Consider the following 142,817-nt stretch of genomic DNA (forward strand, 5'->3'; position numbering starts at 1 on the left):
GTATCAAACCCGTGTCTGAGCCATTGAAGTCCTTAAATCATGGTTTAAAGACTTCAAGGTGCAGAGAATCTTCTAGCAAGTGACCCATGCCCCACACTGCAGAGGAAGGCGAACCCCCGCCCCCCCGCCAGCTTCTGCCAATCTGCCCTGGAGGAAAATTCCTTCCTGACCCCAAATATGGCCATCAGCTAAACCTTGAGCATTTAGTTCAGCGCTGAAACACCTGGGGAAAAATAGTTTTTTGGGTCAACCTGAAACTGCGGGTGTCCCCCTGTTCCCAGGTTGCAACATTGCACGGCGTGGACCCCTAACCACACGGGCGCTGACTTTTGGTTTTGATGGTGGGTGCTCCACCCCTCCCCCCCCTCTTGCCCTGAGGTCCCGCCCCCGCTCCGTCCCCTCCCCCGCCTCTTGCCCCGAGGTCCCGCCCCCGCTCCGCCCCCTCCCCCGCCTCTTCCCCCGAGGTCCCGCCCCCGCTCCATCCCCTCCCCCGAGGTCCCGCCCCCATTCTGTCCCCCCCCCCCACCTGCTGCTCACTCCCTTCTGCCCCCTCCTGCCTTAAGGGCGAGTGACGGGGGATGGGGCAGAGAGGAGGGAGCCGCGGGGGCCTTAGGGGACGAGGCAGAGCAGGGCGGGAAGAGGCCCAGCACAGGCAGGGCCACGGGGGGGAAGAGGCCGAGTGGGGGTGGGGCCTTGGGATCCGTGGGTGCTGAACACCCCCGATTTTTTTCCCCACGGGTGCTTGAGCCCCGGAGAACCTATGGAGTCGGCGCCTGTGCCTAAGGTTTTTGCCCTGATTCGGCCAATCACCTCCTTCCCAGCTCTCTGTGCGGTAGGCCATCCCAGAATGCACTGCGCCACATGCGGCGGCAGCCACTCTCTCCCCCACAGAGAATCCCCAGAATGCCCCGGGGCGGGCAAACAAACATGGCCGACACCGGCCTGCGGGGAAGAGGTGCTGGGCAGACACAACGTAACTGTATCCGTTGTAAGCGGGTCAGAGGCGAGTCACCACGAACCCGTCACGCCTGCAGCGGGGATGGGACCAATGAAGACTCCTAGGGCAGGCCCCTAGACCCGTTATCAAGGGCATCTCTCGGTGCTGATCAACGGGGGGAAGAGGATATACGTGAGCCGAGCTGGAAGCCTCGGACGAGCTCCAGGAGAGGAGAGAGGGCAGGGTCAATGTGCTGCCGTTCAAGCCACCAGCAGCGCTCTGCTTGGGAATTTGGCTGCAGCTCTCACCACAAGCTGCTCGGAGGAAGCGCGTGCAGCACGCGTTAAGAGGCACTGGGTGGTTAGCATTGCAGATGGGGTGCTGGCAGCAGTGGAGAGCACCATGGACCCCAGGAAATTTCTACCCTCAATGGAGGCACCCACGTGGAGCTGCCCAAAGAGCCACGCCCGAGAAAGACGAGGGGTTCAAGCGGGTGGTGCGTCAGATTGCTGCAATGGGTTGAGAGTTTGCCTCCCGGCGGGCAGACTCTGGCACGCTCAGCGTTACAGAATCCCAGCAATCACTGCGCCATGTGCCGGCCAGCGTGGGCCACCGAGGAAATGGCTCCCAGACAGTCTCAGCATCCCCTCCTGAGCGTACTGCAGGGGGAGCCAGCAAAGGACCTGACCCGGGACCTACGCTGGAAGACAGAAATTCACCAGTCGAAGGCTGTGTCTGATTTCTGACCACACAAACCAGGGCCCTGTTCTTCAGTGTCTCAAGGCGCAGGGAAGAGGGGTGAAGCTGGGGTTTATGTCAGTAGGATGGGGGAGGCGGCTGGCAGTTTGCAGCTGGCACAGTTTGGGGGGGGGGGGGCGTATCACTAGAGGGTAATGCTCTGGGGTTGGGGGTTGTCTATGTGACTGTAGAGGTAGGAGGGGATGGGGCATTCATAAGGTGGCCCGGGGAGGGGGTGTGTGTGGAATATATGAGAGGAAATGGAAAGGCCCTGGTGGCCAAATTCAGGGGGAACTCCCAATGGGAAGGAGGCACCGAGAGAGGCTGCCCATTATCACTGTGGTAGCAGGACAAGGCCCTGCAGTCAGGCTCCCTGGGCTGAGGGAGAGCCCAGAAACGGGCCAGGGAACAGCCTCGCAAGGGTTAACTGGAGCCTTGAGATGCTCTTTGAAAAAACCCCATCTGTCCTCTGTGCGTGGGTTGGGAAAGACGCTGAGAAGCTGGGAGGCAAGGGTGGATGTGCCATTGCTGTAACCCGCTCCAGGGCTCGGGACAGGGAGGTGGCGCAGATGAGTACAGCACACCCACGGAGCACTCCGAGACAGGAAAACGTTCTGGCAAACTGCCCAGGTCCTGCCTTTATTCCCATGCCAGCCAACCTGCAGTGACAAGAGTGATGCTGGAAAGCTATTCAGTGTGAGCCAAGTGCGTGCGTTTTATGCTGAGCTACGAGGGCTGAGCGCATGAGAGCTGCTGAGAATCGCTGCAACAGGTTGCCTGGATGCTGTCTGTGGCTGGAGATGACAGCTCCACGCGCCTCCCCGGACAAGGACAAATTTAAAGGAGACCGTGGGTGGAATCTGACAGGTTGGCCTGGATTCTAAGAGCCATTCAGCTACAAAGCAGGGGAGAGCAGAGTCTATTTAGCCTCCTCATTGTAGCATGCGAGCGCTTCCGCATCACTTCCTCACACGACCACAGCCAAGAGGGAAACATTATTACGCCCATCTTACAGATGGGGAAACTGAGGTACTGAATGTTTAAGTGACAAACAGACTGATTCCCAGATCAGTGCTTTAATGTCACCACGATTCTTCCTCACTTTATAGAAATACAACTGTGATCCCCAATGGGTATTTTGTGTCTGGCTCTCAGGAGGGAGTCCAAAATATGACTAAGATTGAGATGAAATGATGAAACCGATACATGTGGCATTCATCAGCATAAAGCTAACCTTAGTCACAGGAAAACCCCACCAAGTTACCCACCCCCATGCAGTGCACAAGCCACTGGGCTGCCATGAAATATCATAGCCCACTGCAGCCTGTTAGTAGCCAGAGTGTGCAGGGCTTTCACAGTTATGCTGCCACCCTGTGGCTGCTCCAAGCAACTACATGCAATTACCCATGTGACATCACTGCGGCTGGCTAATGAAAGTGTTCCAAGGTTCATGGCTCAGCCCCAGTGCATGGTCAGTCCTGGGAATACAGCAGATGGCAGAGTGAATCCCACTGGCAGGACAGTACCGGGCTGGAGGTAGGGAGGAGGGAGACAGGGGGAGGGCTAAGTGGGGGCTGGGACAGTACAGCATTTTCCGGCCTGGTATCAGGTGCAATAACGCACTCTCCAGCAGGAGACTGTGCCCCTCCCTTGCAGGGAAATGCACCCATTGAGCTAAACAGGTCTTCTCCAGCTCTGTTGTTATCCCACTTTAAGGATAAAGGCAAATGCTTGTGAAGAGCCAAAAAGGAAGTTAGCCATGCAAAAAAGGACCTCTCAGTCCCCGCCAGGAGAGGAGCTAAACCTACAAGACAGTAATTGCCAGGATCGCTCGCCATCCCATTCTTTGAAGATTGGTGCTACATTTGCTTTTCTCCACCTTCCTCAGCAACCTGGCTCCTTTTAGCCCTTGTCCCTGATGCTAACCCGCTGTGTAACTTTGTCGCCCTCTTGTGGCTGGACCTCCTAACACACCTAAGGTGGGTTAAACACCCCCCCCCCCACCCCACACACAATCAACAGAAACCCTCCCATCTGCTTGGTGTGCACATCCAGTGCAGTGCACAGACTCTGTCCTTGCTGGGATTGCTAGTGCCAATCTGTTCTGAGCGTGGTGTGAGCCGGGCAGTTTAGAGAGGACTGCTTGCTAAGAGGGGGATTGGGTGTCTCACGCAATAGCTGTTACCAGGATAGATTTGACAGCTCCGACAGAAACCACCACCTTGATGACTGACAGAATATGATGGCATTGCTGTGGAGTCTGTCCATGACTGCAATAGCTGGGCGATTCGCCACATGGTTTGGATGGGGAGCCATTAACATCACCTAAACACAGAGAGCAAAATATACTGCAACCCTGCACCTCCACCCTACCGCAGTGCCATAGGCATGCACAGTCAGTGCCCGGGCCTCAGCTACAAACTCCCATAATCCTCTGGCTCACCCCTACCTGACTAAAGATAACATTTCTTAAAGAAACACTAGCACTTCACAGAGTACCTCAGACCAATATCCAATACCACATGTGCCAGGATGCTATTTTATTCAAATGCCTGACAAATAGTTGAGATTAGTGAACTCATTGCTTAAAAAAAAAGTCAAAACCAACTCCCTTCAGTCCACAGCTGAGAAAACTCCCACTTCACAGTCTTGGGACTTCCAAGGAGAGCTCCAGAAAAAAAAACCCACAACCCTTTATATTCCTGATCTTGTAAGTCTAAGGAAAAAACCCTTTTTTTAAAGACAAATCACCCCCCCCACACACACACACACTTTTAAGCTTTTCTGAAACAAACGAGGCTCCAGCCCATTTCCCCTATCTTGGCACGTCATCTTTAAAATCCCAGGAGTTGGTTTTAAAAAGCTGTTGGGTTTTTTGTAAGCGATCTGACCGATCTAGAGGGAATTAAACTGCCCAAGTAGCTAGAGATATGACCCCCCCCCCGACCATCCCACCCCTCACTCAGTGAAGACACAAGTTAGAATGCCATCAGAACAGGTTATTGCTGGCTGGAGGCCAATGCACGGTTACCTAGCAACTGCTGAAGCGGTTGCACAAAAGCACCCTGCCACACAAGCTTACATCACAAGAAGCTTTTACTGCACAACCATAGAGGACTGAAGAAGTCCCCCTAGTGTCTTATTGTTGTAGCTCCTCCCCACAATCAACTCCTGGTTAACGAAAGCCTGGAGTGTCTGGCCCTTGGGAAGAAGATACAGAACAAATCGATGCATGTGTGATGGCCACCGTCTTAGCCAACACTGGGGATTGAACTGGCAACCTTCCGAGCTAAAAAGCATGAGTCTCTACAGCTCATGCTAGGGAGCCAAAGCTTATAACAGCGTCACATCCACGTAGAACATACTGAACAGTGGGTTACATGCGTCTCTCCCTTTATGATGTGTGTCCCGGTCTATTGAACTCAGATCTGCACTTGACCCCTTACAGTTAAGATTCAGCCATTTGTCCTGGCTTTCCAAGACCATCCCAGTTGTATTGGGTGGATTATACGTCCCATGCTTTTGGGACCTAAAATACCTTCCTAGCCCCTCAACATGTTTGTCCATGTGATGTCACAGTGGGGCAACACCCTGACGTGGCATGAACGTGCTTCGAAGCAACACGGAGACCTCGTTTTCACCCTAAATTACATGGGGTACTAAGTCCCAAGGCTTTTGTGACCTAAGTTTCAGAGGTGCTGAGTGACTACAACTCATTGAATTGCATGTTCTCAGATCAGGCCTTTGACCCAAAATAAAATTGTGTTCACAGAAGAAGTGGAGACGGTAACTTGCTAGCACTTCTCTTTGCTCTCTGTGGAGAACAGGGACGCCGGATGGCTGCACTGTTCACTTGATGCAGACGGTGGGATCTAACCTATGGCTGTAGAAAAATAAAAGTGATAAAATAGAACCTCCAAAAAATCTTTGATTTGGGGAACTCAAATGGATCACTAAATGACAGTGGTTTGAAATCCCAGCCGCCAGCAGCGGACACCCAAGATGCCAGGAGACAAAGGTCAAGCTTTGATCCAGTTTAAATGGGAGTGATTGTAGACACTTGCTATCGGTTCACCCCACCCCTTGCTGTCGAAAAGGCCATTTGTCCGTCCAGAGTTCAGATCCAAGTGAGGAGGGATTTAATTTCGTCCCTGCATGAGCACAGAGTTCAACTGCTTGAGGTAATTGGATTCTTGTCCTTGGACTAAAAAGGCCAGGAAACTTCAAAGCAAATGCCTGGAGGGTGGGATCACTAGAGACAGCTGCTGGCATCTCCCTTTGCTCACTAATGGCATTTAATTCATGAAGCCTTAGAAAGTAGGAGATGGTAGCGGTCTGTGGCCACACGCATTCTGAGGGGCCAATCCTGCTAGATGCTGAGTGGGTCAGGTACTTCCAGGCCCATGTCTCGCTGAGCATTGGGAGAGAGAATAGTATTAGCCCCATTTTACAGATGGGAAGGGAAATGGTCTTGTCCAAGGTTTCCCAGGAAGATGCTGAAGACAGGTCTGCCGTGTCCCAGTCCAGCACCTTAATCACAGAGCAGGAGGGGTCAATGGAAATCGACTTAGCACGTCCTGGGGTCAGGGCCCCAGCTAACATGTGCACGAGGGATAGAACCCAGGCGCGATGGCTCCGAGGACAGTGGCCTCCCCCGGTGAGGCTAAAGGAGCACCGGTAGTTTAGGACCTGCCCGTTGGGAACACTGGCTAAACGGCACGACGGACTCACGCGCAGAACTAGCGAGTCACATTGTGATGGGGTGTGTACCCCACCCAGGCCCGGGAGGGGTTAACGTGGGCCTGAACAGCCAGTGATGGTACCTGGCTGCACCTGAGGGAGACCCAGCTTGGCAGGAGCAGGCTGGTTAGTATAACAAGAGGAAGGTTGTAGCAGAAGGGGGCGTCAGGGAGGAAATCTGCAGTCACTCTCTGGGAAGAGAGAGGTGGGGAAGATGAAGCCCAGCAGGGAGAAGAAGGATCCAGCCCAGAAGGAAGGTCTACCTAGAGAAATTGCAGGGAAGCAGGTGGCAGAAAGGAGCCCAGGCAGACAGCTGCGAGGAATGGAACTGCACAGACATCAGCTGCTTGTTGCACGGTCCCTGGGCAGGAACCCGGTGTAGTGGGAGACCTGGGTTCTCCCACCAGCCACTGGCAAAGCTGCATGAGCCCGGAGTTGTTTTGGACTTTCTGTTACCCCAGAAAGGGAGGACTAAACCGTGACATGGCCTGAGGGCTGAGTTAGGGGAAAGGAGCCCACTGCAGCGACGGAACGACCGTCAGCAGCAGGCGCTATATGGGGAGAGAGCCGCTATGCCATGCCCGGCCACAAGGCGGCACTCCTGCGGTGAGTGAACCCCTGAAATCAGGAATTCCTAGGGCCAGTGGAAACATCTCTGCACAAGATTAAAACTCGCCAAGATTCTGGGCGTCTAGAATATCCCATAGGCCCAACTTGCCAAGCGATGCATAATAAGTTCCCAAAAGTTCTAACCTGCCTCTTTGAAACGTCTCTACCCAACGTGCTCTGGGCCCCCAAGCGATAGACACCGTCTGCAAGGGCCCCATGGAGCTCAGAGGAGCTTGTAAAGTCCATGAGAGCAGAGGGACAGAGACAGACTGGCCTGGGTCTGCTGCAGAGTTTAAACTACCAAAGACACACAGGAAGCCCATAGTGGAGCCAGGCACACGACCCTTAGCATTTTGGCCCGGATGATACCAAATCAGCAGTTCTGTGCCAGTGACTCCTGTCCCCAAACACATCCCTCATGGCTTACAGTCACGTCAAATTCCACAATGGCAGCTTGCTGTCTTCCTGTTTAGAGCTCCCTTTCCAGTCCTGCTGTTTGCTCCAGCGCTGGCTTTGGGTAATTCCCAGGCAGACCTCAAAACACACATCACAGGCTACAACCTTGAAAATGCTACCGGCAACAGCTGATGAATCAAGCCATCCATCCACTCTCTTGAAAAAATGACATTTCTCTTTTAACACAATGAGCCAATTCCGGAGCCGATTCCCTCCCCTCTCTACATATGGCCATTCCACCAGAGGAAAAAAGCCACGTTGGGTTTGGGAAATATGCAGAGAGCCAGGTCTGTACACCAGGAGACACACAAATCATTTGGGAAGCCCTGGGGAAGGTCAAATCTAGATGCTTCAGTGTGGATGCACAACTCAAAAAGGATGTTGATAAATCGGAAGGATTCAGAGAAGAGCCACAAGAATGATCAAAGGTTTAGAAAATCTGCCTTATAGTGATAGACTCAAAGAGCTCCATCTATTTAGTTTAACAAAGAGAAGGTGGAGGGGTGACTTGATCCAGACATCAGAGCCTTGAACTCAACCCCACGACACAGTAATTGCAGGTTGTGTGGATGCGAGAGCTGCGTGTATCTTTTGATTCCTGAGCATCTGTTAGTCAGTCCCAGTCTGATCATCTCATTTCCCCTTACTGCAGCCCATCACTGCTGGCTTACACAGAATTAGCTGCACTATTTCTCCTATGTTTTAAGAAGGCCAGTGCCCCCCTTCCCCTCCCTCCAAGTCCCATTTTGTTATACCGCAGCAGTACAGGGAACTCCAGCAAGTTAAAACCATCCCCCGCAACTTCATTCCCAACAACAGCATAGCCATAATTCACTGTGCTCCTTCACGCCACGCTTCTGGTTATGAAACAAACTGTGGTTTCCCCATTTGTCTCTCATCTGTGCAAGGACCTAGAGAGTCCTGAGCAGATGGTCTGCCGGCAGATGTGTGCAGTAGACACAGCTCACTTGCAGAAGTCGTGGCTGCCTCCCTTTCCCTCTTCCCATCTGCTTTTCCCTCCCCGGGACATTGCACCTGTGTTGAAGATTCTCCTGGTAGGGTATGAACTGGGATGTTAGTCTGACTCATAGAAGGTGGGGCTCCAAAGGCCAGATCCTGAATGCTAATTAGGGTCCAAACTTTCACTGAGCCTAAATACCTTAAAAGATCTGGGCCCAAGAGCCATATTAGGTCTCGACCCTTTCGGCAGCAGAAACAGGCACTGCTGGAGCCCACAGCACGTTTGATCTCCAGCAGCAAATCTCCGGGCTAAACTTGGAGAAGTAGAACTGCTGACCCCTCATCCTCAAATATGCCTTTAAAGACAGCCGAGTGGCTGAAATGCAATAAAAAAATCAACGGATTGCCTTTGAGATGACCTCTGGAATGGTAAAACTTGAGGGTTTTCTCCTGTACTCAGCACCCCATAATGAAGGAGTCCAGGGAATTCCAAGATTTGAGCTCAACAGGAATATTGGAATGAAGCCAGTCAGGGCATTGTTACAACCGTCTGCATGGCTTTCATCAGACAGAGGCACTGGAGATGGAGAAGACCTTCTCCTGTCAGGACAGGGCTGTTCCTTAGACATTCACTGTGCTAGTATTTTCTCTAGTCTGGTTTTAAATGTATCACACATCTGAGAGGTTCTGCTACTTCCGTTGGCAGCTGATACTCTCAGGAAGTTTGTTTTGCTGGAGAGAGATCTGTTCATCTTGATCTTCATCTTCAGTTTTCATTGCCTGAACCTTATCCTGCTCCTAGTTGTATTCCCCAGTCCTTGGTGTTTTTAAAAATAATTCCTAATTGCTGTTACACATTTCAAATATTCATAGATTATTTTCCTTCCTCACTGAAGGACATCTCTTACCCAAGCTATATTTTACTCTTCTTTGTTCGTGTAAGTCAATTTTTGCGCGCACACACTCGCCCCTGCAGTACCCTGATCTTTTTTGTTGCTCTTCTCCGCATCATTTGCCTCCAGTTTGTCGGCATTATTCTGGTGATGAGGTACCCTAAGCCACTCAGCCTTAGGAGGAGACAATACAGAACTGTTCCATGGATTAGGATTTGCAGGGGTTGCTAGTGTCTCGTTTTATACGATCCATGTGATGCCACTGCTTTCCTTGGACTATTGGGGCATCTTCTCAACTCCACCACCAGAAACATTTTCCTAATCAGTCTAAAATGCATTTAGCTGTAGATTTCTCTTTATGTTTTGGCCTAACTTAACTGATCTTTCCTTTGACCTTTGTACATTCAGTGATTTAAACCATATCCATTTATTTACCTATCATACATATCAGCAGGTTCCACAGTAGCATATCTGATCTGTGGCGGGTGGACCATGAAGATTCTGATTGTGAAATTCATTTAATAAGAAACATTCAGTGCCTGAAAAAGAGAACCAGCCCCTTCTAAATCTGGGTCCTGTGGTCCTTCCCAAACAGTTGGTGATACTGCCCTCTGGTGACTTTATGGTGCGCTACTTTTATTTTGAGTTATAATTTTTTTTTTCAGTTCCCCGAGACTGCAAACACCACTCTCACCAGAACTCCAGGGTCAGTGTATTTGATACAGAAAAACTATCTAACATTCACAGCAGGAGTTTCAGATATTTTAAGGCCACTGCTATGATGATCCAGTATAATCTCCTGCATAACACAGACCATAGAATTTTGCCCCATGATTCCTGCATTGAGTCCAATAATTCGAGGTTGAACTAGAGTAGATCCTTTAGAAAGGCATCTGGTCTTGATTTAGCTTATTAAAAACATGATCAAGAGGTGATTGATTATGGTGTCTAAGTACTTTCACAGTGAGAAAATACTGCAGAGTATACCAGCGACTAAAGGGCTATTTCATTTAACACAGCAAGACAGAACAATAGCCATTGGCTTGAAGTTAAAGCCAGACAAATTCACATTAGAAGTAACACAGATTTTTTTTAACAGCAACACTGATTAGCCATTGAAACAAACTCCCAAGGGAAGCGGTGGGTTCTCCATGTCTCCAAATCCAGATGGGATGACTTCTGGAAGAAATAACTCAGACTTGGGACCACTATGATCATCACGTCTGACATCCTGCACATCACAGGACAGACCCTCAATCACCTATTCCTGTAATAGACCCCTAACCTCTGGCTGAGTTACTGAACTCCTCCAATCAAGATTTAAAGACTTCAAGTTACAGACAATCCACCATTTACACTAGTTCAAAACTGCAAGTGACCCATGCTTCGGAGAAAGGCGGAACCCCCCGCCCTTGGGTCTCTGCCAATCTGACCTGGTTGATGGAGATGTTAGATCCTGAGCATGTGGGCAAGACCCGGCAGCCAGACACCTGGGAAAGAATGCTCTGTAGTGACACCGAACCCTCCCCATGTAGTGTCCCAGCACTGGCCGCTGGAGTTATTTGCCGCGAGCTGTCACAAATCGGTGACATGCCTTTGTAGGCAACCTCATCCCACCATCCCCTCCACACACGTAGCCAGCTCAGTCTTGAAGCCAGTTAGGTTTTTTGCCCCCACTGCTCCCCTTGGAAGGCTGTTCCAGAACTTCACTCCTCTGATGGTTAGAAACCGCTGTCTAATTTCAACCTGGTATCATGTTTGTGGCTTTAAATCATACACTAAGGTAGCAAATAGAGTCCTTTAAAGTGGATGAGACTTGATGTTTACAGACTTTAAATAGAAATCCTCTATGTGATTCATAAGCAGGCTGCAAAGTTACCCCCGCTCCTTACCAGACCCACAGCTGAGAACCCCACAGCACAAAGGCAGGGTACAGAGATGGCATTAAACTCCACCATTTACTCCATCAACCTCAAGCTCTGTGCCTGAGTAAGTGGCAGGAAGAATCAGGCCAGGAGTTTCTATTGGGCCTTTCATCTCCACAAAGCTCTGATGCCAATTTCTTCCACCACTCACCACGCAAACCCGAATCAGTGGAATGAGCACAGTAAGACCAGGCCGCACTTTCAAAGGACTAAGAGCTACTGATTTTCTATTTAGAATCAACCGGAGGCACGGTCATGACGTGTCAGATGCTGACCCCCCAAAGAAGCCTATTAATATTGAACAACTGGGTGGCTCATAACCAGCAAAGGGCTTTAGTTTGATTGTACAGCATCTCAGCCGACAGCGTCAGACCACAGGCTGTGGGGTGGGAAGGAAACAGCTGTCAGTGGAGACCCCGCTCTCTTGGAGCTCTTGAGACACACACACAGCAAGGGCAGTGCTCTGAGAGGCACAGTTAAATCTCATGACAGGTCTGCAGTGTCACACCCATTTGAGAGATGGGTAAGTTCAGGCACACAGGGTCACAGCTACAGAAGCGCCCACGTGCCTGGCCCAAATTCCCAGCGAGTTTGTGACGGAGCTGGGAACAGAACCCAGGAGTGGTGATGCTCTCACCGCTCTACCCCCTGTGTAACACTGCTCCTGTTGCATGGGGGGGGGGGGGAGAACTGCCCAGCTCCACTTCTCCTCAGCTTACTGGGGAGAGGCCCTGACTCATCAGGTCCCAGTTCTAGAGCAGATGGTGCATTTATGTAGGGTCAGGCCCTGGAAAGGGGGAGAGGGGAAAGGGTCCCACAATGAAGTGATGGGCAGACAGATGATGTGTGAAGAGACAGGGAATGAGACAGGCTTCCAAATGGAGAAAATAAAATGTCAAACCCCTCTGGAAGCACCCTCGAAATCGTCTCAATACCCACGTACCTTCTGCAGGATCCTTGGTTGTGCACATTCCTTTCCCTGCTGCCTTTGTCTGTCGGTGACAGGTTTTCCCATCCAGACATTTCAATATTAAAAATGCTTCCAAAGCCCCATTCTTCTGTACTGGATCCCTTCAGATTCTGACCTCATTACAACAGAGCAATGACTCATCCTCCTCCGCATTCACATTTCTAACAAATAATAAACCTCTCTTCTGCTCAAAGCTGGATTGAGCCCGACACCTGATTTTATTTTAGGAAGAGGAAGGATAATCTAGCGGCTAAAGCACGGGACTAAGGAGAGGTGGTTTTATTTTCAACTGTATAACAGGAAAAAGCAATTCTTGCGCAAGTCACGCGATCTGTCCCTCATAGGGTGACCAGACAGCAAGTGTGAAAAATCGGGACTGTGGGGGGGAGGGGGAGGGTAATAGGAGCCTATATAAGGAAAAGACCCAAAAATCGGGACCTTTGGTCACCCTAGTCCCTCAGTTTCCCCATACATACAACGGGGACAGTAGCACTGTCCTACCGCACAGGGGTGTTGTGAGGTTCAGTCCACTGCGTTTGTAAAACGCCTTGAGAAACTCACCAGGAAGGTGCCAGGGAGAAGGGCAAAGTGAAACTGTGTTGCTTCCACTGGAAGAAAGCGACAATCTCTTGACAGACCGTCCCATGCAGCAAGAGTAGAACTGCACCTTGTAACAGAAAGCGAGGGAGCCGGCCACAAGCACTGCATTCACAAGCCGAGTGGGTCAAAAAACCAGATCTTTCCTTTTGTGGGGGGAATGTTGACATTTCAAAATTACTTTCCGGATCGGAACGAAAAACTGAAATGTCAGCATGTCTGGTCAAAGCTAAACAAGCCAAAGTGGTGAAACCAAACGTGTCCTTTTGACATGTCACTTCGAAGCAACATTTTTCATTTTGTTTCTCTCAACTGAAAAATCAAAAAAAAAAAAATCTAGAAAAAAAATAATCAGCATTTTTCTGCAAACAAGTCAATTTTGACAGAACGCGCACTTCGCAGTGGGAAAAAACTTTTTCCGTCAAAAATGTCAACGAACTGCAGCCAGTGATGCTTCAGAAGGAAGTCAACTCTCATTTGCCACATGGCTTCCCACCGCCTGCGGGTGCGCTCACACATCCATGAAGCAACTCTGTCCCTGGAGGAAAAACTCCTTCTTGACCCTCTGCAAGTGATTATACATCTCTTTCCCTGAAACCATAAACACTGATTACCTTATTATCTTAGCATGAACAGCTGCAAATGCTATTATCGGTTGACATTATCGAGCCCTTATTTATTTAAACGCTGCCCTAGTGATTGCGATACTGACATCCTACTGAGGTAACCACACACAGCATAAAGAAATGCTTCCCCTCTTGCTTTACATTTGCTGCTTTTTAAAGTCCCTTGAACAATTTCTTACCTTGTAACTATTTACAAGGTTGGTTAAAAGAAAGACTTACAATGATGGGTAACACACACTTACTGTGTGGCTCTCTGTCCCCCTCTAGGGGTGGACTGCAGAAACTGGCACCTGCTACAGCCTTGAGCTAACAGAGCTTAAGGTCTTGTAGCTCAGAGGCTGAGTTTTAAGTCCTGGGTTTGATTCCTGCTGCCAATCACCCAAGCAGGTGTCATGCTACGTAGGGCCCAGGGTTACGGAGAGAGTCAGACAGTTCTCAGGTCACACCTGAACCTCCTTCCACCAGCAGCAGGGAGCACTACACGTGCACAGCATGAATCAAGGGAGCAAGCGCTGTCCCACCAGCAGAGAAGCAGCTGTGTGTGTGGGGGGAGGATAACAGTAACAATGCACAAAACTCGATAGTTCAACCCCATTCACACCTCTGCCTAATTCTAATAATGGGTCATGCACAGGTTACAATCCTGGCTCTGATCTCGGCTCCCTCTCTGGCTGGGGGCAAGTCGCTTACCCTTTCCAGCACTATTTCCCACTCTGACAGATGCTTATCTACCTCATTGGGTGCTGGAAGGAGTAAACAATGTTTGCAAGGTGCTCTGGACGCTACCAACATGCAGTTATGTGCTAAAGCCAGTAATTACTGCTCGGGGTGTACGTGTGTAATAAAAGGTAATAATTGGAGATATACCAATCTCCTAGAACTGGAAGGGACCTTGAAAGGTCATTGAGTCCAGTCCCCTGCCTTCACTAGCAGGACCAATTTTTGCCCCAGATCCCTAAGTGGCCTCCTCAAGGATTGAACTCACAAGCCTGGGTTTAGCAGGCCAATGCTCAAACCACTGAGCTATCCCTCCCCCCTGCGTGTGTTGAAATCCGTTTGAGAAACATTGCAGTTTTATTCCCCCGAAGCTACAACTGCAGAAAAACACTGGCTGCCTTTCGTTTATTTCAATGATCTGTGCACAGCTTTTGCATCCTCACTGTGCATATTGTTATGGCCCTTGTTCAAGGATTCAGTGGCTGCTTCCCCCTGTCATTGCAAACAACAGGACTTCAGGCAGTGCTTGTGAGCTCCTTGCAGGAAAGCTGCTAGTTTCACCAGAGATCACCAAGGTTTATTGAGGCAGACTCACTTTAATTGCTGCTCGGTTATATCCTGTGTGATACATTCACTTCAGTGCATACGAGTTATCCCACGGTAACCCTGAACAGAATCACAAAGCTCTAGTCCCGACCATTTTTAACGCTGTGTACAGTGTCTTTCCCAAATGATAAACGTTGAAAGCTACATTCTACCCTTTTGAAATGCTGACATGTTTACGAGCTGTCTGTCTAGATGATATCGGACAATAAACTAATATGATCTCTAAAACTATTTTAATTATCTGCTGGACCACTGCAGAAAGCCCAACATGCAAAAAGAAACCCCTGTTTATCACATCCTGTCATCGGTGACATGATCTCCAGTACCGTGACCTAACAGCTGAGCACCTGAACGAAGTTCATGTCTCAATTAAAAAAACTGACGTTCCCAGAGCCAAATCCAAGCTGAGTGTTTTTTTGTCCTTAACTGCACTAGCATAGACAGCAAAGTGTGCGTCTATGTAGGGAATCCCACCCGTTAATCAACAAAGAAGAGCCTGTCTTACATCATCAACTGCATTATCTTTTCACTGCTGGATGAAAGAGGGGAATTTATCATCTTCATACAAGATAAAAAGCACTGACCCAGGCAGTTATAGCGGAGGGCCACTTCCAAAGAGCTATTACTGAACACAAACATCCTTTGTTCTCTCTCTCCAGTGGCTGATTTATTCCCCTAAGTAGCCTCCCTTCTCTCACTTGATTGATCCTTTCCAAAGGAATGCAGCACTTGGGCAGAAGGTATTGAAAGAGCTGTTTTGATGAGGTTGTGTTAAGGTGCGTCGTTCCCATTCAGCCCTAGTTAGGCTGCCAAATTTCCTTGCACTGATACAAAATAGTCAGGGGTGAATATCACTCCCTGAATCTCTCTTTTGTCCAGACCAACTCTGTAGCAAACAGGCCCCATATAAAAAGTGGAGTTTGCCCCCAATTAAAAAAACTCCCGTGTCAAGGACCCTTTCCAATGAGTAATTTCAGTTGCGTCTGGCCCAGATGCTGTGCAAATCAGGCACTAGGCTTTGTCAGAGTCCCATCTAGGTCTCAGTTCTCTTCCAAGTCCACTCTGCTCAAGCTCTGCTATAACTGCCATGTACTTAAACTCATTAGGTCTGTGGTTGAAGGACTCCACTAATCCATAGGTCTCTGGATGATCCGTCGCATAGAAAAGCTGCACCTGATTGGCTAGGCACTGAGCTGCAGGGACATTCTGTAAGGTTAAAAAAAGAAAAGAAAAAGAATTTATCAAAATAGCAAAAGCAGCAGTTCTGACATTAAAGTAAGTTCCCCTTTCAAAAAAGCTCTGCGGTTACTGAAAAGCTGCAAACAGATCCCTCTTCAGTCCGCTTCTGTTACCTTAGCAAGCTTCCTGCTCAGTTCCTAACTCTGTTCAAAGTTCTAGTTTTTCAAAGCTCTCCACAAGCCTGATCCATCTTCTCACTGACCTACCTACCTCTGTGCTGTTCCTACTAACTCGATCTCCTTATAGCTCTGCATTTCAGGAACCACTGCTCCACCACCCCTCTCATGCTCCGTTCCCTCCAAGACTCTGAATATGTTCTCCTTAACTTTCTCCTCTTCTCCTTGTCAGACTTCCTCCGTAAACGTTTTTCAGTAATACTCTGTATTAAACACAGCTAGGCAAAGAACTCACAACAAAGTTCTGAGCAACACAGTTTTAATTCTGTCAGTCAGGGGTGAGATTTTATTTTATGGATATAGTTATACCAGTACAACCCCTAATGTGGACAGAGTTATAGTGGTATAAAGGCTTTATACTGGTATGGCTTATTCCTAGGGTGGCCATTCACAGTCAAGTAGTCATTCAGGTACTTCAGGGAATGGTATAGTCCTGCCTGCCCACCATGATCTCGCATGCCTGGTGTGTGGAAGGTCACCTCGGACGGTGCATTGAAGGTCACACCAGAAAGGGTGGAGTGGCACGCTCTTAAAGATGGTGTCCTCATCCAATACCAGACAAAACCATGTTTGGTTTTGTCCCAATGCTAGACATACGACAAACCACCCCAAATGAGGACTGTCTGGTTCAAAGCCAGACAAGTGGCCTCCCTATTTATTCCCCTTCCCATATGGGAGTAAGCGATACTGGTGTAGGGAACCTTTACATCAGCATAACTGCATCCACGCTAAAGTACCGCTTTAACTAGACAGATACAAACGAGAGTGGTTCAATTCCGTGTGCAGACATGCCCAAAGAGAACAACCAATTTCACCTGTTTGGAAACTATAAGAGACCGGAATTTCCTCAATTTTATTAATCATAGAAAATTATTCAAAATGTTCCACTTGGCAGCAGTTATTCATGAATATCCAATAGCCAAGCTGTGCTAGTTGATTTTGATTGGACTTCAGGGTCACATGCCTCAGTTTCCTGACTGGATGAGTAACTAACAATCAAGCTTAACCCATAATTAAGGCCACACTGGGTGAGACCAAGGGTCCATCTAGCCCAGTATCCTGTCTTCCAACAGTGGACAATGTCAGGTGCCCCAGAGGGAATGAACAGAACAGGGAATTATCAAGTGATCCATCCTCTGTCACCCATTCCCAGCTTCTGGCAAACAGAGGCTAGGGACACCATCCCTGCCCATCCTAATAGCCATTGATGGACTTAACCTCCATGAATTTATCTAGTTCTTTTTTGAACCCTGTTATAGTCTTGGCCTTCACAACATCCTCTGGCAAAGAGTTCCACAGGTTAACTGTGCATTGTGTGAAAAAATACTTCCTTTTGTTTGTTTTAAATCTGCTGCCTATTAATTTCATTTGGCGACCCCTAGTTCTTGTGTTATGAGAAGGAGTAAATAAAACTTCCTTATTTACTTTCTCCACACCAGTCATGTTTTTATAAAAATCTATCATATCCCTCCTTCGTTGTCTCTTTTCCAAGCTGAAAAGTCCCAGTCTTAATCTCTCCTCATATGGCAGCCGTTCCATACTCCTATTTATTTATGCTGCCCACAGCATGGTCTCTGAATTAAAAATCCATTTCCCTTGAATATTCTCCAATTTCCACACTTACTATTTCTATGAACATTTGTGACCCAGGAACTTCTTGGTGCTAACAGACAGAGGACACAGGGGAGACACACAGTTTTACAGTGTTCCCCCGTGTCAGATGTCTGCATAACAATTCACTAAAGGGTGGCATGTGAGGTCTCTACCGAGATCCGACAGCCCACCGGACATCATAATCACTGTGAAATGTGTATGGATAATATTTAAGGAGATCTATGTCTATACTGAAAATTATGTTCTTAAGGCAGGTAACCAGGATGTGACGCGTCCCTGACAGGTTCCTTTCATAGCGAGAGATAACAGACGTTTCTCTCTCTGCCTGGTTATGTGTGTAGTGGGTATTGTATGTCTTACAATGGGTGCCGGTTTGTATAGTGAGCAAAATGCTAATAAAGAGATTGTGAAATGTTCAGAGAGGCCATTTACAAGAAAAAACAAACCGCAGCAGGGGATCCTATTCACGACTAAAGACAGTGGAATGAGGATATAAAATTAGTTTCTAGAAACATTACAGAAAGCAGAGAGAGATGAAACAAATTTAATAATTCATACAAACATTCACTGAAAGGTTTTTATTTTGAGTATTTGCCTCGCTCTACTATTAAGATATAATATATAATATAAATCACAAATCGCCCTTTAACAGCCCATCCTCTAATAAAGCATTCTGCACACATGCTATTCATGTTATTGGCAACATGAGTCCCGTACGCTCATTACATGTACTATGAGAGCTATCCAAGTGGCAGTACAGCCTCACTCAGGGGAGGTACAGGAAGGCACAAGGAAAATCCAATGCCGGCTTAAAAAAGGGGCCTCCTGATTTGTCCATCTGCGTTAATTTTAAAAAGTGTGTTTTAACATTGCTGGGAAGTGCCAACGTTTTGTTATTCTTTAAAGCCCCTTCCCTAAAAAAGAGAAACGGAGGCTCCAAAATTCTGCAGTTTTCTGAATTATCCTTCTGAATTATTCTAACGTCAAGAACGGGATGGAGGGGGGGAAATGAGACGTGGCATAAACTCCAGTCACTAGACACCCAGTCTGCAGGCTTTGGGAACTTTTCCGCCGTTCCCTAGGTTAGTTATTCAATGGATAGCTGTAGATTTCTTTAAGCTAATCGCTTTAGGGGAAGGATGGAAGAAGAACAGTGCTTCTCATTCAGAAAATCACCTGATCATTCTGCTCAGTGTGGCTTTACAGGACTTAGCTTTTAATTGCTTTTAAAGAAGTGCCAGAGTATCAGATCTTAGCAGAACACTAAGGAAACAATATGGGATTCTCTTACCAGGAAACTGGAGTCCATTTCGGCTGTCATTAGCACTATTCCCTTTTCCTTCTGGAGTTCAGGATAATGGTACAAGATCAACTGGCTAGCGGCAGTTTCACCTCGGGTCTGCAGGAGATGAGAGAGAGACTTCTTAATAGTGCCCTAGAAAAACCTCTAGATTTATTGCATATTTAATAGTCTGCTAATAAAGAATCTGAATATCAACGGCGTGCACAGACTCACTCATTCAGAGTCTCCCCACTGTCCTCCTAGCAAGGTCAAGGAGAGGCCGTTTTAATTAAGAGTCAATAATTTGCACTTCCATGTGTCTGTAGCCAACAGATTCAGAGTTTAAGGCCAGAAGGGACTATTAGATCATCTAATCTGACCTCCTGTATAGCAGAGACCATTACATTTCACCCAGTTACTCCTGTACTGAGCCTAATAACTCATGGTCAGCTCCAGCATAACTTCCAAAAAGGTCCCCTGTCCTGATCTGCAGACAGCAAGAGATGAAGAATCCACCACTTTCCTTGGTAGTTAGTGACGAACCCTAGAAACACTCTCTGATAAAAATGTGTGCCTTGTTTATAATCTGAATTTGCTGGCTTCAGCTTCTAGCCATTGGTTTGTGTTCTGCCTTCCCCAACTAGATTAAAGCGCCTGGTAGTACCTGGTATTTTCTCCCTGGGAAAATCTGTATATCCTGTATTCAAGTCATCTCTCAGTTGTCCTTCTGATAAGCTAAACAGATTGAGCTCTTTAAATCACTCACAGCGAGGCATTTTCTCCAGCCCGTGAATCATTTTCTCTCTCTTCTGCCTCCTCTCCAATTTTTCAACATCCTTTTTAAAATGTGGACCCCATTCCGTTACTCAGGCGTGGTTTCACCAATGCCACGTGGAGAGGTAAAATCCTTTCCCTGCACGCCTCCTCACTACTCCCGTTGTTTACACATCCAAGGATCTCATCAGCCCTTTTTGCCACAGCATCGCACTGGGAACTCAAGGTGAATTGCTTGTCCACTACGACCCCATCATCCTTTTCAGGTCACTGCTTTCCAAGACAGTCCCCATTCTGTAGCTATGGCCTGCATTCACTGTTCCTAGATAGATAGCTTTGCAACTGGCTGTATTAAAGACATTTGTTTGAATGGGTCCAGCTTACCAAACGGTTCTGTTCGACTACCCTGTCCTCCTCATTATTTATCGCTTCCCAATCTGCATGTCATCTGCAAATTTTATCAGTAGTGATTTTATATTTACTTCTAGACCACTGATGAAAACGTCAGGCCTAGAACTGCTCCCTCTGGAGCCTCACTAAAAACATCTTCATTTGATGACGATTCCCCATTGAAAACCACTTTTTGAGATTTGCAGTCAGCCAGGTCTTAACCCATGTAACGTGTGACTTACTGATACTGTACGGTGCTAATTTTTAAATCAGACTGTCATGGGGTAGCAAGTCAAATGCCTTACAAAAGTCTATGTCTGTTACATCTACTAAGTTATCGTTATCAACCACACCTGGCATCTCCTCAAAGAATGAAATCGGGTGTGTGTGACAAGACCTATTTGCCATACAACCATGTTGACTGACATTAATTATCTTCTCATCCTTTAATTCTTTATCGATTGGATCCCATAACAGCTTTTCCAGTAGTTTGCCTGAGACTGACGCCTGATCATCCCTCTTTCCCTTTTGGAAATTGGCACATTAGCCTTCTCCCAGTCTTCTGAATTTCCCCGGTAGTCCAAGCTTTATTAAAAATTAACATCAGAGGACTAGCGATCTCATCAGCCAGCTCTTTCATTACTCTTGGGTGCAAGTTATCTGGGCCTGCTGATTTAAAAATCTGTATCCCTAGTAGATGTAACATCCTCGGTCACGAATGGACTAGAAAGTACTTCATCATCCTCATGTGACAGGAGTACATTATCCTGCTTCTTTACAAATACAGACCAGAAATATTTGATGAGCACTTCTGCGTTTTCTGCACCATTAACAGCTTTACCATCTAAATCTAGTAATGGGCCTATCCCACTGCTGTGATTTCTTTTGTTCCTAACATGCTTAAAACCTCCTTCTCATTGTCCTTAGCCCTGCCAGCCATTTTTCTCTGATGTTTTTAGCTTCCCTGATCAATTTTCTACCCTTCAGACTTTCTAATGTATATTGACTGCTATCTCCCCCCACCACCCGTCCCTTTTCCATTTGTTATATATTACCTTTTTATTTCTGATTGCTGCCTTCACTTCACCACTGAACCAGGACTGGTTTTAAGGCAAAAATGTCCATTTTATTGATTGTGGAATCATAGCTTTGTGGCTATCTAATAAACTGTTCTTAAATAACTCTCAATTTTCATTCATATTTTTCTGTCTAAATTTTCCCCTCAATCAATTTCTCTGATAACTTGCCTCATCTTTGGAAAATTAGCCCTTTTAAAGCACCAAGTTATATATATTACTGGCTGGGATTTTCCTTTGTTTGCCCATATTGAATGTAATCAAGTCATGATCACTGGTCCCTAGGCAACGACCAGCTTCCAGTCCAGTGATTCATTCATCTTTACGTGTCACAATGAAATCTAAAATAGAGTTACCTCACATTGGGGACAATACCTTTTGTGTTAGAAAAGGTTTATTCTAGGTAATAATTTAAGTACATAATATATAGGTGTCAAACTAATTGTAGAGAGAAGAGAAATTAGAAAGCCTGTCCAAAATGAACAAGAATAACTATGCTGGTATACAACAAAATTAAATCAGAGGGGTTAAAAGCCAGGGTCTTTATAAACATTTTATTTATGACTCAAACATTTTCATAAGGCAGTAAATACAGAACCAAGGAAATAATAGAGAACAGCTTAATATCCTCTATATTAAATTATATGATACCACTGAAGGGTCCATATATCTATTTCATCAAATTTATAAACGTCACCATGGAGTCATCAGAATTGGCAACATTTTTGTTACTTGAGAGTCAGAGGCATAGTGCCAAAATTGGAAAAACAATGACAGTGACAATTTCCATGTCTAGGGTACTACTTTACGTCATATGTGGTGTATTTACGGAATCCAATGCTGCAAATGGTCAAAACATAATCATTCAATTTTATGTTTATACAGCACATTTCATGCCCAAGGATCCCACAACTATTTAGAAACCACATACAGGAAACATGTCATCCGCTAAAGAAATGAAGCTTCCTCTGGGATCAAGCACATCAAATGTTTTACAGCACACATCACTCTACTTCAGTGGAGAATTGGAAGGGAATACCTTATCCAATTAAAAATGGAGAGGCCATTTATAGTGTCAGCATCTGAGTGATCAATCAGGATTAGCTTCTATTTTCTTGCAAAATGTACCAAGGAATGTTTAGTGGCCAAAAACTGTCAGCTCTTTGGTTTCAAGTCCGAAAATATGGCACTTCCAGCAGTGCACTACCATCCTGCAGCATGGAGAAACTGATTCTGACCTCTTTGGAAAGTGCTTCCAGATCTACTGAGGAAAAGCGCTATCTCAGAGCTAGAGATTATTATAATTATTATTGCTGTACCACCCTAAGAATGCATGTGCTTTACTCACAAACCCAATACTGTCCTCCGTGTTGAGGAGTTTACAATCTAAGCTAGACAAAGATGAGTGAGTGATAACAAAATGCAACGGTCACGAGAGAAGCTTAAGTTAAGTACATTGTTGGCCCCTTGGTTCTCCCCACACTTTTTAAACTAACTTATTTATTAAAATATTTAAAAGGTTAAAGGGAACAAAATAAGGCACGATGGCAGGAGTGGTGGGGGGCGGGGAAGCCAAACTGGAAAGCAAATGAAAAAGAAGCAACTCCAGAAAAGACTGGAAGGAAGAGTGAGGCGTCTTAACACACTGGGTCTCAGGGGTGTTTTGCTAACAGATATAGTTAAAGAAAGCTTGTGGGAGGCAACGAACTAGGGATTAACAAGTTCTGACTCAGAGGAATGAATGTCACAAACTGAATCTTGGAGTCTCCCATCCATGTACTGAGCCTGCCGAATATGAAGCCTGAAGCATGTGGAACTGTAACTTGCAAGTCCGAAGAAAATCCCATGCATGGATTTTTAAAAGGTTGGGATGGTTTTCTGGACTCATAAGCACAGGCTAAGAGAAGAGCAGTCAAATACGTCATGCATAAACTGATGGCTGGTGTGTGTGTGAAAGGAAACCTTGCTTAATTGCGTAGACAGACTATGAACAGGTAGGGTAAGGCTGCAGAACGCCAGAGCAGATAGACGAGTTGTTTGATCTAGTATGGCAAATCAAATGGAATAAAAACAGTTAGGGCCCAACAAACTTCTGAGACAATTACAACCTCTTTCATTTACAACACCAAGAAGAAATACATTATCTCAGAACTAGAATGCCTCATTTAAAATCATGCACCAGCACTATAAATGCTGCATTACATGGAGCTGGAGGAAACCAGGCAATAGCTTGCATGGTATTTTATGGAATGCTTCCGCTATGCAGGGTCTTGTCGTTTTGTTTAAAGATACATCTATGTCTAAATGTCACTCAGACTCTAATACAGCTGGAGGTTCAAACCTAACCCTGGAGAGTAATACAATAAAATACACCCACCTGAATGTTTATAAGCGCGGTGAAGTGCAGCTCTGTCCCTGACCACTGCCCCACAAAAAACTCATAGCCTTCTTTCCTTGGCAAAGCACACAGGAACTGCAGAGAAAAAGACAGTCAGTGTTATATGTGCTCCCAGCCCACGTCAGAGTAAATGGGCATTAGAGTGAACAGATGTCCTGATTTTATAGGGACAGTCCCAATTTTGGGGTCTTTTTCTTATATAGGCTCCTATTACCCCCCACCCCCGTCCCGATTTTTCATATTTGCTGCCTGGTCGCCCTAATGGGCATCCCTACTGCACAAAATGGGACCTAACTGGCAACCCTTTTAGGAGCCACAGCAGGGAGCTGGTTATGGAGACAGAGCTTACGCCTTTTCTGTGCTGAGGGTGGAGCGCAGGGGACGTGTAGCCAACGCTGCCGTGAAAAGTAGACTGTGCCCATGCTGTGGTGTGTAGCTACACACCACACTGAAAGGGAGCTGCTAGAGCCTTTCCCTGCTGCCTACCTCCTGCTGGCGTCTCCCCACCACCAGGAAAGCCTTCCCGGTGGTGAGGAACACACACAAAGGCTTGGGTTGAGCCTTACTGGCAGGGCAGCGTAGGGAAGTCAGCACTGCTGCTTCCTGTGTCCTACCTGCTTTGTGGAGAGAGCGGGCATCCATCTTCCAGGCAGACAACACACCGGCCTTACATTTCCTAGCAGATAGTTTTAGAAGCTCAGCTTTAAAAGAATCATGACCCTAAACATTACTGTGTTCTCAGAATCGCTTGATTCACTGCCATGGGAGGGACTCATGGAGGATGTTTGGTAACAGCGTTTTGAGACATTTAAGACCGGACGGTGAACAGTACAGTACAATAAGACGGTAGCCTCGCACTCCTGACATTCTTGCCCTTCTCCCCAGATGCTGCAATGAGGGATTAAAGTCAGAAAAGGTCAGTTAGGGACGTGGAGAGGCGAACGGCTTTCACACTAGTTTAGTTTTTCTAACTCTGTCCCACAGCAGCTTGAAAGCAACTTCTCCCTGGAGATTTCTGGTCTATTTGGCTTCAGAGGCTTCGGCGTTGCAGCTGTAACGCTATCACACACAAAGAGAAAGGACTACATGGGACCTGAAAGGGAAGTGAGACACCAGACCATGTGCTGATGCAGCACAACACAGACAAGTGTAAGTTATTTCCCAAACCCTTGATAGCCTTCACTGTAGAAGGCCAAATACATTTGACCTTGCTCCCAGTAGATTAAATAGAACTCAAGGCATTCCCTACTAGTGAATCAAGTTGGTGCAGTGTCTTCCTGTCGAAACCACAAGAATATTCCTCTTCCAGAACCTAGCTACGCATGAAGCATTTCACTGCTGCCTTTGTGCAAACTGGGACTATGCTAGGTCACGCTTCATTGTACAAATTACTGTAAGGCATGTACGTTACAATGGAAAACAATGCTATTAACCCAGCATGTGGGGAAATGCAGTCAGATAATGTTCTCACTCTTTTTTGTCGTTCTGTTCCTTCCCTCATCCCCCCGCTTAATCTCTCCAAAGCAACAGCACACTCCCATGCACAGGTAGTCTTTGAACAGCAGTGCACAAGGTACCGACACACTCATGCTGTAAACAACTGTTCCATAGCTTGGGCATTCATTTCATTTCTGGAAACAACTACGCTAAGCACCCCCACATGTTTAGCCTCTGGGTTGTCATCACACAGGAAGCACTATCTTGTATGTAATGAAGATAATTGATATTTACCACAAAGGCCATAGATTCATAGAATAATAGGGTTGGAAGAGACCTCAGGAGGTCATCTAGTCCAACCCCCTGCTCAAAGCAGGGCCAACCCCAACTAAATCATCCCAGCCAGGGCTTTGTCAAGCTGGGCCTTAAAAACCTCTAAGGATGGAGATTCCACCACCTCCCTAGGGAACCCATTCCAGTGCTTCACCACCCTCCTAGTGAAATAGTTTTTCCTAATATCCAACCTAGACCTCCCCCACTGCAACTTGAGCCCATTGCTCCTTGTTCTGTCATCTGCCACCCCTGAGAACAGCCGAGCTCCATCCTCTTTGGAACCCCCCCTTCAAGTAGTTGGAGGCTGCTATCAAAGCCCCCCTCACTCTTCTCTTCTGCAAACTAAATAAGCCAGTTCCCTCAGCCTCTCCTCGTAAGTCATGTGCTCCAGCCCCCTGATCATTTTCGTTGCCCTCCGCTGGACTCTTTCCAATTTGTCCACATCCCTTCTGTAGTGGGGGGGGGGGGGCCAAAACTCGACGCAATAATCCAGATGTGGCCTCCCCAGTGCCTAATAGAGGAGAACATTCACTTCCCTCGATCTGCTGGCAATGCTCCTACTAATGTAGCCCAATATGCCCTTAGCCTTCTTGGCAACAAGGACACATTGTTGACTCATAATCCATCTTCTCGTCCACTGTAATCCCCAGGTCCTTTTCTGCAGAACTGCCACTTAGCCAGCCAGTCCCCAGCCAGGTCCTCCAACTGGCAGCTTTTTAATGAGGCCGCTGGCTCGAAGCAGTTGGCCTGGCTCAAAGCTTTCTCTCCAATCAACCACTCAAGGCCCACCTGGAACAAAGCACTCCCAAGTCACACTTTTCAAACAACCAACCACACGGTCAAACAGTCACTTTTAACAAACAACATATCCCAGCTACACACCTGAACACAAGCCCAGAATTACAAGATAGCGTTCCTTAATGGAACTAAAATTTAACTTCAGTGCAACATTTGTAACGTTTGCAATTTATAACAATACAATTTTGTCCTGAATGTCTTTCACACAACCTATATCTCAAGAAGATTCACTGACACAAGTAACACCAGAGTATAAATTCTATTAATACTAGTAAGCACTTACACAGCTTAACTTCCATCCAAGGATCTCACATCGCTTTAATTAACATTAATTAACCCACAACAACCTTGCTACCTGGGAAAATGTGAGTATCCTTATTGTACAGGTAGGGAAACAGCTTAAGAGTCTTGCTTGAGCTTATATGAGGCAGGGGTTCAGCTGCGGGCAAACCCCAAGAATCCTGGTTTCCAGCCCCTTGCTCTAACTGCCTCCTTCAATAGTGCTGTAGGACATGGGGGCAAATCACGTCAGCCAAAGGGCAAAACAACATTCTATTTGTCGCAACATGGTTCTTCAGCATGGCGTTTGGGGCATGTGTCACACCCTGGGCACCCCCTTCAGCAGCAGCGTGGGGAGGGGTCAGGAACAATCCAAGAGAGGGGGGACTAAATCTGCAATGACGCAGACCCACAGGGCGAACTTGCCATGTGCAGGGAGAGCAGTAAGTCATGCGGCTGGACAGAAGCTGTCACACCTGTGAAGCTGCAGGACAGCTCCACGGCTGCTGTGGCCTGGGAGGCAGGATTCCATTCCCCATCCAGCAGCCGTCAACTGGGCCTTGCGAATGGAAGGGATTTGGTCCATCGTAGAGTGAAAATATTTTACACTTTCAGGCCTGCCACAACACTAGCTGCACTCAATTGAAAGACCCTCACTAACTTCAATCAAGCATTTAGCCATACGGCTCCTAAAGTAAGGAAATATAGTAAGCAGCATAAGTAAGGTGGATAGTTATGCAGTAGTGTCAATAAAGCTAGCATACAAGGCGAGCTTCTCCAAAGAGTGGCATGCAGGCGAGTGAACCACATGGCACCTAGCACGGTGAATTTGGGGCATGTAGCTAAATCTCCATCATAAAACTAAGCTTGGGAGACTGCCTGGTTGTAGAACACCTCACCTGTTATGCCCAGACTGAAAGGTTTGACAGCCTGCTGTCTTTAACTGACCGTTAAAACAAATACTTGATCAAATGGCTTTTACCAATCAAGTTACGACAACTAATCTGCATAACAAAAGGTCAGAAGTTTATGAACTTCTACTCCAACTGCTGTCTAGAACAAATCCATTAAAGCCGTATATGCATGCAGTATAGATCACACTTACTGATGGACAATTCTGGGACCGCTTCCATATTAAATCGAACGTCTCTGCCTTTGGAGAGGAAACAAGATCATTTAATTAACTTTCACAACATGAAAATAATGGATACACAGTTATCACTCAGTCACTCCATTAACCTTTATAGGGTTCAACCTACATATACAGTCGGTCTCAAATATGTAAATATTAACAATTAAGCAACAGTTAGGCTGCCTTAATTGGTAAGGTTTGCAGAAATGAGCAAATGGAAAGTTATAGTTAGCTCTTAATTGCATAGGTATCATTGGCACCCCTTCAATGCAGTCCCTGGAAGCCAGTAACAAACTCTTGGTGTTCAAAGCTGTTATCTCTTGAAAAATGTCTACACTTCAGAATTATACCACATTCTTTTTTTTCCCCCAATATAGTTCCACTGGAATGCATGGTGGTGCTTTATACACAAGTCAGGTTGCTGACCCATAGGAATTTACATTATAGATTCTCTTCTGCTCTTTATTACAGTAAAAGCCAGATTATCATTCAAGTGAGTCGTACATCATATTTAACTTAATAAGTTATATTGTTCCCCAGAAATATGCGAGTTCCACCGTGCTGCATAACCATATAAATTGGTTCAAGTGTTCCCCAATATCCCCTCCCTGCTGTTTTCTTTGCCCCTTTGTTGTGTCATGTGCTAATCTAGATGATAAAATCTTCAGGGCAGGAGAAATGTGCTGTTCAACTGTACTATGACTAGTGCTCTGCGCTGATACAAAATATGTATCCGCATCCGATCCACAAAAATGGTGCGTGGATATCCACAGATTTGCAGGGCTCTAACTATGAAGCTCCTAGCCTCCTTTTGGACATTGTACAGAGACAGTTCAGCATCCAAAAAGATTGTTCCTCTTCTGAGATCTACTCAGCTTTAATTGAGACACATCTTATTGCCAATAATAGCAATCTCTTTAAGTATACATTGTATTAACCCACAAACATTACGTTAAAAGGACATGAAGGTTGCAAAGTCAAGCACTCAGAAGTTAGGAAATGCCAGAATTAAAGTTGCTTGTGCAAGCTTAATTTGACCCCCTTGCACGTATGCATGATCCAGTCTTTCATTACAGGATCATAAATGATTTTTTCCACGGGATTTCTGCCTCATCCAGTACACAGGATGGACGGTGCTCAGTGAATGAGCAGCTCTGATTAAGGTTAAGATTTTTGTCACGGTTATTTTTAGTAAAAGTCATGGACAGGTTATGGGCAATAAACAAAAATTCATGGGAGCCCGTGACCTGTCCATGACTTTACTAAAGATAACCGGGGGGGCAGGGCTAGGTAGGGGGGAATGACAGCAGGAGTCCCATAGGGGGTGGGGGGACTGAGCAGCCACAGGGGGGGCACACAGCCCCCAACTCCAGAGCTGCCTGCGGTTGCGGGGCAGGGGCACACAGTCCCGGCTCCAACCCCAGCCACAAGCGCACAGGCCTGGCTGCCGCCGCGGGCTGGGGGGGAGTAGTGCATGGTCCTGGGAAGCCGTGAGGGGCGCGCACGGCCCCTGCTGCAGCCCTGGCCGTGGAGCAGGGGCCCAGGCTGCAGCCCCCACTGTAGGCCATGGGGGAGGGGTGCACGGCTCCGGCTACAGGCCCCACCGCAAGCCGCTGACAGCTGAAGCCGAAGAAGTCATGGAAGTCACGGAATGCATGATTGCCATGGCCTCCGTGACTAAATCGTAGCCTTAGCTATGATGAACTGAGAACTATCTACATTATATTTTATGAATATGATACATGTCTCTGTGTTTGTTTTTGGTGGGTTCCTCGCTATGGCGTTAGATCAAAAGGGATTGTTAAAGAAACAAAGCAGGAAAGGGAAAACACTGGCCCAGATAAGGAGTTCCCCTACCCCCCCCAAACACAACAGCCAGGTTTATAGCAGTGACAGGAAGAGAGATTAAATTAAACAATAAGCCATTTCCAGACCAAGGGCCTAGAAATGAAAAGCAGGGGGAGGCTGAATGAACTGGGAGAGGCTGCTCATGGAGTTTCACTAAAAAGCTGGGATTGTCTATGACTGCGGTTAGCAGAGGTATAAATCTACCCTGCAGCTGCCTGCCACACACTAGCTGTCCAAATAGACCCAGCTGCCGCACATGAAAAGTTCCATAGTGCGCTTTGATCTGCAAAATTATGGCTGGTCAGCCTAGGAAGGAGACTAGGTTTAGAAACTTTACTTTCATTAAGTGATAGTTGTTACAAGCGACAGACACCTAGTGGAAAGGAAGCTTGTATTGCAAAGCCTTTTGTGCTGATCTTCGTGGTGTACATTTTGTTAAGGTAACTACTTACAGGAATAACTGCATAAACTGTATCTTTTGCAGAAAAATACTGCTTCCAGATCTGTAAGAAAGGAGGGAAGCCAAATATGATTAACACCACAAACAAGCATTTAATATTAAACACCTTTAAAAATATTAAACACCTTTAAAAATATTCATTTATCAACTAAACTTCGTTTGTAAATACATGGGGGCAGGGGACTTATTTCCATGTATTTTTGAAAGCTATCATCTCATATATTCTGTTCCAAGACTACTAGTATCAAATGATGCATATTTCAACCAGACAAGTGCCATAAACAGTGAGGTCAGATTTGGTGGCCCACAGTTTAGTAATGGTGAGAAATGCTTCAGACCATGTGACTTTTCACAAACAGCACACAAGCAAAAGATTGTTTCTAAGTAAGTAATGCACAAGATCCTTCCCATCAGAAGACAGTACTTCTTTTATGACTCTCTGTGTTTGCATAGTGTTTTGTTTCTGAAAATTTCAAAGCATTTGATAAAGTTCTTTTCATTATGCATACAGGGAAAGTGATTTATACGACCAGCCCAAAGTCACTAATAAAGTGAGTGACAGAAATAAAACTCAGACTCTCAAAACTTTTCTAACTGCTAGACAACACTGCCTCCCTATAAATCCTTGATATTTAATCAGAATCTTCAGAAGGGCCTTTAACATATGAAATCTTGAAGTGTGGTGCAGCCCTGGAGACCTGTGTGTACACAAGGTATCCTCTTATACACCACTGCCTCACAATCTGATGAGCAAACAGAAAAACTCTGCTTGAGTTTGGCTGCTTCAGAGATGTAGAATGGAAGCAGATTTTTAAAAAGACAAAAAGAGGGAACTAAATCTCAGTGCAATGCCCACAACTGTACCAGGGAAACAACCTTAAATCTTACTGTTTTTAATACAAATTTAGTTAGTTAGTTAGTGCTAGTGAAAGGCACCAGACTGACAGCCAGAGGGCTCCAGTTCTTGGGAAGAACCTCAGAATACATGCAGCACAGGCAACATTAGCTTCCTGCAAGATGCCCCATCAATGTGCTTCAACTCTGACTGCAGCTGGTGAGCAGGCAATTCAGTCACCACACTTATCCAACTGTTGGGACGCTGAGCCAGTTGCACGGAAGGCAACTGTTGACTGATCAGGTCGAGATAGGAACTGCTGATCTACCCAAAGGTGTGAAAGGTTCTATGTCACGTTACCTAACCCCGAGACAACTTTTATTTTTGTTTCTATTTATTTTATTTTTTTAACGTTCGGCTGAAAGAGATGCCTTTATTTTCACAATTCTTCTTAGCATGCATTCCAACCTCACACGTAGAATACCAAGTAAATTCCAGAATGATGCTTAATTGTTACATTTCCATGTAAATGTATCACCTGTTTTATTTCCTCCGGAGTTTTCTCTTTCACCATTTCAACATTAAGTATTGAATCAAGTGTCTGCAACAGAAAGCACAGAATTCACAATGAAGGCAATTCACTGGTATGTTACACAGGACAAATCCAGGCTGCAGAAAGTTCAGAAATGACACCTCATTTAAACCATACCCTGGCACACTTAATTGTCAAAAAAATGGTAAGTCATAAGATAGCCCTACAATGAAAAGAAAAGGAAATATATACTGAGCTAAGTAACAGAGTCCATAAGGATACATGGTAAATGTTAAGTATCAGAGGGATAGCCGTGTTAGTCTGGATCTGTAAAAGCAGCAAAGAATCCTGTGGCACCTTATAGACTAACAGACGTTTTGCAGCATGAGCTTTCGTGGGTGAATACCCACTTCTTCAGATGCAAAGTCTTGCATCTGAAGAAGTGGGTATTCACCCACAAAAGCTCATGCTGCAAAACGTCTGTTAGTCTATAAGGTGCCACAGGATTCTTTGCTGCTTTTACATGGTAAATGTTGGTTCCAGGAATCTAACTGTCACAAGACCCATGTTCTTTTTCCTTTCAACCATTACCTGCATGTGTTCTTTCAGTAGCTTTCACAATTTTAAACAAGGAGGTTGCTGGCACTGAAATATTAACAGTCCCTCTGCAGCATCTCCTCTGATGGAACTAGGAGAGGCCTCAATAAGCTCTAAAGGGAGCTTAACTTTTTGCATCAATTTCTGGGTGCATTCAAGACTGATTCCCAGAATAGCACAGACTTCCAATATTTCACAGAGACAAGGATAGGAACTACTCTGGGATTTTAAGACTTCAAGACTACCCCAGCACTAAAAAACAATCCTAAAATGAGATACAATACAAGGACTTTCAGATTCTTGCACCCCACACAACAACTGGCATTAGGATAATGCAGTGTTTAAAATTAATCTCCATGCTTGATTCACAGGCACACCATAGCCAGACGTGGAGGTCCATTTTATCTTACCTTGTCTTTTGTGAATCCTTCCTTTGATGCCTTTGTGCCCAAGGCTTCTGCCTAAAATTAAAAATAAGCCTTTAAAGTTTTACATTTGTTTTCACTTTATTTATACTGCCATATCCGGCAAGCATAATATGCCCACTGACAAAACCATTCCAGCACGTGCCCTGTGAGTGGAAGTGAAGAAACCAAAGGACATACCTATGTAGTTAGTAACCTTGGTTGTTAAAGGGGCATTGACAAGGCCTAAAATTAGACCTACAGGTTTTCTTTAACATGGGAAGGTCACACCCACTGCACTGATCCTCTGCTCTGTTCTTGAAGCACATGTGGGTATTACAAATAAACAAGAACAACAGAAATCAGAGAAGGAAATATCTGCTAAGACGCCATGCCCACCCTCGTAGCTACTGAAGGATTGCCCATTGCTTCCAAACCTTGTCTCTTTTAAAGAGCCTCAAACAATGAAGATGTCAGCACTTCTCATGGCCCCTGTCTACACACTGTTCACAGCAGACCGCTTTCTGTGTTTGTCAGCAACCGTCTCCACCTTACCTGGTACAGAAAATTATTTAACTACTCGTGTGGACAGGTCAAAACTAGTTTCAACCCCTTTAAAGCAAGCAAGTATGTTCCAGATCTAGTAAAACAAGATTTCAAATCATGCTCACGGTAACAGTGGTGAAAATGAACCTGGAGAAATTGTTGCTACCAACTATTGGCAACAATGGGTCATTTACCAGTATAAAAAGGACCTTGGAAATTGTTCTCCATACAAGAGAGAAAACTGAAAATGCTTCCTATTACAGAGTCTCAAGTTCGCTTTGCTCACCCCCTTACTCCTTGCTATATCCCTAATTCCTCTCCCTTCTTGGTGTTTACAACTTCAAATACTTATAGGAAGAGAAGTCTTCCTTTAGTCTCTGCCTAGCCAAGCGATATGTAGTTTTTTTATGAGCTGACCCAGCAAGGTATCTGAGCATAAATGTCCTCACTGACTTTAACAGGACCATTGACATACATCCTACTTGGGGCCTTTATCTTTCCCCACAGATCAGTCCCTCAAGCCTCTTAACCAAGCAGCTGATGATTTCCACAGTTCTCAGACCTGAACTCCTGTACACGTCCACACAACTCAAACTCGAAAAAATGTAAAGTCCTAATGTGATGCACCCAATGCGCGAATGAGCACAATTTCAGCGCCCTACGTGTGGTGATTGGTGGTGGGTCATCTGGTGGAGCAGTCAGTATTTAAACAATGTTTCAGGCCTAATTTGGCTGGAAGAAGAAAGTTTTTTCAAGATGGTAAGTGGTTTTCTTTTTAAAGGGTAATGTAAAGGTTAGTCCTGTAACCCTGGAAGTGCACTTGAAGGCAATACAATCAATACACCAGTCTAGACTGGGTAAGTGGTGCACTGATACTTCATACAAAGAAAAACACTCTAGAAAAGTTAACTCTGCATTAGTCTTCATGCCCATCAAGAGAAGATGGGGTCCCTGGAAGAAATAAGAAGTAAAAATGCTTAAAATGCAATTAACTTAGATAAAATACTGGATCAGGACAAGTAAACATCAATAATAGGAGTAAATTAATGTAGCATACTGATTTTGTAATTAATAATCAACTGCTTAATCACTCCATCTTATTAATTGTTCAGCAGCAGGTTGGGAAATGTCAGAGGGGGACCTATAAAGGCCCATTCCAGATTGAATACTATTCAATAGTTTGTTTCATTCATAAAAAGAGAATGAAGGTGAGAGAATATGTCAACCGAGTTGGCCCTCATGGATCTGGGACTGATCACAAACACTTTGAATAAGATTCAAACACAGCATTTACTAACAGCAATATCACCATTTGGAGCAAGCACCTGTCTAGCATATTTGCAGTGAGTCTTGTACTTTCAGGCACCATATAAATAGCAAACAGGAACATGTTTAATTCCAGACAGTAATTCCCATTCCAGGATTACAGTTGTAAAAGATGACATTTTGAAGCTAATTTAAACCCAATACTGAATGAAGTTAAAAATTGGTCTTGCCTTTTCTTCCATATATTTGATAAATTCCATTTGCTTGGAATGTCCCACTGGCTGCTTTTTCACTTCACTTCGTTTCTCCATGCGGGATTCAAAAACACCTGGATTGGATCTGAAACAAAATGGAGACTATTACTACTTTTGAGTGGCTACTACTGTTCTGGCATTTTAAAACTTGACTTCCCATAGCACAGATTTCTATTCTTAGCGTTTCTAGTTAGAGCCCTGCAAATCTGCAGATATCTGCTTTATATCAGCGGACCGTGTTTGTGGATCCTGGATTGGATGTGGATACAAATTTTGTATCCATGCAGGGCTCTATTTTCTAGTAGAAGAGGCAAATCTATTTACTGTTAAACTGATCACATTGGTGCCAATGATACCCACAAATAAATACATGCAGCCCGTGTAGTCTAAATTGAGAGTTGTGTGGCCGCATTTTAAGGCTGAATTTGGCTTCAAACACAGCTTATTTTTTATAAAGACACAGCCCCGGGCATTTTACAGCACAGCAGTAGAACAATTTCAGACAAAAAATGTTCATCCAACCAGATCAAGGACACAGGGCTAGAACCCAGGTGCTATGCACAGCTGTACTTATAATAGTCAGAACCAAGGTCAAATCTCGGACATAAACTATACTAGAGCTTTCCAGTAACTTACTTGAACATGTCAAAAAAGAACTAGGTAAATTCATGGAGGATAGGCCCATCAGTGGCTATTAGCCAGGATGGACAGGGATGGTGTCCCTAGCCTGTTTGCTAGAAGCTGGGAATGGATGACAGGGGATGGATCACTCGATGATTCCCTGCTCTGTTCATTCCCTCTGGGGCACCTGGCATTGGCCACTGTCGGAAGACAGGATACTGAGCTAGATGGACCCTTGGTCTGAACCACTATGGCTGTTCTTATGTCAAATGACAGCATCAAATGACAGAGGCGTGATAGATTTGGGGTTTGGGATTGTCCATAAATTACATAACACATTTTTTTAGTGATTTTCAAGACCCACTCCCGACCCCCTTGTAACACGTTCCTGAAAAAAATGTAAAATCAGGACCACCCACCCACCCCTTTATGCATTACATAAGGTACCCTGCCTCCCAGACAAATATCCCTCCTATTGTTACAACTTCTCCCTAAATCCCCCTTACGTCAATGTCAACCTCTATCTACTAGGTATTTACGTGCCCTCTACATCACTGTAATATCTAGAACTTTGAGAAAACCACATCCCAGACTATGTTCTGGAGGGTCCCATCTACCGCACCCCAGAGCGCTCCACTGCTCCCCCCTTGCTCCCCCCGCAGTGCACCATTCCTGTCAGAGCCCCAAGCCCTCGCTGCCCCCCAGGCTCTGAAGGCTCCATCTGCTTCCAGGAGACCCAAACTCTGGGCCTCTCCCAGCACCCCTGAACCCCAAGTCCCACCAAGCACCAGCTCCCCCCGTGGGCCATTACCCCTGCTCCCAATGCTGTCAGAATCCCAATGCCGGAGGACTCCAGTCCCAAATCCCAGGGGTGTCTCCACCCCGGTAACTCCCCATCCCCCAGGAGTGTCCTCTCTCCTCAATGGCTCCCTGGGGTGAACCTTCTCCCCCAACAACCCCCATCCTCCAGGAGTGCGCTCCTCAGCAACCCCCATCCCCCAGTGACCCCCATCTTCCAGGGGTGCCCCCCTCGGCAGCCCCCTCCCCCCCAGCGACCCCCATCCCCAGGGGTGCCCCCCCTCGGCAGCCCCCTAAATCCCAGAGGTGCCCCCCTCAGCAACCCCGATCCCCCAGTGACCCCCATCTTCCAGGGGTGCCCCCCCTCGGCAGCCACCTCCCCCAGCGACCCCCACCCCCCAGGGGTGACCCCCTCGGCAGCCCCCTCCCCCCAGCGACCCCCCCTCGGCAGCCCCCTCCCCCAGCGACCCCCGCCCCCCCGGGGAGTCCCCCGCACCTGCGCAGCGCCTGGATCTTGTCCCGGTACCGCCCGTAGAAGGGGTTCCCCTCCAGGCCGGGCTCGCCCCCGCCGGCCGGGCCCCGCGGCACCGCCAGCAGCCGGGCCTGCGGGGAGAGCAGGCCCAGGGGCCGCAGCACGGGCCGGCTGCGCAGCGCCAGCGCCCCCCGGTACAGGCCAGACACCTGCTGCAGAGCCCCCGCCATCGGCTCCCCTGGGCGCCCCCACATGCAGCGGGTCCGCCCCCAAACCCGGCCGGCTCCGCCGCGCTGCCCGCACCAGGGTTCCGGGCAACAGAGGTTCCGGAAGGGGCGGGTTATGTGGGGAGGGATGAGGCGCTAGGAGCGGGAGATCTGCATTCTACAGCACATGGGAAGCCCAGAGCTTAGGCACCCAGTGGCTGGGTGGCTCTAGGGAGGTGGCTATGGGGCCTCATCTGGGTGCTGGGTGGGTGCAGGGCACATGGGGCTGTGTAAGCCCCTCCTGCTACGTGACTATCCTATTACCCAGTGATTCTCAAGCAGGGGTACCTGTTCCTCTGGGGGTACACAGAGCCCTTCCTGGGGGGGGGGGGGGGGGCGGGGGTACATCAACCCACCAAGATATTTGCCTAGTTTTACAACAGGCTACATCAAAAGCACTAGTGAAGTCAGTACAAACTAAAATTTCATACAGACCATGACTTGTTTATACTACTCTGTGTACTATACACTGAAATGTAAGTACAATGTTTATACGCCCAGGGATTTATTTTATAATTATATGGTAAAAAGAAAAAGTTAGTAATTTTTCAGTAATAGTGTGCTGTGACACTTTTGTATTGTGTGTGTCCAGTTTTGGGCCCCATGCTACAAGAAGGATGTGGAAAACTTGGAAAGAGTCCAGCAGAGGGCAACAAAAATGATCAGGGGGCTGGAGCACATGACTTACGAGGAGAGGCTGAGGGAACTGGGTTTGTTTAGTCTGCAGAAGAGAAGAATGAGGGGGCATTTGATAGCTGCTTTCAACTACCTGAAAGGGGATTCCAAAGAGGATGGATCTAGACTGTTGTCAGTGGTACCCAATGACAGAACAAGGAGTAATGGTCTCAAGTTGCAGTGAGGGAGGTTTAGGTTGAATATTAGGAAAAACGTTTTCACTCAGAGAGTGGTGAAGCACTGGAATGGGTTACCTAGGGAGGTGAAGGAATTTCCTTCCTTAGAGGTTTTTAAGGTCAGGCTTGACAAAGCCCTGGCTGGGATGATTTAGTTGGGGATTGGTCCTGCTTTGAGCAGGGGTTGGACAAGATGACCTCCTGAGGTCCCTTCCAACCCTGATAGTCTATGATTCTATGTCGTGTCTGATTTTGTGAGCAATCAGTTTTTAAGTGAGGTTAAATGGGGGGGGCAGCGCACGGGAAGGACACCATAAGATAAATCAGACTCAGAAAAAGGGTACAGTAGTCTGGAAAAGTTGAGAACCACTGCTGTTGCTCACCAAGTACACACAGTGAATCTGTGATAGAGTGATTTTGGGTAAGGGACTGAAAAAATCTCTTCCCCCCCCCCCCCCACTGAAAACTACAGGGTTATGCCAGGCTGTAAGATTCAGCTGTAAAGGCTCCTGGCTGTATGACCAGTAAAAAGCCAGAGGCTTCTGCCAGGATAAGTCTGTGTATGGGGTGGGGGACATGCTGAGTAAGTAGGCTTGGAAGGTTTAGATCATCATCATTGGTAACTGTAAACATCAGTTTCACTCAAACACACCCACAAATCCACAAAAAATATTTCCATAACAATTGAAATGTACAGATAGGCAAAGTAAGGAAAAATGCTGCTTTAAAACTTAGAGATTGTTGTAAGGATATTTACTTTGGATATTTGGATATGCGCTCTTGGTAGTTTGTGTTTTAAAAGCTTTCACTTTTAGAATCTCAACAGCTACTGTCATTAAATAATTCTCTCCCCCTTCCGTTCCCTCAACTGTGAAAATTTAAATCTATAAAAAATGCTTAAAAATAAACATTGATATCCATCAAAATTATATACTGTATATACAAAAAATCAAATCCTGCCAAGCCTATGAACACACCACCCCAAGTCTCTGCTGTGTATACAGTGATAGATCAGCCTCTGGCTTCGGTGTTAGCTGGAGGAATTTCTGTCTTTGCGTAGAGTAAGGCTTTGTCCACACCATGATTTTTGTTGATAAAACTTCTGTTGGTTGAATGTGAAAACACACACCGCTGATCAACATAAGTTACACCGAGAGAAGCACCAGCCCCTGTGGACAGCCCTATGTTGGTGAGAGACACTCTCTTATTGACATAGCTACCGCCACTTGTTGGGGGTGCTTTAATTATGCCAACGGGAGAGTGCTCTCCTATTGGCATGGAGCGGCTACACAGGAGACCTTGGCTTTGGCTACACTTACACTTCAAAGCGCTGCCGCGGCAGCGCTTTGAAGTGCTAAGTGTAGTCAATGCGCCAGCGCTGGGAGAGAGCTCTCCCAGCGCTGTCCGTACTCCACCTCCCTGTGGGGAATAACGGACAGCGCTGGAAGCCATGCTCCCAGCGCTGGGTCTTTGACCACACTGATGCTTTGGAGCGCCGCAATTTGCAGCGCTGGAGAGGGTGTGTTTTCACACCCTGCTGCAGCGCTGCAAATTTGTAAGTGTAGCCGAGTGGTGCAGTGGTAGTGATACATCTGTGCTGCTGTAAAGTCTTTAGTGTAGACATAGCTTTATTCACACTTCTAGTATCAGTTTCACGCATTTTAAAGAGCTATTTCCAACAGCCACAACATGGGTTTATTTTATGCCACCAGATATTGAGGCCCACAGCCCCAGGAGTGCCCTGAACCCCCCAGGCTGATGTTCTAGCTCTTGCTGATGCAGCTGCAGCCGCAACCATTGTTTCATTGTGAGACCTAGAATGCTCAGCTGCTGCAGTTCTGTTACACCAAAGGCACCAGCTGTAATCTCAGTGTGTTTGTGCCTTCAAAATCCCTCCTTTCCTCGCTGCTCCAGAGCAGGGATGGGAACCCACACAGACCTGTGATTATTACCCACACCTCTTCAAAGAGCATGTTGTAGGTAAACAATGATTATCCCCAGCAGTGAGTACCATATTTACCATCTGAAAACTAGTCATCAGTTTTCTATTACCTCCTTAAGATGTTCTTTTTTCTGAAACCTCACATAATATTGTGTAAGTGAAATGGGCTAGCAAATAAGATCACTCACCCAGCCTGCTGACTACTACTTACAGTTAAATGGAATCTCACTGCTAAGCTGGTACAATTGCTATTTTGTGACAAGTTTTAAGAAAGGCCTCTGCTCCCCAGAAATTTGGAAGGCGACATTAGCAAGTGAGTGTCTGAAGAGGCAATATTTCAATCTAGATTCTTTAACATCTATGAATTTTATCAGCTTTAATTATGGACTGCAGATAGATTTGGTATGTTCAAAAGGCATGTGGTAATAGCACAGCCATAGGTTTTAAGGCACAAAGGACCCAGTATGTTCACCTAGCCTGAGCTCCTCAGAACACATGCCAGAAGTTCACCCTGTAAATTCCTGCACCCAGCTCATAAATGGCCCTTTTTACTTGTCTGGTGATAACCCCCATCAACCAGACCCCACTGTTTGTGTCTCCTTGCTGCTGGCTATGCACTATTTATGCCTCCCCAGACTAAAAGCAGCTCTTTCAATTAGCCAAAAACAATCGGTTCCCTGGTTCCTTTACTATAATAGCCTGTGCTGACATTACATTTCTTACTGAAGGATCCCCAAGTACTTCACATAGTAACAGCCTTGCTACTTTTGCGCAACAGGGTAGATTTTTGAGCCAGAGACCGGGCCCTTCCCTTACCCAAAATACCACATGGTCTTTAACATGTGGATCCCCAGTCACTGGAGATTTTTAAGAACAGGTTAGATAAACACCTGTCCACAATGGTCTGGGTTTAGCGTAGACTGTTGGTTATTTTAAAAAATATTTCCTAAAGACTTTTACACAAACTGCATGTTCAGTCTAAACTGGCACTTCTTGGATCTGAACATGGCTTTCCAGATAGCCTGGGGAAAGTCTAAATACAGAGTTGGATTAAAGGTGTTACTTAAAACACATTTAGTAAAACCATTGCAAAAAAGGCTGCATGGACACTTAGTTTAAGTCAATAAGGAACAGTTTAAGCCAAAGAAAGAATGTCCAGACAGGGGGTTACACCAGTTTCAACTGGTGCTCATTTGTGCAGGGCAATCACATACATGTTTTAAAGCTGCAGTTTGGGTTCACTCAAATAGATCCTAGTCCAATTATATTTTTAGAATAATTAACACTCAGATGTTGCTTGAACCCTAGCCTCAAACACCAAGATCCACACATACAAAACAGGTGCAGCTACTAAAAGATAGAAAGGGAAAGAGGGGAAAATTCTCTCCTAAATAAAGTGGGTTAAAAAAAATATCAAATGACTGACCACTTAGTGTCATTTATAATAGGATAGCTCCAAAAAGGCCCTAATCAAACTTAAGTCTCCTATCATGCTGGATGCTGCACAAATGCATTAATAGATGTGATCCCTGCACCAAAGAGCTTACCCTCTGCTCTTGCTTTTCAGGTTGGCTGCCTCTCTACTTTGCAAGCCTAGGGCTATGTTACATCTTGACCTTCAGTAGCATGTTTTTCTTTCACTGGAAGAAAGTCGTCCAGCGGGAGCAACATGCAAAAGCGTGGGTTGAGCTGATGAGGAGCGAAACATTCTTCCCCAATGCAGTAGTTCACTGGGCTAACAAGAGAGCTCATTATGGGATTAAAGCAGAGGTATGCACTCCTGAGTCCAGTGCCAGCCCAAAGCAAAATGGCAAAAGCTTTGACAGGGAGAACACCACAGGCAGGGATGGAGCTTTCTTCCCTTCCCTCACAGGTGTGAGTTCATACAAACTGGTGTTTCAGGAGCTGCCATGGGCTTATTCACTCTCCAGCCTGCCACCGCTGCTCCATCATTCAACCTCTTATCCTTTTTCAGCCATTCCATCAAGGACTGTTCCATTCAGCTCTCTTCCTGACTTTGTTACATTAGGAAATGTGAGATGCCACCTCAGTAATGGCAACTCTGCTTGTGAGATATAACTCATGACAGACCCACAGTGGACTGCATCATTTGGGATGGAAACCAAAATAAAACAGAGAAAACTTTTTAAAGTCAAATAAAACAAGCTACTGTCACCAGAATACTTTCAAAAGGTACCTTAAATGGGTTTTCCTTGTTACTCACAAGACACGTAGGGGCTGCAGTAGAGATACTTCCCCCTTTGAGGGAATTAAACCTGAACAACCCCTATTTCAACTTCTATATGTACATCTCCAGTTAGGATTAAACCGGCTATTTGATTCCTCATGAAATCTCCACAAAAGCCATTTGCCCAGCTTCGCAGTTTGCTTTGCATCTTCACATCATTCTGACTAGTATAGAATGCACCTTCTCTTATTTTCATGTCCAAACCCCTGATCAAAACACTATCAAAATAAGCAACTGAGAGCTTACTCCAGCAACTTACTGAGCTGCAGACCACTCCCCCTTTTCTTGAGGTTTAATTTAAAAAAAATAAAAACCAGCCACACAGGTATGGCATTTTTCATCCTTTCACCTCAAATCACATAACCCCAGCTATGGCTGGATTGGGTAAGAGTGGCAATCCATGCTAGAGCCTTGTTTTCTGTTGCTAGTTTAATTATGGAGAAATTTTCTTCATAATTAAGGTTATAACCATGGTTCCATTATAAACTAGAGGTGAAATCCTGGCTCCAATGAAGTCACAGAGTTTTGACATTGGCTTTTAATACAGCTAGGATTTCAATCCTTGAAGGTTGAGGGAGTTTGAATATCAACTTAGGCCAGAACATTAGTTTGCCCATCAACAATATGCATGGTTAATGTTAGATTGGAGCAGAATTTTCCCCACATACATTTTGGGTAATTTCCTGAATGTTTTAAAAGTTTGAGATGCCCCTTTGAAAAAAAACAAAACAAAAACACACCACTTTTTTCCAGCCACCTCTAGCTGAAAGGACAACACTTAATTTTGTCTAGAGAAACTGTCTAATTTTTAAAAAAAGTATTCATAACTCCTTTTTATCCCAATCATGGAAGACACTGATGAAAGAATTGCCGCAAACATCACTTTCCAAGTATAAGGCATTTTGTTCTCACCTTCAATAGCACACACAGCAGATAAAAACTAATTAAAATCACAATTTTCCCCTTGGAGAGGAAAAGTGGAGGAAAAAATTACACATAAATGTCTGTCACATTGCTTAATGCACTTCTGGAAGGTACTCTGATACTATGGCAACAAGGGTGGGATAAGAACCTGAACAGAATAAAAAGGTTTTATCATCAGTACCCATGTGCTGAAGTTGAACATGTGAAACACCAGGGAAAGTGAAGCTGATCTCAATTTGCAATGTCTTCTCGCTTTTTTAATTTTATTTTTATTTTATCTGCTTATCATTCTAGTGCTGTTTATTCCACAAATGATCTACTCAAGTACACACTAAAAAAGGAAATATTTTATTTAGATAAATTAAACAGTTATGTTACATGATGACATGTGCAGAATTCAGTAACTAAAATCAGCTTTAATTTACTCCATATACAGATCTAAAAAAGCCTCTGTACATTTCCAAAATAAGTCCAACTTTATTCAAATAAAGCCAACATTTCACTTATTATACAGGAAAGGTCAGGTAAACTAAAATTAACAAAATGGTCCTTATACACTGTTGAGTCTAAAAATCTGAGTATAGTAAACCTAAGTTTAAAAACAAATTAGCAGGCAAGAATATAACGTATATAGAAACAAAACTACAAAAAAAATCACTGCAAAACAACTTGGTAATTATTTACAATTATAGGATAGGCTATAAAATGGTTTTTAAGAATCCTGGACACCAATTGGCTACACCAGTGCAATGCTTTAGTACTAGTTTAACAGCAGAGTCCAGAGGCTTCTCATGTAGGTATTCTCAAACAGGAGTCTACATCACTAAGTTAAGAGCATGAAAGTCAGAATGATTTTAAAAGCTCATTTAATAAAGTGATGCATCTTTTCTCCTGTTCCTTTTCCAATGCTTAGAAGCAACCTTTTTCAAACTTCCACTGCTGCCAAGACTTCTGTCAAGTCCACTTCTCCACCTGCTCTCCCAAAGTAAACCCATCTCCTTAAACCCACCTCTGCTTCTCACACTTAACCCTTTCCTGCTTGGGCTTCCACTAGCCAAGGTATAAGAAAGTTTCACTGGTACTTCTGTGGCAGCATCTTCCTTTAAGTACTGCATCCTAGTGACCATGGTTGAGCCTTTCTAGGGTAAGTAAAGAGTAACGACACTGGAATCCATGGAGTTAAGCACAGTGAGACTAGAATTTAGGATCCATGTATCTTCCATGAACGATCCCACTGTTTCATTTTGGAAGAGCTGTTCTAGTTGTGGGGGGAAGCATTAAGTCCCATGACTGACAGAACATGATAAAAAAGTCACACCAACTTGGCTTGATTAGACTGTTAGACTTTTTGGCTTGATTTCCCACTAGTGCCAGGTGGTGGAAATGTAGACCAGCCATCTCACCCTGCTCAGAGCAAATCTAGGCAAGTGTTTAACATACCTGCAGTTACCACTGATCTGTCAACAGTAGTGTAGATAAGGTCTTTGGACTATCAGCAACAATCTGCTGGGGCCTTACCTAACAATCAAGGCCAGCACATGGATTGATGACATCAGCAGCAACTGAGAAGCAGTACAAGTCTCGAGCATTTGAAAGCTGAGCAATACCTTGAGATTAGGATGGCTGCCTGCAGGCCAATATTAAATGTAAAAGGAACTAGTCGGCAATGAACAATAATTCACTGTATTTTTAAATGACCCTGTTTTATTAAATTCCTTGTACGTGTCCATTCCATAATCATAGTAAGGCTGCAGACTTTGTGACAATGCCAATTAATGACCTTAGAGATGGCACTATGTATCCAATATGCACATTAACCAAGGTTAATCAGCACTACAGAATGGTCTCATGTCTTAGCGCCTCAATAATTGATCAATTCAGTACCAATGCCATATACAGGACATAAAAATACTAGAGATTGGAGATGCATGCACTCTTTCCAGAGAGTTTTGTTTGAGTACAATTTCTCATTACCACAGAAGAGCCCTGCAAAATTAAAACAAACTGCAACAACAAAAACATTTAAAGTTGCGGTTATAGACAATTCTAAGTTTTGTTTCATACAAATAAACCTTCCAAAAATACCGTGCAAATTCTGGCATATAATTATGATACAGAATGTACAAATAAAATACCAGAATGGTTATTTTTTTTATTGCTAGAATTTTTATTTGGTTAAGGGATTTATACAGAAGTGTATAAAAGGGGTGTGGAAACTGGTCAAAAGAAGCAAGTGTTGACTTCTACTTGCCTTAGAAGCCAGGTTATACTGCATTTCAAAACTTCACATCAATGAAAGCATCTCCCTGTTGGGCAGAGCAAACATGCCCAGAACAGAAGAGCGATGGTGAAACAGACTAGATAACCTAGGAAAGGGTTCCATTTTGCTAAACCTTTCACTGATTTGACTCCTTCCAGAGACTATTTCCTTGTAAAATTATAAGCATCCCATTCAAAGTCACATAAAACAAACTATGAACACACTTCCAGATAGCCCATGTCAATAGACCATCAGTATATTTCACAGTCCACTAAATCAATATTCAAATGACCAAAAAGAGAGCTATGAATTATGCTTGTGGCCAATGAAATGATTTGTATAAAGTCTAATTTGTCCCTGATCTGGCCTGTGGGAGACTACGTTCTGCAAAAGCCTTTTTGTATGTTCCAGAAAAAGTTTCTGGATATTGCAGTCTTCAAGTTTAGATTCATAATATTTATAGTATGAACATATTAGTATGTTCTTCTCTGGGTGTGGATATTTGTTTCAAGGTCAAAGCAGTAGCTAAGTAAAGAAAATGTATATTGCACTCATCAATAAAAAAAATATATGTTGTACAATCTTACCCTGCACCTGCCTTTTGTCCCCCTTTGAATGAGAGGAACACACAGTCATCTAAGAATCTCAGAACTATGAACATTCATGCAGCAAGGAAACTGCATCCAAGTTCTCTTTATTGTAGGCTTTCCCATCCTGCTGGTGACACTGCAGCACAAAAGAGGCTTGTTTAGAAACAAACTGCTCTTGGTCTTGGGCTGACTAATAACATGAAACAATATTAGAAGGAAGAAACTGGGAGTGTCAGAAGCTCTGTTAAAAATAACACCAACACCAGTCAGGGAGACCACTATTGCACTTGTGAGCTTGCCAGGTACATGGAGCGTAGTAGGGGTGCAAGTTACCTTGTCATGATGGCAGCCAGCAGCAGCAGCAGCTTCAGGGGACAAGCTTGCTTTAAACTAAGAGTCAATTAAAATGGTCCAATGGTTTCCCCCTTATAGCCACCCTCCTCCCACAAATGATAACCCTGGATGCAACAAAGTTAAAAGGAAACACTGAACTGGGTACCTTACCCAGTCCCAGTCATGTCATTATTCTGATGGGATCAAGATGTAAAACAAAACAATAAATTTCTCACTCCTTGCCTCTTAAAATGAAAGCCCTCTGTAGGATGGCATGAGAAATCATGCCTTGCATCTGCCTCAGTTTGAACTCAAATACCATCCCTGGATGCACTGGCCGTTTAAAATCCAAGCGGAAACTGAAATACCCTCTGCCTCCAGACTATCCTGCATTTTTGTGGTTTACAAACCAGCATGGTCACCAACACAGCCCTGAAAACGCCCCCCTCCCTAAAATATGCATAATTTATTCTATTTCAAATATTTACAAGCAGAAAAGGCCTACCTTTAAAAGACAGATTTCTTCTGGCTCTATATAAAGTGCAGCTCTCTAATTTAAGGCAAATTTATGTGAAATATAAAACATGGGTTTGTCTATATGTACACATGTTCCAATTTAAACACAAGAATGCCCCTTCAAGGGAAAGAAAATGTTGGCTGATGATTCCTAACATAGTTTGAGTTTACGATCTTCCTGGAATTTTGAAGGAACTTCCTAACATTATGCCATAGATAAAATCCTTTAAAAAAATCTTTAACTATATCCAAAGAATGCAAATTAAAAAGGTGGCAACGTGTACATAAAGTTAGCTCCAAAGATCTGAAGGACGCTGGGCAAAGTGCAGACGTAGCTTTTGCAGTTTTCAGTAGCTATAGTAGAGTTCATCAATACTGCATTTCTAAATATGTATGCTACACACCTAAAGCTAATCTCAGTTCTGGTAATGAGTATTTTTCATCCCCGTCTGTATCAAATTCCTTAAATCTCTGTCGCTCTTGTATTGCCAAGCCAACCCGAGTTTGGAGATCTTCATAGGACAGCTTTCCACCAATGCCTTGATCTGTCTTTTCAAACAAATCCTGAAGATCTGCAAGAAGGACAAAGTTTTAAGCAGCAAGCACTTTAATTACACGATGTTATAGTACAAGTTCTGCTCCTGTTTTACTACATTGTATGGTCCCCTGCAAGCCTGGAAAACTACATGAGGCTTTATAAGATGTTCTTTGTATACATACAGTACGTTAAACACAAAGCATAAGCCAATAATGATGAAAATTCAGAAAGCAAATGTAAGCTCTGTTGAAGATGTGTAGAATTTATTTAGTTGGAATCCACTTCGTAAATCTGAACACAAAAGCATTTAATCCCTATTTCTAATAACCCACTCCCCCAACCAAACATTGATAAAAATATGCAGACTTAGTTTACCTTCCATGACAGAAGCCTTTGAATTAAAGTTTCTGTATTTGTTATGTAGATCATACGGAGGGACAAGTATTATTCTCTACACGTTTTCTGAAGCTAAAACATTATATTTTTGCCAACTTAAGAGTTGAACTAGTCCTATCCAAATACTAATTTGCTCCATTTTACAGCTATATCCTGTGCCCTTGACACCTTCCACTCCTCCTCTTATCCTGTTCTTCCCCACCCTGTTTTATGTATCTTTCAGGATATACCTTACACTCAAAACATTTCTCCCATTTCATGCAAATACCCCTTCTCCTCCAAATCACTAAAGCACGTCTTCTTCCATCTATCCTTCCTCCTGTTGGACTTGTCAAAATACTTTCTATACGTTCCATTTCCAGAACTAGTGTCCCATATTCTGCCTCAGCTATGTTATACCACAACTATTCATGGTCTGTTAGTCTGCACTGACAGGAAGTGTTTATGCAAATCAAAGGCAAACCGAGATGTACCTTTTATGGTGGCAATTCCTGGTAACGACAAGCGTCTTGGGTGTCCATTTCTCTCCATGTTGCCTCCAACTGACCTCGATAAAAGTTTTGGAAGATTTGTAGGCTTTGATGTAGCAGTCTGCATTTTTCCACCTGTTCGAAGTTATTTTACATTAGTTTGATAAATTTTAACAATTAAAAACAACAGCAATAGCCTGGAACAAGATAGATCAGTGGTACAAAGACTTTTTGCCTTACAAAAACTAGGTTCAAATGTACTATAGGGTGGTTTGCTACTTTCAAAGTGTAGCAAGATTTTGCTATATCTCACTACTAGTAGGGAGGCCCATTAGAGATTTAACTTCGAGAAACTGCAAGTAAACAAGCCATCCTATAGGATATATCACCTAAGTATATTTTGTAAGACAATTATGTTGGCTTAATACTTCATGCTATACTAGGAAATGTACATTACTACACTGTGAAAAGAACACTTGCAGTATGAGTGCACTTCAGGGCATATGCAGCTCTTTAGCTGAGGGGGTTAAAGAACAAAATTTCCTAATGGCTAGATACCATAATTGTCCACTTCAGGGTTTCTTGCTCTAGATCATCTGGTGCTAAATTTTTTGGAGATCGGCCATTGGCCTGATTTGGCATGGCAATTCCCACGTAGGTCTCACTAACCCTCTTCTCTCTTTCCCAGTAAGTGAGGAGAGATTTTTTTTGGAAGGAACTGTCAAGTTTACCAATTAGATGAGAATTAGCAAGGTTCTACTACCGTAAAGAGGGCCATTTGACACACATTTGATATTACTCAGGACTGGAATAGCAGAGACTGAAGTTCAGGACTGAGGTGCACTGGTACAGCTGTAACTCTTGCTGGCATTATGCTAAACTTTTAGAAGCGCAAATTTTTATTGAAAAGGCAGTACACTTAATTTGGCTCCTGGGCACCAATTAGTATTAAACTATCATACAATAATTTTATCATTTTAACAGACCCTGATAATAAACATTTCATTCCATGCCTATATTGCTTCTACATATTTATCTACATAAATGGAAATGCTACACAGCACAAGTTTAGGGGTCCTTCTAAGCACCATGGGAAACCTCACTTAATTTCTCCCCATTATATTTTGAACTCTAAGCAAGTACCATCGATTTCTTATTATTTTAAAGAACACCCATATTCCTTGACCAAGATCTTAAGAAATTATTAATTATTCACTTTTGTTACTTATTCTCTGAATGATACAATTACTACAATATTCCCACCTTTTATTGATGCCTCAAGAGATTTTTCATTTTCTGGCTTGCTTGTGAGAGCATTGATCAGCTGAAGCTTCTCTCTTAGTTTTGATACCTGAGGATCTACATTTTCTATTTTCTGCACAAAGCAACAGGAAAATATTTCTTAAAAGCAACCTTTCACTTTACAACAGATCTGTAAACTTTTAGCCTACATAATTCCAGGCCAAGTTAGGTTTAGTTGATTAAGAAGGTAAAAAAAATCTTCAGGGAAATATATGAAAGTTCACTCCTGTGCAACACATTAGTCTCTAATAACAGAACTTGAATCTAAAAACTGGCAAAAACACTTCTTTTGCATTATTTGTTTCTAAACAAAAATTTTTTCCCAGTGTTTTATTTACCACTGTTTTGTATCTAAATTTAACGTGTCTAATACATTGACTAAAGCCTTCATTTACTATATTTTCCCAAAGTAACACGGAATAAGCTTCTGACACATTAGTAGAGCTGCACAACATTGTTTCAACTGCTTATTTTCTAAGTGTTTGTGCAGTAATGATTGCTGTAGTGGGATACAGGAGTTATAAATTACTAAATCCCTGACAAATGAACTGAAAATACCCAGACCTTTATATAGAGCTCATTTGTCACACATGGGACCCATTTTGCTAATTCTCATAGTGAACATAGGATTTAAGCCATGTACTAAAACTCAACCACCACATGTAGGTGAACTTGAGGTCTTGTTTATAAGTTACATCAACTCACTGAATCTTAGGACATCTGGGGAATTATTTCTTCCATCTGAACTCCTTTTAAGAGTATCTAAGTTAAGTTTTATCACACGGTTCCTTTCAAACTTTTTGCTCAATGTATCCACTCTCTGGCCCTTACTTCACAGACTGAACATGTAAGTCAAGATTACATAAGAGTTACAAAAATAAGGTTACTGAAGGTATTTGTTCTTCAGCAAGCATCACTCAGATGATCACAGGTTGTTTTTTTTAAACCAGTGAACAAGCATTTTTTATGCATGGTGTTGGTCCTGCTTTGAGCAGGGGATTGGATTAGATGACCTCTTGAGGTCTCTTCCAACCCTAATATTCTATGATTCAATGCATCCAACTACCCTCCAACACTATTTATACACTGAATACAAAGGAATAAACTGTTTTCCAGAAATAATAACTCCCACCCACAACACTTCAGCTGCTGTTACTTAATCAGAGTGTTCTTTTGTTTGTCTATTAGAGATGCTCCCAGTTAGTCTTTAGAGTTTGTTACTTGAGGGGGAAGGCTTTCACTGAGCCACAAAACACGCCATGCTTTTCTTGATCTCTATTAGTAAAGAGCTGATGTGCCAAGGGCTGTCTGCCAAGACGACCCAGCCCCTGGCCCCTCAATCTCCATGAATGCTCCTTCAGTTGCAATATCCCAGTTGAACGCAGCTATCTTGGCAAGTTACAGAGGGAGATGTAGTTACTGGAAGCCTGGATCCTGCAGCTTTTACTCATGTGCATGCTGCTTCTACAGATTTCATGATGGCAGGGTCTTACCCTATTACTAGTTTTACTTCCATCTTAACTAATTTCCTGCACACACAATGCTATGGGAAAGTTACTTTGCTACCTCATTGTCTTTGAAAATATGTATTAGTATCAGAGTGACCCAAATAAATGTGACTTAACATGACTAATGGCATGGTCTACTAATCAACATTGATTTTAGTTTCCTTTACCTACCTTTGCATTCTGTGCTTTTTCTGTAGCAGTTTCATTCTCTGGTTGATCTTGACTTTCCACTTTGGGGGAGGTAGTTGTATTACCCATCTGAAGAAAAAGGTGAGAGTATTAGAGCTTAGATATTTGCTTAAAGTCTCTGTAAGGAAGTTTGCTTCCTTCAAACTGGACAGCATGTAGCAGTAAAACAGAATCAAACTTACAACAAATATACACCAGAACCACATTAATATTAAGAGGTTAATTCTGGTTACCACACTATGTGAAACATATTTCTGCAGGATCTCCTGCATGGACTTGGCCACATGTTCTACTTTCCAATAAACCACCAAGACCCTGCAGATCAAGATGGGATTAAACAGTGTATTTAAATGCAAATTTCAAATATGGCATTGGAAATCTTATCCTATGTAGTCCTAAAATTTAATTTCAGCCCTGAAATTTATCTGCATGGCTTAATATTAATGAGACTTATACAATTAAATTTCTACACACTGTAGCATCAGCATACCCTTACTGTAAAGCATACCCTTAGAAAACCCTATCACAGAGGCAGTCCTAGGTAGGAGCATTCAGGGATTGGCATAGATTCTTAATGGGGTGGTGGAAGAACTGTGTCTATTTCAGCACACAACTGTTCTTAAGGTTGCCACTTAGGATACCTGAACAGCAGCTGAAACGTGCAACTTCCTTTAAAATCAAATATTAAGCCTCACAATGCATTAGCTTGAAACATTTTCTTTATGTTAGCCAGTGGTTCTCAAACTTCGTTGCACTGTGACCCCTTCTGACAACAAAAATTACGACAGGACCCTGGAAAGCAGGACTAAAGCCAGAGCCTAAACCCCACCACCTGGGTGTGGAGGGGTGTCGAAGCCAGAGGTCTTCAGCCCCAGGCAGGGGACTGCAATCTGAGCCTCGCCACCCAGGGGATTCAGCTTCAGCCACGAGCCCTAGCAACTCTAGCACCAGCCCTGGCAACCCCATTAAAATGGGGCTGTGACCCACTTTGGGGTCCCAACCCACAGTTTGAGAACCGCTGGGTTAGGCCATCCCCAGTACAGTGAAAGGCCTCCCTAGTCTCTTGCAGACTGGGACTGCTGCATAGGAAGCACCCGCAGCCACTCAAGTACCCTACAAGGCAAGTAGGCACGCCTGGTCACTGAGCACTTACCGCACTAGTGGACAAATTCGCTCTGTTTTCCAACGTATTCACAGCAACCACAGAGCTTTCTAACCATGTAACCCTTTGAGTTATATTACTGATTGCTGTATCCACACTTAGAAGCTTTAGATCATTGAGCTTTTGGTACGCCACTAAGGAAGCATTTATCTCTTCTACTGTGGCGTGCAGGAACTGGTTATCCTGAAATAAAAAGAGAACAAGTTGTGTTATCCCACTACGATTGTTTGGAAACACTGCCACAGCATTATTTCAGTTAATGAAACAGTGAATGGACCAGTTCAACCAAGTATCCTTCTCCAAAGGGCCTCAGAGCCACACAAAATACAGTGTATTTGGAATTGCCTGACAGTGAGGAAGACTAGAGTGAGTCACTTTAGCCTTTGCAGTTTGAAAATGGGATTTCCTAGTGCTAAAACCCATTGCTGCCAATGAATACTCTGATTAGAACAGGTGCCATGCAGTTAACTGAAGTGTGCATTAACCTAATTTTTCAATGCAAATTAGGTTAGACAATTACTGTATTAGACAAAAAGCTTAAGCACTAGGTATTGTTCATACAAGTTTACTTCTGAAGTTGGCATTGTTTGTATTAAAAATACAAACACTGGTTTCACTCTCATCCCCAGGTATTTTCGTCTAGTCATATGCCCAATTCACTCATTTTTCCGAAGTCCTGTTTCTGTACTTTACCACCTTCAGAATGACTCATCACCTGCCTCTCCCTCTCTTGCTCAAGCTGAAAGGCAAGTACCTGACATTAAAGCCAGGTTCTATTTCAAGAATAGAAATTCTTAACTCATTAATACACTTCTACTGCAAGATACACCCTTAACTTGTTCAACCACCACTAACTAAGCTTTTGCAGTGCACTTACTTACACTGTACTCCTAGTAAAGCTATGAAAAATGCCACTTAAGGAGGTACTATAAAGATCCATCTAGAGTTACATGCAGAAACACTACTATGGGAAAACATTACAGAAATATTATAATATTGTGTTTGGCTTACATGGATTCTACTCAAATTCAACCTTGACATGAACATACTTCATAGTATCATATTACAATACTGAAGAGCATAAGGGAAAATATTAATTGTACTTTTTTACCCATTGCAATGCTGCTGGCATTTAATGGCAAAGCAAGAAATACCTGTTTACAATTCTCCGTTTGATTTCTATTGCTAATTCTTGGACTGACAGTGGTGGAAAGTGAAGATATCTGTTTTTCTCCATTTTCTTTAATGTATTCATTCTGACAAAAGAAGCAAAAAAGTTATATTAATAAATATTTTGTTACATCTATGAAACTCTTGAGGCTAGACAAAGACTGTAGACATAACTTCTGATATTTTACTAAAATACCTGCAAGAATTATGCATTTTGAACCATAGTCCATTTTGGTTGTGCATGGACTATTTTAAGTATGCTAGTACAAAGCACAGTGTACTATTTCTGTTCTGTTAAATAGGTAGGCACTTAAGTTTCACTAAAATAGTGGCCATACATCAGCCATTTTCCCTGTCACATGCAGCATTCAAAGTACACATGCACGTGATATACATTTCAGTTAAGAAATTATGAATGAACTGCATAGTTTCTTAGAATCAGCATCAATTATTTTTCAATACATTGCACAAAGACTCCCTGGTTGTCAGTGTTAGAGTTTTAAACCTGTTATAAAAGAAAAATAGGATTAGTAGAAGTGAACAAATCAATTAGCATTATGGTGTTCTTGAAATGTTTCCTGCTGCAGCAGGAGAAGTTAGTTTACAAATGTTCCCACTGTGGCAGAAAGACAATGTTTAAAAGTAAATTAAGATTTCTAAAGGTTCAGCTATTTGAGAGTTTCAACTGGTATTAGTGAACCTGTATTTCTTACGTATGCACCTTGATTTGGGCCAGGGGATTGTTCACCCCAGCACACTCCTAACACAACCACAATCCCAACTGCTCTCCAGTTGTTGTTCCGAGAGACGCAATAAGTTATACTTTGCAGCACGTAGGTGGTGTAAAGCCCTCCCGAGATGCCCACACATAGTGGGCAACCACTATTTCCAGTCCTGCAAACCTATGGTGATTTTGGCATCAAGAAAATATGCTCTCATTACTGTGTAATGGATGTCACATGAAGACTATTAGCTATTATATTATTATACTAGCCAGCATCTTGCAGAGATCTTTAACTATTTATTATTTTTCAAGTTACACAACACTTGGTAGAGTTCACATTAAGCTTTACTACAGATATGTAGCTAATATTTAACTCTCTTAAATTAGTACTGTCCTTACCAAATCATTTTGGAGCCTCTCTGTGGTTTTCTTGTGTTCTTCAATCGTCACCTGCATAGCGTCAACATCATGAGCAACACTGGTTAGAGTGCTACCTATAGTAGCTACGCTCTGAAAACAGAAATAGCAACCTAATAAATTTCCGCTGTGCTCAACTGCAGAATCTGAAAGACCAACTTGCAAAACAATGTTTTGTTAATTAAATGCCATGCAGCCAGATTGCCAGAAACCTAAGTGATGAACTGGAACATTCAGATTTGCATTTACAGACTATAATAGTCATTTTATCCTTAGTCTTTGCTCAAAATGTTTGAATGCCAACAAGGAAGATTAATATAACCTCCATCCACATGTATTCTTCCATTTTTCATGTGGATGATTTAAGGGGATATATAGGGGCATGCTCCTCCTGCAGGAATCTAAGTATTCCTGAGCTGTTAACCAGTACTTAGATGAAAAGTAATCTAACTTTTCTGTGTGCAGTTTTAATATCAGCATCCCTACAACAAATATGAACCATTAATCTTCGCTTTTAAGCCCCATGATGGCCTATTCTCCCTTGTACCCTATTAAGATGTTGACCCCATCACCATTCTGCCAATGACCCCAGCCTTTATTACTCTTTTTAGATTTTCAAACAAGCTTCTTCCAAGTAGCAACTCATACACAGGCATAGGAGCTCCCTTGTCAATATCCACTAAGGCACCTCATTATTCGCCTTCAACTCTCAGGAAACGTGACCATTTTCTCCTCTTGTAAATCCCAATACAAGCACACAGAATACATCCCCTCCACTCTCATGGGAGTCAGGACCCCAGCTGTCCTGCTGCAGCAACAGTGCCTTCACCACTTCCCCTCAACCAGGTGCCCTTCTGCAGGGGGAACTCTGACACAGTAAAGGAATTCTTCAGGCTTGTTTAACAGTATAAAAAAGGCTCCTCATTGCTTTCAGAGACATTAACTGCAATGGAGGAGGAGGCGGCTTAAAAATATTCTTAAATCCAATTCAGGGGGTAGTAGCAGTTTCCCTAGCAAACAAGGCAACACCCAAAGACAAAAATTAAGAAGTTCCACATACACTTTTCCACAAGAGCGTTCAAAAACCATGCTACCACCTAAGCACTGCAGCAATCTCTAGAGTGATCTAATGTGCTGCAATGTACATACAGTGAGGAGTGAAGGACATCAAGCTTTAAGTTTAAAATTTCAGCACTTTTTTAGCTGTCAAACCTAAAAACGATTTGAACAATTTTATTTAATTCCTAGTGTTTTTCCAGCACTTTATGTAAAAATAAAGTTAAGGCATAATGTACTTCCTGGCAGGATTCCAATTTTACACTGCACTTACCAAATGTAAGAGTGCAAGCAAGAGGATATCTGGGAGAAGTGTGAAAATGGATGCCACTATTTCTAATACCTTAGCTTAGGGTTGGAACCCAGTTCAGCTCCCAAAATTCCATCATACTGTCACCTGGGCCTTCAACTTTAGTGAGATGTGGCCAAGCATCACTTGTTCCAGTATGAAATGCGGCCTTGTCATTCAACTCAAAAATGGAGCATTGCATGCTGGAACCTGTAGCCCTCCAGACCAGAGTTCTATATTAAAGTCAGTGGTGGTGGAAGCGATGGGGAATCTGGGGAGACTGCAATCTTCTGTTTTGTGCAAACTAGGTGCAGCCCTTGGGCTCCTGGAAAATTACATTAAGACTTACCTCTGATATAATGCCTACAAAACAGAGTCTCCTGACCATGTCAAAACAGGTGACTAGCTATGAATATTCTCCTCTTTCCCAATCTCTAACCTCAATTAAAAAACAAAACCCCTACAATGTAACCAACGACGCTGTGCCAATTCATTACATTGATTTGTTTGTATGTTGTATTCCCATCTCAGACCTTTACTCGGTGTCTGTAGACTGTAAATCTTCCACTTGGATACTGTCAGCATGATGGGGTTCCATCTCACCTGTAGCCTTTAGGTATTCCCGTAATATAAATATTTGCTTCCAACAAAACTGCTAATGTGGACCTTGGGAAAGTTTAGGCATCCACTTTAATCCAGGGAACAAGCCAGCTCCTCTTTTTGAAAGAAAGTTCAGCTAAGGCGTGAGCCACAGGGTATGGCTACACTTACGGTTTGCAGTGCTGGTAGTTTGCAGCGCTGGTCATCCAGCTGTCCAGGGCCAGCGCTGGTGTGTGGCCACACTCACAGCTACCAGCGCTGGTGTGTGGCCACATTTGCAGTATTTGCAGCGCTGTTGGGAGTGATGCATTATGGGCAGCTATCCCAGCGTTCAAGTGGCCGCAACGTGCTTTTCAAAAGAGGGGGGTGGAGTGGGGTCTAGTGTGACAGGGAGCGGGGAGAAAGAGAGGGGATTTTTGGAGCCAACACTGTGTGTTTAGCTTCCTGCATTGAAAAATCAGAACATGTTTCTGACCCCTTAGTCTTAACTCTTAATTGCAAACAGCCTGCAGCCAACACAACTCCCCGCTGTTTCACTCCCTCCCTGCTTGCCTCTCATTTGATTGTTTACAGCCAGGTACAGATGATCACAGCAAACAGGAGCTCTGTTTGTTTTTTTATGCAGCCTCTCTTTTGTTTTGTTATGAATGAGCTCAGATCAGAGCTCCGTTGCTTATCTAAAAAACAAACAGAGCTCCTGTTTGCTGTGATCATCTGTACCTGGCTGTAAACAATCAAATGAGAGGCAAGCAGGGAGGGAGTGAAACAGAGGGGATTTTTGGATCGGAGCTCGTTCATAACAAAACAAAGAGAGGCTGCATAACAAAACAGAGTAATTTATAAAATCATTCTGGGATACACCTTATACCCTGGAGGCCAATCACAGCGCTGGTGTGTGGCCACACTTGATGACCAGCGCTGCAGCACCAGCGCTGGAATCCTTATTCCCCATGCTGAGTGAGGTGTACGGCCAGCGCTGCAGCCAGGGAGTTGCAGCGCTGGAAGTGCCCTGCAGGTGTGGCCACTTACTAATTGCAGCGCTGGTGGAGGTTTTCCAGCGCTGCAACTCGCCAGTGTAGCCATACCCACAGAAACCACCACTATAATAGTTAACAAATCCATGTACAGTTACACTTGTTTCCATCTAGCTAGTCCTTCAAGAGGTTATCAACTGCCTGGAAATATTCTCTACACGTTGAACCCTGCTCTCCAAGAACTCTGACCACAAGAGGGGTGTGTATTTGTTACTTTTAAAAAGAGTTAAAAACAGTGAAAATTTAAAATAAAAAGTCGCTAAGATAATTTTGCCTTGTATGATTCCAAAGACACTTTTACCAATCAATTTAAATTTAGTCAGCTAATAGTTTATGAAAACCATTAACATAGATCTGTACTTGGAAATTCTGATTAGTATGTGTACACTGACCACTCTTCCTAATGAATTTCACTATGCATATACTGAAAACACAATACCCTGAGGGCTTTCATATCGTCACTTCAGTCTATTGGATAAATGACACTAAGTTTCTGCACTTCTACCTGTTAATATAAAAGTAAACCATACAGAGAATTACATTACTTCTGAAGTTTAAGGTTTTCCAAAAATGGTCTGTTTCCATTTCCCACCAAAGAAAGCTAAATAAATATTAATTTAGGGTTGTAAGGGTTATAAAAACAAAGCCAAGCCTTTCATGTACATGTGACTGGAGGAAGATTACCAGCGCAAATGGTAATATACATATAAAACCAATATAAAGATGTACCCATTTCATGAGAGATATATTTATTGTTTTACCAATTTAAATGTGTCTAGCGAATTCTCGATCATATTCTAGCTTACATTAAGTAAGGATCACTGAGTGTGACACTAAAGGTGCTCCACTGAAATGAATGCAAGCTAACAGTATTTCATACAGTCATAAGATCTTTGAGAGATTCTGGTAGTTACTGCTGTTTGCAGAAATATTTGGAAACTACTCAATCAGCTAAAGTTTAGAGTTAGTGTGATGTTCACTAAAAGCCAATTTATAATACTTACCTTCTGAAGTTCCTCTACAGTAACAGGAAGAGTAATCAAATCAGAGGCAGACTTGATGTTGGCTTTGAGATGATTTACTGCTGATGTCAAAAACAGAATCTAAAAACAGAGAAAAGTATTTAGAATTGGTAAATACAGCAACTTTATTTCAATTTTCCCCCATCCCTAATGACTGTTGCTTGTGTTTAATGTCAGTCATAAATTTAAGTAACTACTTGAGGCCATGTGTTTTTCTTGGAAGTGCACAGAATCCCTAGCCCAACCAGTCTTCACCACCAAGGAGATGTGGTATGGCTGATGTTTCTAACACTATTAACATGTTCTCATAAAACAAAACACAAGAATTTAATCAGCCTGGGCCCTGCAAGTCACAGGGAAATCCTTACCACAAACCTTAGAATTTGCAAAAGAGAATTTGTGCTGTATATATCAGGTTAATTTCACTCTTTAGACTGCTTCTGTTTGGATGGATTGCTACCCTCCTTTACTATTCAGAATATCTATCTTCTCCTTCATATTAAATCTGCATACAAGACAGACATGGAAAGTCATTGTTGTGGTACTAACATCTGGTTAAATTATAATAATCAGGATTGGGAACTAGCATAAGAGACTGATTGTTTGGATGAGATACAAGTGCCTGGAAATAGGACCTATGAAGAAATATCTTCTCTACTGTGTTACTTTATTCATATCACTGCCACCTGAAAAAGGAAAGAACCTTAATGCCTTTTTATTAATAGAAACTTTTTAAATGCAAAGCCTTAACAGAAGTGTCCAAACGGGATATTTTTGCACTTTCACTATCCAGTGAACTCTCAAATATGACACTGTACACCTTGATGATTTTGTACAATATTTTAAGTATTTTATTTTACTTGGCAGTCACCTGAAAAAGAAGAGCTAGGAAAGAATGGCCGGTGGTTGGCATGCCAGCCTGGGATTGGGGAATCCCAGGTTCAATTCCAGCTCTGCCACAGACTTCCTGTGTGACCTTGGGCTTGTCACTCAATCTGGGCCTCAGTTCACTATCTGTACAATGGGGGATAAGAGCCCATCCTACTTCACAGGGGTGCTGAGAGGAGAAACACTTTAAAGATTGTGAGGGGCTCTAATTCTAGTGTAATGGGGTGGGGTCAAATAATTAACTAAGAAATAGAATACTACACTGAACACAACTGACATACAACTAATACTGTAAGTTGGCCTATATAAGTGCTCTATTACATGAGACATCAATACTACTCCTTACATTCTGTTTAAAACTTTGCTGTATTTGTAAGAATCATAGGAACTAAAGCCTATATATTTGTTTTCAACTAATTTTTTCAATTTGTATTTGCCCATTGCTATACAATTCATTTCCTTTAAGAGACCAACAAAATTACTTAAGCAATAATTTTTTAAAAGCAGGAAATGCACTATCATCTAGTTCCATATTGGTTAGCATGCTTATTCACAGTATCTGATACAACAAAATGCCCAACTTTCCTGTGTGTCCTTCCCTTAATATGCACTTCAAACAGCTACAAAAAAATGGGAGCTACATACATAACACACTGAAAAACTAAGTTATGAAAAGCAACAAAGAGTCCTGTGACACCTTATAGACTAACAGATGTAAGTTTTGAAAGTAGAAACTAAGAATTCGTGCAAAATAGTTTAGCTCAAAAATTAGTTACAAATAATGCACCAGGAGTAATTAAAAAGATTAAATCATTAAAATCGGCTTATAAATATGATCTATGCAAGTTACAAAATTGCCAGTTAGCAAGTAAAAATATTGACAAGTTGTGGTCATTTGCTAAACATGTCACTTTAAAAGCAATTTCCACTACTCTGCAGTTGAAGTGAACGAAGTACAAAGTCCTTCCATTTAACAATCCAGTTGTTAAACAGATAAATTCAGCCTGCTCCTGTAAAAAAAATATAAATATATATATATATATATATATATATGCAGCTTCCCAAGCTGAGGAAAGGCAAAGATACTGGTTTAGCAGTAGGCTGGCCATGACGGAAATTAGTAAATCCCTTGTATGTCTCCATACATGGGGAATTAGGCTGACTATCAGACTGGCCTGAAGTGGCCAACTATAAAATAATTGAAAATTTGGAAGTGACTAGTGCCAAAGGGCCAAATTTAAAGGTATTTAGGTGCCTAAGGATGCAGATAGGTGCCTAGGACATTTAAAATTTAAAGATCCCAGTAGGCACCTATTTGCATGTTTGGCACCTAAATACCTTTAAAAATCTGACTCAAAGTGACGTTATCCAATGCTAAATTGTTTTTGAAAACAATCAGTTTCACTGACTTAATCTAAATCTCCATCTTGCCAACAAAAGATACTTTTATCTTCACTAAGATTTTTATCTGCCAGTTTTATGAATAAACTATGATTAAAATTAGATAAAACTCAAAGGCTCAGATCCTCAGCGAGTATAAACTGGATTAGTGCCATCGACTTCAATGGAGCTACAACTGATACCCGCTGAGAACCTGACTCAGTTTTTTTAGCATGTTATATACTAATAGAGGCACTGAGTTCTTCTTTATTTGCCTTTACAATACTATAAACAGGAGACATTGCGGTTTAGGTATCTTTAAACAACCCCCCCCCCCCCCCCCCCAGCTTCTGATGTAATTAGGTTTGCTAATTCCCACCTCCGAAAGCCCCCTTACACTTGGGGCTGCCCTCCTGTCAGGTATTTAGGGACAAGTTGCACAATTATCTCTGTCACAAAGATGAAGCAATGTCAACCTTAGGCTGTCTCCTTTAAACTTTTCCTCCCAGATGAATGATATTCAGTCACTATTTTTGATCCATGGTAATGTGCTCTGGGTGAGATTTTCAAAGCTGACTAAGGCATTTTGCTGTATATGTGCCATGAAAAAAAAAAAACATGGAGTGGTGTCTGAATCCCTTAGTCAGCTTTGAAAATCTCAACCTACATCTACATAACTTCTCATATTAAGTCTTTATAGAACTGAGTGCTAGCATGTTTGTAAGTATCAGACAGTTCATTTTCATTCTTATTTTCATATGAAGTGTAAACACACAGTAAAGTCAAGAAGGTAGAGTTGATTTAAAACATTGAAAATATTTTTCAATATTAAACATTTGTTCCTATTACCTGTTTATTAATCTCAGTGATATTTATCCAAATTTTATTTAGTCCCATGTCTCCAGTCTCTATTTTCTCAAGGTGCTTTTGCTTATCAAGCAGATCTTCATTTAATTTGGGGATCTCTTGGAATGATGTTTTTTGATAAGATTCCACTAAAAAAAGAAATGAAAAATTGAGTAATCCTGCAAAACAGACTAAGATGTGAAAATTATACAAGCTAAAACAAAAGTTATAGCCAGTGACATCTACAGTAGTTGGAGAACATTGCAAGTACACTCTCCACTGTATAATCATCCTATATTCAGAATCAACCCAGAAATAGAGTGTTGATTTAAATTGATAGCTCCTGGCCCAACAGTATCCAAAACATGATGCTTGGAGAATGCCAAAAATTAGAGAGTCTGCTATGTTTGGCACTTTACAGTATCTCTGTATTATGGTTATTTCTGATCATCTTTAGAATCTCTTTAGGTAGTCCAATCATTTTGCACTATTTTCTTATTACATCATAGTTGGAAGCATTTAAATAACTGATGTAATAAAGAAACTGTGCAAAATGAATAAGTGATGAGAACTGTCAGGAACTGTATTCTCACAGTAGAAGCATATGAAATTAACCCCAATCCCCAATTCAAACATAGAGTGATTGCTGACTATGAAGAATATTCCAAAAAGATTAGGGTGATTTCATATCACTTGAAGAAACCTGAAGTACTGAACAGAGTAAGCTCCCTTTACAAAAAAATGCATGTACTTACACACTAAATGTCTGCTTGTAAAACAAGTTGGCAAACAGAAAATTCCTTGACTAAAGAGAAATTTGTAAATAAAGAGTAAAGAGCACACCTTTAAAGAAAGAATTGTGCAATGAATCCTATGGATTTATGATCTACAGGAAAGCTACTTTTTTATTTAGAATTTAAGATGGGGATTTTTAAAAGGGCCCAAAAGAAAAAAGTAAATAAATTAAGAACAGCCATTCCCACTGACTTTATATGGTTCTCCAAGGAAAATAAATGTACTTGATTGCTATATGCCGTGCTGATGTGCTGGGCTTCCTTAAAGCCCTAAAGGGTGGCAGCCCCAATACACTTCTGTTTTCTATTCCCACACTTTCCTCATCCTGAAAGGCTGCTTCCCCACATTTAACTGCCTACTTCTTTGGGCTCAAAAATATACCAATATTTATGTAGCTTTTATTTTAAAAAATTACTTTTTATAACTTGTTTAAAGAAAAAACATTATTATAATCCATGATCAGGACCCAAAAGATCTGTATGGACTCCTCAGGATCCAAACAGTGTTTTATTCAGAAGCTCTTATAGGTAAATCAGGTATTTATAAAATAGCTTTAGAAAGAAAGTGAATGTTTTTACCTAAACACTCTGACAGAGTCCTTTGCATTTCTATGCTTTTCATTTTAAGAGCTCACACTGAAATATGATGGCTTGTCCTCCCACTCCTACTTACAATTCCAGGAAACCCTGCAAAAGTTTTTCACATTAATGAATGCTACTGAATCCCCCATTTTCATGTGTTTATTATTATGCATTTAAGTGACCTATTTAAAGCCTGAATGATGCTTTGAAGATTAAGTACTATATAAATTCTAAGCATCACTACTGACAACTGACCTGAAACTATGCCTTTCACTAAGACAGTGTTGGTCCCAGGATATTAGAGACAAGGTGGGTGAGATAATATATTTTATTTAACCAACCTATGTTGATGCAAGAGACAAACTTTCGAGCTATACAGAGCTCTTCTTCAGGTCTGGGAAAGGCATTCCAGGCATCACAGCTAAATACAAGGTGGAACAGATTCCTTGTTTTTAGCTGTGATGCTTGGAGTACCTTTCCCAGACCCAAAGAAGAGTTCTGAGTAGCTCGAAAGTTTGTCTCTCGCATCAACACAAGTTGGTTCAATAAAAAAAATATTACCTCACCATGTCTCTTTAGTGAAAAGTTGTCCGATTTAAAAAAAACCTATTTGAAGTTACAAGAGATTTTTCATTTGAATTTTCTTAATATCATACTGAAAACAATCGTAAGTGTGAAATCCTTTTTCTTACACGATGTCTGAAGCAGCTTTGATGGCAGAAATCATCATGTCCACTTTGCATACAAGCTCATAATTATAAAAAATACACCACCTACCATTTAACTCAAAAGGAAAACACTAATTAAGGGATATGGTCATGTTATAAGAACATGCCTGTAAAAATCTGTTTCTCTCTGTAATTATAACAAAAGTAAAGCAGGGGTGTTTTTGGTTATCAGAAGCAGTTTACTGAGCATACTCCCAATGCAACACCAGGAATGTACAATAGGAGTAAAAATGAGAAACTATTAAAATAAAAATAAACCTCAACAGAACAAAAAGGAAAACTGGTCTTATAATTACAGCCCTTCACTGAGACTCAGGAGATCAGGGTTCAATTCCCAACCCTGCCAGGGTGCCTCTGTGCCATCTGCAAAACATGAATAATAATGTTTCCTCTCTCAGAATCTTCATCTGTCTTGTCTATTTCGATTGTTAGCTCCTTGAGGAAGGGACCCTCTTCTGTGTTTTTGTGCATTGCGCGTAGTGCAACATGGCCCAGAACTTGGCTGGGAACTTGAGGCACTACTGTAATACAAATAAACAGTAACAAGATAGTTCTGTATTTCTTGCCATGTGAGGGATCGTACTCTGATTTTCCAGCAATATCCCTTTGGGAGGACAAGCTTAATTGTTTGAGGGAGGTCTATGCACAGGGATGTGATTTGATCGCGCTGCAACTGTGTCAATCTTGTATGAGTGAACAAAGAAATACTCATACTAATAAGCAGAATGCCTCATGTAAACCTAAATTCCTCTAAGTAGAGAATTATCAACTGACTATTAGTTTTAAACAAGAGATGAAGATAAATGATGAGAAAAATGGGTCCTGGAGTGAGCAATTTCAAATGAAAGTAATGAGTTACAGGTTTTAGAAAGATACAAAGAACTAGCCAAAGTTGTACTAAAGCAGTACATAACGGCAGCATTCAAAGACATGAAAAGAAGCTGAGTTATTTTAAAGCAGCCAAAGGGATTTTCACACATCATCCATTAACTTTAATGAAAGATGTGTCAAAATCCCTTAAGACTACTTGGAAAATTTGATTTTTATTTCTTTTTTTAAAAAACAGTGCTGCAATCATCTTAATCTTTAACAGTCCACAGACCATACATCTCTGGGTATTTTTGAGAACCATTTTCACGTTTTGTTTCTAAGAAAGCTGTATACAAATCTCCATAAAAACAAGTAGACAGCGGAGGTTCTGACCTTGTCTATCCAAACCTTGTCTTATGACAATCTGAAGCAAAGGATAGTATGTTACATTACACACAGCTTACCTTCTCCCAACAGCGAGGGTAAAAAAACATCTAAGTTATTCAGTTTAAGAAGGTTGATATACTTACTAGTTCGAAATTTTTCCTTTAGTGCATCCAGATCTTCCTTGAGGGCAACCTGCATCCATACTAAGCCAACGCAAGCTACCACACAAGCAGCCAGAATGACAAAAGCACATAGTGGATAACAGAACTTGCAGCATCGCAGGTATTCTCCCCTGAGTAAAAGATCAAAAATTGATCATGAATCTGCAATGGGACATGTACAGCTATATTCTAAGTGTAAGAAGATCTACAGTCAAGTTAGGGTGTCAGTTAAGTTAACAAAACAGCAAGTTTGCTTCACTGGAGATAAGAATCAATGCAGTGCATTTCCAGGTGTAAACAGTTGATTAGTGGGAGACAGTGAAAATCTGGTTTAAATGGTATTCATAGTAAAATGAATCCATTAGACTGAAAACATGCTTCCTCCTCTGTTGCCAGAGTTTCCTGCTTTATTAGAATAGAGTTACAATGCAAAATTAAAGTTTAATTGTTTGGAAAGTAACGTAGACTTAAAGGGTAGGACTTGATCAATCATCATGATATGACAATAGATATTTTAAAAGTATTGTAATCCTGAGATGGAAAACCTTTTAAATTATTGTTGGAGGATCTTCAATATTTATTATTTAACTGCAGAATTTATTTACCAGCAGAAGTATTTCCTCTCTACCTAGTATAACAGCAACACTATGCATCAATTCATCTGTAAATTTACTAGTATAACATTTAAAGCGTATGTGCATATACTGATAACCATTCAACCTGTCTAATCACTATTCCTTACCCCCATGAATATTTAACATGCAACAGATGCCACATGTAACAAAAACCAGAAGCTATTTCAGATCTATTTCTACTAGTTGTATGAAGATGAATTCTTTCATACAGGACAACACAGTTTATTTAAGAAAATCTTTCTAAAGATCATTTTGACCTTACTGACTTTTACAAAATGAAAGATTCTAAAAAGACATTAAATGAGTTACTTTAGAAGAGTTAAGGATCAATTTGTCATCAGACTACCTGGTAACAATCCAGTAAGCTTAGCTACTGTGGTCATCCAGTGATGTTGAGATGGAAGACAATCAAGGAAGGATGGAGGAACTTTTTTTTCCTCAGAAGGAGAAACAGAAGATAATTCCCTGAGCATCAAAAATAAAAGCGGTGTCTACAACTACAGTGGTTGGTGCATTAGAAACACAGAAGACAAAACCCTCTTCTGACAGAAGGGGATTCGTTCATTCAGAAACCAGAAAGCTAGGTGTGTGACTAAGTGCAGAAGTGTCAGATTCCAGGAAGAAGATAAGCAGTTTTTTAAAATGGGAAGAAGCCAGTGACAGCCTTACATAACACCACCAGCAACTTAGAAAACTGAAGAGCTGAGTCTTGGAAGTAAATTTAAATTAGAAAGACCTGTCAGTGCCTGTGTGAGAGCTTTATCTGAAATACCACCAGCCAGATAATGTCAGCTAGTCATGGGTAATGAGTTACACATGGATACAAAAACAGTCTAATATGGACACATGGAAGAAAGGATGGGATGAAGGTTATTAGAGGCAGCCTAACCTTTTGGAAACAGAAATTATGCAGGAAGAATGATCTCCACCTTAACCATGAGGAAACCATGCTGCTGACAATTAAGACTTATTGTATGTGTTTGAGAAGAGAGAAGTAAAGAAGAGGTTGAAACTAGGAGTCCAGGAGCCAGGGTAGAAAATGAGCAACTGAAATCACTGATACCAAGTAGAACAAAGATGGAAGTAACTAGGATCAGGTAAGGGGTAGACAGATGGGGAACAGGGAACAACAAACTCAATAGGGCAACAATAACATGTCAACAAAAGAGTGCACAAATCCCTTTTTACCTTCAAGGGTTATTCCTCATCTGTCAGAGCCTGATGAAACCAGTTGCTAAAACCAAGTTACCCTCACAGCCCAGAACCCGCTCCCCTATCCTACACTGTAGCTCATAATCTTGATCCCCTCCCAAACTGTACCTCCAGTTCCTCTCCCTTATTACATCCACTCTATGCCCCCCGCTCTTAACCCCCCTCCACACCCAATGTATAACATCCAAAATAACCCTCAGCCCCCCTTATCACACCAACTAATCCCCTGCCCCAGCCACATTCCAACTCTTCCCAGCTCCCTTCTAACATACACCAGCTTTCCCCCAGCCCCACCCCTCTAATGCCCCCAGCCCCACCCCCCACCCCCCGTCCCAAATCCCCCCAGCCCCACCCCTCTAGTCTCCCCACCCCCCCGTCCCAAATCCCCCCAGCCCCACCCCTCTAGTCTCCCCACCCCCCCGTCCCAAATCCCCCCAGCCCCACCCCTCTAGTCTCCCCACCCCCCCGTCCCAAGTCCCCCAACCCCGCCCCACTTCCCCCCGCCGGGCCCGCACTCCCCGCGTCCCCTAAATATAACCCAGCCTCCTGCTCCCAGACCCCGCCCGATTCCCCTCCCCGCCGGCCGGGGCTCACTTGGGGAAGCGGGAGCGGGTGCCCGGCGGCCCGAACTCGTCCTCGTCGCCCTCGGAGCTGGACTCGGAGTCGGAGGCGGGCGGCTCGGTGCGCAGCAGCCGGTGGCCCGACCCCTTCTTGGGCAGCTTCTTCCTGCGGCCGTCCCCGGCCAGGCCGATGAGCGCGTTCAGCTCCTTGCGCTTCTTCATCCTCTTGTGCGGGGTCAGCGGGGCCCCGGCGGCGGGGGGCGCCGGGGGCTGGTACCCGACTCCCAGCACCGCCGCCGGGCCCCGGCTCTCCAGCTTGGGGCGGCTCCGCGCCCGCAGGAGGAGCCCCCCCTCCCCGGGGGCGTCGGGCGGGGGCCGAGCGCGGCTGGGGGGCGGAGGGGGGTCGGTGCCTTCCCGGCCGGGGGGCGGGAGCGGGGGGGCCGGTCCCTGCCCAGGCGCTTCGGTGTCCGCGTCTCCGGGCCCCGCTCTCAGCGGGGCCTCGCTGCTTGGGGCTGCGCTCGGGGCCGCTGCCGCTTCCTCCCCGCCGCCGCCTGGGCCATGGCTGCTCCCGCCTCCGCCGCCGCCGAGAGGGGGGCGGCCGCCGCCGCTCCGCTTCCCTCAGCCTCAGCCCGGCCCCACCTGCCAGTAAGGGCCGCTCCCATTGGCCAGCGGCGCCCGCCTCGCCCCGCCCGGCCAGGAGCGGGGGGGGGGGATCGTTAAAGGGCCAGCGGCCCCGTCTGGCGGGTTAGCGCGGGGGGGGGGCGGGAGTGGCAGGTTCCAGCCCGGCTCGCGGCGGGCCCAGTGGTATCTCCCATCGGACGGGCCGCCAGCTGTCTGAGGGGGCGCTGGGCCGTAGCCAATGGCAACGCACAGCCGCGCGGGGCTGTATAAGGCTCTGCGGGGGGGGGAGTGGGGCTTGGCAGGGCGGATTAGCCACTGGGTCTACAAGGCCCGTGACCAGGGGCCCCAGACAAATGGGGGGCTCTGGAGCCCCGAGCAGTCCGGGAAACCCCTGCCTGCCCCCCCCCTTGCTCCCCGGTGGCTGCACCGGGTGCAGCAATGGGAGAAACCCGCAGGCCTCTCGACCCCACTCCCCAGCGGCGGTGCCAGGCCCAGCGGTGGGGGAAGCCCCCAGCGCCCCCAGCCCCCAGCCCCAGGGGAAGCCCCAGCAGCAGGACCCCCACTGCGGTGCTGGGACAGGAGGAGCTCTCACTCCCTGCTGCGGCCTGGGACCCCATCCCCAGCAGCAGCTGGGGGGCCACAGGAGAAGCCCCCAGTGCCCCCCAAGCCCGGCAGAAGCTGGCTGCCTGCAAGGGAAGCCCCCTGACCCCATCCTTGGCAGAAGCCGGGGGCTGCAAGGGAAGCTCCCCCCCCCACACACACACTGTCCTTGGCAGAAGCCGGGGGCAGCAAGGGAAGCTCCCCCCCCCACACACACACACACTGTCCGTGGCAGAAGCCGGGGGCGGCAGGGGAAGCCCCCAGTCTCCCGCTACCCTATCCCCAGTAGAAGCCGGGGTGGGGGGCATCAGGGGAAGCCCCAGCACCGGGACCCCCACTGCTGCTCCAGGAGTGAAGGAGCTCTCGCTACCTGCCATGACCTCAGGGCTGGGGGAGTTCTCACTCCCTGCTCTGGCCTTGGGCCATGGTGGGGTGACAGAGCTTCTCCGGTTTTGAGGTCGCAGTGAGGGGGCGGAATGAGGGCAACCCTGGGTGGAAGAGGGGCAAGGCCCTGGGGAAGGGGCAGAACGGGGTAGGGCTGTGGGTGGGGTCATATGCAGAGGGGGCGGAACAGGGGCAGGATCACAAATAGAAGGGATGGGGAGCGGCCCCTCACTTCCTAAGGCCCAGAGCCCCAGGAAACCTTAATCCACCTCTGGGTGGGGGTCCGGGTGCAGATGGTTGGGGCTCAGTGGGGTGGGAGGCCAGGTGGGGGGGGCTCATCAGGGTGGCTCAGGTGTGGGGTGGGTGGGGCTCACTGGGGTGGAGTTTATGGCCCTGCTTAATGGGGGAGACCCAGCTGCTGCTGCCAAGGGGACACCATATGCCGGGCATCCACTTCCCCCCTGCACCGATTCCCCTATCCCTTTCCCTTCCCCATCCAATTCCTTTCCTGTCCTCACTGACCCCTGTCCCCTCCCCCTCCCCTCACTCCCACAGCTCCATCCCCTGCCCTATCCCACTCCCTTCTTTCCCCACTGCCTTTTCCCCCACCCCTCTTGCCCTGCCCCACTGCAGGCACTCACGCACTGTGGTACAGAAAACAGGACGGCTCCCAGCACGCAGAAGGGGAGCACGACCGGCACTAGGATCCAGGAGGCAGCATCCAAGCAGCACTCTCCTTTAGCCAGGCAGCTCTGGGCTCCCAGACATGGTGGCGGGGGGGGGGGTGGATGTGACCCCACATGCCCCCTCCCTGCCTTGCCTCTGTTTGGGAGGCCTGTGCCCCCTCCCCCCCAAACTATGCCCATGAGTGTCCCCAGCCCCCACCCTCCCCAGTGCAGCTTCCCTTATGCTCAACTAAATGTGTTAGTCTCTAAGGTGCCCCAAGGACTCCTCGTTCTTTTTGTCAGGGAGATGCTTCCTATTTTCATTCCCAAGTATCTACAAAGAACACAGGGTTTGCCACGCAGGATAGAACCCAGCTCCATTTGGTCTGGTTTTCCGTCTCCTTCCATATCAGAACAGATCATTGGCTTGTGTACAGCAGCAAGAGCTTGTATTTGATCCTTTAGAAGAAGGCACAGTCTCATATGCCACACACCCGCCCACCTCCTGCATGTGTGTGTGCAGCATACATAGAGGGAAACATACATGGAGGGAAATAAACCTTCTTGTCTCCTGCAGGTGGTTATTCACCTTTCTCCACGAAGCCATAAAGTTTGATTACTTTATAATCTAGCATAAACAGCTGAAAATGTAGGATCAGTTATGACACCTTGTTTATTTAAGTCCAGCCCCAGTGTTTGCTATACTGACGTCCTACTGCAATAACTATACACTGCATAAGAAATGTCTCCTCTTGTTTGCTTTACATTTGCTAAATAAATTCCTAGATTGAGCCCTTATCTTGTCATTCTTGATAGTGGTTACAGAGGTGACGTGTGTGAGGAGTGGGGCATCCAGGGTCATGTGTCATGTGTGTGTCCCCCCTCCCACGATTTGCGGCTTGGCTTGCACTGAACATGCTCACACACATTGTTGAACTCTGCTTCACCCCCACTGCTGGCAGGCCTGGGCCATCTTGGAGGCTAGCTAAGAGAAAAGATTAAAACATCACGTCATTATGTACTTATGAGCAACAGCTACTCTAGTGCAAGTGAAATGTCACTCAATATCTAACTCTGGCTCTTATCTACCTGCTGCTCTGAAAGACTTTAAATCTAATTCACTTTAGAAAACATGCGTTGCTCTTGTGAGTTTAGCACTTCTTGTCAACTGGCTAAAATGGGCCATCTTGATTATCACTACAAAAGTTTTTTTTCTCTTGCTGACAATAGCTCATCTTAATCAATTAGCCTCTTACAGTTGCTATGGCTACTTCCACTTTTTCATGTTTTGTCTGAATGTATATATATCTTCTTACTATGTTCCATTCTATGCATCTGATGAAGTAGGTTCTAGCCCACGAAAGCTTATGCTCAAATAAATTTGTTAGTCTCTAAGGTGCCACAAGTACTCCTGTTCTTTTTGCAGATACAGAATAACAAGGCTACTACTCTGAAATCTGCACCCTGACCAGGGGCGGCTCCAGGCCCCAGCACGCCAAGCGCGTGCTTGGGGCGGCAAGCCGCGGGGGGCGGTCTGCCAGTCGCCGCAAGGGCAGCAGGCAGGCTGCCTTCGGCGGCAGCCTGCAGAGGGTCTGCTGGTCCCACGGCTTTGGCAAACCTCCTGGACCCTCCGCAGGCAAGCCGCCGAAGGCAGCCTGCCTGCCGTGCTTGGGGCGGCAAAATGCTAGAGCTGCCCCTGACCCTGACAAAGGGATTCTGTATATAGTACACATGAAATATCTGCAGTCCAATGACATGTATGTCTTTAAGACATGGTTAGCTAGCTCCACTCTCAGATAATTCACCTCAAGCATCCCTGAGACTACCCCACTGAGGTCAACTCTCTATGTAACTCATTATTCCACCATCATGATGAAAGGTTTGGCTGGAACAAGCTGGCCCTGGTAAGGCTGTGAGACTGTCTGTGCCAGCTTTGCTATCAGAGATGAACTTGCTAGAGCCTGTCACCCACAACCAATGACCTTCTCTGAACAAGTGTGAAGCAGTGGAGACACAATGAGGATCTAGTTTTTAACCACTCTACTTACTAGTGTTACACCAGCAACACAAATGCAGGTTGCTGTGGATAGGGTCTTGAATCAGCAATGGTTACAGGGTAATAAAATGGCATAATTCCCACATATATAATCTGGACACAAAATCAAAACTAAATAAAGCACTACTCACATTCTTCTTACTGCTAGTGGACACAGGACTGTATTGCGTCTCTAATTATATTTAACAAGGGATACTCCTTTTCCTCCCCTCTCCCCTAACTTCCCTGCGCCATCTACTCTCCCCACCCTATGGTTGGATTGGAGCTGTAAGAGTGTCCAAGCAACAAAAGGCTCCATACCTCAGGATCAGTCCCCCTCATCCATCCATCTTCATATCTTTCTTTCTCTCCTCCCTCTCTGCACTGCCACACACCTGATCTGTAGCCTAGGGTTGCCAGCCTTCCCCGATTGTCTTGGAGTTTCCAGGAATTAAAGATTTGTCTTTCATTAAACCCATCATGCTACTAAAGTGAAACAACACTGGTGGCTCCACTGGTAACCACAACTGCATGACAACAGCAGAGCCCAGTGACTCGATGGTAGTTCTGAAGAATTTCACAGAGCCTCTCTCTTTACAATATACATGCAGCCTGCTGGCCTGTCCCTCAGCCCAGGAGCCTGGATCAGGCCCCTTTCTCAGAGTTCAGTATATTATTGAAGCACAAAACAAACCTATTCTTCTGACCAAAGCAAGTTGTAGGTGTCTAGAGGAAGTTCCTCTTGCATCTCTTCTCTGCTCCAGGGTTGGCCACATCAACCCACCTGCTTCCTACAGCCCACCTCCAATTGTATTCTCTTAGCCCTTTATAGTAAACCCCGGTCCCTTCCCATCTGTGTCTGACAATGGAACAGGGCTTGCTGGCTCCTGGCCTCCTGACTCTTCAAGGGGCAGAGTAGCTTGTAACAACACCAAGGCATGCAGGCATCCAGTATAACCCCTTATTGTAACATGGTGTCATGAAAGGCAGTGGGCAATTATTATACAGTGGCAAAGAGCATTGTTTCCCGAGCCGTTGTCGTCCGCAGCACAGATGGCTTGTTGAAAGTCGCTTGAGCAAGATGATCACTGGAAGAAGCATCCAGCAAAGCATATCATTTACCTGTGGTTGTGATTGTTCTCCCCACAGCAGAGCAGGAATTTGAGGTGTTGCCAGGGTGAATAAGCAGAGGCATGTGCAGAATGTGCAGCGTTTCACAGACAGAAGTGAATCAGGATTGTCCATGGAGGGTGTAGGCCCCAGGGTTAATCACCTGTGACAGCTGAACTTGATAAACAGATTTCTATTGCTTATTTATTCAGATTTATAACACTATGGATACAAGCACCTGGCCTAGGCCTTTGCCAATGCTTAAAACATCAATCCAGAGTAAAGTCAGCAGCTGCTCCACACCCCTATGCCAAGGCGAACAGTGCACAGAAAAAGCCACACCCAACAATTCTCATTCTCTTCCACATAATTAATTGCTTCTAGTGCATCCCTCCCTCCACAAAGGCCTGGGTGAATAAATGGGCTTTGCAGCCTGCCCACATCTGAGCCATTTCGGACTAAGGGCTCAAAAGTTGTACCACGATAACCATGTTGGTTAAGGGGCTGGTTTTTTATTGATATAGTTCTACTGATACAAGCCCAAATGAAGACACAGTTATATCAGTATAAAAGTGCCTGATACCAGTATAGTTATTCCTCCTCCCTTACAGAAATAGCTCTAACTAAGCACCTTTACACTGATATAACGCCTGTACCACTTCAGCTCTACTGGAATCATTAAAACAGCACAACTTTCTAGTGTAGACATGGCCCCACGTGGAGAATAGGTTCCAAATAGGGCAGCTTGGAGACTTTCCATCAAAACGAGAAACTGAGAACGAGAAACTGCGGAACTGGAATTAATTTGCAAACTGGACACCATTAAACTAGGCTTGAATAAAAACTGGGAGTGGATGGGTCAATACACAAAGTAAAAACTATTTCCCCATGCTAATTTTCCCCTACTGTTACTCACACCTTCTTGTCAAGGGTTGGAAATAGGCCATCCTGATTATCACTACGAAAGTTTTTTTCTCCTGCTGATAATAGCCCACCTTAATTGATTAGTCTCATTAGAGTTGGTATGGCAACCCTCATTTTTTCATGTTCTCTGTATATATATAACTTCCTACTGTATGTTCCGCTCCAGGCATCTGATGAAGTGGGTTTTAGCCCACCAAAGCTTATGCCCAAATAAATGTGTTAGTCTCTAAGGTGCCACAAGGACTCCTCATTCCTTTTGCTGATACAGACTAACACGGCTTCCACTCTGAAGCCAGTATTTAATTACACGATTGCATACTAATTTTTCCGCCGGCACCCCGACACATTCAGTGCACAGGATGGATGGTGCTCAGTTAATGAGCAGCCACTGAACATTTCTCTTTATCCTTGTTGAACAATGGAGGTGATTCAGCGGGGCTGATTTTCCACTACCTTTCACCTTGTGCAATTGACAGCAGTGCAATGTGAGTGTTATACGCTTCGCTGCCTAGCCTGCTGCTATAAGATCCAGGAAAGGCAGGCCAGGTTGTTGCTCTGCTGCACTCTTCCCCATGCAAATGATGTTTTCACAAGGCTGTGCTGGTTGGACTCTTCCCTCCAATAAAGGCTCTCATGATTTGGCAGCAAAACAGCCTCTGAGATTCTGCCTCTTTGGAAAGCATTGACTGAGGCTGCTGACTATAGCTGGAGCAAAGGAAGAGTGAGACAGGACAATGAGTGCAGTTTAGGGGAGCCAGACAGAAGCAGCGGGAATATGACATCTGTGCTAGAGACAGGGTTAAAACCCGCCTGGTCCTGGCTGGGGGTGGATATCTATCGGATTTTTCACCTGGCTGCTGTGTTTGGCTTGACCTGCGTGCTGTTGAAAGTGATTCAGCTGTATCAGCGGAGACAGGAATTGATCAAAGCTTTCAGCAGATTCCCAAGCCATCCGACCCACTGGCTATACGGCCATGTCCATGAGGTAGGAAAAGGGCTGAGTTTGCACCTTGAGGGATGGGGGTGGGGCAGAAGGAAGTGGTATTTAAAAATGAAATAGGCACAATGCAGTGAACGGAGAAAGCAGCTTCCTTGAAGTGGGTGCGAGGAGAAGCGGGGAAAATCTCACTGATATGGTATGTCCCTGGGATGTGTGAGAGAATCCTCCTTGTGCCCCTTTGGCTAATATAAATCATTGGTAAGTCATGCATTCCACGACAAAGCTTGCTCTGCAATCATTATCTAAGGCGTGTTGTGTAAGGAACAAAAGACACAGGTCAGTGCAAAAAGTACAACAAAGAGGTAATGATTAAATGAGGGCAAAGGAGAAGGTAACACCTTGTGACACCTTATGGGTCAGCTGTTCACCTGGCATAAATCAGGGTCGCACCATTAAAACTACACCGATTTCCACCTGCTGACCCCAAGTCTCTTCTGATTTGACTGGGGAGCGAACTGAGAGTAAAACCACTGCAATGCTCTCCATGTTGTAATTCCTTTGCAGAAGGACAGAATGCATATTAGGATCAAGCTTCCATACATGGCAGATAATGAGGTTCAAGGACATATTGTTACGCTTTTGTAGGGTTTCGTTAATTCCACTGCCAAATGAGATATACCAAGTAGTGATGATCAGTTTGTAATGTGCCGGCACATGCTACAAATCCCACACTCAGCAGTCAGCACTGATTGTCAGGGACTGGCATGTGAGCAGTCATGCCTAGTGGTTGGAGCAGCAATGGTCAGGCCTAGTGGTCATAGCAGGAATTAGAGGCCAGGAACAGCGCTGAGGGTCAGATCTAGAGTCAGAGACCAAGGTAAGAGTATTTTGACAGCTGCAGGGGACAGAAGAAGATTCTTTCTTATAGGAATAGGAATTCCATAGGATCCATAATTGTAAATGTAGCTATTATTGATTTTTTTAATAATAAATCAATGAAAAGTTAACTCAAGCACTGGTAATAACATAGTAATACAATAAATATATACTTGATGGTTTTAGTCTAGCAAGTCTGAAGGTAGTTTGGGCGATCCAGGATAAGGTCCGATCTCTCACTGACTTTAGCTGGCGATTAGAATGAGCAATGAATGCAAGAACAGTTAATTATAGACCATTGGTTTATGGTGGTGAGTGACTGTTGACTTGAGGGCTACTCATATGAGTAAATTTGTGCATCATCGGTTCCAATGCCATAGATCCTGCACTTGGAGCTAGGAACACTAATGTCTGCAATGGTATAAAGTATCAGAGGGGTAGCCGTGTTAGTCTGGTTCTGTAGAAGCAGCAAAGAATCCTGTGGCACCTTATAGACTAACAGACGTTTTGCAGCATGAGCTTTCGTGGGTGAATACCCACTTCTTCGGAAGTGGGTATTCACCCACGAAAGCTCATGCTGCAAAACGTCTATAAGGTGCCACAGGATTCTTTGCTGCAATGGTATAGGGTCGCCCAGACTATCCTTCTAAAATTTCGGGTCTCCCTTAATTAAATCTTTATAACCTGCAGAGAAAATCCATAACCACTCTAGTGTATGGTTGTAAACATTTCCATTTGTCCTGGAAACATAACCAGTTTGAAGGTTACTAGGCTGAATTAAGTGGTTGTAATTGTTAGATGCTGTCCAAGACCTGGGACTGCTGTTTAGGAGTGAAAGGTCAAGGGCATGGTCTTGCACCCATGGAAATCAGTGGACTGCAAAGACTGGGGAACATCATGAATTTTCAGCGGATCAGGGCTAGGAAGAGGAGTTGCTAAATATTTTCCCTATTACCTGTTGCTCTGGCTCCATGTCTTATGGGTAGTGTCACAAACTTGGCTTGGTATCTTGTCCAGCCCAGGAGAGGTGAAGGAGCTGCCCTGCGTCCCCCTCCCTCCCCAAATCTTAGTAGTTCCCCTCCTTCCCCCTCCTATCCCTCCGGCCCCCACTCTCCCATTCACAGGGAGCTTCTGCCCTGCCCCTCCCCAGTGATGTGACAAAGCAGAGAGGCCTTTGCTATAAAATGGGCCTGATTCAGCTCCCATTGACTTCAAAGGCAGCAGGTTTGAGGCCATTTAGGCAGATGTCTAATGAACGGGCTCAAATATGATTTTTCAATCGCTTGTACCTGAGGATCAGATTGTGATCCAGTTACTCATATTGCGTAGGACCCTACTCCAGGAGTAGCTCCAGCTGTACAGTCAGCTATTATTCAGTGTGAGTTAAGGTATTAAAATCGGGCCTTTCATTATTCCACAGTGAAATGCTGTCCAGGATCTGCTCAAGAAGGCAAACTATTTACGGGCTTGTGTTTGAGTTCCAAAGTTCAGCTGTTTCCAGGTTAATGAGCAAACAAGGGCCCCATTAAAGCATCAGAACAAGAGTAAATCTGAAATCAGATCATTAAGAAATGAGGCACTGATCCGTTAATTTTGATGGGCTTTGGATCAGGTCTTTAGTGATCCTGGACGTCACTGTATTATTAATTATTATGTGTATTCCCGTAGCAGTTCCAGTCCTGAACCAGGACCCCAAAGGACTAGGTGCTGCTCAAACACAGAATAAAAAGATCGTCCCTGTTCTAACGAGCATCCAGTCTAAGTATTGCACCTTGGCCTATATCCTGCCCCCAAGTTGTGGCTCACACCCGATGCCATATTCTGCATGTAAATCAGTTGGGTGACTCGGCAGAAGTGAGACATAACAAGGACTTTTCCTCAGGAGCAAATTGCTATAACCATAGACCACAAGTTACCACGAGCAAAACCAGACAATAACAAACAAAATCTTCCTCTGGCTGAGGTTCCACCCAGTCTGCAGAACATGGGAATAAACCTGGCCCCCTCCCACCCTTCACAGGCACTCTCCTCTCTCTAGCTATCTAGGGGCTAGTCTCATAGGGGAGGGGTGGGCAAACTATGGCCCGGCGACCACATCAGGCCCTCAAGATCCTGCCGGGGAGCGGGGTTAGGGCCTTGCGCCGTGCAGCTCCCGGAAGCAGCGGCATGTCCCCCCCTCTGGCTTCTACACGTAGGGGCAGCCAGGGGGCTCTGCACATTGCCTCCGCCCCAAACACCACCCCCACAGCTCCCATTGGTCAGGAAATGGGGCCAATGGGAGTTGCAGGGGCGGTGCCTGTGAACTGGCCACTCCTCCATGTAGGAGCCAAAGGGAGGACATGCTGCTGCTTCTGGGAGCGGCTTGAGGTAAGTGCTGCCCAGATCCTGCACCCCTGGCCCCCTCCTGCACCCCAACCCCTTGCCCCATCCCCGATCCCCCTCCCACATCCTGAACTCTTCATTTCTGGCCCCACCCGAGCCCACAACCCCAGCCGGAGCCCTTACCCCCCACTCCCCGCACTCCAACCCCCAATTTCATGAGCATTCATGCCCCACCAAACAATTTCTATACCCAGATGTGGCCTCAGGCCAAAAAGTTTGCCCACCCCTGTCATAGGGCCTGATTCTCATTTATACTAAGGTCCCTTTGTACCTCTCTGGCAACTTAGGGTTGATAGTACCAGGCCCACAGCTACCCTACTGAGCAGTCACAATGAGGAGGGAAGAGAGGGAGGATGCCAGATTTAACCCCTTGCTTACTATAAACCTGGTGTTGCCTTCACAAATTGCTTTCAAATACCGTTGAAGATCTGAGACTGAGCAAAGTCCTTAATGCAGCCTTGGGCTTAGTTATTGCTCATGTCATTTCATTGGCGGTTTGGAATGACCAGACAAATGGATGACCTGGCTGTAACTCTGACTTCCCCAGCGTTCGCAGGTACAAATCAGAACCTACTTGTCTGTGAGGCTGTAGCCCACGAAAGCTTATGCTTAAATACATTTGTTAGTCTCCAAGGTGCCACAAGTCCTCCTGTTCTTTTTGCGGATACAGACTAACACGGTTGCTACTCTGAAACCTGTTTAAAAATGGAAGATGAAAAAGATCCCTGTGTGAGCTGGCAGGACTACTGTGGCATCGTCTTGGCATAAAGACAGCTTAGAAAAACCTGGTATTTACCTTTGCTCCTGACGGTACAAAATCCATATTTATTTACTGTTCAAAAACATGTTTATTTACAGCAGGGGATTTTAAAACAGATTTTTGATCTGCTCGACCAAGCTTTGTGACACACTTATCTGAATGGCTCCATCTTTCTTCAGCATCGAACTTCGGGGTAGAGAGTTAGGGCTCCATTCTGACCTCGGAAGCGTGGGCTCGAGCCGTCTGTTAAAGCAGTTCCATTGTGGGTAGATGCTCTGCCAGCTTTGAAGGATGTACAGCCCCCCCACGATGTGCACCTCTGTCCCAACCTGGAAACCTGCAGTGTTCAAACAGGAGCTAAACTATGGTCGGACTTTGTCTCACAAGCTCCCATTGGTTGAGTTTTAATATGAATAATTAAACCTGAATAGCGTATAGGATTTACTGCTGACTGCACCCAACATCCCAGTGCAGTAGACCACTATTCTCCTTCTCATTTGACCTAGAATGAAAATGGAAACATAGAGGTTTAGGTCCAGATTTTTAAAAGGTATTTAGGCACCTCTTAAAAATCTGGCCTTTGCGACTTGCCCAAGGACATGCTGCAAGTCAGTGGTGGGATTAGAACGGAGGAAGTTGTGGCTCTTAGCTGTTTATTCAGCCTACTAGACCATACTCTGCATCTCCCCTTGTAAAAGCCAAACCAGAGTGGTTTGGCATTCATTTCCACCCTAACCCCACCACGGTTTGGTGGAAGGGATGGGTGAATGCTTCTGTGACAGATATGGCAATTTCCTTCACTATCCTGGACAAACCTTATTGGATTGAGTATTTTAGGAGTTACTGTACTAACGATGCAAAGGTTTATATATTATTGTGGGATTGTATGTAATGTCTCCAGGAGGGAGATGTGACTAATGCAAACCCTAGGAAGTGTTATGAGCTTCAAAGGACTCTTTTAAACAGTGTGCTGGAACTTTTGGCTCAGTGGATTTCCTAGGAAATCTCTAGGGGGAAATGAATGCAAATGTACCCCATCCCCTTTCTAGTTATGCAAAACCCAGCCTTTTGAAGCTATGCCTGAGGAGAGTCCATTGTCTGTTTACCTGCTCCTGGCATCTCTAAATCGGAGACCCCAGCTGTATAAAGGACAGGCAGATTTATTCATGTGAGGTCTTCTTCTGAGCAAAAGATGTATGAACTTGTAACCAAAGAAAACACCCTGTGTGTGGTTTGAAGGACTGACTCCTACCAGAGCCCTTTACTGGAGTTTGAGGTGAGGGTTATGATCTCCAATAAGCTAATTAGCATGTGTGTAGGTCCTGTTATTGTTTTTAATATGTTTTTGTGTTTGCTTGAAAGAGCAGGGTGCTAATTTCTAACTACGGGCAATTATGCTGTTTACAGCCTCTGAGGAGAAAGCCAAGCAGAGCTCCTTGGGCAGTCTGACTTGCTGGGGAACTGCACAGTCTGGCCAGTAGGGAGAGAGACAGAGGTCTCCACCCCAGAGAGATGACGGCTGAGGAGTTGGGAGCCTAAGCCTGGTCTACACTAGGCGTTTAAACCGGTTTTAGGAGCGTAAAACCGATTTAACGCCACACCCGTCCACACTAGGAGGCACCTTATATCGATTTTAATGGCTCTTTAAATCGGTTTCTGTACTCCTCCCCGACGAGAGGAGTAGCGCTAATATCGGGATTAACATATCGGAATAGGGTTAGTGTGGCCGCAAATCGACGGTATTGGCCTCCGGGCAGTGTCCCACAGTGCACCACTGTGACCGCTCTGGACAGCATTCTGAACTCTGATGCACTGGCCAGGTAGACAGGAAAAGCCCCGCGAACTTTTGAAATTCATTTCCTGCTTCCCCAGCGTGGAGAGCTCATCAGCACAGGTGACCACGCACAGCTCATCTGCACAGGTAACAATGCAGTCTCCTGAGAATCGAAAAAGAGCCCCAGCATGGACTGCACGGGAGGTACTGGATCTGATCGCTATATGGGGAGAGGATTCAGTGCTAACAGAACTGCGTTCCAAAAGACGAAATGAAAAAGTATTTGAAAGAATTTCTAAGGCTATGACGGATAAAGGCCACAGCAGGGACTCAGTGCAGTGCAGAGTGAAAGTTAAGGAGCTCAGACAAGCCTACCAGAAAACCAAAGAAGCAAACGGAAGGTCCGGGGCAGGTCGAAAAACATGCCGCTTCTATGCTGAGCTGCATGCAATTTTAGGGGGCTGCGCCACAAGTACCCCACCCCTGACCGTGGATTCCGAGGTGGGGGTTGTAATCTCTGCCATGGCTGAGGATTATGCAGATGGGGAAGATGAAGATGAAGAAGAGGAGGAAGACCTCGCAGAGAGCACACAGCACTCTGTGAGCCCCAGCAGCCAGGAGCTTTTTGTCACCCTGACGGAATTACCCTCCTCCCAGCCCTCCCAAGCAACTATCCCAGACAATGACGCCATGGAAGGGAGCTCTGGTGAGTGTACCTTTGCAAATAGCAAACATTGTTTTTTAAGCAAGCGTTTTTTAATGATTGATTTGCCCTGAGGACTTGGGATGCATTCGCAGACAGTATAGTTACTTAGAAAAGTTTGTTAACATGTCCGGGGATTGATAGGAAATCCTCCAGGGACATCTCGATGAAGCACTCCTGCAGGTACTCCAGAAGCCTTTGCAGAAGGTTTCTGGGCAAGGCAGCCTTGTTCCGCCCACCATGGTAGGACACTTTATCACGCCATGCATGTAGCAAGTAATCAGGTATCATTGCATAGCAAAGCATAGCAGCGTATGGTCCCGGTGATTGCTGGCATTCAAGAAGCATCCATTCTTTATCTCACTGTATTATCCTCAGCAAAGTGATATCGTTCAGGATAACCTGGTTAAAAATCAGGAATTTAAGTAAGGGGGATGGCCATTTTCCTACTGGGTTCATGGACTGCAGCAGCTTAAAAAAAATCCTTTCCTGCATGTAGCCAAGCGGGGGGAGGGGAGGAGTGAAATGCCGATGATCTTTTTTGTGTTTGGTAAGCGGGGATCTTCTCCAAGCTACCAGCCACGCAGTGGGTGTGGGGGTGGGAAGGATGTTGATTAGCAGGGAGCTAGCGTGGTATTAGCCATGCGTTGGGGGGAGGGGTAAATCACTACAGAAGCCGAAAGACAGTGGCTTACCATGGCCGCATGCAAGCTGAATTCTGATGCCCGGACCTGTGTCTGTGAGATCTGTAACTCCAGAGCTGCAGGCAGCCAGTATTAAGATGAAAAATGCGACCTTGTAGGGAAATCACATGTGTTATGTAAGGTGAATAGTGCTGTTCACTGTGAAAGAGTATAACCATTGTTCTGTAAAATGTATCTTTTTAAATAAATCTCCCTCATGCAGCTGCAAATTTTTCAAGCGTCCCTCCTCCATCCCAAAGGCTAGCACAGATAAGGCGGAGGAAAAAGAAGACGCGAGATGAAATGTTCTCGGATATTATGGAAGTTACATGCAATGAAAGAGCTCATCTGAATGAATGAAAGGACGTGGTATCAAATTACAGGAAAGATGCCAGTGAACGTGAGGACAGGAGGGACACCCGAGATGAGAGGTTGTGGCAGGAAGATCAGCGGTGGCGGGATGCAACTCTGGGGCTGCTGCGTGATCAAACTGACATGCTCCAGCGTCTGGTGGAGCTTCAGGAACGGCAGCAGGATCACAGAGTGCCGCTGCAGCCCCTGTATAACCACCCTCAACCCTCACCATGTTCCACATCCTCCTCACCCAGACATGTAAGAACGCGTGGGGGGAGGCTCCGTGCACCCGCCCACTCCACCCCCGTGGACAGCCCAACCAGAAGGCTGTCGTTACTGTGAAATTTTTTTAATGGCCTTCTCCATCCCTCCTATCCTCCTCCCAAACCACACCCTTACTTCTCTCCCTCTTTTTATAATGAATTAATAAAGAATTCATGATTTTTAAATGAGAGTGACTTTATTTGCATAAGTAAGCTGTACTCGAAGGGGGAGGGTGAGTTGCTTACAGGGAATGAGTCAATCAAGGGGGTTGGGTGTTCATCAACAAACACAGCAGTCACACTGTACCCTGGCCATTGATGAAGCTCGTTTTCAAAGCTTCTCTGATGCGCACCGCTTCCTGGTGTGCTCTTCTAATCTCCCTGGTGTCTGGCTGCGCGTAATCAGCGGCCAGGTGATTTGCCTCAGCCTCCCACCCTGCCATAAAGGTCTCCCCCTTACTCTCACAGAGATTGTGGAGAATACAGCAAGCAGCAATAACATAGGGGACATTGGTTTGGCTGAGGTCTGAGCGAGTCAGTAATGTGCGCCAGCGCGCCTTTAAACGGCCAAATGCACATTCCACCACCATTCTGCACTTGCTCAGCCTGTAATTGAACAGATCCTGACCACTGTCCAGGCTGCCTGTGTATGGCTTCATGAGCCATGGCATCAAGGGGTAGGATGGGTCCCCCAGGATAACGACAGGCATTTCAACATCCCCAACTGTTATTTTCTGGTCTGGGAAGTAATTCCCTTGCTGCAGCCATTTAAACAGAGTAGTGCTTCTGAATACGCGAGCGTCATGAACCCTCCCTGGCCATCCCACGTGGATGTTTGTGAAACGTCCAGTGCTTGTAGCACCATTGAAAAGTACCCCTTCCGGTTTATGTACTGGGTGCCCTGGCGCTCCGGTGCCAAGATAGGGATATGGGTTCCATCTATCGCCCCCCCACAGTTAGGGAATCCCAGTGCAGCAAAGCCATCCACTATGGCCTGCACGTTTCCCAGAGTCACAACCTTTCGTAGCAGCAGCTTAGTGATTGCTTTGGCTACTTGCATCACAGCAGCCCCCACAGTAGATTTTCCAACTCCAAATTGATTCCCGACTGAACGGTAGCTGTCTGGCGTTGCAAGCTTCCACAGGGCTATCGCCACTCGCTTCTCTACTGTGAGGGCTGCTCTCATCTTGGTATTATGGCGTTTCAGGGCAGGGGCAAGCAAGTCACAAAGTTCCATGAAAGTGCCCTTACGCATGCGAAAGTTTCACAGCCACTGGGAATCGTCCCACACCTGCAACACAATGCGGTCCCACCAGTCAGTGCTTGTTTCCCGGGCCCAAAATCGGCGTTCAATGGATAGAATCTGCCCCATTACCATCAGGATCTCCAAAGCGCAGGGGCCCGCGGTTTGAGAGAATTCTGTGTCTACATCCTCATCACTGTCATCGCCGCGCTGCCGTATCCGCCTCCTCCTCGCCTCGGTTTGAAGGTCCTGGTTCAACATATACTGCACGAGAGTGCGCGAGGTGTTTAAAACATCCACGATTGCGGTATTGAGCTGAGCAGGGTCCATGCTTGCTGTGCTATGGCGTCTGCACAGTTCACCAAGCAAAAAAGGCGCGAAATGGTTGTCTGCTGCTTTCAGGGAGGGAGGGGTGAGGCTGTACCCAGAACCACCCGCGTCAATGATTTTTGCCCCATCAGGCACTGGGATCTCAACCCGGAAATTCCAAGGGGCGGGGGAGGCTGCGGGAACTATGGGATAGCTACGGGATAGCTACCCACAGTGCAACGCTCCAGAAATCGACGCTAGCCTCGGACCGTGGACGCACACCACCGATTTAATGTGTTTAGTGTGGCCGCGCGCAATCGATTTTATACAATCTGTTTTGCTAAACCGGTTTATGTAAATTCGGAATAATCCCGTAGTGTAGACGTACCCCTAGAGTGAGTGCCCTTGTGAGACCACAAAGGGAATTTTAGGTGCAGTTGTCCTGATCTGTGACAGTTTCTGGTCCATCTTTATCTTGGCTTTTTATCAGTTGGTTAGATTCCTCCTACTCCTTTACAAAGTATGTTGTATATTGTACCACTGTGGCAAGGATTGAACCAGAAACCTCTTAGAGCTGAAAACTTGAGTCTCCATCTATGAGCTAAAAAACCAGGCTGTCCTGCTAGGAGCTGTAACAGATTCACATCCTCTGTGGATTGATTCCAAGGTAGGGACACATAACATACACTGACCAGTCCATTACAGCATTCCATGTAAAGGTATTTTCCTTGGTGAGAATCCCTGGATGAACAGTTATTTCATATAATGTTTAAAAATAACAGCCCTCTCTGCAGTACATCAGGCCAATTCAGAGAGACCATGGACTATTTATAACTGTCATGTCCTATGAACATTCCCCATTCTTCTGGCTGTAGCAAGATTACCGTGAGCTCTTCTGGACAGAGAGTTTTCCAACCAGCCTATTTTCTTCTCTCTTTTCTCCTCCGCTGTTGCAGCTTCTACAAGAAGGGGAGGTTTTAAACAAAGTAGAGCGATGGAGCCAGAAGTACCCGTACGCCTTCCCTCTCTGGTTTGGGAGCTTCTCAGCATTCTTAAACATCACCCACCCTGATTATGCCAAGGTCTTATTTGCCAGGGGAGGTAAGGCATGGTGCATCTGAGTTCTGAATGATTGTAGCGTTTCTGCAAATTGCAAATGCCGAGCATAATTTCCTGGGTGTTAACTATTCACAGCAAAGCAGAATCCCACAACTAAGATGTCACTCAGGAATCCCTACTCCTTGATGCCTCATCCTCTGCAAACTGATAGATACGCTGGAGGGTAGGGATAGGATGCAGAGGGACCTAGACAAATTAGAGGATTGGGCCAAAAGAAATCTGATGCGTTTCAACAATGACAAGTGCAGAGTCCTGCACTTAGGATGGAAGAATCCCATGTACTGCTACAGACTAGGGACCGAATGGCTGGGCAGCAGTTCTGCAGAAAAGGATCTAGGGGTTACAGTGGACGAGAAGCTGGATATGAGTCGACAGTGTGCCCTTGTTGCCAAGAAGGCTAACGGCATTTTGGGCTGTATGAGTAGGGGCATTGCCAGCAGATTGAGGGACGTGATCATTCCCCTCTATTTGATATTGGTGAGGCCTCATCTGGAGTACTGTGTCCAGTTTTGGGCCCCACACTACAAGAAGGATGTGGAAAAATTGGAGAGAGTCCAGCAGAGGGCAACAAAAATGATTATGGGGCCGGAGCACGTGACTTACGAGGAGAGGCTGAGGGAACTGGGATTGTTTAGTCTGCAGAAGAGAAGAATGAGGGGGGATTTGATAGTTGCTTTCAGCTACCTGAAAGGGGGTTCCAAAGAGGATAGATCTAGACTGTTCTCAGTGGTAGCAGATGACAGAACAAGGAGTAATGGTCTCAAGTTGCAGTGGGGGAGGTTTAGGTTGGATATTAGGAAACACTATTTCACTAGAAGGATGGTGAAGCACTGGAATGGGTTACCTAGGGAGGTGGTGGAATCTCTTTCCTTAGAGGTTTTCAAGGCCCGGCTTGACAAAGCCCTGGCTGGGATGATTTAGTTGGGGATTGATCCTGCTTTGAGCAGGGCGTTGGACTAGATGACCTTCTGAGGTCCCTTTCCATGTTCCCATTCAGCTCTAGACCTGCAGTATCCTTGGTTAATGCTAGTCTTGCATCTGTCCTTCATTCAGCCACCTCACAATTATGCTGAACTGGGTGTTGGTTTGTTGTGTAATATTGATTCATTATGAAGAGATGCCACCCATTTTGTTTCATTCACAAGTGAATGTTGGTGTCTACCCCACAGATAAACATACATTGCAGTGAATCATTACTAATAAAGTATTGTCATCCTCTCTCTCTCTCTCAATTGACTTTTCCAGATCCCAAGGATAACGTTACCTATAGGCATATAGTTCCATGGATTGGTAAGTATATTCATGGCCTCCTCCACATTCTCAACCAGAAATGATGCCGAGGTCAGTCAAGAACAAGCCATCAATCGATGGCATTTCCCGCTCCTTGGTGCGGTGAGGGCCAGAAGCTTTCCGAAATCATCATGTATGCATTGTGTATCAAAAAAAAAAAAGTGAAACTCGAAGAAGCTTTTGGATAAAGGTGGTTACATGTTGGAGAAGAAGGTTCAGATTGCAGGGTTGAAAGGGCTAGTTTTAAATTGGTGGATACAAAGTCATTTTCTTTTAAAAATTACTAAAAATATTGAGTTTAGAGAAACAAGAAAGGGTAGGCCAGCTGTTATGGATTGTTTCTCTTACTGCCAACTCAATGGTGTGGCTTCCATTATTTCATCACCAGGGCTCTTTGACATACCATTGGGAACACCTTGATCCCGACCAAGCCAAGTAATCACAATGATTAACTCTGGCCATTTTATTATGAAAGAAAGAAAAATAAAACATTAAACAAAATACCACAAATGACAGAGTGATAAACTGGTTAATGTCAGTGACAGGGAGGTGGGCAGTCATGCCTAGTGATCGGAACAGGAGGCAGGCCTAGTGGTTGGACAGAAGTCGGTAGCCAGGCATCAGAGCCAAGGGTCCTAGCTGGAGTCAGCAGCCAGGGTCAGAGCTGGGTTACCTGGAGTGAAACAAGGCAGGCGCAGGGCTAGGACCAAGGCAGGAGTAGGAGCTATTGCAGGGTTTAAGAGCCATCTGCTGCCTCTTCCAAGCAATAAGCAGGGGAGCCAATGAGGCAGCCTGCTAAAGGCCAGCTGTGATCCAGAGACTGGCTTTGTTGCACTGATTCTGGACTGTAACATCTGTTAGTCTCTTTTGCAAGCCTGTCTGTGCTGAGCTTTTAAGAGAGATTATACCCTTGAGAGTGAACCCACCTGTTGGGAGGAGGGGTCACTTTTCCCTCAGTAAGTAAAGACCAAAGTAGAGTGTTTTCCAAAATTTTTGTGAATTTGGTTTTAGAAGCTTATTAGATACTTAGGTGGTTAAAGTCTGGCAAAATAATGTGTTTAAGCCTATCTAGTTGTCAGGGCTGGCTCCAGGCCCCAGCAGGGGCGGCATGCCATGGGGGGCGCTCTGTCGGTCACCGGGAGGGCGGCAGGCGGCTCCGGTGGACCTCCCGCAGGCGTGCCTGAGGAGGGTCTGCTGGTCCGCGGCTCCGGTGGACCTCCCGCAGGCGTGCCTGTGGAGGGTCCACTGGTCCCGCGACTCCGGTGGACCTCCCGCAGGCGTGCCTGCGGATGCTTCACCGGAGCCGCGGGACCAGCGGACCCTCCGCAGGTACGTCTGCAGGAGGTCCACCGGAGCTGCGGGACCAACGACCGCCAGAGCGCCCCCCGCAGCGTGCCGCCGTGCTTGGGGCGGGACTAGATGACCTCCTGAGGTCTCTTCCAAACTTAATCTTCTATGATTCCATGAAAAAGAAATGTTGCATATTCATTAGACAGACTGCATGTTCCGTGGGATTTAATTGGATTTAGGATTCTTAATATTTATAACTGGCCTGTTTTAAGATAGCTTGTTAAATGGCTTCTTCTAAGAAACTAATGTAAATATTGTTTTCGAATTCATGGGATTTAGTTAAGATTGCTTACTTTGCCCAGCTATGAACTGTTTGGATTCTTGTTAACAACTAGCAGGGGCGGCTCTACAATTTCACCGCCCCAAGCACGGCGGCACGCCGCGGGGGGCGCTCTGGCGGTCGTTGGTCCCGCAGCTCCGGTGGACCTCCCGCAGGCGTGCCTGCGGATGCTTCACCGGAGCCGCGGGACCAGCGGACCCTCCGCAGGTACGTCTGCAGGAGGTCCACCGGAGCTGCGGGACCAACGACCGCCAGAGCGCCCCCAGGCCAGTTATAAATATTAAGAATCCTAAATCCAATTAAATCCCACTGTTTCTCTGTTTACCAATGTTTAGCCCGTGTCTCCTCTCCAGGAATACATGATCTAACCATTTGGTGATTAACAGGAGAAATGGTTAGTAAATTTAAGTTATGACGTCATTTCAATGTTCCGATAAAATCATTATAAGAGTTTAAAACCTAATCCCTTGCAAGTGAGTTAACTTCCTCTCACTGATCCATGTTGAAGTCGTGGAGAGGTTGCTTTGGGTTGGTTTCTTCTTGAGTCTTATCTGTTTTTCTTATCTGCTTGTGGAAGCTTGCTTGTAGAGATAAACAGGATGAGTTAGGGCATACTCGCTCTGTGAGTACTGGGAGTGTGTGAGCAGAAGGTGTTTATTTCAGAGTCTTTTATACCTTCTTATTTTTGTGAAATTATAGGAAAACAAACCTCTTTTATGCTTGTTTTAGATTCTGGTTGGTTGCTGTCACTCTTATTGACTCTATGATTTCGGGGTTGGCTTAGGTGACATTTTCAACTCCTGAACATGCAGTCTGTCTAATGAATATGCAACATTTCTTTATCATGGAATCATAGAAGATTAAGTTTGGAAGAGACCTCAGGAGGTCATCTAGTCCAACCCCCTGCTCAAAGCAGGACCAACCCCAACTAAATCATCCCAGCCAGGGCTTTGTCAAGCCGGGCCTTCAAAACTTCTAAGGATGGAGATTCCATCACCTCCCCAGGTAGCCCATTCCAGTGCTTCACCACCCTCCTAGTGAACTAGTGTTTCCTAAAATCCAACCTAGACCTCCCCCACTGCAACTTGAGACCATTGCTCTTTGTTCTGTCATCTGCCACCACTGACAACAGCCGAGCTCCATCCTCTTTGGAACCCCCCTTCAGGTAGCTGAAGGCTGCTATCAAATCCCCCCTCACTCTTCTCTTCTGCAGACTAAATAACCCCAGTTCCCTCAGCCTCTCCTCGTAAGTCATGTGCCCCAACCCCCTAATCATTTTCGTTGCCCTCCGCTGGACTCTCTCCAATTTGTCCACATCCTTTTTGTAGTGGGGGGCCAAAAACTGGATGCAATACTCCAGCTGTGGCCTCACCAGTGCCAAATAGAGAGGAATAATCACTTCCCTTGATCTGCTGGCAATGCTCCTACTAATGAAACCCAATATGCCGCTAGCCTTCTTGGCAACAAGGGCACACTGCTGACGCATATCCAGCTTCTCATGCACTGTAATCCCCCGGTCCTTTTCTGCAGAACTGCCGCTTAGCCAGTCGGCTAATTATCTTTGTTCTTGTGGCAGGGAATATCCAGATAACTTTTAAAGTTAAAACTAACTCTTTTCATTCAGTCCATTTTCTGATAAAATATTTTCATCTTAGTTTGACAGGAAGTGAAATTCTGTTTTCAAAAAGTCCAAACATTCCCGTTCATTATATGAGTTTGTAGTCCTCAAAACAGTCTTATAAAATTAAATACCCCTTAGCAAGACCTTAGCTCAAGTTGTTGATTCTACATGTAAATTTTGGGAATGATGATTTTATGTTCTTCCTGTGTTGGATGAGGGTTTGCTTTGATTAATTAATTCCCCATTATTATAACTATTCTATACTTAAATGGCTTCTTATGTTAGTCGTTAGTCTAGCATCAAATGACTTTGCTATATTTGTACATAAAACATCTTACTATTCATATAACAATGATATCAAGCAATTATATAGGAAGGCTTGTATTTAGATACAAAATATTTGCAAATATACATATTAAAAGCAGCTGATGCCATCTTAAGCATTTGAGAAACAACAAAGGTGTTGCTCCTTAAGTGGAAACACAAGTTGGAAGTAACCAGTGTCTTCTGTAAAAACTAGGGCTGTCAAGTGATTAAAAAAATTAATCGTAATTAATTGCTATCACTGTTAATAATAGAATACCATTTATTTACATATTTTTGGATGTTTTCTACATTTTCAAATATATTGATTTAAATTACAACACAGAATACAAAGTGTACAGTGCTCACTATATTTTTTATTACAAATATTTGTGCTGTAAAAACAAAATAAATAATATTTTTCAATTCACCTCATACAAGTACTGGAGTGCAATCTCTTTATCATGAAAGTTGAACTTACAAATGTAGAATTATGTACAAAAAAACTGCATTCAAAAATAAACCAATTTAAAACTTTAGAGCCTATATGTCCACTCAGTCCTACTTCTTGTTCAGCCAATCGCTCAGACAAACAATTTTGGTTACATTTGCAGGAGATAATGCTGCCCACTTCTTGTTTACAGTGTCACCTGAAAGCGAGAACAGGCATTCGCATGGCACTGTAACTGTGACATTGTAAATAAGAAGCGGGCAGCATTATTTCCCGTAAATGTAAACACACTTGTTTGTCTTAGCTGAATAAGAAGTAGGACTGAGTGGACTTGTATGCTCGAAAGTTTTACATTGTTTTGTTTTTGAGTGCAGTTATGTAACCAAAAAAAATCTACATTTGTAAGTTGCACTTTCACAATAAAGAGATTGCACTTCAGTACTTGTAGGAGGTGAACTGAAAAAGACTATTTCTTTTGTTTATCGTTTTTACAGTGCAAAGATTTGTAACAAAAATAAATAATATTAATTGAGCACTGTACACTTTCTATTCTGTGTTGTAATTTCAATCAATATATTTGAAAATGTAGAAAAACATCCCAAAGTACAGTGAAACTCCGCTATAACGCAATGTTTGGGGTCCAAAAACTTCCATCACGCTAAATGTGGGGTTGCAGTATAGTGGGGTTTCAAACCAGTCAGTTTGTCAGTGGTCCCCAAAGTGGTGCATTGATGTGCGCTGCCTAGTGCCCCTAGTGCCTAGTGCCCAGCAGGGGAGAGGAGCCACAGCCCCCCGCCTGCCGGAGACAGAGAACTCCGAGGCTGCGGGTGCCGGTGCTCTCTGTCCCCGGCAGGTGTGGGGCTGCCACTTCTCTCTGGCTTCAAGAGGAGCCATGGCCCCCCGCCTCCCGGAGACAGAGAACTCCGAGGCTGCGGGTGCCGGTGCTCTCTGTCCCCAGCAGGTGTGGGGCCGCCGCTTCTCTCTGGCTTCAAGAGGAGCCGCGGCCCCCCGCCTGCCAGGGACACAGAGCACCAGTGCCCGCAGCCTCGGAATTCTCTGTCCCCGGCAGGTGCGGGGCTGCAGCTTCTCTCCCCTGCCGTGGTGTTGGGGACCACTGGTACTGTACAGTACTGTATTATGCCTTAAAGGGGAGCCAATCTATGATCGCATTATATGCGATTTTGTGTTATAGTGGGGCGCGTTATTGCGAGGTTTGACTGTATTTAATAAATTTCAATTGGTATTCTATTGTTTAACAGTGCGATTAAAATTGTGATTAAACGCGATTAATTTTTTTAATCATGATTAATTTTTTTGAGTTCATCGCGTGAGTTAACTGCGATTAATCAACAGCCCTAGTAGAAACATTTACCATCATGAATATTCTGTAGGTTTAAAGAATGAAGACTTTAGTGTGTTTATAGGAGAAATCAATTTCAATGAAGATATTCCTAGCATTCCTTGTGTGGGTTTAAACTCCGGTTTCTCTTTGAAAAGAAAAGGGCAGGGGATCTGTTATAGGCCCAATTTACCTCTTGATTTATTGCTCTGATAACACAACTTTGAATTCCTTTCACAATCAGTTTTCTTCCTATCAGGGTTTAAATGGTTATTCTACTTGATGACTGCTTGTCCTTGGCTAGTAGAAACAGAAACCTTCCAATATTTTTTGATTAGCTTTAACATTTTGTTACATAATTAGCTAAACATGTGTCTGTTATATTTTCAAGCATCCCGGCTAAAACATTATTATGGCTATATCTTAATGTTCAGTAAAGGTGCAGACAAGTTTGTAACAACTTAAAAAAAAGTTAATATTTTTATTATAATTTTTGTATCAACACTGAGGTCACTCCCCTACAAGATGCTACTTATGTAGGGTTACCAACCCTCTAGGACTGTCCTGGAGTCTCCAGGAATTAAAAATTAATCTTTAATTAAAGATTATGTCATGTGATAAAATCTCCAGGAATTTGTCAAAGTTGGCAACCCTATACTTGTGATATATATACAAATGAAATTCCATTAACATACCTTGAATCCAGCAAGGACTAGTGATGGGCAAAGATCCAAAGGTTCAGTTTGAAGAAGCAACCAAAAGTTTAGCTGCTCATCTGAACTTCTTTGATCTAGAAATCTGGCTGTGGATTTCATAAGAACAGGCATTCTCTTGCGATTTAGGTTATTCTTTGCTTCTGGTCCAAGCAGGAATCTTGGGAGTACAGCCTTTCTACAGGCATTTCTGTATGTCCACTTCTGGTCTGGTCTGAAACTGGTAAATACAGAGAAGCATGAAAATGAATATGCAATCAAAGCTAATTTTACTGGAGACTGGTAAAAGATTAGTTAGTTTCAAGTTATGGGTGAAAGGTTCAAATAGGTCCTTATTTCATCTAAACCTGGTCACCTATCTGCAATAAAATCATTGTCTGGAGTATGATCCTGAACAATCATGGTGAAATTTGAAGATGAAAGATCAAGATCCTCTCTGCATTCCGATCAGTTGTTTGTTGTCATAGCACTAGAAAATATACTATCCTAGCAAATAGGAGATGGGTAAGATGTGTCCAAATAGTTTCCATCTCCGATGGAAGTTTTAGTTATTGCAGGCTAAGGCTTTATCTATATACATCAAAAATATCTGCTTATGGTCTTTAAAATCTGAAATGATCTGAACTCCATTGCTTGTGTTCCCCCAGGGAAAGGATTATTGGTCTTACATGGGCCAAAGTGGTACCAGCATCGTAAACTGCTGACTCCAGGGTTTCATTATGACGTTTTGAAACCTTATGTGCCATTGATTGCAGATTCTACCAAAGTGATGCTGGTAGGAATGATGACTGCTATTGCCATGTTTATTATGTTCGTTTCTTATCCTTGATGGGTTGAAGGCAAAGTGATGGCTCAAGAGCTTCCTTGCTGTTCTTGCTGTTACGTAGCTGTTATCAGCCTGTACAGTCTATAATTCCATGGACATTCTCTCTTTTGGTGGTTTAGCTTTTTGGATGAATCACATTTCTTTTCTGAGATATAGCAACTAATTGGTCCAGAAGATGTACAGACTCTGTGGCAAAGCCTATAATAGCATTAAAAAAAAAAAAAAAAAAAAAGGGGACGAGGGCTGATCAGAGAATGGTGTTTTGAGTAAATTAAAAACGCGTCTGCTGTCCTTGAAAATTTTCGGGTTTTTTCCCCATCAAAACTTTAAAACAATTTTGAAAAACTTTTTGGCAGTTTACAGCCAAATATTTGTGGGGTTTTGAGTTTGGTTTTCCAATGAAAAGTTGACCTTTTCAATGGAAAATGCCCCGGTGTTCTGACCAGCTCTGTGAGGGACACGTTTTTAAATGAAAAGGTTTGTGAGGAATGGGTCCTGACCACTGTACTCTTGAGTTAATTAATGCATTTTGCCTGTTAGAAACATAAGGAAATTGGCAGTCTGGGCCTTTCTTAAGTGGATTCCAGCTGCAGTATTTCCTTGCTTTTCAATAGATGATAATTCTAGAATCCAGGGATTTGGGGTTCCCTTTTATTGTGATCCAAAAATCACATCTAATCCACAATAGTGATTGCTACTATTAATAAAGCATTAAATAGGTTCTTGGTGGTACTGTTTAAAGGTACTTATATGAAAGGCAGGATTCAATAAGGGATCTCGTGCATTCCTAAACCCTAGGACTGAGGACACTTCAACCCTGTGATCTGGGGATTAGAAAATACCCTGAGTTGCCAATATTCACAATGTTTAAATTGCAATCTCTGCTTTCCATAGTACACAGTGCAACTACAGTTTCACTTCTCAGTGGGCTCTGTGCCAGAAAAATAATAGAGTTACAACATTTGCGAATGGGACCCTCATTCATTTCGGCAGCTACATTGTCAGGGGATCTGGGTACAAGAGCAACTAAATGTGCAATGCATTGTCCCTGAAAGAACTCTGATTCCATGTGGACAACACTGCCTTCTAGTGTGAGAATTAAAAACAGGCCTGCAGCAGAGATTCACTGCTGAGCGAACTGAGCATGTACAGGGAGAGAAAACGGAATATTGACGCACTGGCATGGAGTTTGAACCACACTGGGCTATTGTTACAGAAAAATAAAACACCTCTATTTCCTGTATGTGTCAGCCAATATAACTGGGAGCGAACGGGGGACTTCTGCCGCTGAAAACATGAGTCTGTACATCTTGTATGGAGCTAAAGAGCCTCTGGGTGCAGGTGGGAGCTGTAACAGACCCAGGCCCTCTTTGGAATGGATCTGGAAGGGGCACACGTTCACTAACAGGTCACATCTCCTTAAGACTGACCAGTATCGTGGCCTCGTTTGCTGCCGTCTTTAACAGGGCAGCAAAAGAGCTAATACGTTAAATATAATGGGCAAGATTCTCACTTGCCTTCTTGTGGCTGTGCAGGCGCATAATGTCCCACTGACAACAGCCCTTCTATTTAGCCTGCACAGACTGCAGCTTCAGGGGGGCGGGGGGAAGGGAAGGTGAGATCCAATGCTGCAGTGTTACTACTTCTGAACCCCAGCAAGTTGGGCAGGGAATAGGACAGGAGGGGAGCAGAGTGCCCACAGAGTTGTGGCTTCTCCCCCTGCACATTCCAGATGGCAGATGTAATAACCCAGTGCAAGCTTTGAGGTGTTAAGAGCTGGAAGCCATTTGCAGTGCACAACAACTTTACTGAACCTATAAACTTACAAACCATACAACAGATGCTATTATTCTTATATGTGCCTCTAGAGGGTGATCTCTCTCCCCGTAGGCTTGGTAGAATTTATTTATTCATTTCTATATCTTGGACAGCTAATATTGATTATTTGTAAACATTTTTTTTCAATTCTTGATTTAAATATTGACAGTAATGCAAAATTATGGGTTAGCTTTTTTTCCAATCATCAATTCAAATTTTTCACAGTTTCAGGAAATGATGGGGGGAGGGTCAGACAATTATTTAAAGACAGAGATTGAGATTCAAAAACCATTTCTAACCATTAAAACACAATTTGTCAACATCACATTGACCAAGTTAGTAGCCTTAAATCAAACTAAGTTTTCCTATCTGTATATTTTGATTTATTATCTATGGAAATATTTCCCCCCTTTGTTTGTGTATGTATTTGAAATTGACATTCACTGACATTTATCAATGCATCTAATCCTTCCAAGCCTATATAAATCTGCCAATCTCCCCCTCCCCACCAACACACACACAAGGAAGCAAGCTGCATCCTACAAATAATTGCATCAATTTACACGCCAGCTGATGCAAAGGAGAACCCAGGCTGGAGTTGCAAGTCTTCTAGTCAATTTCCTTCCAAGGGTTGCTCTTGGGCTAATCTAGCTATGGCCACCCCTATGCAGGAGTAAGACACAATACAAATCATATACCAAACCCTAAGCATCTGACATCCTCAGCCATCAGTGGCCTTTAGATCAGTCAGAACTGGTACCTGAAATCACTGATCAATGAACAAATTATTTTTAGATTGACTTTTATAATAACACCTAAGAGCCTCACAGTGCCACATTACTAAACATTAACAGCCTGTTGTGGGACCACTCAGCTGTTGTGGCTTCTGCTGTACTCCAACACTTCCCCTGGTGGTGGTTATTTCTGACCTCATCGTGATACGAGCCTTCGGCTTCTTCCAAGGAGGCCTTTGGCAATGACATTTGACACATCGGGATGGGCTGTGGGCCAGCATTAGCGTGTCTCCAGTCTGAATTGACACTGGCAGTGTTGGCATGGGACAGAGATCTGTCTGGTAGCGAACCTGCCTTGTAAGGAAGAGGAAAGCATTGCTCAGGCTGAGGACAGAGCGTCTGGCATCCTATACATGGGGACTAAAGTGAAAGCTCACTCCTGTGCAGAGGGCCAGCCCAAGACCTTTGCATCAGGGTTTGGCTAAAGAGGGACCGTTTGTACATAGTAATTTTTCTGACTAATTTTCCATACCATAAGATACCCTGCAGTGTAACGATCAAAGCAACTGACTCTGGACAAAGGCAAGAGAGAGAACGATAACTTGGGTCTATACTATAAGTGCCAAGTCAGATTCCTAGCTTACTCTTGTTTCAAACTGGCATCTCAAAATAAGAAATAAGGGAGCGTTTCCCTTTCCCATTTTTTGTTGCCTAGAATACACAACTGGCTAAAGATGTCCCTCGTTTATTTTTAAGATGGAAGGTAAATGCTGACACAGCAGAGCAAGGCATTTCTGGGCCTTCTCACCTGTCTCTTTCCTGCACTAGGATAAGTGGGAACAGCTGATCGCACAGGAGAAGTCAGTGGAGCTCTTTGAACATGTCAGCTTGATGACTCTCGACAGCATCATGAAATGTGCCTTCAGTTACCAGAGCAACTGCCAGACGGACAGGTCAGTACCAGATGCTCTTGGGTCCTGATGGAAGGTTGCTATTCATTGGCTGTGAATAAACTGTGCAAGTTGCTTATGACTGGTAAATTTACCCCAGCTTCATTTTAAAAGTTGTCCAACAGTCCATGCAGTTTAATGGGTGGAATGCACAGGAATCCCACCTCCGGCTGCCAGCCACTCTGTGCCAGAGGTGACTTTTACATTTCCCAGAGTATTATAGTGTCTCAGCATGTACATTTCCTTCTCAGCAGATAACCCACAGCAAAGATTCTGCCTCTGCCAGAGTGACTCTGGGGCACCCAGGAGCGATTGCAGTACTGAGAACGCTGCCGCCTTTTCAGGGTGTGCAATATTTGCTTCCCTCCCTCCTGAGGCAGAGAGGAAGGATGGTCTTGCAGTTCAGGCATTGGCCTGGGACTCAGGACCTCTGGCTTCAATTTCCAGCTCTGCTACAGATTCCTTTGGTGCCACTTAATCTCCGTGCCTCAGTTTCCCATCTGTAAAAGGGGGATAATAATTCTCCCACTCCTTGACTGTCTTGTTTATTCAAACTGTGTATTTCCCTGCAGCATGGCCCAGTGTACATACAGGACCTAGACCAGAAGAGCTCTGGTCTTGCATAAGGCCTTCTGATGCTATTGGATTATAACTAATAGTGGTAGCCCACTCCTTCCTGGGTGGTATCTAGTTGTATAGATGGAGTCCTTATGTATTTGCCCCTCCCTTCTATTCTTGGTCACCATCTTCTGCTTTATAATCCCATTCAGCTGCTCCCCCATGTTACATTACGGTACTCAAATTGATCAAACTTCGGCGAGAGAGAAGTGTTCCCCCAAAACGACGTCGCTGCTTTGTAGCTTGTGACTAGGTGGTGCCGGGCAGTGAGGGTCTCCATGGGTGAAAGTGAGAATGGACCGTGTGCACCACGACATACAATATTTGATTTCCTGAAAGCAAATCCCTTCTTTTGTCCCTCACCTCCAACCCCAGGGAGAATTCCTACATCCAAGCTGTCTTTGACCTCAGCTACTTGGTGCACCACAGGCTGCGCATCTTCCCGTATCACAATGATCTCGTTTATTGGCTCAGCCCTCATGGTTTCCAATTCAGGAAGGCCTGCCAGCTTGCGCACCACCACACAGGTACTTCCCAACGCCCTGGCCTTTGGTTTTCTGAATCCTTTGTGCATTTGGGGTGTTTCACATGGAACCCTCTCTAGCCACAAAACAAGCAGCAGCCATCACAGCACCTGATCAGTGTGCTCCAACCTTCTTCTAAAAGGCTAGAGCTGAGTAGTGCAGACGACCTGGCCCATATGCTCCCTGACCTCAGTGCCGAGTCTTCAGCCAAGGGTCCAGTTACTTGTCAGATGTATCATTGTTTCTCATGATGTGAGCATAAGGCAGCTAGGAACCAGGCTGAGACCCAGCAACTCGTTCCACATTGGCTAATGAATTGCCTTCCTGGGGTAGCAGCTTTGGGTGCTGACTCATGCCCCGTCTGCACCGAAATTGATCAATGACCTTTCTCTGAATCCTAATTCTGCCATGTTGTTCCTGGAGTGTAGTAAATGGGGTTGGCAGAGGTGCTGAGGTAAATGGAGTCAGGATAGGAGGAAGTCCCCACTCCTGAAATCCTCCTAACAGACCTTTGCTGAGGCATGAGAGCCCACACCCTCAAAGGTATTTAGACGCCTAACATCCATTGATTTCAATGAACACTACGAGTCTAAATCTGGGGGATCTGGCCTACATACTATGGTAACTAAGTGAGTGCTACCATGTTCCCATAGGTACGATGAGGGTTGGTGTAGTTGAATGGCCACCCCACTTTGTGTTTGGAGAGCACGCAGGCAGTCTCCAGGACTACAGTGCTCTACTGGGTGTAGCTGAAAGGTGTACTTCAATCGTTTTCTAATGCAGACACGGTGATCCGGGAGCGGAAGGAGTCTCTCAAGGACGAGCGAGAACGTGAGAAGGTCCAGAAGAAGAGGCACTTGGACTTTCTGGATATTCTTCTCCACGCCAAAGTGAGTTATGGAGGAATGTGTGTGCACTAAATACCACTAAGCAGGGGGTATGTTCCCCTGGGCTTCACCACCAGAGGCCTGGGTGATACCAAGTGAACTGCACCCCTGTGCTGAGAGCCAGCACAGGACCAATGCACCACTTTGGCCCTTAAATGAGGGCTGAAGTGATGCATAAGCCTCATGGCTGGCCTATTGCATAGAGTGAATTTCACCTGGTGATTAAATAAAATATTCCCCCTTCTCATCCTACTGAAAGTTGAGCGGGCCTCCAGACTTTAACTGCAGGGCCCCCGTAGAGAAAGGGAAAAAAGAAGTTAGTCCCCGTGCTCAGTTAGTGACCAATCGAGCATCTATATGTAAATCTCACTTCTTGTCTATAACCTCCTTTTCCAATCTGCAGTAATTGATTCAGTCCACTAGGGAGCCCCTTGCTTCAATTTACCCCTCTCTAGCATAGGCAGGCCTTGCTCTCAAGTCTTCTTTCCAGCTGTCATTTCATAGCGCTGGAGTGTGAAGATATTCTCTTCTCCCTTCCTCATGGTTGCTTGCTGGAAGCTCTTGGAGTGGCGTGTCTCTACACAGAAGAGTAGAGAGGGCAGATTATTTTTACAGGGGACAGAACTCCTTTCCCAGGACAGGTGGCATAACCTGGACTAAAAGGGCAATATTAAGAAAAAGAAATGTAGATGTAACCCACACACCTTCTGGGTGTGGTGTTCTGTCCCCTCTAGTGGCACCAATACCACTTAGGGTACGTCCAGACTACCTGCCGTATCAGCGGGTAGCGATCGATTTATCGGGGATCGATATATCACGTCTCATCTAGACGCGATATATCGATCCCCGAACGCGCTCCCTGTCGACTCTGGAACTCCACCGGAGCGAGTAGCAGTAGTGGAGTCGATGGGGGAGCCGCGGACGTTGATCCCGCGCCATGAGGACGGAAGGTAAGTCGGAATAAGATACTTCGACTTCAGCTACGGTATTCCCGTAGCTGAAGTTGCGTATCTTATAATCAACCCCCTCCCCCAGTGTAGACCAGGCCTTAGAGAGAGAGAAAGAGATTAATGAGTCTGCTCTACAGCCTTAGCTAACAGCCAGTTAGCTTTTAGCTCATGCGGCAGAGGCTCATGCACTAAGCTCCAGAGGTTCCAGGTTCAATCTGCCCACGGATGACCAGGGTCTGTCAGCATTACATAGACACAACTGGTCAAAAGTTGGTACAACTTCATGGCAGTCAATTGGGTAAGACCAGAATGCATTTGACCCTTTGGGCCTCCAGAACAGTCTCTGAAGGCAAGTGGGAGAGCATTCTTGCTGGAGAAAACCAAAGAAGTGTGCTGTAGGGAGCAACTCTCCACTGTTCCCTCACAAGAGGAACCAACCTGCCTCTTCCCGTCTCTGAGCCAGGGCGAGGCAGCGGCAGGAGTTGTCCATGGGCACTGTAACAAAGATATTTTGGATTCCCGCCTGAACTGGTTGGCCTAGTGATAGCTAGCATGATGAGTGACTGTAGTTCCTATTGCTGGATTCATTTGTGCCACTGAGAGTGTCCATGTTTTGTTAGGATGAAAACGGAGCTGGATTATCCGATGAAGACGTACGTGCTGAGGTGGACACGTTTATGTTTGAGGGTCACGATACCACGGCCAGTGGGATCTCCTGGCTCTTGTATTGCATGGCCCTGTACCCAGAGCACCAGCAGAGATGCAGGGAAGAGATCAAGGAGATTCTGGGAGACAGGAATACTATCCAGTGGTGAATCTCCCATTTTCGTATTTATCTGATTCCTTCCTATCAATATTGTCACTAGGAGATAATGTATTAATAAATGTTAGTTAGGAAGCCAAGGTGCTCAGGGCCTAGGTTTCAGAGGCACTGAATACACAGTAGTTATGACTTCATTTGATGTAGTAGATGCTACGCCCTTCTGAAAACTGGGCCTGCAATATCTATATCAGTGGTTCTCAACTTATTTATCATTGTGGGCTGCATATGTGGCCCACAATTTGTTACCTGGGCCACAGGGGCCGGGTGGCAGGGCAGCGGCAGCCCGGACCCTGATCCTGGAGCCTCACCATGCAGGGCCAGCCAGTTGCCCGCCCTGGACCCTGGCCTCTTGCTGCATGGGGCTGGCCAGCTGGCCCGGAGCTTGTGGGCCTGGGCGTCAGCGCCGGACCCTGGAGCTTGTGGGACTGGGTGGTGAGCCTAGAACCCCAACCGTGTGGGGCTGGCTGGGAGTCTCAACCCTGGACCCCCACCATGCAGGGCGGGCCAGCAGTCCTGCCCCACTGTGCTGGGCAGCTGGAAACCTGGACCCCGCCTCACGGGCCGGCCTTTAGCACATGGCTGAGCTGGGCTGCAGCTGTGTGGTAATTGGGTCACATGCGGCCCAAGAACCTCTGATCTATATTTAACCTCGTCCGTGTCACTGCATTTCAGGGCATCGGGCACTGCAAATACGTCACCCTCAAATTAAGTCTGAGCAGATGTAGGGAAAGTTATATTTCCAAACCACAACCAGAGGTGTGGCAGATGCAAACAGTGTGTATGCTCTGTGTATAGCTGTTGCTTGCTGGAATAGCTGTACTGGAAATATGTGTATCACTCACTCACACCCTTGCCTTTGGGTCATTTCAGGGATGACCTTGGTAAGATGACTTACAGCTCCATGTGCATTAAGGAGAGCCTTCGCCTTTACCCTCCGGTACCTGGAGTGTCCCGACAGCTCAGCAAATCCATCACGTTCCACGATGGACGCACTTTACCAGAAGGTCTGTATTCAGTTCCCTCTTCTCCATTAATTTTTAATGGTCAAATTCTGCTCTCAGCTATACAGGTACAACTCCCATTGACAGCCATGAGAGTTACACCTAACGGAGAGAAGGCTGTGGCCCGCCCCTAAATAAGTTATATGCCATTAGAAGAGCAAGCATTTATATAAAAAGCTGCAGACAGCACGCTCTGGTTGGCAGGAGATGAAGTGCAGTAAGAAGAAGGGGATTAGAATCAAACTGTTGGAAACCAATTGAATGAAAAATGTTCAGTCACATTGTTGACCACGTCTAATATCGCGAAGAGCGGAGACTTAAGTCCTTTAGAAAGGGGCACTCGATTGCTCTAGGGGCTGGTGTTGGGTAATGGAATTGCAAGTTGCGCCATTGAAAAGCAACATATGACGTTAGTGAGCAAGAATTATTTGTGACCACTGGTCATGGGCCTATATGAAATGAATCAGTGATCTAAGTTCAACTAATAGATCCTATGGCTGGAGGGGACCATTGTGATCATCTAGTCTCACCTTCTGTATAGCACAGGCCAGAGAACTGCCCCCACCCTCCCCAAATAATTCCTAGAGTAGAAAATTCTTTTAGAAAAGCATCCAATTTTGATTGATTTTAAAATGGTCAGTGATGGAGAATCCACCACAACCGTTGGTAAATTGTTCCATAATTACTCACTGTTAATTTCTGCCTTTTCACAGTGGATTGGTACCATATCACACAAAACCCCACCACAACTGAAACACAACTGAAGAGAGTAGAGAGGGAATGAGAGCTTGGAGATGAAGCTCCCTCCGGGCCAGTACTGTGAAACCTTGGCCTGGGGCAGGGGGCAACTGACGCTGCTCCTGCCTAGGACATTTCTTATCGGTTGTACAAACAGATTTCTTTCTGCAGGATTATCAGGCCAGCACCCTGCCCTGCTTCTGAACATTGCACAATATTTGCTTTAAAAAAGAATGAGGAAAGTTGGACTTTGCTCTCCTGTATCCATTGCATTTAATTTGTTCTTTCTGTAAAACAATTTTCAACTCAAAATGGCCACCTGGCTGTTAAAGACCATAACATAACAGTCTTTCACAGACAGGGCCGGTGCAAGGATGTTTCACGCCCTAGACAAAACTTCCACCTTGCACCCTCCCCATCCCCTTGCCCTGAGGCACCCCCCTGTCCCAGCTCACCCCTGCTCCGCCTCCACCCCAAGCACGCCGTCGCTGCTTCACTTCTCCCGCCTCCCAGGCTTGCGGCGCCTAAGTTGATTGGTGCCGCAAGCCTGGGAGGCAGGAGAAGTGAAGCAGCTCACCCCTGCCCTGCCTCCTCCCCGAGCACGCCGTTGCTGCTATCACTTCTCCTGCCTCCCAGGCTTGAAGCGCCAATCAGCTTAGTTGCCGCAAGCCTGGGAGGCGTGAGAAGTGAAACGCCAGCCACAGCGTGCTCAGGGAACACAGCCATAGGCGCCGCAAGCCTGGGAGGCGGGAGAAGTGAAGCAGCGACGGCGTGCTTGGGGTGGAGGCGGAGCAGGGGTGAGCTGGGACAGGGGGGTGCCTCAGGGCAAGGGGATGGGGAGGGTGCAAGGTGGAAGTTTTGTCTAGGGCGTGAAACATCCTTGCACCGGCCCTGTCTGTGAAAGACTGTTATGTTATGGTCTTTAACAGCCAGGTGGCCATTTTGAGTTGAAAATTGTTTTACAGAAAGAACAAATTAAATGCAATGGATACAGGAGAGCAAAGTCCAACTTTCCTCATTCTTTTTTAAAGCAAATATTGTGCAATGTTCAGAAGCAGGGCAGGGTGCTGGCCTGATAATCCTGCAGAAAGAAATCTGTTTGTCAACCGATAAGAAATGTCCTAGGCAGGAGCAGCGTCAGTTGCCCCCTGCCCCAGGCCAAGGTTTCACAGTACTGGCCCGGAGGGAGCTTCATCTCCAAGCTCTCATTCCCTCTCTACTCTCTTCAGTTGTGTTTCAGTTGTGGTGGGGTTTTGTGTGATATGGTACCAATCCACTGTGAAAAGGCAGAAATTAACAGTGAGTAATTATGGAACAATTTACCAACGGTTGTGGTGGATTCTCCATCACTGACCATTTTAAAATCAATCAAAATTGGATGCTTTTCTAAAAGAATTTTCTACTCTAGGAATTATTTGGGGAGGGTGGGGGCAGTTCTCTGGCCTGTGCTATACAGAAGGTGAGACTAGATGATCACAATGGTCCCCTCCAGCCATAGGATCTATTAGTTGAACTTAGATCACTGATTCATTTCATATAGGCCCATGACCAGTGGTCACAAATAATTCTTGCTCACTAACGTCATATGTTGCTTTTCAATGGCGCAACTTGGCAATTCCATTACCCAACACCAGCCCCTAGAGCAATCGAGTGCCCCTTTCTTAAGGACTTAAGTCTCCGCTCTTCGCGATATTAGAGTGGTCAACAATGTGACTGAAATTTTTTAATTCAATTGGTTTCCAACAGTTTTGATTCTTAATCCCCTTCTTCTTACTGCACTTCATCTTCCTGCCAACCAGAGCGTGCTGTCTGCAGCTTTTTATATAAAATGCTTGCTCTTTCTAATGGCATATAACTTATTTAGGGGGCGGGCCACAGCCTTCTCTCCGTTAGGTGTAACTCTTCATGGCTGTCAATGGGAGTTGTCCCTGTATAGCTGAGAGCAGAATTTGACCATTTAAAAAATTAATGGAGAATAGGGAACTGAATCCAGATCCTTCTGTCAAAGTGCGTCCATCGAATGGAACGTGATGGATTTGCTGAGCTGTCGGGACACTTCCAGGTACCGGAGGGTAAAGGCGTATAGGCTCTCCTAAATGGCACAGGGGGGGAAAAATGCTGTAAGTCATCTTACCAAGGTCATCCCTGAAATGACCCAAAGGCAAGGGTGTGAGTGAGTGATACACATATTTCCAGCTTACAGCTATTCCAGCAAGCAACAGCTATACACAGAGCATACACACTGTTTGCATCTGCCACAACCTCTGGTTGTGTGTTTGGAAATATAACTTTTCCCATACATCTGCTCAGACTTAATTTGAGGAGTGACGTATTTGCAGTGCCCGATGCCCTGAAATGCAGTGACACGGACGAGGTTAAAAATATAGATCAGCGGTTCTTGGGCCCGCATGTGACCCAATTACCCCACAGCTGCTGGCCCAGCTCTGCCATGTGCTAAAGGCCGGCCCGTGAGGCGGGGTCCAGGTTTCCAGCTTGCCAGCACTGTGGGGCAGGACTGCTGGCCCGCCCTGCATGGTGGGGGTCCAGGGTTGAGACTCCCAGCCAGCCCCACCCGGTTGGGGGGTCTAGGCTCACCACCCAGTCCCACAAGCTCCTGGGTCCGGCGCTGACGCCCAGGCCCACAAGCTCCGGGCCAGCTGGCCAGCAGCATGCAGCAAGAGGCCAGGGTCCAGGGCGGGGCAACTGGCTGGCCCTGCATGGTGAGGCTCCAGGATCCGGGTCCGGGCTGCCGCTGCCCTGCCACCCGGCCCCTGTGGCCCAGGTAACAAATTGTGGGCCACATATGCAGCCCACAATGATAAATAAGTTGAGAACCACTGATATAGATATTGCAGGCCCAGTTTTCAGAAGGGCGTAGCATCTACTACATCAAATGAAGTCAGAAACTACTGTGGTATTTCAGTGCCTCTGAAACCTAGGCCCTGAGCACCTTGGCTTTCTAACTTAACCATTTATTTATACATTATCTCTTAGTGACAATATTGATAGGAAGGAATCAGATAAATACGGAAAATGGGAGATTCACCACTGGATAGTATTCCTGTCTCCCTGGAATCTCCTGGATCTCTTCCCTGATTCTCTGCTGGTGCCTCTGGGTACAGGGCCATGCAATACAAGAGCCAGGAGATCCCAATGGCCGTGGTATCGTGACCCTCAAACATAAACGTGTCCACCTCAGGGCACGTACGTCTTCATCGGATAATCCAGCTCCGTTTTCATCCTACAAAAAAAACATGGACACTCTCAGTGGCACAAATGAATCCAGCAATAGGAACTTTAGTCACTCATCATGCTCGCTATCACTAGGCCAACCAGTTCAGGCAGGGAATCCAAAAATATCTTTGTTACAGTGCCCATGGACAACGCCTGCCGCTGCCTTCCCTGGCTCAGAGACGGGAAGAGGCAGTTTGGTTCCTCTTGAGAGGGAACAGTGGAGAGTTGCTCCCTACAGCACACTTCTTTGGTTTTCTCCAGCAAGAATGCTCTCCCACTTGCCTTCAGAGACCTGTTCTGGTGGACCCAAAGGGTCAAATGCATTCTGTTCTTAACCAATTGACTGCCATGAAGTTGTACCAACTTTTGACCAGTTGTGTCTATGTGAATGATGACAGTCCCTGGTCATCCGTGGGCAGATTGAACCTGGAACCTCTGGAGCTTAGTGCATGAGCCTCTGCCGCATGAGCTAAAAGCTAACTGGCTTGTTAGCTAAGGCTGTTGAGCAGACTCTTTAATCTCTTTCTCTCTCTCTAAGGCCTGGTCTTTACACTGGGGGAGGGGGTTGATATAAGATTACGCAAACTTCAGCTACGGGAATACCGTAGCTGAAGTCGAAGTATCTTATTCCGGGGTGAAAACTTTGTTTCTTTTTTCCGTCCTCAAGGCGCGGGATCAACGTCCGCGGCTCCCCCATCGACTCCACTACTGCTACTCGCTCCGGTGGAGTTCCAGAGTCGAACAGGGAGGCGCGTTCGGGGATCGATAATATCGCGGTCTAGATGGAGACGTGATATATCGATCCCCGATAAATCGATCGCTACCCGCTGATACGGCAGGTAGTCTGGACGTACCCTAAGTGGTATTGGTGCCACTAGAGGGGACAGAACACCACACCCAGAAGGTGTGTGGGTTACATTAACATTTCTTTTTTTTTATATTGCCCTTTTAGTCCAGGTTATGCCACCTGTCCTGGGAATGGGTGTTCTGTCCCCTTGTAAATATAATCTGCCCTCTCTACTCTTCTGTGTAGAGGAACACGCCACATCACGAGCTTCCAGCAAGCATACCATGAGGAAGGGAGAAGAGAATATCTTCACACTCCAGCGCTATGAAATGACAGCTGGAAAGAAGACTTGAGAGCAAGGCCTGCCTATGCTAGAGAGGGGTAAATTGAAGCATGGGGGCTCCCTAGTGGACTGAATCAATTTACTGCAGATTGGAAAAGTAGGTTATAGACAAGAAGTGAGATTTACATATAGATGCTCGATTGGTCACTAAACTGAGCACGGGGACTAACTTCTTTTTTCCCTTTCTCTACGGGGGCCCTGCAGTTAAATGTCTGGAGGCACGCTCAACTTTCAGTAGGATGAGGAAGGGGGAATTATTTTATTTAATCACCAGGTGAAATTCACTCTATGCAAATAGGCCAGCCATGAGGCTTAGGCATCACTTCAGCCCTCATTTAAGGGCCAAAGTGGTGCATTGGTCCTGTGCTGGCTCTCAGCACAGGGGTGCAGTTCATCTGGTATCCACCAGGCCTCTGGTGGGTGAAGCACAGGGAAACACTTACCCCATGCTTAGTGGTATTTAGTGCACCAACATTCCTCTCATAAACTCTCATTGGCGTGGAGAAGAATATCCAGAAAGTTCCAAGTGCCTCTTCTTCTGGACCTTCTCCACGTTCTCGCTCGTCCTTGAGAGGACTCCTTCCGCTCCCGGCTCACCGTGGTCTGCATTAGAAAACGATTGAAGAATAAAAACCTTTCAGCTACACCCAGTAGAGCACTGTAGTCCTGGAAGACTGCCTGCGTGCTCTCCAAGCACAAAGTGGGGCGTGGCCATTCAACTACACCAACCCTCATCGTACCTTATGGGAAAACCATGGTAGCACTCACTTAGTTACATAGTATGTAGGCCAGATCCCCCAGATTTAGACTCGTAGTGTTTCATTGAAATCAATGGTTGTCTAGGCGGTCTAAATTACCTTTGAGGGTGTGGGCTCTCTTTGCCCTCAGCAAATAAGGTTGTTAGGAGAGATTTCAGGAGTGGGGGACTTCCTCCTATCCTGACTCCATTTACCTCAGCACCTCTGCCAACCCCATTTACTACACTCCAGGAACAACATGGCAGAATTAGGATTCAGAGAAAGGTCATTGATCAATTTCGGTGCAGACGGGGCATGAGTCAGCACCCAAAGCTGCTACACCAGGAAGGCAATTCATTAGCCAATGTGGAACGAGTTGCTGGGTCTCAGCCTGGTTCCTAGCTGCCTTATGCTAAATCATGAGAAACAATGATACATCTGACAAGTAACTGGACCCTTGGCTGAAGACTCGGCACTGAGGTCAGGGAGCATATGAGGCCAGGTCGTCTGCACTACTCAAGCTCTAGCCTTTTAGGAGAAGGTTGGAGCACACTGATCAGGTGCTGTGATGGCTGCTGCTTGTTTTGTGGCTAGAGAGGGTTCCATGTGAAACACCCCAAATGCACAAAGGATTCAGAAAACCAAAGGCCAGGGCGTTGGGAAGTACCTGTGTGGTGGTGCGCAAGCTGGCAGGCCTTCATGAATTGGAAACCATGAGGGCTGAGCCAATAAACGAGATCATTGTGATACGGGAAGATGCGCAGCCTGTGGTGCACCAAGTAGCTGAGGTCAAAGACAAGCTTGGATGTAGGAATTCTCCCTGGGGTTGGAGGTGAGGGACAAAAGAAGGGATTTGCTTTCAGGAAATCAAATATTGTATGTCGTGGTGCACACGGTCCATTCTCACTTTCACCCATGGAGACCCTCAATGCCCGGCACCACCTAGTCACAAGCTACAAAGCAGCGACGTCGTTTTGGGGGAACACTTCTCTCTCGCCGAAGTTTGATCAATTTGAGTACCGTAATGTAACATGGGGGAGCAGCTGAATGGGATTATAAAGCAGAAGATGGTGACCAAGAATAGAAGGGAGGGGCAAATACATAAGGACTCCATCTATACAACTAGATACCACCAGGAAGGAGTGGGCTACCACTATTAGTTATAATCCAATAGCATCAGAAGGCCTTATGCAAGACCAGAGCTCTTCTGGTCTAGGTCCTGTATGTACACTGGGCCATGCTGCAGGGAAATACACAGTTTGTTAAACAAGACAGTCAAGGAGTGGGAGAATTATTATCCCCCTTTTACAGATGGGAAACTGAGGCACGGAGATTAAGTGGCACCAAAGGAATCTGTAGCAGAGCTGGAAATTGAAGCCAGAAGGTCCTGAGTCCCAGGCCAATGCCTGAACTGCAAGACCATCCTTCCTCTCTGCCTCAGGAGGGAGGGAAGCAAATATTGCACACCCTGAAAAAGGCGGCAGCGTTCTCAGTACTGCAATCGCTCCTGGGTGCCCCAGAGTCACTCTGGCAGAGGCAGAATCTTTGCTGTGGGTTATCTGCTGAGAAGGAAATGTACATGCTGAGACACTGTAATACTCTGGGAAATGTAAAAGTCACCTCTGGCACAGAGTGGCTGGCAGCCGGAGGTGGGATTCCTGTGCATTCCACCCATTAAAACTGCATGGACTGTTGGACAACTTTTAAAATGAAGCTGGGTAAATTTACCAGTCATAAGCAACTTGCACAGTTTATTCACAGCCAATGAATAGCAATCTTCCATCAGGACCCAAGAGCATCTGGTACTGACCTGTCCGTCTGGCAGTTGCTCTGGTAACTGAAGGCACATTTCATGATGCTGTCGAGAGTCATCAAGCTGACATGTTCAAAGAGCTCCACTGACTTCTCCTGTGCGATCAGCTGTTCCCACTTATCCTAGTGCAGGAAAGAGACAGGTGAGAAGGCCCAGAAATGCCTTGCTCTGCTGTGTCAGCATTTACCTTCCATCTTAAAAATAAACGAGGGACATCTTTAGCCAGTTGTGTATTCTAGGCAACAAAACATGGGAAAGGGAAACGCTCCTTATTTCTTATTTTGAGATGCCAGTTTGAAACAAGAGTAAGCTAGGAATCTGACTTGGCACTTATAGTATAGACCCAAGTTATCGTTCTCTCTCTTGCCTTTGTCCAGAGTCAGTTGCTTTGATCGTTACACTGCAGGGTATCTTATGGTATGGAAAATTAGTCAGAAAAATTACTATGTACAAACGGTCCCTCTTTAGCCAAACCCTGATTGCAAAGGTCTTGGGCTGGCCCTCTGCACAGGAGTGAGCTTTCACTTTAGTCCCCATGTATAGGATGCCAGACGCTCTGTCCTCAGCCTGAGCAATGCTTTCCTCTTCCTTACAAGGCAGGTTCGCTACCTGACAGATCTCTGTCCCATGCCAACACTGCCAGTGTCAATTCAGACTGGAGACACGCTAATGCTGGCCCACAGCCCATCCCGATGTGTCAAATTTCATTGCCAAAGGCCTCCTTGGAAGAAGCCGAAGGCTCGTATCACGATGAGGTCAGAAATAACCACCACCAGGGGAAGTGTTGGAGTACAGCAGAAGCCACAACAGCTGAGTGGTCCCACAACAGGCTGTTAATGTTTAGTAATGTGGCACTGTGAGGCTCTTAGGTGTTTTTATAAAAGTCAATCTAAAATTAATTTGCTCATTGATCAGTGATTTCAGGTACCAGTTCTGACTGATCTAAAGGCCACTGATGGCTGAGGATGTCAGATGCTTAGGGTTTGGTATATGATTTGTATTGTGTCTTACTCATGCATAGGGTGGCCATAGCTAGATTAGCCCAAGAGCAACCCTTGGAAGGAAATTGACTAGAAGACTTGCAACTCCAGCCTGGGTTTTCCTTTGCATCAGCTGGCGTGTAAATTGATGCAATTATTTGTAGGATGCAGCTTGCTTCCTTGTGTGTGTGTTGGTGGGGAGGGGGGAGATTGGCAGATTTATATAGGCTTGGAAGGATTAGATGCATTGATTAATGTCAGTGAATGTCAATTTCAAATACATACACAATCAAAGAGGGGGGAAATATTTCCATAGATAATAAATCAAAATATACAGATAGGAAAACTTAGTTTGATTTAAGGCTACTAAACTTGGTCAATGTGATGTTGACAAATTGTGTTTTAATGGTTAGAAATGGTTTTTGAATCTCAATCTCTGTCTTTAAATAATTGTCTGACCCTCCCCCCATCATTTCCTGAAACTGTGAAAAATTTGAATTGATGATTGGAAAAAAAGCTAACCCATAATTTTGCATTACTGTCAATATTTAAATCAAGAATTGAAAAAAAAAATGTTTACAAATAATCAATATTAGCTGTCCATGATATAGAAATGAATAAATAAATTCTACCAAGCCTACGGGGAGAGAGATCACCCTCTAGAGGCACATATAAGAATAATAGCATCTGTTGTATGGTTTGTAAGTTTATAGGTTCAGTAAAGTTGTTGTGCACTGCAAATGGCTTCCAGCTCTTAACACCTCAAAGCTTGCACTGGGTTATTACATCTGCCATCTGGAATGTGCAGGGGGAGAAGCCACAACATCTGTGGGCACTCTGCTCCCCTCCTGTCCTATTCCCTGCCCAACTTGCTGGGGTTCTGAAGTAGTAACACTGCCGCATTGGATCTCACCTTCCCTTCCCCCCGCCCCCCTGAAGCTGCAGTCTGTGCAGGCTAAATAGAAGGGCTGTTGTCAGTGGGACATTATGCGCCTGCACAGCCACAAGAAGGCAAGTGAGAATCTTGCCCATTATATTTAACGTATTAGCTCTTTTGCTGCCCTGTTAAGGTCGGCAGCAAACGAGGCCACGATACTGGTCAGTCTTAAGGAGATGTGACCTGTTAGTGAACGTGTGCCCCTTCCAGATCCATTCCAAAGAGGGCCTGGGTCTGTTACAGCTCCCACCTGCACCCAGAGGCTCTTTAGCTCCATACAAGATGTACAGACTCATGTTTTCAGCGGCAGAAGTCCCCCGTTCGCTCCCAGTTCTATTGGCTGACACATACAGGAAATAGAGGTGTTTTATTTTTCTGTAACAATAGCCCAGTGTGGTTCAAACTCCATGCCAGTGCGTCAATATTCCGTTTTCTCTCCCTGTACATGCTCAGTTCGCTCAGCAGTGAATCTCTGCTGCAGGCCTGTTTTTAATTCTCACACTAGAAGGCAGTGTTGTCCACATGGAATCAGAGTTCTTTCAGGGACAATGCATTGCACATTTAGTTGCTCTTGTACCCAGATCCCCTGACAATGTAGCTGCCGAAATGAATGAGGGTCCCATTCGCAAATGTTGTAACTCTATTATTTTTCTGGCACAGAGCCCACTGAGAAGTGAAACTGTAGTTGCACTGTGTACTATGGAAAGCAGAGATTGCAATTTAAAACATTGTGAATATTGGCAACTCAGGGTATTTTCTAATCCCCAGATCACAGGGTTGCAGTGTCCTCAGTCCTAGGGTTTAGGAATGCACGAGATCCCTTATTGAATCCTGCCTTTCATATAAGTACCTTTCAACAGTACCACCAAGAACCTATTTAATGCTTTATTAATAGTAGCAATCCCTATTGTGGATTAGATGTGATTTTTGGATCACAATAAAAGGGAACCCCAAATCCCTGGATTCTAGAATTATCATCTATTGAAAAAGCAAGGAAATACTGCAGCTGGAATCCACTTAAGAAAGGCCCAGACTGCCAATTTCCTTATGTTTCTAACAGGCAAAATGCATTAATTAACTCAAGAGTACAGTGGTTCAGGACCCATTCCTCACAAACCTTTTCATTTAAAAACGTGTCCCTCACAGAGCTGGTCAGAAACACCGGGGCATTTTCCATTGAAAAGGTCAACTTTTCATTGGAAAACCAAACTCAAAACCCCACAAATATTTTGGCTGTAAACTGCCAAAAAGTTTTTCAAAATTGTTTTAAAGTTTTGATGGGGAAAAAACCCGAAAAATTTTCAAGGACAGCAGACGCGTTTTTAATTTACTTCAAAACACCATTCTCTGATCAGCCCTCGTCCCCTTTTTTTTTTTTTTTTTTTTTAATGCTATTATAGGCTTTGCCACAGAGTCTGTACATCTTCTGGACCAATTAGTTGCTATTTCTCAGAAAAGAAATGTGATTCATCCAAAAAGCTAAACCACCAAAAGAGAGAATGTCCATGGAATTATAGACTGTACAGGCTGATAACAGCTACGTAACAGCAAGAACAGCAAGGAAGCTCTTGAGCCATCACTTTGCCTTCAACCCATCAAGGATAAGAAACGAACATAATAAACATGGCAATAGCAGTCATCATTTCCTACCAGCATCACTTTGGTAGAATCTGCAATCAATGGCACATAAGGTTTCAAAACGTCATAATGAAACCCTGGAGTCAGCAGTTTACGATGCTGGTACCACTTTGGCCCATGTAAGACCAATAATCCTTTCCCTGGGGGAACACAAGCAATGGAGTTCAGATCATTTCAGATTTTTAAAGACCATAAGCAGATATTTTTGATGTATATAGATAAAAGCCTTAGCCTGCAATAACTAAAACTTCCATCGGAGATGGAAAACTATTTGGACACATCTTACCCATCTCCTATTTGCTAGGATAGTTATATTTTCTAGTGCTATGACATACAAACAACTGATCGGAATGCAGAGAGGATCTTGATCTTTCATCTTCAAATTTCACCATGATTGTTCAGGATCATACTCCAGACAATGATTTTATTGCAGATAGGTGACCAGGTTTAGATGATAAATAAGGACCCTATTTGAACCTTTCACCCATAACTTGAAACTAACTAATCTTTTACCAGTCTCCAGTAAAATTAGCTTTGATTGCATATTCATTTTCATGCTTCTCTGTATTTACCAGTTTCAGACCAGACCAGAAGTGGACATACAGAAATGCCTGTAGAAAGGCTGTACTCCCAAGATTCCTGCTTGGACCAGAAGCAAAGAATAACCTAAATCGCAAGAGAAATGCCTGTTCTTATGAAATCCACAGCCAGATTTCTAGATCAAAGAAGTTCAGATGAGCAGCTAAACTTTTGGTTGCTTCTTCAAAACTGAACCTTTTGGATCTTTGCCCATCACTAGTCCTTGCTGGATTCAAGGTATGTTAATGGAATTTCATTTGTATATATATCACAAGTATAGGGTTGCCAACTTTGACAAATTCCTGGAGATTTTATCACATGACATAATCTTTAATTAAAGATTAATTTTTAATTCCTGGAGACTCCAGGGACAGTCCTAGAGGGTTGGTAACCCTACATAAGTAGCATCTTGTAGGGGAGTGACCTCAGTGGTTGATACCAAAAATGATAATAAAATATTAACTTTTTTTTAAGTTGTTACAAACTTGTGCTGCACCTTTTACTGAACATTAAGATATAGCCATAATAATGTTTTAGCCGGGATGCTTGAAAATATAACAGACACATGTTTAGCTAATTATGTAACAAAATGTTAAAGCTAATCAAAAAATATTGGAAGGTTTCTGTTTCTACTAGCCAAGGACAAGCAGTCATCAAGTAAGAATAACCATTTAAACCCTGATAGGAAGAAAATGATTGTGAAAGGAATTCAAAGTTGTGTTATCAGAGCAATAAATCAAGAGGTAAATTGGGCCTATAACAGATCCCCTGCCCTTTTCTTTTCAAAGAGAAACCGGAGTTTAAACCCACACAAGGAATGCTAGGAATATCTTCATTGAAATTGATTTCTCCTATAAACACACTAAAGTCTTCATTCTATTAAACCTACAGAATATTCATGATGGTAAATGTTTTAACTAGGGCTGTTGATTAATCGCAGTTAACTCACGCGATGAACTCAAAAAAATTAATCATGATTAAAAAAAATTAATCGCGTTTAATCACAATTTTATTTGCACTGTTAAACAATAGAATACCAATTGAAATTTATTAAATACAGTCAAACCTCGCAATAACGCGCCCCACTATAACACAAAATCGCATATAACGCGATCATAGATTGGCTCCCCTTTAAGGCATAATACAGTACTGTACAGTACCAGTGGTCCCCAACACCACGGCAGGGGAGAGAAGCTGCAGCCCCGCACCTGCCGGGGACAGAGGAATTCCGAGGCTGCGGGCACTGGTGCTCTGTGTCCCCGGCAGGCGGGGGGCCGCGGCTCCTCTTGAAGCCAGAGAGAAAGCGGCAGCCCACACCTGCTGGGGACAGAGAGCACCGGCACCCGCAGCCTCGGAGTTCTCTGTCTCCGGGAGGCGGGGGGCCACGGCTCCTCTTGAAGCCAGAGAGAAGTGGCGGCCCCACACCTGCCGGGGACAGAGAGCACCGGCACCCGCAGCCTCGGAGTTCTCTGTCTCCGGCAGAGCGGGGGGCTGTGGCTCCTCTCCCCTGCTGGGCACTAGGCACTAGGGGCAACTAGGCAGCGCACACTCAATGCACCGCTTTGGGGACCACTGACAAACTGACTGGTTCGAAACCCCACTATACTGCAACCCCACATTTAGCGTGATGGAAGTTTTTGGACCCCAAACATTGCGTTATAGCGGAGTTTCACTGTACTTTGGGATGTTTTTCTACATTTTCAAATATATTGATTGAAATTACAACACTGAATAGAAAGTGTACAGTGCTCAATTAATATTATTTATTTTTGTTACAAATCTTTGCACTGTAAAATCGATAAACAAAAGAAATAGTCTTTTTCAGTTCACCTCCTACAAGTACTGAAGTGCAATCTCTTTATTGTGAAAGTGCAACTTACAAATGTAGATTTGTTTTTTGTTACATAACTGCACTCAAAAACAAAAACAATGTAAAACTTTAGAGCATACAAGTCCACTCAGTCCTACTTCTTATTCAGCTAAGACAAACAAGTGTGTTTACATTTACGGGAAATAATGCTGCCCGCTTCTTATTTACAATGTCACAGTTTACAGTGCCATGCGAATGCCTGTTCTCGCTTTCAGGTGACACTGTAAACAAGAAGTGGGCAGCATTATCTCCTGCAAATGTAACCAAAATTGTTTGTCTGAGCGATTGGCTGAACAAGAAGTAGGACTGAGTGGACATATAGGCTCTAAAGTTTTAAATTGGTTTATTTTTTAATGCAGTTTTATTTGTACATAATTCTACATTTGTAAGTTCAACTTTCATGATAAAGAGAGTGCACTCCAGTACTTGTATGAGGTGAATTAAAAAATATTATTTATTTTGTTTTTACAGCACAAATATTTGTAATAAAAAATATAGTGAGCACTGTAACACTTTGTATTCTGTGTTGTAATTTAAATCAATATATTTGAAAATATAGAAAACATCCAAAAATATGTAAATAAATGGTATTCTATTATTAACTAGTGATAGCAATTAATTACGATTAATTTTTTTAATCACTTGACAGCCCTAGTTTTTACAGAAGACCCTGGTTACTTCCAACTTGTGTTTCCACTTAAGGAGCAACACCTTTGTTGTTTTCGAATTCATGGGATTTAGTTAAGATTGCTTACTTTGCCCAGCTAATGAACTGTTTGGATTCTTGTTAACAACTAGCAGGGGCGGCTCTACAATTTCGCCGCCCCAAGCACGGCGGCACGCCGCGGGGGGCACTCTGGCAGTCGTTGGTCCCACAACCTCTTTTATGCTTGTTTTAGATTCTGGTTGGTTGCTGTTCACTCTTATTGACTCTATGATTTCGGGGTTGGCTTAGGGGACATTTTCAACTCCTGACATGCAGTCTGTCTAATGAATATGCAACATTTCTTTATCATGGAATCATAGAAGATTAAGTTTGGAAGAGACCTCAGGAGGTCATCTAGTCCCGCCCCAAGCATGGCGGCACGCCGCGGGGGGCGCTCTAGCGGTCGTTGGTCCCCGCAGCTCCGGTGGACCTCCTGCAGACGTACCTGCGGAGGGTCCGCTGGTCCGCGGCTCCGGTGAAGCATCCGCAGGCATGCCTGCGGGAGGTCCACCGGAGTCGCGGGACCAGCGGACCCTCCACAGGCACGGCTGCGGGAGGTCCACCGGAGCCGCGGACCAGCAGACCCTCCTCAGGCACGCCTGCGGGAGGTCCACCGGAGCCACCTGCCGCCCTCGCCGGCGACCGACAGAGTGCCCCCCACGACATGCCGCCCCAAGCACCAAGCGCTTCGCGTGCTGGGGCCTGGAGCCGGCCCTGACAACTAGATAGGCTTAAACAAATTATTTTGCCAGACTTTAACCACCTAAGTATCTAATAATCTTCTAAAACCAAATTCACAAAAATTTTGGAAAACACTCTACTTTGGTCTTTACTTACTGAGGGAAAAGTGACCCCTCCTCCCAACAGGTGGGTTCACTCTCAAGGGTATAATCTCTCTTAAAAGCTCAGCACAGACAGGCTTGCAAAAGAGACTAACGGACGTTACAGTTCCAGAATCAGTGCAACAAAGCCAGTCTCTGGATCACAGCTGGCCTTTAGCAGGCTGCCTCATTGGCTCCCCTGCTTATTGCTTGGAAGAGGCAGCAGATGGCTCTTAAACCCTGCAATAGCTCCTACTCCTGCCTTGGTCCTAGCCCTAGTGCCTGCCTTGTTTCACTCCAGGTAACCCAGCTCTGACCCTGGCTGCTGACTCCAGCTAGGACCCTTGGCTCTGATGCCTGGCTACACGACTTCTGTCCAACCACTAGGCCTGCCTCCTGTTCCGATCACTAGGCATGACTGCCCACCTCCCTGTCACTGACATTAACCAGTTTATCACTCTGTCATTTGTGGTATTTTGTTTAATGTTTTATTTTTCTTTCTTTCATAATAAAATGGCCAGAGTTAATCATTGTGATTACTTGGCTTGGTCGGGATCAAGGTGTTCCCAATGGTATGTCAAAGAGCCCTGGTGATGAAATAATGGAAGCCACACCATTGAGTTGGCAGTAAGAGAAACAATCCATAACAGCTGGCCTACCCTTTCTTGTTTCTCTAAACTCAATATTTTTAGTAATTTTTAAAAGAAAATGACTTTGTATCCACCAATTTAAAACTAGCCCTTTCAACCCTGCAATCTGAACCTTCTTCTCCAACATGTAACCACCTTTATCCAAAAGCTTCTTCGAGTTTTCACTTTTTTTTTTTTGATACACAATGCATACATGATGATTTCGGAAAGCTTCTGGCCCTCACCGCACCAAGGAGCGGGAAATGCCATCGATGGATGGCTTGTTCTTGACTGACCTCAGCATCATTTCTGGTTGAGAATGTGGAGGAGGCCATGAATAATACTTACCAATCCATGGAACTATATGCCTATAGGTAACATTATCCTTGGGATCTGGAAAAGTCAATTGAGGAGAGAGAGAGGATAACAATACTTGATTAGTAATGATTCACTGCAATGTATGTTTATCTGTGGGGTAGACACCAACATTCACTTGTGAATGAAACAAAATGGGTGGCATTCTCTTCATAATGAATCAATATTACACAACAACAACACCCAGTTCAGCAATAATTGTGAGGTGGCTGAATGAAGGACAGATGCAAGACTAGCATTAACCAAGGATACTGCAGGTCTAGAGCTGAATGGGAACATGGAAAGGGACCTCAGGAGGTCATCTAGTCCAACGCCCTGCTCAAAGCAGGATCAATCCCCAACTAAATCATCCCAGCCAGGGCTTTGTCAAGCCGGGCCTTGAAAAACTCTAAGGAAAGAGATTCCACCACCTCCCTAGGTAACCCATTCCAGTGCTTCACCATCCTCCTACGTGAAATAGTGTTTCCTAATATCCAACCTAAACCTCCCCCACTGCAACTTGAGACCATTACTCCTTGTTCTGTCATCTGCTACCACTGAGAACAGTCTAGATCTATTCCTCTTTGGAACCCCCTTTCAGGTAGCTGAAAGCAACTATCCAATCCCCCCTCATTCTTCTCTTCTGCAGACTAAACAATCCCAGTTCCCTCAGCCTCTCCTCGTAAGTCACGTGCTCCGGCCCCATAATCATTTTTGTTGCCCTCTGCTGGACTCTCTCCAATTTTTCCACATCCTTCTTGTAGTGTGGGGCCCAAAATGGACACAGTACTCCAGAGGAGGCCTCACCAATATCAAATAGAGGGGAATGATCACGTCCCTCAATCTGCTGGCAATGCCCCTACTCATACAGCCCAAAATGCCGTTAGCCTTCTTGGCAACAAGGGCACACTGTCGACTCATATCCAGCTTCTCATCCACTGTAACCCCTAGATCCTTTTCTGCAGAACTGCTGCCCAGCCATTCGGTCCCTAGTCTGTAGCAGTACATGGGATTCTTCCATCCTAAGTGCAGGACTCTGCACTTGTCATTGTTGAAATGCATCAGATTTCTTTTGGCCCAATCCTCTAATTTGTCTAGGTCCCTCTGTATCCTATCCCTACCCTCCAGCGTATCTATCAGTTTGCAGAGGATGAGGCATCAAGGAGTAGGGATTCCTGAGTGACATCTTAGTTGTGGGATTCTGCTTTGCTGTGAATAGTTAACACCCAGGAAATTATGCTCGGCATTTTGCAATTTGCAGAAATGCTACAATCATTCAGAACTCAGATGCACCATGCCTTACCTCCCCTGGCAAATAAGACCTTGGCATAATCAGGGTGGGTGATGTTTAAGAATGCTGAGAAGCTCCCAAACCAGAGAGGGAAGGCGTACGGGTACTTCTGGCTCCATCGCTCTACTTTGTTTTAAAAACCTCCCCTTCTTGTAGAAGCTGCAACAGCGGAGGAGAAAAGAGAGAAGAAAATAGGCTGGTTGGAAAACTCTCTGTCCAGAAGAGCTCACGGTAATCTTGCTACAGCCAGAAGAATGGGGAATGTTCATAGGACATGACAGTTATAAATAGTCCATGGTCTCTCTGAATTGGCCTGATGTACTTGCAGAGAGGGCTGTTATTTTTAAACATTATATGAAATAACTGTTCATCCAGGGATTCTCACCAAGGAAAATACCTTTACATGGAATGCTGTAATGGACTGGTCAGTGTATGTTATGTGTCCCTACCTTGGAATCAATCCACAGAGGATGTGAATCTGTTACAGCTCCTAGCAGGACAGCCTGGTTTTTTAGCTCATAGATGGAGACTCAAGTTTTCAGCTCTAAGAGGTTTCTGGTTCAATCCTTGCCACAGTGGTACAATATACAACGTACTTTGTAAAGGAGTAGGAGGAATCTAACCAACTGATAAAAAGCCAAGATAAAGATGGACCAGAAACTGTCACAGATCAGGACAACTGCACCTAAAATTCCCTTTGTGGTCTCACAAGGGCACTCACTCTAGGGGTACGTCTACACTACGGGATTATTCCGAATTTACATAAACCGGTTTAGCAAAACAGATTGTATAAAATCGATTGCGCGCGGCCACACTAAACACATTAAATCGGTGGTGTGCGTCCACGGTCCGAGGCTAGCGTCGATTTCTGGAGCATTGCACTGTGGGTAGCTATCCCGTAGCTATCCCATAGTTCCCGCAGCCTCCCCCGCCCCTTGGAATTTCCGGGTTGAGATCCAGTGCCTGATGGGGCAAAAATCATTGACGCGGGTGGTTCTGGGTACCAGCCTCACCCTCCCTCCCTGAAAGCAGCAGACAACCATTTCGCGCCTTTTTTGCTTGGTGAACTGTGCAGACGGAATAGCACAGCAAGCATGGACCCTGCTCAGCTCAATACCGCAATCGTGGATGTTTTAAACACCTTGCGCACTCTCGTGCAGTATATGTTGAACCAGGACCTTCAAACCGAGGCGAGGAGGAGGCGGATACGGCAGCGCGGCGATGACAGTGATGAGGACGTAGACACAGAATTCTCTCAAACCGCGGGCCCCTGCGCTTTGGAGATCCTGATGGTAATGGGGCAGATTCTATCCATTGAACGCCGATTTTGGGCCCGGGAAACAAGCACTGACTGGTGGGACCGCATTGTGTTGCAGGTGTGGGACGATTCCCAGTGGCTGTGAAACTTTCGCATGCGTAAGGGCACTTTCATGGAACTTTGTGACTTGCTTGCCCCTGCCCTGAAACGCCATAATACCAAGATGAGAGCAGCCCTCACAGTAGAGAAGCGAGTGGCGATAGCCCTGTGGAAGCTTGCAACGCCAGACAGCTACCGTTCAGTCGGGAATCAATTTGGAGTTGGAAAATCTACTGTGGGGGCTGCTGTGATGCAAGTAGCCAAAGCAATCACTAAGCTGCTGCTAACGAAAGGTTGTGACTCTGGGAAACGTGCAGGCCATAGTGGATGGCTTTGCTGCACTGGGGATTCCCTAACTGTGGGGGGGCGATAGATGGAACCCATATCCCTATCTTGGCACCGGAGCGCCAGGGCACCCAGTACGTAAACCGGAAGGGGTACTTTTCAATGGTGCTACAAGCACTGGACGTTTCACAAACATCCACGTGGGATGGCCAGGGAGGGTTCATGACGCTCGCGTATTCAGGAAGCACTACTCTGTTTAAATGGCTGCAGCAAGGGAATTACTTCCCAGACCAGAAAATAACAGTTGGGGATGTTGAAATGCCTGTCGTTATCCTGGGGGACCCATCCTACCCCTTGATGCCATGGCTCATGAAGCCATACACAGGCAGCCTGGACAGTGGTCAGGATCTGTTCAATTACAGGCTGAGCAAGTGCAGAATGGTGGTGGAATGTGCATTTGGCCGTTTAAAGGCGCGCTGGCGCACATTACTGACTCGCTCAGACCTCAGCCAAACCAATGTCCCCTATGTTATTGCTGCTTGCTGTATTCTCCACAATCTCTGTGAGAGTAAGGGGGAGACCTTTATGGCAGGGTGGGAGGCTGAGGCAAATCACCTGGCCGCTGATTACGCGCAGCCAGACACCAGGGAGATTAGAAGAGCACACCAGGAAGCGGTGCGCATCAGAGAAGCTTTGAAAACGAGCTTCATCAATGGCCAGGGTACAGTGTGACTGCTGTGTTTTGTTGATGAACACCCAACCCCCTTGATTGACTCATTTCCTGTAAAGCAAACTCACCCTCCCCCTTCGAGTAAAGCTTACTTATGCAAATAAAGTCACTCTCATTTAAAAATCATGAATTCTTTATTAATTCATTATAAAAAGAGGGAGAGAAGTAAGGGTGTGGTTTGGGAGGAGGATAGGAGGGATGGAGAAGGCCATTAAAAAAATTTCACAGTAAAGACAGCCTTTCTGGTTGGGCTGTCCACGGGGGTGGAGTGGGCGGGTGCACGGAGCCTCCCCCCACGCGTTCTTACACGTCTGGGTGAGGAGGATGTGGAACATGGTGAGGGTTGAGGGTGGTTATACAGGGGCTGCAGCGGCACTCTGTGATCCTGCTGCCGTTCCTGAAGCTCCACCAGACGCCGGAGCATGTCAGTTTGATCACACAGCAGCCCCAGAGTTGCATCCCGCCACCGCTGATCTTCCTGCCACCAACCTCTCATCTCGGGTGTCCCTCCTGTCCTCACGTTCACTGGCATCTCTTCCTGTAATTTGATACCACGTCCTTTCATTCATTCAGATGAGCTCTTTCATTGCGTGTAACTGTCCATAATATCCGAGAACATTTCATCTCGCGTCTTCTTTTTCCTCCGCCTTATCTGTGCTAGCCTTTGGGATGGAGGAGGGACGCTTGAAAAATTTGCAGCTGCATGAGGGAGATTTATTTAAAAAGATACATTTTACAGAACAATGGTTATACTCTTTCACAGTGAACAGCACTATTCACCTTACATAGCACATGTGATTTCCCTACAAGGTCGCATTTTTCATCTTTAATACTGGCTGCCTGCAGCTCTGGAGTTACAGATCTCACAGACACAGGTCCGGGCATCAGAATTCAGCTTGCATGCGGCCATGGTAAGCCACTGTCTTTCGGCTTCTGTAGTGATTTACCCCTCCCCCCAACGCATGGCTAATACCACGCTAGCTCCCTGCTAATCAACATCCTTCCCACCCCCACACCCACTGCGTGGCTGGTAGCTTGGAGAAGATCCCCGCTTACCAAACACAAAAAAGATCATCGGCATTTCTCCTCCCCTCCCCCGCTTGGCTACATGCAGGAAAGGATTTTTTTTAAGCTGCTGCAGTCCACGAACCCAGTAGGAAAATGGCCATCCCCTTACTTTAAATTCCTGATTTTTAACCAGGTTATCCTGAACGATATCACTTTGCTGAGGATAATACAGTGAGATAAAGAACGGATGCTTCTTGAATGCCAGCAATCCGGGACCATACGCTGCTATGCTTTGCCATGCAATGATACTGATTACTTGCTACATGCATGGCGTGATAAAGTGTCCTACCATGGTGGGCGGAACAAGGCTGCCTTGCCCAGAAACCTTCTGCAAAGGCTTCTGGAGTACCTACAGGAGCGCTTCATCGAGATGTCCCTGGAGGATTTCCTATCAATCCCCGGACATGTTAACAAACTTTTCTAAGTAACTATACTGTCTGTGAATGCATCCCAAGTCCTCAGGGCAAATCAATCATTAAAAAACGCTTGCTTAAAAAACAATGTTTGCTATTTGCAAAGGTACACTCACCAGAGGTCCCTTCCATGGCGTCATTGTCTGGGATAGTTGCTTGGGAGGGCTGGGAGGAGGGTAATTCCGTCAGGGTGAGAAAAAGCTCCTGGCTGCTGGGGCTCACGGAGTGCTGTGTGCTCTCTGCTAGGTCTTCCTCCTCTTCTTCATCTTCATCTTCCCCGTCTGCATAATCCTCAGACATGGCAGAGATTACAACCCCCACCTCGGAATCCACGGTCAGGGGTGGGGTACTTGTGGCGCAGCCCCCTAAAATTGCATGCAGCTCAGCATAGAAGCGGCATGTTTTTCGACCTGCCCCGGACCTTCCGTTTGCTTCTTTGGTTTTCTGGTAGGACTTGTCTGAGCTCCTTAACTTTCACTCTGCACTTGCACTGAATCCCTGCTGTGGCCTTTATCTGTCATAGCCTTAGAAATTCTTTCAAATACTTTTTCATTTCGTCTTTTGGAACGCAGTTCTGTTAGCACTGAATCCTCTCCCCATATAGCGATCAGATCCAGTACCTCCCGTGCAGTCCATGCTGGGGCTCTTTTTTTGATTCTCAGGAGACTGCATTGTTACCTGTGCAGATGAGCTGTGCGTGGTCACCTGTGCTGATGAGCTCTCCACGCTGGGGAAGCAGGAAATGAATTTCAAAAGTTCGTGGGCTTTTCCTGTCTACCTGGCCAGTGCATCAGAGTTCAGAATGCTGTCCAGAGCGGTCACAGTGGTGCACTGTGGGATACTGCCCGGAGGCCAATACCGTCGATTTGCGGCCACACTAACCCTATTCCGATATGTTAATCCCGATATTAGCGCTACTCCTCTCGTCGGGGAGGAGTACAGAAACCGATTTATAAAGAGCCATGTAAAAAATCGATATAAGGTGCCTCCTAGTGTGGCACGGGGTTTGTGGCGTTAAAATCGGTTTGTACCGCTCCTAAAACGGTTTTAAACGCCTAGTGTAGGGACCAGGCTTAGGCTCCCAACTCCTCAGCCGTCACCTCTCTGGGGTGGAGACCTCTGTCTCTCTCCCCTACTGGCCAGACTGTGCAGTTACCCCAGCAAGTCAGATTGCCCCCCCAAAAAGGAGCTCTGACTTCTTGGCTTTCTCCTCAGAGGCTGTAAACAGCATAATTGCCCGTTAGGTTTTGGAATATTAGCACCCTGCTCTTTCAAGCAAACACAAAAAACATATTAAAACAATAACAGGACCTACAAAATGCTAAATTAGCTTATTGGAGATCTATAACCCTCACCTCAAACTCCAGCAAAAGGGCTCTGGTAGGAGTCAGTCCTTCAAACCACACACAGGGTGTTTTCTTTGGTTACAAGTTCATACATCTTTTGCTCAGAAGAAGACCTCACATGAATAAATCTGCCTGTCCTTTAATATGCTGGGGGTCTCCGTATTTTAGAGATGGCCGAGGAGCAGGTAAAACAGGACAATGGGACTCTCCTCACGGCAATGCTTCAAAAGGGGGGGCTAGGGGGTTTTTTGCATAACTAGGAAAGGGGATGGGGTACAATTTGCATTTCCATTTCCCCCTAGAGATTTCCTAGGGAAATCCCACTGAGCCAAAAGTTCCAGCACCACTTGTTTAAAAGAGTCCTTTGAAGCTCAAATAACACTTCCTAGGGTTTGCATTAGTCACATCTCCCTTCTGGAGACATTGCATACAATCCCAACAATAATATATATAACCTTTGCATCGTTAGTACAGTAAACTCCTAAAATACTCAATCCAATAAGGTTTGGTCCAGAGATAGTGAAGGAAATTGCCATATCTGTCACCAGAAGCATCCACCATATCACTTCCACCAAACCGTGGTGGGGTTAGGGGTGGAAAATGGAATGCCAAACCACTCTGGTTTGGGCTTTTACAAGGGGAAGATGCAGAGTATGGTCTAGTAGGCTGAATAAACAGCTAAGAGCCACAACTTCCTCCGTTATAATCCCACCACTGACTTGCAGCATGTCCTTGGGCAAGTCGCAAAGGCCAGATTTTTAAGAGGTGCCTAAATACCTTTTAAAAATCTGGACCTAAACCTCTATGTTTCCATTTTCATTCTAGGTCAAATGAGAAGGAGAATAGTGGTCTACTGCACTGGGATGTTGGGTGCAGTCAGCAGTAAATCCTATACGCTATTCAGGTTTAATTATTCATATTAAAACTCAACCAATGGGAGCTTGTGAGACAAAGTCCGACCATAGTTTAGCTCCTGTTTGAACACTGCAGGTTTCCAGGTTGGGACAGAGGTGCACATCTTGGGGGGGCTGAACATCCTTCAAAGCTGGCAGAGCATCTACCCACAATGGAACTGCTTTAACAGACGGCTCGAGCCCACGCTTCCGAGGTCAGAATGGAGCCCTAACTCTCTACCCCGAAGTTCGATGCTGAAGAAAGATGGAGCCATTCAGAGAAGTGTGTCACAAAGCTTGGTCGAGCAGATCAAAAATCTGTTTTAAAATCCCCTGCTGTAAATAAACATGTTTTTGAACAGTAAATAAATATGGATTTTGTACACGTCAGGAGCAAAGGTAAATACAGTTTTTTCTAAGCTGTCTTTATGCCAAGACGATGCCACAGTAGTCCTGCCAGCTCACACAGGGATCTTTTTCATCTTCCATTTTTAAACAGGTTTCAGAGTAGCAACCGTGTTAGTCTGTATCCGCAAAAAGAAACAGGAGGACTTGTGGCACCTTGGAGACTAACAAATGTATTTAAGCATAAGCTTTCGTGGGCTACAGCCTCACAGACAAGTAGGTTCTGATTTGTACCTGCGAACGCTGGGGAAGTCAGAGTTACAGCCAGGTCATCCATTTGTCTGGTCATTCCAAACCGCCAATGAAATGACATGAGCAATAACTAAACCCAAGGCTGCATTAAGGACTTTGCTCAGTCTCAGATCTTCAACGGTATTTGAAAGCAATTTGTGAAGGCAACACCAGGTTTATAGTAAGCAAGGGGTTAAATCTGGCATCCTCCCTCTCTTCCCTCCTCATTGTGACTGCTCAGTAGGGTAGCTGTGGGCCTGGTACTATCAACCCTAAAGTTGCCAGAGAGGTACAAAGGGACCTTAGTATAAATGAGAATCAGGCCCTATGACAGGGGTGGGCAAACTTTTTGGCCTGAGGCCACATCTGGGTATAGAAATTGTTTGGTGGGCCATGAATGCTCATGAAATTGGGGGTTGGAGTGCGGGGAGTGGGGGGTAAGGGCTCCGGCTGGGGTTGTGGGCTCGGGTGGGGCCAGAAATGAAGAGTTCAGGATGTGGGAGGGGGATCGGGGATGGGGCCAGGGGGTGGGGGTGCTGGTGGGGGCCAGGGGTGCAGGATCTGGGCAGCACTTACCTCAAGCCGCTCCCAGAAGCAGCAGCATGTCCTCCCTTTGGCTCCTACATGGAGGAGTGGCCAGTTCACAGGCACCGCCCCTGCAACTCCCATTGGCCCCATTTCCTGACCAATGGGAGCTGTGGGGGTGGTTTGTTTGGGGCGGAGGCAATGTGCAGAGCCCCCTGGCTGCCCCTACGTGTAGAAGCCAGAGGGGGGGACATGCCGCTGCTTCCGGGAGCTGCACGGCGCAAGGCCCTAACCCCGCTCCCCGCCAGGATCTTGAGGGCCTGATGTGGTTGCCGGGCCATAGTTTGCCCACACCTCCCCTATGAGACTAGCCCCTAGATAGCTAGAGAGAGGAGAGTGCCTGTGAAGGGTGGGAGGGGGCCAGGTTTATTCCCATGTTCTGCAGACTGGGTGGAACCTCAGCCAGAGGAAGATTTTGTTTGTTATTGTCTGGTTTTGTTCGTGGTAACTTGTGGTCTATGGTTATAGCAATTTGCTCCTGAGGAAAAGTCCTTGTTATGTCTCACTTCTGCCGAGTCACCCAACTGATTTACATGCAGAATATGGCATCGGGTGTGAGCCACAACTTGGGGGCAGGATATAGGCCAAGGTGCAATACTTAGACTGGATGCTCGTTAGAACAGGGACGATCTTTTTATTCTGTGTTTGTGCAGCACCTAGTCCTTTGGGGCTCTGCTTCAGGACTGGAACTGCTACGGGAATACACATAATAATTAATAATACAGTGACGTCCAGGATCACTAAAGACCTGATCCAAAGCCCATCAAAATTAACGGATCAGTGCCTCATTTCTTAATGATCTGATTTCAGATTTACTCTTGTTCTGATGCTTTAATGGGGCCCTTGTTTGCTCATTAACCTGGAAACAGCTGAAACTTTGGAACTCAAACACAAGCCTGTAAATAGCTTGCCTTCTTGAGCAGATCCTGGACTGCATTTCACTGTGGAATAATGAAAGGCCCGATTTAAATACCTTAACTCACACTGAATAATAGCTGACTGTACAGCTGGAGCTACTCCTGGAGTAGGGTCCTACGCAATATGAGTAACTGGATCACAATCTGATCCTCAGGTACAAGCGATTGAAAAATCATATTTGTGCCCGTTCATTAGACATCTGCCTAAATGGCCTCAAATACCTGCTGCCTTTGAAGTCAATGGGAGCTGAATCAGGCCCATTTTATAGCAAAGGCCTCTCTGCTTTGTCACATCACTGGGGAGGGGCAGGGCAGAAGCTCCCTGTGAATGGGAGAGTGGGGGCCGGAGGGATAGGAGGGGGAAGGAGGGGAACTACTAAGATTTGGGGAGGGAGGGGGACGCAGGGCAGCTCCTTCACCTCTCCTGGGCTGGACAAGATACCAAGCCAAGTTTGTGACACTACCCATAAGACATGGAGCCAGAGCAACAGGTAATAGGGAAAATATTTAGCAACTCCTCTTCCTAGCCCTGATCCGCTGAAAATTCATGATGTTCCCCAGTCTTTGCAGTCCACTGATTTCCATGGGTGCAAGGACCATGCCCTTGACCTTTCACTCCTAAACAGCAGTCCCAGGTCTTGGACAGCATCTAACAATTACAACCACTTAATTCAGCCTAGTAACCTTCAAACTGGTTATGTTTCCAGGACAAATGGAAATGTTTACAACCATACACTAGAGTGGTTATGGATTTTCTCTGCAGGTTATAAAGATTTAATTAAGGGAGACCCGAAATTTTAGAAGGATAGTCTGGGCGACCCCTATACCATTGCAGCAAAGAATCCTGTGGCACCTTATAGACGTTTTGCAGCATGAGCTTTCGTGGGTGAATACCCACTTCCGAAGAAGTGGGGTGATTTCACCCACGAAAGGCTCTATTGACTGGCAAAATAACGTCTGTTTTAGTTCTATAAGGTTGCCACAGGATTTCTTCTGGCTTTGCTTTCTACAGAAAACAGGGACTAACACGGCTAACCCCCTCTGATACTTTATACCATTGCAGACATTAGTGTTCCTAGCTCCAAGTGCTAGGATCTATGGCATTGGAACCGATTGATGCACACAAAATTTTACTCATATGAGTAGCCCTCAAGTCAACAGTCACTCACCACCATTAAAACCAATGGTCTATTAATTTAACTGTTCTTGCATTTCATTGACTCATTCTAATCGCCAGACTAAAGCTCAGTGAGAGGATCGGACTCATTATCCTGGATCGGCCCAATAAAACTACCTTCAGGACTTGACTAGACTAAAACCATTCAAGTATATAGTTTATTGTATTACTATGTTATTACCAGTGCTTGAGTTAATCTTTTCATTGATTTATTATTAAAAAAAATCAATAATAGGTACATTTTACAATTTATGGATTCCTATGGGATTCCTATTCCTATAAGTAAAAGAATCTTCCTTCTTGTCCCCTGCAGCTGTCAAAATACTCTTACCTTGGTCTCTGACTCTAGGAATCTGACACTCAAGCGCTGTTCCTGGCCTCTAAATTCCTGCTTTGACCACATAGGCCTGACATTGCTGCTCCAAACCCCCACTAGGCATGACTGACTCACATGCCAGTCCCTGACAATCAGTTGCTGACTTTGCTGGAGTGTAGGGATTTGTGTAGACATGTGCCGGCACTATTTACAAACTGATCATCACTACTTGGTTTATCTCTTTTGGCAGTGGAATTAACGAAAACCCTACAAAAGCGTAACAATATGTCCTTGAACCTCATTATCTGCCATGTATGGAAGCTTGATCCTAATATGCATTCTGTCCTTTCTTGCAAAGGAATTACAACTTGGAGAGCATTGCAGTGGTTTTACGCTCAGTTCGCCTCCCAGTCAAATCAGAAGAGACTTGGGGTCAGCAGGTGGAAAATCGGTTTGTAGTTTTAATGGTGCGACCCTGATTTATGCCAGGAGTGAACAGTCTGACCCATAAGGTGTCACAAGGTGTTACCTTCTCCTTTGCCTCTCATTTAATCATTACCTCTTTGATGTACTTTTTGCACTGACCTCGTGTCTTTTGTTCCTTACACAACACGCCTTTGATAATGATTGCAGAGAGAAGCTTTGTCGTGGAATGCATGGACTTACCAATGATTTATATTAGCCAAAGGGGCACAAGGAGGATTCTCTCCACACATCCCAGGGACATACCATATCAGTTGAGATTTTCCCCGCTTCTTCTCCTCGCACCCACTTCAAGGAAGCTGCTATCTCCGTTCACTGCATTGTGCATATTTCATTTTTAAATACCACTTCCTTCTGTCGCCCACCCCCATTCCCTCAAGGTTGCAAACTCAGCCCTTTTCCTACCTCATGGTAATGGCCGTATAGCCAGTGGGTCGGATGGCATGGGAATCTGCTGAAAGCTTTGATCAATTCCTGTCTCCGGTGATACAGCTGAATCACTTTCAACAGCACGCAGGTCAAGCCAAACACAGCAGCCAGGTGAAAAATCCGATTAGATATCCACCCCCAGCCAGGACCAGGCGGGTTTTAACCCTTGTCTCATTGCACAGTATGTCATATTCCCGCTGCTTCTGTTCGGCTCCCCTAAACTGCACTCCATTGTCCTGTTCTCACTCACTTCCTTTGCTCCAGCTATAGTCAGCAGTCCTCAGTCAATGCTTTCCAAAGGAAGGCCAGGAAAAAAAAAATTTCTCTGAGGCTGTTTTGCTGCCAAATCATGAGAGCCTTTATTGGAGGGGAAGCAGTCCAACCAGCACTGCCTTGTGAAAACATCATTTCGCATGGGGAAGAGATGCAGCAGAAGCAACAACCTGGCCTGCCTTTCCTGCGATTCTTATAGCAGCAGTCTAGGCAGCGAAGCGTTTATAACACTCACATCGCACTGCTGTCAATTGCACAAGGTGAAAGGTAGTGGAAAATCAGCCCCGCTGGAATCACCGTCCATTGTTCAACAAGGATAAAGAGAAATGGTTCAGTGGCTGATCATGAACTGAGCACCATCCATCCTATGTGCACTGAATGTGTCGGGGTGCCGGCGGAAAAAATTAGTATGCAATCGTGTAATTAAATACTGGCTTCAGAGTGGGAAGCCGTGTTAGTCTGTATCAGGCAAAAGGAGTATGAGGAGTCCTTAGTGGCACCTTAGAGTACTAAAACACATTTATTTGGGCATAAGCTTTTGTGGGCTAAAACCCACTTCATCAGATGCCTGGAGCGGATACATACAGTAGGAAGTTATATATATACAGAGAACATGAAAAAATGAGGGTTGCTCATACCAACTCTAACGAGGCCTAATCAATTAAGCGTGGGCTATTATCAGCAGGAGAAAAAAACTTTTGTAGTGATAATCAAGGTATGGCCTATTTCCAACCATTGACAAGAAGGTATGTGAGTAAACAGTAGGGGATAATTAGCATGGGGAAATAGTTGTTTGACTTTGTGTAATGACCCATCCACTCCCATTTTTTATTCAAGCCTAGTTTAATGGTGTCCAGTTTGCAAATTAATTCCAGTTCCGCAGTGTTATTGCCCAAAAGGCGTCAGAGGTACTCGTGCAAGAACGAGACCGGAATCCCCACTGAGTAGTAATTGGCTTTAATGAATGGTATAAGTGACACATCTGCAACGGGGACCCCAAACGTTGCTGTCACTGAGACGGGGACCCAGCGCCCCTGTAGCCTCGGCCATGGGTGAGGTCCTTTAAAACAAACACAAAGCATGGCTCGATTTTATACAAACAGCAGCATATCAGCTCATACTTAATGACAATAGACATTCTTCCCACCCTCCGGGGCTGCCTCCCTGGCCAACAGCGGGGACAGGGGCTTGCCACGCAGCTGTCCCAGCCGGCTTACAAGCAGGTCAAAGCTAGCATGCTGTGTCCAACTATAACCGGAGGCTTGAGAATGCGGAATTGCCTGAGCTAAGCCATAACAAAAATCTTCCAAGGTTCCCTAGACTGCTACACCGCAGTTTCTCGTTCTCAGTTTCTCGTTTTGATGGAAATGTATCCAAGCTGCCCTATTTGGAACCTATTGCTCCACGTGGGCCAATGTCTACACTTGAACAGTTGTGCTGTTTTAATGATTCCAGTAGAGCTGAAGTGGTATAGGCGTTATATCAGTTGTAAATGTGCATTAGTTAGAGCTATTTCTGTAAGGGAGGAGGAATAAAACTATACTGGATAATCAGGCACTTTGTTATACTGATATTAACTGTGTCTTCATTTGGGCTTGTTTCAGTAGAACTTTATCAATAAAAAACCAGCCGCTTAACCAACATGGTTATCGTGGATACAGGATGGTACAACTTTTGAGCGCATTAGTCCGAAATGGCTCAGAATGTGGGCCAGGCTGCAAAGCCCATTTATTTCACCTAGGCCTTTGTGGAGGGAGGGATGCACTAGAAGCAATTTATTATGTGGAAGAGGAATGAGAATTGTTGGGTGTGGCTTTTTCGTTGCACTGTTCGCATTGGCCATAGGGGTGTTGGGGAGGCAGCTGCTGACTTTACTCTGGATTGATGTTTTAAGCATTGGCAAAGGCCTAGGCCAGGTGCTTGTATCCATAGTGTTATAAATCTGAATAAATAGAAGCAAATAGAAATCTGATTTATCAAGTTCAGCTGTCACAGCGATTAACCACTGGGGCCTACACCCTCCATGGACAATCCTGATTCACTTCTGTCTGTGAAACTCTGCACATTCTGCACATGCTTTCTGCTTATTCACCCTGGCAACACCTCAAATTCACTGCTCCTGACCGTGGGGCTAGTTGTGTTGTTAAGGGAGAAACAATCACAACCACAGGTAAAATGATATGCTTTGCTGGATGCTTCTTCCAGTGTTCATCTTGCTCAAGCGACTTTCAACAAGCCTTCTGTGCTCGCGGGGACGACAACGGCCCGGGAAACAATGCTCTTTCGCCAATGATGTAATAATTGCCCTACTGCCTTTCATGACACCATGTTACAATAAGGGGTTATACTGGAGATGCCTGCATTGCCTTGGTGTTGTTACAAGCTACTCTGCCCTCCCTTGGACAAGTCAGGAGGCCAGGATGGCCAGCAAGCCCTGTTCCATTGTCAGGACCACATCGATGGGAAGGGACCGGGGTTTACTATAAAGGGCTAAGAGAATACCAATTGGAGGTGGGTCTTGTAGGAAGGAAGCATGGTGGGTTGATGTGGCCAACCCTGTGAGCGCGAAGAAGAGATGCAAGAGGAACTTCCTATAGACACCTACAACTTGCTTTTGGTCAGAAGAATAGGTTTGTTTTGTGCTTGAATAATATACTGAACTCTGAGAAAGGGGCCTGATCCAGGCTCCTGGGCTGAGGGGACAGGCCAGCTAGGCTGCATGTATTAATTGTAAAGAGAGAAGAGGCTCTGTGAAATTCATTCAGAACTACCATCGGAGTTCACTGGGCTCATGCTGATTGTCATGGCAGTTGTGGTTACCAGTGGAGCCACCAGTGTTGTTTCACTTTAGTAAACACGATGGGTTTAATCTTTAATTCCTGGAAACTCCAAGACAATCGGGGTAAGGCTGGCAAACCCTAGGCCTACCAGATCAGTACTGTGTTTTGTGGGCAGTGCAGAGAGGGAGGACGAGAAAGAAAGATATGAAGATGGATGGAAAGAGGGGGACTGATCCTGAGGTTTGGAAGCCTTTTGTTGCATGTGGACACTCTTTTAAAACCAAGCCCCCCTCCAATCCAACCATAGGGGTGGGGGGAGAGTGGATGGCGCAGGGAAGTGAGGGGAAGGAGGAAAAGGAGTATCCCTTGTTAAATATAATTAGAGGCGGCTAGCCGCAATACAGTCCTTGTGTCCACTTAGCAGTTAAGAAGAATTTGAAGAGTAGTGCTTTATTTTAGTTTTGATTTTGTGTCCAGATTATCATATGTGGGAATTATGCCCATTTTTATTACCCTGCTAACCAATTGCTGAATTCAAGACCCTATCCACGAAGCAACCTGCCTTTGTGTTGCTGGTGCAATTACTAGTAAGTTAGAGTGGTTAAAAACTAGATCCTCATTGTTGTACTCCATTTGCTTCACACTTGTTCAGAGAAGGTCATTGGTTGTGTGGGTGCTCGACAGGCTCTTAGCAAGTTCATCTCTGATAGCAAAGCTGGGCACAGACAGTCTCACAGCCTTACCAGGGTCAGCTATTTGTTGTTCCAGGCCATAACCTTTCATCATGATGTGGGGACCAAGGGGGCTGGATGTGGGAATAATGAGTTACCATAGAGAGTTGACCTCAGTGGGGTGGTCTCAGGGAATTGCTTCGAGGTGAATTATCTGAGATTTGAGCTAGCTAACCATGTCTTTAAAAGACATACATGTCATTGGACTGCAGATATTTCATGTGTACTATATACAGAATCCCTTTTCGTCAGGGTCAGGGGCAGCTCTAGCATTTTGCCGCCCCAAGCACGGCAGGCAGGCTGCCTTCGGCGGCTTGCCTGCGGGACAGGGTCCAGGAGGTTTGCCAAAGCCGCCGGGACCAGGCCAGAACCCTCTGCAGTCTGCCGCCGAAGGCAGCCTGCCCTGGCTGCCCTTGCGGCGAACTGGCAGACCGTTCCGGCCCGCGGCTTGCCAGCCCCCAAGCACGGGCGCTTTGGCGTGCTGGGGCCTGGAGTCCGCCCTCTTGGGTCAGGGTGCAGATTTCAGAGTAGTAGCCTTGTTATTCTGTATCTGCAAAAAGAACAGGAGTACTGCTGTGGCACCTTAGAGACTCAACAAATTTTCTATATAGAGGCATAAGCTTTCGTGGGCTAGAACCTTACTTCATCAGATGCATAGAATGGAAGCATAGTAAGAAGAGTTATATATACATTCAGAGAAAAACATGAAAAAGTAGGAAGGTAGACCATTAGGCAACTGTAAGAGGCTAATTGATTAAGATGAGCTGATTGTCAGCAAGAAAAAAAAAAACTTTTGTAGTGATAATCAAGATGGCCCATTTTAGCCAGTTGACAAGAACGTGACTCAAACTCACAAAGGAGCAACGCATATTTTCTAAAGTGGAATTAGATTTAAAGTCTTTCAGAGCAGCAGGGTAGGGTAGATTAAGAGCCAGAGTTAGATTATTGAGGTTGACCATTTCACTTGCCACTAGAGTAGCTGTTGCTCATAAGTACATAATGACGTGCTGTTTTAAATCTTTTCTCTTAGCTAGCCTCCAAGATGGCCCAGGGCCTGCCAGTTAGCCAGTGGGGGTGAAGCAGAGTTTCAACAATGTGTGTGAGGCATGTTGTTTCAGTGCAAGCCAAGCCGCAAATCGTGGGAGGGGGGACACACACATGACACATGACCCTGGATGCCCCACTCCTCACACACGTCACCTCTGTAACCACTATCAAGAATGACAAGATAAGGGCTCAATCTAGGAATTTATTTAGCAAATGTAAAGCAAACAAGAGGAGACATTTCTTATGCAGTGTATAGTTATTGCAGTAGGACGTCCAGTATAGCAAACACTGGGGCTGGACTTAAATAAACAAGGTGTCATAACTGATCCTACATTTTCAGCTGTTTATGCTAGATTATACTTAATCAAACTTTATGCTTCGTGGAGAAAAGGTGAATAACCACCTGCAGGAGACAAGAAGGTTTATTTCCCTCCATGTATGTTTCCCTCTATGTATGCTGCACACACACATGCAGGAGGTGGGGCGGGGGTTGTGTGGCATATGAGACTGTGCCCTTTCTTCTAAAAGGATCAAATACAAGCTCTTGCTGCTGTACACAAGCCAATGATTGTTCTGTTCTGATATGGCAGGAGACGGAAAAACCAGACCAAATGGAGCTGGGTTCCTATATCCTGCTGTGGCAAAACCCCTGTGTTCTTTGTAGATACTTTGGGAATGAAAAATAGGAAGGCATTCTCCCTGACAAATAAGATACGAGGAGTACCTTGGGGCACCTTAGGAGACTAACACATTTAAGTTTTGGAGCAATAAGGGAAGCTTGCACTGGGGAGGGTGGGGGCTGGGGACTACTCATGGGCATAGTTTTGGGGGGGTGGGGAGGGGGCACAGGCCTCCCAAACAGAGGCAAAGGCAGGGAGGGGGCATGTGGGGTCACATCCACCCCCCTCCCACCATGTCTGGGAGCCCAGAGCTGCCTTGGCTAAAGGAGAGTGCTGCTTTGGATGCTGCCTCCTGGATCCTAAGTGCCCGGTCGGTGCTCCCCTTCTGCGTGCTGGGGAGCCCTGTCCTGTTTTCTGTACCCACAGTGCGTGAGTGCCATCAGTGGGGCATGGCAAGAGGGGTGGGGGAAAAGGCAGTGGGGAAAGAAGGGAGTGGGATAGGGCAGGAGGATGGAGCTGTGGGAGTGAGGGGAGGGGGAGGGGAAAGGGCGTCAGTGAGGACAGGAAAGAGAATTGGAATGGGGTAAGGGAAAGGGGAAGATTTTTTTTTTTTATTTTTTTATTTTTTTTTTTTTTTTTTTTTTTTTTTTTTTTTTTTTTTTTTTTTTTTTTTTTTTTTTTTTTTTTTTTTTTTTTTTTTTTTTTTTTTTTTTTTTTTTTTTTTTTTTTTTTTTTTTTTTTTTTTTTTTTTTTTTTTAGGGGAATCGGTGCAGGGGGGATGGGGGGAAGTGGTTTGCCCGGCATATGGGTGGTCCCCTTGGCAGCAGCAGCTGGGTCTCCACCATTAAGCAGGGCCATAAACTCCACCCCAGTGAGCCCCACCCACCCCACACCTGGGCCACCCTGATGAGCCCCCCCACCCATGGCCCTTCCCCCCACCCACCCACTTGAGCCCCAACCATCTGCACCCGGACCCCCACCCAGAGGTGGATTAAGGTTTCCTGGGAGCTCTGGGCCCTTAGGAAGTGAGGGGCCGCTCCCCATCCCTTCTATTTGTGATCCTGCCCCTGTTCCCCCCCCACAGCATATGAACCCACCCACAGCCCTACCCCGTTCTGCCCCTTCCCCAGGGCCTTGCCCCTCTTCCACCCAGGGTTGCCCTCATTTCCGCCCCCTCACTGCGACCTCAAAACCGGAGAAGCTCTGTCACCCCACCATGGCCCAAGGCCAGAGCAGGGAGTGAGAACTCCCCCAGCCCTGAGGTCATGGCAGGTAGCGAGAGCTCCTTCACTCCTGGAGCAGCAGTGGGGGTCCCGGTGCTGGGGCTTCCCCTGATGCCCCCCACCCCGGCTTCTACTGGGGATAGGGTAAGCGGGAGACTGGGGGCTTCCCCTGCCGCCCCTGGCTTCACACTCATGCCACCGGACAGTGTGTGTTGTGTGATGAAGGGGGGAGCTTCCCTTGCTGCCACCCCGGCTTAACTGCCAAGGAATGTGGGGTCAGGGGGCTTCCCATTGCCAGGCAGCCAGCTTCTGCCCTGCGGGGCTTGAGTTTGGGGGGGCATCTGGGGGCTCTTCTCCTAGTGGCCCCGCGGCACCACAACCCCAGCTGCTGCTGGGGATAGGGGGTCCCAGGCCGCAGAGCAGGGAGTGAGAAGAGCGGCTCCTCCTGTCCAGGCAGGCACCTTGCAGGGGGGGTCCCTGTCTGCTTGACGTGGGACTATCCCCCTGGGGCTGAGGGTACTGGTGGGCGCTGGGGGAGCTGGCTATCCACACCCACCGCTGGGCCTGGCACCGCGTCGCTGGGAGAGTGGAGGGGGTCCGAGAGGACCTGGGGGTTTTCTCCCAATCCGCTGCAAAACCCTGGTGCAGCCACAGGGGAAGCAAGGGGGGGGGGGCACAGGCAGGGGTTTCTCCCGGACTGCTCCGGGGCTTGCCAGTCAGACCAGCCCTCATTAGTCCTGGGAGCCCCTGGTCACAGGACCTTGGTAGACCACAGTGGCTAATACCCGCCCTGCCAAGAGCCAACCACTCCCTCCACCGCCCCCCCCCCAGAGAGCGCTTATTTACGCAGCCGCCCCGCGCCCCCCGGGGACTGTGCGATTTGGCCATTCGGCTTTAAACGGCCGCAGCGGACACCCCCTCATCGACAGCTGCGCCAGCTCCTTTCCGATGGGAGATAAACCACTGGGCCCGCACGCGAGCCGGTAGCTGGAACCTGCACAACTATCGTCGAACCCGCACCCCCCCCCCACCCCCCCCCCCTGCTAACAGCCGACCCGCCGAGAACGGGGCCTGCTGGACCCTTTAAACGATTCCCGCCCACCCCAATCACGTCCTGGTCGGCGGTGCGGGGCGAGGCTGGGGCGCCGCTTGTCGCCCAAATGGAGAGCGGTACCCTTATCACTGGCAGGTAGGGGCCAGGGCTTGAGAGTTGAGAGAGGATCGAGCAGGAGCGGCAGGCGGGCTCGACCCTACCTCGTCGGCGGGTCGGCGGAGGCGGGATCGCAGTCCATAGGTGGCCCCAGGCGGTCGGACGGGGAGGAAGACGGCAAGCGGCCACCGAGCGCAGCCCCCAAAGCAGCGTAGGCCCCGCTGAGTAGCGGGGCCCGGAGACGCGGACCACCGAAGCGCCTGGGCAGGGGACCCGCAACGGCCATCCCTCCGACTACCCCGCAACCCCCTGGACCGGGAAGAGCAGACCGACCCCCGCCCCAGCCCCCACATCTCCGGACCGCGCTCGGCCCCCGGTCCCGAACGACCCCACGGGGAGGGGGGGCTTCCTCCTGCGGAAGCGCGGAGCCGCCCCAAGCTAGGAGAGCCGTAAGGGCCACGGCGGCGGTGCTCGGGAGTGCGGGTACACAGCCACCCCGGCCGCCCCCCGCCCGCCGGGGCCCACCACCGCTGGACCTCCCGCACGTATGAAGACAGGAGTGAAAGAAGCGACAAAGGATGCGTGAACGCGCTCATACGGCACTGAGCCGGGGACGGACCGCAGGAAAGAAAGCTTGCCACAAGAAGGAGGTTCTCGGAGGAGCCACCGCGGCTGGCCTGCGCATCCGAGCCCGCCGCGCACTCCGACTCCGAGATCCAGCTCCCGAGAGGCGACGAGGACCGAGTTCGGGGCCGGCCGGGCACACCGCTCCCGCTTCCCCAAGTGAGCCCCGGCCGGCCGGGGGAGGGGAATCGGGCGGGGTCTGGGAGCAAGGAGGCTGGGTTATATTTAGGGGACGCGCGGGAGTGCGGGCCCGGGGGGGGAGTGTGATGGGGGCTGGGTTGATTTTGGGAGCGAGCGCGGGGGTGGTGTGGGAGACTAGAGGGGTGGGGCTGGGGGTATTTGGTGGACGGGTGGGGTGGGGAGACTAGAGGGGTGGGGCTGGGGGTGATTTGGGACCGGGGGGGGTTCGGGGAGACTAGAGGGGTGGGGGCTGGGGGGATTTGGGGACCGGGACAGCGGTGGGGAGGGGGGGGGGGGGGTGGGTAGGAGACTAGGAAAAGGACAAGGGAATGTGGGGCAGGGGCGGAGAGGAAGGTGGAGTGGGGCTGGGGGAAGTAGAGACAATTTGGCGCCGTTAGTGGAGGTTCTGGAGTAGAGCGCCAAGGTGGGGGAAAGCTGGCGTTGTACCTGTTAGAAGGGAGCTGGGACGAGTTGGAATGTGGCTGGGGCAGGGGATTAGTTGCACGGTGCAACTATATGATAAGGGGAGGGGTCTGAGGGTTATTTTTGGATGTTAGACATTGGGGTGTGAGAGGGGAGGTTAAGAGCGTTGGGGGCATAGGAGATGGATGTGAATAACTAGGGGAGATGGAACTAGGAGGTTTACAGTTTGGGAGGCGATCAAGATTTATGAGCTACAGTTGTAGGAATAGGAGAGCGAGGGTTATCTGTGGTGTGAGGGTAACTTGGTTTTTAAGCAACCTGGTTTCATCAGGCTCTGACAGATGAGGAATAACCCTTGCGACAGGTAAAAAAAGGGTTATTGTGCACTCTTTTGTTGACATGTTATTGTTAGCCCTCAATGAGTTTGTTGTTCTGCTGTCTATCCCCATCTGTCTACCCCCTTACCCTGATCCTAGTTAACTTCCATCTTTGTCTCAACTTGGTCATCAGTGAATTTCAGTTGCTAATTTTCTACCCTGGCTCCTAGGACTCCTAGTTTCAACCTCTTCTTTACTTCTCTCTTCTCAAACACATGACGTATACCCAATAAGTCTTAATTGTCAGCAGCATGGTTTCCTCATGGTTAAGGTGGAGATCATTCTTCCTGCATAATTTCTGTTTCCAAAAGGGTTAGGACTGCCTCTAATAACCTTCATCCCATCCTTTCTTCCATGTGTCCATATTAGACTGCCTTTTTGTATCCATAGTGTAACTCATTACCCTATGACTTAGCTTGACATTATCTGGCTGGTGGTATTTCAGATAAAGCTCTCACACAGGTGACACTGACAGGTCTTTCAAATTTAAACTTTACTTCCAAGACTCCAGCTTCTTCAGTTTTCTAAGTTGCTGGTTGGTGTTTATGTAAGGCTGTCACCTGGCTTCTTCCCATAATTTAAAAAACCATTGCTTATCTGTCTTCCTGGAATCAGACACTTCTGCACCCAGCTGGGCAGAATTATAAGTCACACAACCATAGCTTTCTGGTTTCCTCGAATGAACGAATCCCCTTCTGTCAGATAGAGGTTTTGATCTTCCGATTTTGTTTCTAAGTGCAACCAACCACTGATTAGTTGTAGACATCCATGCTTTTATGTATTTGATGCTTCATGGTGGAAATCTTATCTTCTGTTTCTCCTTCTGAGGAAACAAAAAAGTTCCTCCAAACCTTCCTTGATTGTCTTCCATCTCAACCTCACTTGATGACCACAGTCAAAGCTAAGCTTACACTGGATTGTTACCAGGTAATCCTGGAAGACAAATTGCATCCTTTTAACTCTTGCCAAAGTAACTCATTATAATGTACTTCTTTACTTTAGTATCTTATCATTTTGTAAAAGGTCAGTACGGTCAAAATGATCTTTCAGAAAAAGATTTTCTTAAATAAACTACGATGTCACTGTATCCTTTAATGAAAGACAATTCGATGCTTCATTACAGACTAGTAGAAATAGATCTGAAAATAAGACTTCTGTTTTTTTGCTTTATCTGTGGCATCTGTTTGCATGTTAAATATTCATATGAGGAGGGGTAAAGGAAATATTGATCTAGACGAGGTTGAATGCGTTATCAGTATAGTCAACATACGCTTTAAATCGTTATACTAGTAAAATTTACAGATGAAATTGATGCCATATAGTGTCTTGCTGTTTATACTAGGTAGAGAGGAAATACTTCTGCTGGTAAATAAATTCTGCAGTTAAATAATAAATATTGAAGATCCTCCAACAATAATTTAAAAGTTTTCCATCTCAGGATTACAATACTTTTAAAATATCTATTGTCATATCATGATGATTGATCAAGTCCTACCCTTTAAGTCTACGTTACTTTCCAAACAATTAAACTTTAATTTTGCATTGTAACTCTATTCTAATAAAGCAGGAAACTCTGGCAACAGAGGAGGAAGCATGTTTTCAGTCTAATGGATTCATTTTACTATGAATACCATTTAAACCAGATTTTCACTGTCTCCCACTAATCAACTGTTTACACCTGGAAATGCACTGCATTGATTCTTATCTCCAGTGAAGCAAACTTGCTGTTTTGTTAACTTAACTGACACCCTAACTTGACTGTAGATCTTCTTACACTTAGAATATAGCTGTACATGTCCCATTGCAGATTCATGATCAATTTTTGATCTTTTACTCAGGGGAGAATACCTGCGATGCTGCAAGTTCTGTTATCCACTATGTGCTTTTTGTCATTCTGGCTGCTTGTGTGGTAGCTTGCGTTGGCTTAGTATGGATGCAGGTTGCCCTCAAGGAAGATCTGGATGCACTAAAGGAAAAATTTCGAACTAGTAAGTATATCAACCTTCTTAAACTGAATAACTTAGATGTTTTTTTACCCTCGCTGTTGGGAGAAGGTAAGCTGTGTGTAATGTAACATACTATCCTTGGCTTAAGATTGACATAAGACAAGGTTTGGATAGACAAGGTCAGAACCTCCGCTGTCTACTGGTTTTTATGGAGTTTTGTATACAGCTTTCTTAGTAACAAAAGGTGAAAATGGTTCTCAAAAATACCCAGAGTGTATGGTCTTTGGACTGTTAAAGATTAAGATGATTGCAGCACTGTTTTTTAAAAAAAGAAATAAAAATCAAATTTTCCAAGTAGTCTTAAGGGATTTTGACACATCTTTCATTAAAGTTAATGGATGATGTGTGAAAATCCCTTTGGCTGCTTTAAAATAACTCAGCTTCTTTTCATGTCTTTGAATGCTGCCGTTATGTACTGCTTTAGTACAACTTTGGCTAGTTCTTTGTATCTTTCTAAAACCTGTAACTCATTACTTTCATTTGAAATTGCTCACTCCAGGACCCATTTTTCTCATCATTTATCTTCATCTCTTGTTTAAAACTAATAGTCAGTTGATAATTCTCTACTTAGAGGAATTTAGGTTTACATGAGGCATTCTGCTTATTAGTATGAGTATTTCTTTGTTCACTCATACAAGATTGACACAGTTGCAGCGCGATCAAATTACATCCCTGTGCATAGACCTCCCTCAAACAATTAAGCTTGTCCTCCCAAAGGGATATTGCTGGAAAATCAGAGTACGATCCCTCACATGGCAAGAAATACAGAACTATCTTGTTACTGTTTATTTGTACTACAGTAGTGCCTCAAGTTCCCAGCCAAGTTCTGGGCCATGTTGTACTAGGCGCAATGCACAAAAACACAGAAGAGGGTCACTTCCTCAAGGAGCTAACAATCGAAATAGACAAGACAGATGAAGATTCTGAGAGAGGAAACATTATTATTCACGTTTTGCAGATGGCACAGAGGCACCCTGGCAGGGTTGGGAATTGAACCCTGATCTCCTGAGTCTCAGTGAAGGGCTGTAATTATAAGACCAGTTTTCCTTTTTGTTCTGTTGAGGTTTATTTTTATTTTAACAGTTTCTCATTTTTACTCCTATTGTACATTCCTGGTGTTGCATTGGGAGTATGCTCAGTAAACTGCTTCTGATAACCAAAAACACCCCTGCTTACTTTTGTTATAATTACAGAGAAACACAGATTTTTACGGGCATGTTCTTATAACATGACCATATCCCTTAATTAGTGTTTCCTTTTGATTTAAATGGTGTGGTGTATTTTTTATAATTATGAGCTTGTATGCAAAGTGGACATGATGATTTCTGCAATCAAAGCTGCTTCAGACATCGTGTAAGAAAAAGGATTTCACACTTACGATTGTTTTCAGTATGATATTAAGAAAATTCAAATGAAAAATCTCTTGTAACTTCAAATAGGTTTTTTTTTAAATCTGACAACTTTTCACTAAAGAGACACGGTGATGGTAATATTTTTTTTTATTGAACCAACTTGTGTTGATGCGAGAGACAAACTTTCGAGCTACACAGAGCTCTTCTTTGGGTCTGGGAAAGGTACTCCAAGCATCACAGCTAAAAACAAGGAATCTGTTCCACCTTGTATTTAGCTGTGATGCCTGGAATGCCTTTCCCAGACCTGAAGAAGAGCTCTGTATAGCTCGAAGTTTGTCTCTTGCATCAACACAGGTTGGTTCAATAAAATATATTATCTCACCCACCTTGTCTCTAATATCCTGGGACCAACACTATGCCTTTCACTAAGACAGTTTCAGGTCAGTCAGTAGTGATGCTTAGAATTTATATAGTACTTAATCTTCAAAGCATCATTCAGGCTTTAAATAGGTCACTTAAATGCATAATAATAAACACATGAAAATGGGGGAATCAGTAGCATTCATTAATGTGAAAAACTTTTGCAGGGTT

The 142,817-nt window shown here is 45.5% G+C and overlaps 4 protein-coding genes and 1 pseudogene across 5 annotated transcripts; 2 read left to right on the plus strand and 3 right to left on the minus strand.

Annotated features, from left to right (window-relative positions):
* Nucleotides 1-14,748: 14,748 nt before the first annotated feature.
* Nucleotides 14,749-36,619, minus strand: ATPAF1 (ATP synthase mitochondrial F1 complex assembly factor 1). Its single transcript, XM_045026495.1, has 9 exons — nucleotides 36,360-36,619; nucleotides 34,421-34,529; nucleotides 32,385-32,435; nucleotides 31,384-31,446; nucleotides 30,003-30,053; nucleotides 27,676-27,723; nucleotides 23,703-23,798; nucleotides 19,095-19,202; nucleotides 14,749-15,980 (listed from the first exon to the last, which is right to left on the minus strand). Exons 1-9 carry the CDS (start codon nucleotides 36,587-36,589, stop codon nucleotides 15,786-15,788), a joined length of 951 nt encoding a protein of 316 aa, XP_044882430.1. The 5' UTR covers nucleotides 36,590-36,619; the 3' UTR covers nucleotides 14,749-15,785.
* Nucleotides 36,620-39,294: 2,675 nt separating this feature from the next.
* TEX38 (testis expressed 38) lies at nucleotides 39,295-41,870 on the plus strand. The gene is made up of 2 exons (XM_045026496.1): nucleotides 39,295-39,455; nucleotides 40,962-41,870. Exons 1-2 carry the CDS (start codon nucleotides 39,440-39,442, stop codon nucleotides 41,471-41,473), a joined length of 528 nt encoding a protein of 175 aa, XP_044882431.1. The 5' UTR covers nucleotides 39,295-39,439; the 3' UTR covers nucleotides 41,474-41,870.
* A 1,023-nt stretch (nucleotides 41,871-42,893) lies between these two features.
* EFCAB14 (EF-hand calcium binding domain 14) lies at nucleotides 42,894-67,747 on the minus strand. 2 transcript variants are annotated; one of them, XM_045026492.1, is made up of 11 exons: nucleotides 67,160-67,747; nucleotides 64,701-64,849; nucleotides 61,260-61,405; nucleotides 58,125-58,223; nucleotides 54,124-54,234; nucleotides 52,985-53,086; nucleotides 51,822-52,013; nucleotides 50,651-50,737; nucleotides 48,933-49,044; nucleotides 47,673-47,804; nucleotides 42,894-46,837 (listed from the first exon to the last, which is right to left on the minus strand). In XM_045026492.1, exons 1-11 carry the CDS (start codon nucleotides 67,345-67,347, stop codon nucleotides 46,662-46,664), a joined length of 1,494 nt encoding a protein of 497 aa, XP_044882427.1. In that variant the 5' UTR covers nucleotides 67,348-67,747; the 3' UTR covers nucleotides 42,894-46,661. The 2 variants fall into 2 exon arrangements, with proteins under 2 accessions (XP_044882427.1, XP_044882429.1); XM_045026494.1 differs by lacking the exon at nucleotides 67,160-67,747 and adding an exon at nucleotides 65,700-65,718.
* Nucleotides 67,748-74,088: 6,341 nt separating this feature from the next.
* On the plus strand, nucleotides 74,089-102,194 carry LOC123376108 (cytochrome P450 4B1-like). Its single transcript, XM_045027852.1, has 10 exons — nucleotides 74,089-74,449; nucleotides 84,708-84,852; nucleotides 86,116-86,160; nucleotides 92,865-92,992; nucleotides 96,424-96,548; nucleotides 97,539-97,690; nucleotides 98,471-98,577; nucleotides 100,145-100,335; nucleotides 101,218-101,351; nucleotides 102,062-102,194. The coding sequence occupies exons 1-10, from the start codon at nucleotides 74,240-74,242 to the stop codon at nucleotides 102,130-102,132; spliced, it is 1,308 nt and encodes a 435-aa protein (XP_044883787.1). The 5' UTR covers nucleotides 74,089-74,239; the 3' UTR covers nucleotides 102,133-102,194.
* Nucleotides 102,195-104,088: 1,894 nt separating this feature from the next.
* On the minus strand, nucleotides 104,089-137,550 carry LOC123375768 (annotated as a pseudogene).
* Nucleotides 137,551-142,817: the final 5,267 nt, after the last annotated feature.

This window comes from Mauremys mutica, chromosome 8 (assembly GCF_020497125.1).
Source record: "Mauremys mutica isolate MM-2020 ecotype Southern chromosome 8, ASM2049712v1, whole genome shotgun sequence".
NCBI lineage: Eukaryota > Metazoa > Chordata > Testudines > Geoemydidae > Mauremys > Mauremys mutica.

Excerpts from the sequence above, each read along its gene's own strand:
- ATPAF1 (XM_045026495.1), bottom strand. The coding sequence starts at position 36,589 with ATGTGGGGGCGCCCAGGGGAGCCGATGGCGGGGGCTCTGCAGCAGGTG. Across the intron at positions 34,530-36,359 it reads AAGATCCAGGCGCTGCGCAG|ATCCAATCCAGGTGTTTTTG; the intron begins GTGCGGGGGACT and ends ATTTTGTTTCAG. Across the intron at positions 27,724-30,002 it reads CAGTTTATGCAGTTATTCCT|GCAGAGACGTTCGATTTAAT; the intron begins GTAAGTAGTTAC and ends TCCTCTCCAAAG.
- EFCAB14 (XM_045026492.1), bottom strand. The coding sequence starts at position 67,347 with ATGAAGAAGCGCAAGGAGCTGAACGCGCTCATCGGCCTGGCCGGGGAC. Across the intron at positions 64,850-67,159 it reads ACCCGCTCCCGCTTCCCCAA|GGGAGAATACCTGCGATGCT; the intron begins GTGAGCCCCGGC and ends TCTTTTACTCAG. Across the intron at positions 47,805-48,932 it reads TCTTGAGGCATCAATAAAAG|GTGGAAAAATGCAGACTGCT; the intron begins GTGGGAATATTG and ends AACTTCGAACAG.
- LOC123376108 (XM_045027852.1), top strand. The coding sequence starts at position 74,240 with ATGACATCTGTGCTAGAGACAGGGTTAAAACCCGCCTGGTCCTGGCTG. Across the intron at positions 98,578-100,144 it reads ATATTCTTCTCCACGCCAAA|GATGAAAACGGAGCTGGATT; the intron begins GTGAGTTATGGA and ends ATGTTTTGTTAG. Across the intron at positions 100,336-101,217 it reads GACAGGAATACTATCCAGTG|GGATGACCTTGGTAAGATGA; the intron begins GTGAATCTCCCA and ends GGGTCATTTCAG.